We start from the raw sequence: 144179 nt of genomic DNA on the forward strand, positions 1-144179 counted from the left end.
AGAGATGAAGGGACTTTCACAGCATGGACTGGTGTTGACAGTTCCATCAAAACTATTTTACAGACTGAAGACAACAATAATAACTGACTGATTGGAGTTTTCAACCTTCCAGAGCAAACATGTCAGCAACTGGAAAGAAAGATGAAAAAGCGAATGGGACCCAACCCGTCAAGATGCTGCAGACAAATCTTGTGAAAATGGATGGAATGTTGTAAGTAAATTACGCAAAATATATTTCACTCAGTTTTTGATTAGAAATTGCTGCTTAAAATTTTCTTGCCTTTCATACAAAATCCACATTGCATCACAATTATTACTTGTAAATTTTTTCTGAAGCATATTTTTCCAGAAAAGAAAATAGTTAGTCGCCCAATATACATAACATAATTGATGGATTTATTCAAGGAGCATGGACAAAATTTATAAAATCAGTGTACGACTATTTAACTGATATAAAATTATTTTTGTGGTTAATGTACCTGCCTCAATGCCAAAATTTCCCTTATCACAGACATTGTCGACAAATGAATCTTCCAGGCAGTCTCCTCCTCTTACCCACTGAAAAATGTAGCTTTCACTGCTAGAAAATCAAAAACACTTATTCATCATATAGTACCAACCAGGGCTCTATACATTACTTCTTCTCAATTATCACTTTCTCCCTTTAAGCCCTTAAATGAGAGCACCTCTTCCTGCTGTTTCTTGCCACCTGGTAGCCTGTGTCTTGCTCAATGGCTTCCGCCCATATACATTATGTTTATCAGTATGGTACATCATACTTCTTATGTGTGTTTATTGTGAACAGACCATCTTGTCAGTATTTTCCTGATCGCCTTCAACCATCTTTAACAACCAAATGCTATTCTTTCTATCGTAACACTCTAGATTATTGGTGGTTGCAGACAGTTGCTTCTCTAAATCTACAGATCTTTTTAATATTTAGTTAAATACTTCCTTAGTGATTGGATTATGGTACTATTACGACCAATCATCTCTTGGATTTTGTCTATGTTGCTGCCATTCCTGCTTCTGTGACTGCCTTCACTGTGAGGTGTAGCATGTTGTAGCTTTGCCATACAGGGCTTACCTTGGGCTGGATGAATTCCCCAAAGTACAGCCTCACCTGCCATCACCATCCATGCATCAACACTGCCTTCATCACTCCTGCTGTTTCTCTCTCTTGGTTTTCCTATTTTATTACAGTTGGCACTCATGATACCTAATTGGACACAACATAGGCAAAACAGACAACACTTCTGTCATTTATTACACATGGGCAAACAACACTACTCTTCTAGAACATCTTCAATATTGGTAAAATTTTGTGAGTTGCAGAAGTAAACAAAATTCGTTGGGCACCATGACACTTGTCTCCTTGTTATTTCACTGTTTGTTACTATTCTAGTAACAATTGAAAATACCAAATACCTCTAGGTTCAAAAAACTTTCAGTAAACTGCATCACATTTCCTCTACCCCTCCCACTTCCATGAAACTAATATGAGTTGCCTTCCCCTCCCCCTGCACTCCTCCCCTCCCTCCCCCCCACCCCCACTCGTCCCAGTCCCAGCTCAGAACATGGATATGCTCTTGCCCAAAAGAGGCTCAAGCTGTACTGTTTCCCTACACTGGCTCTCCCCCCATCGATGCCCTAACTTACAGACACAGTAAAGATCATCAGGCTGCCGGGATTTTAATAATGATTATCTATACAGTCTCTGACTGTGTAAAGCATCAGAAGTGTCCCTACACATGGAGGTATCTTGATTAGTATGGGGACCAAAGAAAATTGGAGGGAAAGGTTACAACTCAAAAAAGCATGTTTAACCAAAAAAAAAAAAGAATGTATTACGAGACTATAGATTCACAGTATTCCATTGATGGCACCTTCACTAATTTTAAGCATTAACTAAAGGAGAGTACATGAATACAAAACTTAGCTGATGTTCACAGAAACTACACAACTCAAGGCACATTTAGTTGCACTCTACAAATACTAGTACGGTATTAGGTGGAGACTGTGTGAGGAAATTTGACTAAATGAAAGAGAGTACTGAACCTAAAGGCACCAATCCAGGTGACAAAGGGGGAGCTCATGGTGAAATCTTATGGCATGGCTGGTACCTTCAGTCTGCAGTTGCAGTGTGAGATGGTCACTCACTGTACGAACGAAGTGGTGTTCATATGCAAGCAACACTTCCAAGTTCTGTTCAAGCTGCTGAATAGCTAAACTACTATTAAATGCAAGGTGCAAAATGTGTCTGTGGCAAAGATGAAGTTGTTTTTTTTTGTATGGCGGCTGAGGTGTGGCAGTTTGGGTTTTTATGGCACTCAGACTGCATAATTTTTGATTATTAGTTTTTTTTTTTTTTTTTTTAAGGGTTAGGGAACACACACACACACACACACACACACACACACACACACACACACGCTTCCTGTTATTACAATGACAGCTCCTTCCAAAGTGAATTCAGTGTCAACACTGTGTCATCACCTTGTTAATATGTTTTTGAGACAATTGCAACTATTGTAAAGATTACAACATTGTAAGAGTAGGCATGCTATAATTCACATTTTCAAAGATATTGCCATTTTTCATCTGTCACAGCCACAGGTCATTAACAAGTTTTGGAGGAATGCACCCTTTTGGATTCCCATTTTATTTTACACAGGAAACTATAGTATTTTGGGTTAGCATGCAGGAGGTCAGCGGTTCGATTCTGAGTTGAGGTGTATTTATTTTTATTTGCTGATTTCATTCTGCCATATAATACTTAGTATATTCCACATTTACACAGCACAGTGTTTTGTAGTGGTGAACATAACCAAAATGATTAGATAAGTCAGAAATAGATAGTTGACATAAATGATCTGTCACAGGACAGAATAAATATAAAAACAATATCAGTTTCAAGATGTTAAAAATGACTGCACAGTTCAATAACTCAACATCTGCTAGTCATTTATACTACATTCAGTATGTCCACTCAGCATTAGCAACCAGTGACAACAATAATTTCCATAATGACCACTGTGCTGAATCACACAGCTCTGGACTGTTCACAACATGGCTGCATCCACAGATACAAGGGCAGATTGAACACATCAGTTCTTACAAGAGTGTCGGCAAAGTAGAATACTCATGCTCCTTCAGGTGTCCACACAGGAAGAAATCCAGGGGTCTTAGGCCAGGTGAAAGTGGAGGCCACGATACTGGATCTTCCCAGCAAAGTCATTTCCCTGAAAATGTTCTGTCTAAATACCATCACACATTAATTCCAAAGTGTAGAGGTGCACAATCATGTTGGAACCATAACCTCTGCTGAACATGAAATGGAACATCTTCCATTATGCCAAACAAATGGTTTGAGAGGAATGCATGATACCTTTTCAAGTCAACTGGTCAGCCAACACATAGGAACCAAAACTCTTGTTTCCCAATATTCCGGCCAGACATTGATGCCGAAGGGAGCTTGATAGCTGCGGTCATGGGTGACGTGCAGGTAACAACACAACAATGATGGGCATTGTGCATATTGAAGAGACCCTCATGAGTAAATGCTGCTTTATCTGACTGTATTACAGTGTTTATGATGTTGTTGTTGGGTTCCTCTAGTTGTTGGAACCATTCACTGGACGGCATCTGCAGATGGCAGTCTGCAGAATGCAGGTGTTGAGTTACAGAATAATGATAGGGGTGCAGCCCATGCTAGTGCAGTACATCAATGATCATAGATTGTGAGACATGCAGCTGCCTTGCTGTGCTACACGTACTTCACTGGGTTTCTTGGTGTATGACCTCTAGAATAGCTTCCTTAGTAGATGCAGTATGACGAGATCATTGATGACCTCTGTCATGTGATGATGGAAGGAGGGAACTTGTCTCCCAACACCAAAGCTCCAGATAAGAAAACACATTTTTATATAGATGACATTGACCAGGATATCTAGCAACATATTAACGAGCAGCAGTACCAGCCCAGTTATTAGATGCACCAAGGACCAGAAGCATATCCACATATTCATCATTTGTGTGTGCCATATGTCTGCCACACTGTTCTTGAATAACACAAGAAGGAAATACAATATAATATGAATGTATATGGAGTCGGTCATAGGTATGTTACTCCACTGGCAACTAGTCTCTGTCTTGCAAACAGCATATTCAGCATAAACACGTCAGTGGTCACAGTGGACTGTTCCACCTAACATGCATCACCTTTCTTACAGCTTTTGTTCCGTACAATTCATCCCAACATTGCTAACTGTGAAATGTTCATTTTTGAATTACATTGTTTCCCTAATGGTAATGGATGTGATATTTCCGCATTTCCATTGATGATGATAATAATGATAATAATAATAATAATAATAACAATAATATCAATGTATGGAGATAATTACTAAATAGTGTGAGCTTATCAGTCTCAATGTTGAAAGGCATAATTAGTGGTTCCATGGTGATAATTCATATGAATGGTAACTAAGTTTGAAAATTATTTTCAAAGCATGTTGTTAACCCTACTGGTGACTTAAGGCCCTAACAAAATGTAATGGGCCTGAACATGACAAGAATAATAGTTGGTACTAATTGATGGGACCACTGGGGGAGTACAAACAGAAAGCAGGTTTGGAATGTAGTAGATGCAGTGGTGCAGAACAATTTGCATTCATGATGTGCAACAGGCCTCCATAAAACCTGACCAACAAAAATGATTGTATTTCATTTCTGTGTTCATAATATCTAAGTGCAAATGTTTTATAGAAGACCCGATGTAGTCACTGTATGATGATTAGGATGCCAGATCAGCAGACATGTCTGCTTGTGTCTGTGTATGTGCGGATGGATATGTGTGTGTGTGCGCGAGTGTATATCCCTTTTTTCCACCTAAGGTAAGTCTTTCCGCTCCTGGGATTGGAATGACTCCTTACCCTCCCCCTTAAAACCCACATCCTTTCGTCTTTCCCTCTCCTTCCCTCTTTCCTGATGAGGCAACAGTTTGTTGCAAAAGCTTGAATTTCATGTGTATGTTTGTGTTTGTTTGTGTGTCTATCGACCTGCCAGCACTTTCATTCGGTAAGTCACATCATGTGTGTTTTTAGATATAAATTATTTAACAGTTACATTGCAGACCCATACACATTCCCTGATACACTTACACATGGAATAACTTATCTGAAACCTAAAGATCAAGCAGACACGGCAAACCCAGCTAAATATCACCTCATAACATGCCTACCAACAATATACAAAATATTAACTTCAGTCATTACACAGAAATTAATGACACATACAACAAAGAACAAAATTATAAATGAAGAACAAAACGGCTGTTGCAAAGGAGCATGAGGATGTAAAGAGCAACTGATAATAGATGCAGAGGTGACATATCAAGCTAAAACTAAACAAAGGTCGCTACACTACACATACATTGATTACCAAAAAGCTTTAGATAGTGTACCCCACTCATGGTTACTACAAATATTGGAAATATACAAAGTAGATCCTAAATTGATACAGTTCCTAAACATAGAAATGAAAAATTGGAAAACCATACTTAATATCCAAACAAATTCAAATAATATCACATCACAGCCAATACAGATTAAGCGTGGAATATACCAAGGAGACTCATTAAGTCCTTTCTGGTTCTGCCTTGCTCTGAACCCACTATCCAACATGCTAAATAATACAAATTATGGATACAATATTACTGGAACATACCCACACAAAATCACACATTTGCTATACATGGATGATCTAAAACTACTGGCAGCAACAAATCAACAACTTAACCAATTACTAAAGATAACAGAAGTATTCAGCAGTGATATAAATATGGCTTTTGGAACAGACAAATGTAAGAAAAATAGCATTGTCAAGGGAAAACACACTAAACAAGAAGATTACATATTGGATAACCACAGCAACTGCATAGAAGAGATGGAAAAAACAGATGCCTATAAATATCTAGGATACAGACAAAAAATAGGAATAGATAATACAAATATTAAAGACGAACTAAAAGAAAAATATAGACAAAGACTAACAGAAATACTGAAAACAGAACTGACAGCAAGAAACAAGACAAAAGCTATAAATACTTATGCTATACCAATATTGACCTACTCATTTGGAGTAGTGAAATGGAGTAACACAGACCTAGAAGCACTCAATACACTTACACGATCACAATGCCACAAATATAGAATACATCACATACATTCAGCAACAGAAAGATTCACATTAAGCAGAAAGGAAGGAGGAAGGGGATTTATCGATATAAAAAACGTACATTATGGACAGGTAGACAATTTAAGAAAATTCTTTCTAGAACGAGCAGAAACTAGCAAAATACACAAAGCAATCACTCATATAAATACATCGGCTACACCACTGCAATTTCATAACCACTTCTACAATCCTTTAGATCACATAACATCAACAGATACGAAGAAAGTAAATTGGAAAAAGAAAACACTACATGGCAAGCACCCGTATCATCTAACACAGCCACACATCGATTAAGACGCATCCAACACATGGCTAAGAAAAGGCAATATATACAGTGAGACGGAAGGATTCATGACTGCAATACAGGATCAAACAATAAACACCAGATATTACAGCAAGCATATTATTAAAGATCACAATACCACAACAGATAAATGCAGACTTTGCAAACAACAAATAGAAACAGTAGATCACATCACAAGCAGATGTACAATACTAGCAAATACAGAATACCCCAGAAGACATGACAATGTAGCAAAAATAATACATCAACAGCTTGCTTTACAACATAAACTTATAAAACAACACGTTCCCACATACAAGTATGCACCACAAAATGTACTGGAGAATGATGAATACAAATTATACTGGAACAGAACCATTATAACAGATAAAACAACACCACATAACAAACCTCACAACATACTCACCAATAAAAAGAAGAAATTAACACAACTAATCGAAATATCCATATCCAATACAACAAATATACAAAAGAAAACAGGAGAAAAAATTGAAAAATACATCCAACTGGCTGAGGAAGTCAAGGACATGTGGCATCAGGATAAAGTTGACATTATACCAATTATACTATCAACTACAGGAGTCATACCACACAATATCCACCAGTACATCAATGCAATACAGCTACATCCAAACTTATATATACAACTACAGAAATCCGTAATTATTGATACATGTTCAATTACCCGAAAGTTCCTAAATGCAATATAACATGTACCGTACTGTTAAAAGGAAGTCACACTTGATCAAGGTCCGCGTCACTTTCCATTTTTGACCAGACATAATGTCTGACAAAAGAAAGAAATAATAATAATGTTAATAATAATAAGATGAATTATTAGTGAAAAGACTCCCCTCTAAAAATGGTCTCCAAGACCAGGGAATTATCATTTCTACCTTTTCATTGCCTGTAAGTATTATTTCTTGTGTTATTGCTATGATAGACACAAAAGCTGTATTATGAGCTGTGATAACGTTGTTGCAATAGGAAATGGTCTGGTAACCATAAATCTAGGTCATATAAAAATTTTAGTTTTATGGAATATGTTATAAAAAAAAAGTTAGTGCACTTATACAACATCTCTCAAAGAATCTACAGTTAAATCAGTTGAAATCACAGTGTATTAGCATTTTTTTTAATTTACAAGAGACAAAACAAAAAATAACTAACCGTACACATTATAAACTGAAGTTGGAGAGGAGAGAAAGGAAAAGAAAGGGAAGGGGCTGTTGATGTCAGTTGCATTGGCGCAATGAGGGAAAATGTGTGAGAGACTAGGATCCAAAGCCAGGATTTTCCACGTACTAGACAGGTGCATTAACCACTGTGCCATGTGAACACAGTGTTGAACACAACTGTGTGGACTGTCTTGGCATGTCTCTCAGCCAGCCCACATTCCCACCTAGCTCCACCTATCCTCAGTCCGTGTCCATGTCCTTGATGCTCACTACTTTGAGTTTGAGGAGGTTGGGTGTAATTGTGAATCTGCACTGAGGGTGGTGGGTTCATTGCCCATTTTGGCAAATCAATTATATGAGTGCATGGTGTCTGTTCTTTTGGACATATTTGAAAGAACAAACACCACGCAGAATCCATCGATGTGATATATATTATGTAAATTGAAGAAGGAAGGGGGAAGAAAGGAAAGAAAAGGGATGGGACTATTGATGTCAGCTGCATTGGGACTTTATGTGGAATCAGTGGAAATGAGTGAAAACAGCAATCTCCCACTTACTAGGCTTACTAGGCAGCTGCGTTAACAAATCCATCACCCAGTCACAGTGTTTTTCACTCATGACTGCTTATTCTGCATATTCCTTTCCTTTTATATCCCCTACACCTTCAATTTACATAATGTGTATCACAGCTGCAAATTCTGTGTGGTGTCTGTTTGTTTGGACATGTCAGACAGAACAGACACAATGATTTCATATAATTGGTACTCAACCTACTTGAATAATTTAAGGATGTTACAAATTTACTATGACAAATCCCATACATAGACATTCATATGACAAATTAAAAAAGATATTTCTACAAAGAAGAAAGCCAGTGATATCTACATTTATCAGTCCAGTAACAAATGTAAAGCTGCTTGGAAAATAGTTAAAACAGAAGCTGGGCTCACTGCAAAAGATCTACTAGTTCCACTAAGTACAGATGAGCCAAATAATAATTTTATAAATTCTGTGAAATTATCAGTTTCAAATGAAAGAAGTTTAGATGACAAAGATAGACTTACAGTTCACAAGAAGCAGTGCTTAAGGTAGACTTGCCAGAATCTGGGTGGCAGACTATTTATCCCCAGGACAGACTGGATGTTGTCATGTCACTGAGCAACTCCAGAACTGAGTATATACATGGTTTCTCTAATTTTGCCATAAAAAGAATAATAGATGTGTTTGACTGTCTCAACTCATAAATAGGATGTTTAGAGAGGGAACATTTCCGGACTGTCTGAAACTGACAATTGTCTTGCACATATACAAAAGGGAGACTGAAATACACCCCAAAATTACAGACCCACAGCCTTTGTACCAATAATTTCGAAAATTATTGAAACATTAATGAAAGATCCAGATCTCACCTTGGGATCTGACACAGTCCCACATAGCATTTTGTTTAAGAAACTTGAGACATATGAAATAACTAAAACAGAACTAGCATTAATGAAATCATATATTGCAAATAGAAACCAGATTGCTCTTGTAAATTCAAATAATAAATCTGATTTTCTGAAAGTAAAATGCAGAGTCCAACAAGGATCTGTGCTGGTACCTCTCTTATTTATTATCTATGTGAATGACTTCTCTAACCTACTACCTTATAAATTTTTCCTGTATGTTGGTGATATAACTTTTATTGCATACATCATGATGTGAATGCTGCTAAACAAGTGAACAACTCCATGATGGAAAAGGTACCTCAGTTGTTCCAGAAAAAGCAGGCTGACCTTAAATAATAGTAAAACTGAACATATCCTCTTTCCTCTTAGAAATATTAATAATGGACAAAATCACTCAGTAAACTTGTTAGTCACCTATCTTGATAGTACATTATTCTGGAACACCCACATAGAAAAGCCCTATAGTAAATTATCAAGAGTTCTATTCTTCCATACACATCTACATTATAGGATACTACTTTTGGGAAACTCTGCTGGGGCAAGAGAGGTCTTTATCTGGTGGAAGAAATCCATCAGATGTTTATTTGGCTAAAGCATATTAACTTCTTGTAAACAATACTTTGTTGAACATAAGATACTTAAGCCCCCAGCCTCTTCATACTCATGATACTTATGCAAGCTAAACAGAATACCCATGAGTATGAAAATAGGTCAGGTGTGCACTTACATAGTAACAGAGATAGGCACTTATTAGTCATTCCGTGGACTCAATTACGTAAAGTCAAAATAATTTTTCAGGTTCTGGCAAAACATTTTTCAACAATATACCTTACAGCACAATGATATTAGATAAAATAAATTTAAAATGGTGGTAATACATGGCTGAAAGAAAATGTGTTTTGTAAAATAAATGTATTTATATTTACTGAAAAAATGATAAACTTTCATTAATGTGACTGTGAAAACAACCTTATTTGTAGCCTACATAATCTCTGTAACAAAATGTTTGATAATCTAAATCTGTTTATGTTATAACCAATATCTATGTAATGTTATTTATACATGTTAACCTTTGTCCAATCAGGCATGTATTGACAATACCTTATTCAACACCACAGTTGTCCACAGGCAAATAAATAAATTTCAGTTTCATAGATTAGTAAATGCATAATTTATTTTATAATAGTGCATTAATATACATACATCAAAAAAAGTTTTGCATCACCTCAGTTCCCAGAACTCCTGATGATAGACATTGACTGTGGATATTGTATCACAGAACACAGTCCCTTTGACTGTTCAGAGATGTCAGTAATCACCCCTCCCCAAAGATGTAAACAACCATACATGAGCAGCACATATTAGACAGAGGGGATCCAACAGCCGATGCAGTTCCAGTCATTCCACCAGGAAGGAGGTACATGGCTCATGTTTTCTGTAGTTCAGCCATGCCTAGATGGTCAATACTGTGGTTTGATCACATCCGCATTGTTATTTAGTGGCAGGAAGCACTCTTAACAAGGGAAGTGTCCAGGTGTCTCAGAGTGAACCAAAGCGATGTTGTTTGAACATGGTGGAGATTCAGACAGACAGGAGTTGTCGATGACATGCCAACGCTCAGGCCGCCCAAGGGCTACTACTGCAGTGGATGACTGCCACCTACGGCTTATGGCTTGGAGGAACCCTGACAGCAATGCCACCATGTTGAATAATGATTTTCGTGCAGCCGCAGGACGTCGTGTTATGACTAAAAACTGTGTGCAATATCCTGCAGCGTGTGCAACTTCACTCCCAACACCCATGGCGAGGTCCATCTTTGCAACCACATCATGCAGTGCAGTACAGATGGGCCCAATAACATGCCAAATAGACCGCTCAGGACTGACATCACGTTCTCTTCACCAATGAGTATTACATATGCCTTCAACCAGACAATCGTCGGACACATGTTTGGAGGTGACCCGGTCATGCTGAACACCTTAGACACACTGTCCGGTGAGTGCAGCAATGCTGTTTTGGGGTGGCATTATGTGGGGCAGAGGTACACCGCTGGTAGTTATGGAAGGCGCCATTACGGCTGTATGATAGGTGAATGCCATCCTCCAGCTGATAGCACAACCATATCGGCAGCATATTGACGAGGCATTCATCTTCATATACAACAATTCGTGCCCCCTTCATGCACATTTAGTGAATGACTTTCTTCAGGATATTGACATGGCCAGCATGCTCTCCATACATGAACACCATCAAACATGCCTCAGATAGATTGAAAATGGCTGTTTGTGTTGATTTCTACTCCAACTTTCTGTACAGGCTCCGGAGCTCTCGGATCCAAGGTGATGCAAAACATTTTTTGATGTGTCCACATTGTTTCTGTTTATAACACATCAATGTTTCTGTTACAGAAGAGAGGCTCTATGTACTCAAGAGAAAGCAAATAAAACATGGGAGAAGAAGTGGGGATTTATGACTCAATATAGAAAGGTACAAATAATTCTACAAGAACAAATACACTATGTGATAAAGAATATCTGAACATCCCCAAAAACATACATTTTTCATATTAGGTGCATTGTGCTGCCACCTACTGTCAGGTACTCAATATCAGTGACCTCATGAGAGAGCAGGAATGGGTGCTCCATGGAACTCATGGACTCCGAACGTGGTCAGATGATTGTAAGTCACTTGTGTCATATGTCTGTATGTGAGTTTTTCACACTCCTAAACATCCCTAGGTCCACTGTTTCCAATGTGAACTATGAAGGGACATGTACAGCACAAAAGCGTACAGGCCGACCTTGTCTGTTGACTGACAGAGACTGCCGACAGTTGAAGAGGGTCATACTGTGTAATAGCCAGACATCTATCCAGACCATCACAAAACTGCAAAATTCCAAACTGCATCAGGATCCACTGCAAGTACTATAACAGTTAGGCAGAAGGTGAGGTATTTCATGGTCGAGCAGCTGCTCATAAGCCACATATCACACCAGTAAATGCCAAATGACACCTTGCTTGGTGTAAGGAGCATAAATATTGGACGACTGAACAGTGGGAAAACATTGTGTGGAGTGACAAATCATGGTACACAATGTGGCGATCTGATAGCAGGGTGTGGGTGTGGCAAATGCCCAGTGAATGGGTCATCTGCCAGTGTGTGTAGTGCCAACAGTAAAATTCGGAGGTGGTGGTGTTGATCGTGTATTTCATGGAGGGGGCTTGCACCCTTTGTTGTTTTGCATGGCACTATCACAGCACAGGCCTACATTGATGTTTTAAGCACCTTCTTGCTTACCACTGTTGAAGAGCAATTCAGGGATGACGATTGCATCTTTCAACATGATCAAGCACCTGTTCATAATGCATGAGCTTTGACAGAGTGGTTACATGACAATAACATCCCTGTAATGGACTGGACTGCACTGAGTCCTGACCTGAATCCTATAGAACACCTTTGGGATGTACTGGAACGCCGACTTCATGCCAGGCCTTGCCGACCACATCAAAACCTCTCCTCAGTGCAGCACTCAGTGAAGAAAAGGCTGCCATTCCCCAAAAAATCTTTCAGCACCTGACTGAACACATGCCTGCGAGAGAGGAAGCTGTCATTAAGGCTAAGGGTGGGCCAGCACCATATTCAATTGCAGCATTACCGATGGAGGGAGCCACAAACTTGTAAGTCATCTGCCAGGTATCTGGATACTTTTGATCACATAGTGTACATATAACACCTTACAATAATGTTTGTTGACTTTGTGTTGAAGGGTATTGAAACACTTCTTATGCCTTATATTCATAACAATTTTGGAAAAAACCTTCATTGAAATTATGACTCAACTATTAAGATATTTTGTAACTTGTCTTATCTTCATATAGTGCATTGTTCTTTTTGTACTCGTGAGAGTAAATTGGTCTTAAATTACAGCTCATATTCACAGCTGTCATGAGTTGTTTTGTCCCAACTGACCTTGCTTTGTCCCTGCTGTAGTATCTGTAATTCCTTTGATGCATCAGAGAGCTGGAGCTGAGTTTCGTTGAGCCAGAGGGAGATCTCGAAGTTTTCCTTGCGTAGGCGAGCGACGTTTTCAAGCTCGACAAGGCACTTGTGCATTGTTTCTTATAGCGTCGTCGACAGAGACGAGCATGTACGGATGAGATGAGCCCGTACCGATGTGTCACAACAGGGGGGGGTTTGCTCTACAGAGCACGGGGGAAGTGAGTCTTGGACAGGTGATGAAACACGGTGTTTCACACTAGGTCTGGTGAAAGTTTGCGGTGTTGCAAGAAGTCAATGCCTAGTATAGGTTCGTCAATTTCGCACACTACAAAAATCCACTCGAGTTTGCAGTTTGTGGAGAGTGAGACGACGTGGGAAGTTGAACCCAAGCATTGTAGTTTAGTTGAATTCACGGCCTGCAGTGAAGTATGATGAGGGCGGATGTTCGACAATGCTAAGGACGTAGGCAGCAGCGAAACATCGGTGCCTGTGTCCACTAGGAAAAGGTATCCCGACGAAATGTCTTTAATGTAAAGTCGTCTGCAATTATCAGGTCGTTCCCAGACAGAATGGAGCACTGGGGGGTGTCGTTGTGTGCAGGAGGCAGCACCCGGACCTACCTGCGATTGGCATTTGGGAAGTAGCAGGGTGGTCTGCAGTTACATGCCGCCTCACCAAACCGTGTGTGGAAGTAACAGTACGGGTAGTGTGGTTGCATTTCCTGCAGAGCGTTCATTGCCAGTGGTGGTGGCCAAGGTTCGGTGGCCTCAGCAGGCTCGGTTGCAGGAGGGGGCGTGACCGTGGGCAGAGCCGGTGGCATCACAGTAGCTTGTTTACTGCTTCCTGGAGCGAGCGGAACAGTCGGCACAGTGCGGCCCTGGCCGCGTCCAACCGCAGGATGATGAGCCTGAACCTGAGACTTGTCAGGTAGGCAGTGGCTAGCGAAATAGAGCAGTGATGCATCATGTAGCTTGTCAGCAATTTTCACTCTTTTCTCTACAGGTTCGGGAGACCTCTGAGACAGAGCAAAGCAGATGTGAGGAGATAGTTTATCTGACCAGATGGTGAGGAGAGCTGTGTCAGAGAGTAGATTGGCGCTGACCAGGGTACGTAGCCATCTCCAGAGCTGGGAAGGTTTGTCGTTGCCTAGTTGCTCGATGTGGAGCACTTGCCGTATTGCTGCCTCAGTTGAGTGAGCAAGCCGACGTAGAACTGTCTTTTTGGCTAGAGTGTACCAGGTAGATGAGTCCAGGGCGTCGACCAGGTCAGCAATCAAGTCCTCCTGGTCATGCAGCTGGGTGATGAGGCACAGAAACCTGGTTGACTTGTCTGCAATTTTGAACCAGGTTGTAGCTCAGTCGGGATTAAATGGTGGCAGCATCGGTAAGCATTGTAGAATGTTCGGAAGAACAGGCTGAGTTGAGTTCGTCGGGGCACTGGCTGAAACGAGCTTTTGCTGCTGTAGTATTCCATGAGAGTGTGCCTCCAGGGGATGTGGCAACGATGGCTGTTCGAGTGGCAGCGTGAAGGTGACATGTTGTGGTTGGGCACGATCCGTCGCGAAGTGGAAGGCCGACACGGGTGAGACAACGTAACATGTCGATTGCAGTTGCGGAAGCTCAACATGTTGCGGGTGTGTTCGGATTGACATGTCGCGGAAGACCGATGCAGATGAGGCACCAAGATGCGCTGAGAACGGTAGCAGAAGCTCAAATGGAGCCGGTGCGGGGGCGATAGGTGCGAAAATGTTCAAAGTTTGAGAATGCATGTCAGTCTGTGGAAAGCTCAATGTATGATCAGAGTTGGGGCCACCTGTGTTGCAGGGAGGCTGCGGAGGTGTGGGCTGTCCAGAAGCACAGTGTGGGAAATTATTTCGAACATGGGACGGAATGTGTGAATGTTCACTGTTCATAGTCACTCCACTTAAAACGGTGTGTGAATAAGGTGAATGTCATGGCACAAAACACTGAGGCATAGCAGTGGGACGGAGGTGTAGGTCAGGCACATATAACAAGTTATTGTTCCTGTTGCAGGCTGAGGTATCGAAGTAGGAAGGCATGTGCTGATGCTGAACCGAGGCAGGCACGGGCGTGGTCGGATGTTGAGTAGGTTGACCAGTGAACGAATCAGTTCCGGCCACGTGGCAGGTATCCACATGGTACTGCACGGATTGCAGCATGGCAAATCGTTGTCATGGGGGTGGTAGGTTGTCCAACGAAGCATTTGCAGAAATCAGCATTGGTCCCGCACTGCATGGAGGTCCGTAAGAGGTAACTGCACAGTCGATGAAGGAGGGCACATGTGGTGGGAACAAAGGCGTTTGATAGCCGGTGTCATGTGCATCTACTCCATTGAATTCTGCATTATGTCTTGACTGTTCTAAAATCTGGTCCCTTTCAAAGTCTTTTTCAGTTTAGGGAAATGCCAGAAATCACTGAAATGCTAGGTCAGGGGAATAAGGAGGCTTACAAATCACAGCTGTGTTGCGTTTGGTACAAAATCTCTGAATAAATTAATAACAATGAGCAGATGCATTATTGGGGTGAAGGTTTCAACTGCCTGCTGCTCACAGTTCCAGCCGTTTGCATCTCACTTCCATTGCTATGACTGGAACTTTGATTCTGGATCATACCCATAACTCCAGGATTCATCACAAGTGATCACTGGGTTAAGAAAGATGGGATTCTGTTCACAGTACTCACCCAGCATGTACTGTGCAATTTCTGAACATAGTTGCTTCTGCTCAGTTGTTAGCAACATCGGCAAAATTTTGCTTACATTCACCTGAGGTCTAAATGTTTCATTGAAATGGAATGAATGGATCAAATGCTAATTTAACCTCATCTGCAAGTTCTATGACTGTGATTTGTCTGTTCTGGATCACCAGGGTCCTTATGTGATCAATAACAATCTCATTTGTGGGTGTTGATGGCCTATCTGAACGTGCTTCACTCTCCACTGATGAGCATCCATCTTTGAAGCAGTTTTACCACTCTTTTATCTGTGAGGTAGCCATTGCTTCCTCCAACATTTTGTGATGAAGCAAGCTGGGATAATTTTACTTCCCCTATTGTTTTGCCATCTGCGTACTTAAATTCATTTTTGAATTAATTACCATTAACATACATGAGTATAACCTGCATTTTCGAAAAAGAGAAAGGTTGGCTCTTAGTTTTAAGAATATAGCACCAGATCTAATTTTGTGATTAGTTTTATGCATGTAATTGATTTTCCAATTTATTTTGACTATTCCTAGTTAGTGTCTTTTGTTATAGGGTGAAATTAGTGACTGTTTTGTAACTTAAAGTCCATTGTTGATGTAGAAGCAAATATAAATTCCATATTAACTATAAACATTTTGTAGATGAAATATTAGTAATCTTAAAGTATCTATTTGGCTCCCTTCGAAAACATGTTAGCAAAACCAGCCCTTCATCAATTCCAAAGCAATTTTCAGTTTCATCGAAAGCTGATAACTATGTCTGTTGATTTCATCATTTAAACAAGTAATTCAGTTTAGCTCTTGTAGTAGAAGAAACTGTTAAAAAGAACCAATTTTTCGATGTATTCAGTTAATTTAATGAATTAAGTTTTAATTGTAATTTCTGTAAATTTAACTTTGAACAATGTGTAGTTTCAGTACCTACTATTGTGAGGATATATAAGAGCCCGATTTTTGGTCCCGAGACAGTCAGTCCACGGCCAAGTTTCAGACGAGAAACCTTTGTTGGTTAGAACAACAACAACAATGCTTCAACTTAAATGTGAAATAAGTGCTACACAATTAGGCCATGTGTAAAAACAATGACAGTGTCTGCTCCATACGTACCTTTCTTTTCTTCAAGAACTGTGAACTTTGTGGCTAGGTTTTTACTGCTCACAGATATTCAACAGTAAACTATTGTAGCAGTATGTGAATGTTCACCTGAAAACTATTAATGAGGCTCATTGAAAGTTAAACAATAGTGCACTGGCCATATTAAATGTGAATATAGGGGGTTATGAAAAGTGAAAGTAAACAACTGTGGAATGCAAATGTGCACCTGTCAGCTTCATCATTTACAGTAGACAGTACTGCACTTCCACCCCTATTTTTTCAGGCAGTACGTCAACACTGAGGACAACAAATGAAGAAATAAAGAAGGCGAACATCATCACAACTTGTTGAATCTTGCACACTGTTTCAACTCGAGAGTTGCCGAGCTCAAAATAAGATTCAGTAACATTGTTCCACATTTTATGTCTTTTGCCCACAGTACAAAATCCAATGACTACCACTTAGACGTGTTCAGTCATGGAAAAAAATCAGGCATTCACACAATGTATGCCTACAAGCAAAGAGTGCACACCTGATACCATTGTTGGCTTCAACAATAAAAAAATAAGGTTGTATATAAAAATAAAGATGAGGTGACTTACCGAACAAAAGCGCTGGCAGGTCGACAGACACACAAACAAACACAAACATACACACAAAATTCAAGATTTCGCAACAAACTGTTGCCTCATCAGGAAAGAGGGAAGGAGAGGGGAAGACGAAAGGAAGTGGGTTTTAAGGGAGAGGGTAAGGAGTCATTCCAATCCCAGGAGCAGAAAGACTTACCTTAGGGGGAAAAAGGACAGGTATACACTCGTACACACGCACATATCCATCCACACAAGCAGACATATGTGGATGGATATGTGCGTGTGTGCGAGTGTATACCTGTCCTTTTCCCCCTAAGGTAAGTCTTTCCGCTCCCGGGATTGGAATATCTCCTTACCCTCTCCCTTAAAACCCACTTCCTTTCGTCTTCCCCTCTCCTTCCCTCTTTCCTGATGAGGCAACAGTTTGTTGCGAAAGCTTGAATTTTGTGTGTATGTTTGTGTTTGTTTGTGTGTCTATCGACCTGCCAGCGCTTTTGTTCGGTAAGTCACCTCATCTTTGTTTTTATATATAATTTTTCCCACGTGGAATGTTTCCTTCCATTATATTGATATCATTAATTTGAATCCAAAAAATAAGGTTGGATGCTTTTGAACAGCCCTCACGCACCAAAATATTGCAAATCAATAGTCTTTAAAAGAATTCAACTCAATAGCTTCATCTCACATGTTTATTAACAGTGTCCATTGCAGTGACAGCATATGACACACAACAGATGTCACAAGTGTCTCTTATTCCACAACACCTGTATTATGGAACTAAGAATGTCTTGTGAAAGTGTGAATGCAAAGAATGTCTTGTGAAAGTGTGAATACAATACCCATAAATCATGCATTTTTAAGGATTCTTTTGTCTCTTTTACTTTTGAACAATCTGTAATATCCAGAATCAAAAATCTCATCTGTTAATCTTGTCTCTTGCAAGGCTAAAATTTCAGTTGTTTAAAAAAAAAAGACCCCTCAGTGTTTTAGGACTGGGGAGACTGGCTCAGTCAGACAGAAAGTGGAATTTTTATGAGTCCACATGTTTGAGCTGGTAAAAAGGAGTTAAAAATAGCTGTAACAGAATAACTGTGCAGAAGTAGTTACAAGCAAAGTCAAAGTTGTGGCAACTGTTTTCTAGGACTTTAATGAATTGCTCATGTTATTTCGGGGGCCTCCAGTTTTAAGTGTACTCATTTGCAAAGCATCTGCTGATTGATGAGCTGATTCTAGACTCCAGATAACACCAGTCCCTTCATATACAAAGTTTTATCTGCACATTAGAGAATCAGTGCTTTTAATGAATCTACAGAATTTGATGTGCACACATAGCAAACAGAAAGCTCTCACTTTTTTTAAGAAGTATAATCTTTACAATTACAATAAACCATGTGTTTATGAATGTGATGGAAATTTCAGAAAGTGTTTAGGAAACTATCTAGAGGCTGTGATAGTGATGCAAGACTTTTGTTGTTTCAGTTCTTGGAAGAAGAAGCAAAATCCCGAGGGATATCATTAGAGGCAATAAGTAAGGGATCTAAAAAACAAGAGATTACGACAGAGACAGCATTCACTGTTCCACCTTCACCTCCCATTCCTCTGACTAGTTCAGGTTAGAAATTCTGCCAGTTTTTTAAAAGTCTTCATGTAAATAGTGGGTAATTTTCTGTAACACATTCTAGTCTACAAAATGTTAATACTTTTGGATTAAAGGAGGTCACTCACAGAAAAAAGCGCACACACACACACACACACACACACACACACACACACACACACACACACACATGCCTGTACACGGTGCTGGCTGCCAGTGAAAGCAGCCATGTCATATACCAGCACTGCTGCAAACACTGAATAGCAAGCTGTCCACCAGGATGAACAGCCATCGCAAAGCAGTTGCAAAGAACAAAGTTCACCACCTGATGGTACAACATGCAACTGAGCACAACACACTCAATTTCAATGGCTGTTTCACAACCCGAGCCATCTGGATTCTTTCCCTCCCCACTAGCTTCTCTAAAACCAGTAAGGAGAACTGAATGTCTCGGTATTAGTGGAAGTACAGTGAAACAAGTTTCAAGAGAATATAGAGAAACTTCATCTCCTGTATCATAAAAAAAAAAAGAGTTCTGGTGGGTGACAGAAGTATATATTGGATGAGTTTACACAGGGAGTCATAACAAGAAAACCTTCTATGTGGAAAAGCAATTTGCAACAGTGGCAGGTGTGTTGGAAAATTTGAAGACTGAAGTGGAAGATTTTCCTGATATGAGTGAAACATCCCTTTGACATGCTATTTGAAAATTGGGCTTTAGATACAAAAAGTTCAATAAAAAATCTTGTCATCATGAAAAATACCCAAGCAATAGGAAAAAGAGTTCTTGTGGGAAAAAAACACTTGTGCAACAACGGATGGACTATTAATACACTGATGAGAGTTGGTGTGGTGCAAATCATTCCAGGAGGATTTCAAACAATGTCTGGTTCTGGAAAAATGCGTAAAATGTACCATATTCGGAATGAAGATGGGTTAGTGCAAAATGGTTGCTTATATTTTATTGGGCTAAAAAGGGATGTATATCATCATTCTGAAACAGGGCCATTCATTATGAAATGGATAACAGTACAAGTATTTCACATATTACCAATCAGGTACAATCGTACTACCGGTATTAATGTCACATATTACACAAGATTTTAACAACATAAAGCAGAGTCCCACTAATATGAACCTCAGTAATCCGAATGTTCGGTTAATCCAAACATGAAAAATATTAGGCTAAGTATGGAAAACTGTGCAGTAAACTGCTATACATAAACACTATTTTAATTAACACAGTACAGTAAACATTTATTAGAAAAACTAGCAAGAAAACATTAGATTTAAACGATGCATAACAAAGAAAGAAAAGTAGTCAAAATTACTAAAATACAGCAGACAATTTAACCCTACTTTTTAGATGACAAAAATTCATTGGTATTTGGCATAATGAAGACAGTCTTGTTATATATGCGATTTCAGTCTATCTCAGTGCATTCCACTGATTAATTCTTCTTGGGTTATAGCTGAGTGGTGGGTCATCTTGTCACATTGTTTAAATGAGTTTGATACCCATCATCTTCTGGCGAAGATGGGTATGAAACTCATTGAAACATTGTGACAAGACGATGCCACCACTCAGCTGATAACCCAAGAAGAATTCATCAGTCTGTTATATGATGCATTCTTGCGCCATCGTCTCATAAACATCAAATCAGCAGGTGTATCAGTGGGCTGTTGCTCCAAATAACGTAGCACAAGGTCAAGGGTTTCTGCAGTATCACTGGTGGCACCAGCTCTCCTTTGTCACTTTCAGGCTCATTGCCACTTCCATCACAGCAATCCACTTCTTCCTAGTCTTGAGTCACAGTAGCAACTAAATCAGCATCAGTAAGGTTCTCCACACATACCCCATACACTGCCATTCACTCATCAACATCTCCTTTACTAGCTTCTTCACATCCAGGGATTGTATCATTTATAGCAGATTTCACTCTTCATTTTCAACTACGTTGTCCTGAAACCCAAGAGATGTCCAGTTTTCTCCACGATTTTCTCAGAGTATTTTCTTAAGCATTCTACTATGCCTCAGCGGCCCAATAAAAAACATCCCTCACATTGTGGTCTTTCTTATTTTGTCCACTAAAGGAACGCTGTCATATTGGATCAGCATTCTTAAAATTCTTTTCTGTAAATCAGTCTTAATGTTTGCAGTACACCCTGGTCCATCAGCTGTAGAAATGGTGTAACATTTTCAAACTCACCCAAGTATTCCTTCACTGCATCACGGTCAGAAGAAAACTTCTCTCCAGTAATTATTAGCTGACAGATTCCATGACGTTTTTGGAATCTGTCCAACCAACCCGTACTCGCACTGAAAGACTCACCACCATTCATTAACTTGTTCAGGTAAACAGCCTTCTCCTGAACCAATGCTCCACTCAAAGGAGTTCCCCTTTCTCTTCCTGCGTAAACCAAAGGAAGAAAAAGCTTCATCCACTTTATAGTACTTGGACTATTTCGAAGTCTGCCAAATTTTGAGTGTTTTTCCCAAAGACATTGCACAGGACTGTTCAAGCTTCACTCGGTTCTTTTTCCAATCACATTAATTGTTGCTTTAACAACACCCAATTCTGTTGCCAGTTTAGATACATTCTCACAATTGTCTATCTGCTTCAAAGCACTCAGTTTTTCTTTGAGAGTTAACGTTGTATGTTTCCATTTACTCATGATGAAAATACGTATACCACACATCTGAACGAGTACAATACAACTGTTACGTGTGCCAGCAATCGATAACTAACATAACTGGCAGTGCACTGACCTGACAATACAAAGGTCTCAACAATGCATAACAACAAGGGCAGGGAGTGAGAGTGAGCCAGGGTTCCCACACTTGTTCCCATTTGTTACCATGGTGTACCTACTTATCTGCTTGGTATACTTCATTCTAGAAACTCGTCACTGTAATTCCAGCTAATCTGAACAAATTGGTAATCTGAACAAGGTCCAGTCCCAATTAGTTCAGAGTAACAGGACTCTCTGTACTTTAAGGTACTCTCACAAGGGCTTGTGAAGCTTGATTTCCAAGTTTTGCTTCTGTTTGCAAAGTTCCTGGAAAAGCATTTGATGTATAATTACTGTGAACATTATTGGTTCAAATGGCTCTGAGCACTATGGGACTCAACTTCTGAGGTCATTAGTCCGCTAGAACTTAGAACTAGTTAAACCTAACTAACCTAAGGGCATCACACACATCCATGCCCAAGGCAGGATCCGAACCTGCGACCGTAGCTGTTTCGCGGTTCCAGACTGCAGCGCCTAGAACCGCACGGCCACTTCGGCCGGCGAACACTATTGTTATAGCAATTTGCAGTGTTACTGCTTTCTCTTTCCTGAGTTGGTCCCTGCCCAGTTATTTTTGTTTTAAAAACCACAGTTATCCTGTCACTTGCAAATTCTGTACAGAGAAGTTCAGGTTTCATAGGTTTAACGCCGGTAAATTAAAGATAACTCACACAAGATGTACATGTCAGTTGTAATTTGTAACCTAATTACCAAACACACAGAGAAAATTATCATTCACAAATTAAATTAGAGTTGAAAATTTTTTATGATAGTATATTTCACGGAAGATAATTCCTTTAGGAATTATTATGAGATGGTTGTGTTACCTGATCATGTTTGCTCATAAAGAATCAGTTCTGGAAGATTTTCCTTATGATTTCAAATTTCAGTCTTCTCTAACTAGCCCATTGTGTGTTAATCTTGTGTGCGAAACACAGGTGCTGTTTTCTATACTTATCTCTCTATGTACAGTTCCAGCAGCATGAGCTGCAAAGGCTGACTTCCTTAAGATAATGAGAAAGACAACCAAGGTAAAACACCCCCCATGTATTCTTGAACAAGGTGACAGGGCTATATTGTTTATTTGTGTATCCACAATGCTATCAAAATATTACATACTATAATTTTTTCTACAGTGTCTTAAATATACCCGATATTTTTATATTCTTTATTTTTGAGGAAGTACATTAAAGATTATTTTATGTTTATATGAAACACTTTTCTGATATACAGAGTGTTCAGAAACTCCTGTTACAGACTTCTAGGATCTGTAGAGGTGAGTGAGTACATAATATTTTGAATAGGAACCCGTGTCTGGAAATTTACCACTTCCATGTTACAACCACACTACAGATCACACTTTATTAATAATTATAGTACAGTGTTACATCACCAGTTAGAGTTACATTCTCAGCAAGTACACCAAGTCCTTTCATCCATACATGTATTTTTCCATCATTGCTAACTTTACGACAGGAACGGGTATACAATGTGAAAGGCATATTGCTATATACATAACTAGGTCTAGACTGGGAGTTAGCATCTATTCCACAATGCCAGGTCTTGTAAGCGATGACATCTCGGTCGGCGAATGATTAGAGTCCAGGTAGAGATGCATTCTCACATCATACAATAGCTAGAGTAAACCATCCACTTCCAGTACTCCCAGTGCCAACATCCAGACTAAAATTAACTCGACATCCACGGAAAAATATGGGTCCATTCAATATAAAACTTTGCGTGCGGATGTTTTTTTATTTTGGGTTAGGGGCACTCATCATCGAGGTTTATCAGGATCAACATGAAGATCAATTGAAATGAATTTGGTTAAAATGTAGAAAATGGCACGAAAGAATTAAAAGGCAATCTGAATTTATCAGGCATGAGCCAGTACATCACTTATTTTACAGTTACAGTCATTAACAACCAAACAAACAAACAAAAAGGAAACTTAATCAGTTTACACAAACATACTTCGAGTGTGCGGCATCTCCTTGGAGCACCACAGTCATACCTACTGACAGTACTCCTTTCTTGAAGCTGTCGAGTAATTGTGGCAAGAAGGGAGTCAGACATTGTGGATAACGATCTTGATAGATGAGCAGCTCTTCCATTACAGTGAGCTTCACCATATAGAAGGATTGTGTCAACAGTATTCTGCAAATGTGCACTCAACCATGTTGCTCTGACACTTGCAGACTTGTAAATGAGGGTAGAACCAGATCAGAAAGGGAGGATGGACATCAAATGACATCAGATGATCCAACATAAGCACCCCCACCATGTCTATCCTGTTGCATACCTAGCTAGCAAACATATTTTCGAACAGCTGTAGCATGAAACAGTATGATTTTGGACATGGGCTCCAGTTCAAATTATTGTCTACTCACTCCTCTCTACAAGTCCTAGAAGAAGTTTGTAACGAATTTCAGAACACGCTGTAGGGCCTTTTTATGTACTTCTCTATGAAAATTATTTCAACTTTTAGTTTCACAATTGTAAACTTGGTTGTTTAAAATACACTATGTAATTTAACACTACATTCATGAATTTAAAAATGTTTACATGCTGGTAGTCCTTTTCATTATTTCTAGTGTTTTTTAATTCTAAATGATCATTGTCAAAATCCTGCATTTCCCCTCAAACATCACACCATATAACAACAGGTTATGCACATTTGCTTATCAAGCGTATATTGTTTATATTTTCCACAGTCCCTGCGCGTTCTTAAAATCTAATGGTACGTACCCAACTTTTTGTTCAGCAGAGCAATATTTTTTTTCTCTCCTTGTAAATTATCATGTAACCAAACACATAGAAACTTGATGTAAGATATTGTTCAATGCAACTGTTGTTGTTGCCTTCAGTCCAAAAACTGGTTTGATGTAGCTCTCCACAGCCAATTCTGTGCAAGCTTCTGCGCAGCTACTGCAACTTGCATTTACTTGAACATATTTACTGTAGCCAAGTTGTCATCTTTCTCTACCGCGTGCATGTGTTTTGTTTTGGGTTAGGGGCACTCATTATTGAGGTTTATCAGGGCCAACATGAAGATCAATTGAAATGAATTTGGTTAAAATGTAGAAAATGGCACGAAAGAATTAAAAGGCGATCTGGTATAAAATCACATTCCCTCTCTCCCAGTCTTACCCACAATCACCTGCTCAATCACACTAGCTCACAACATGGAAAACAATGCCCCAAATGGGGAGGTGTGCAAAACTGGCAATTGAAACACAATGAAGACTGGAAGAAAACTTTGAGATTCACAGCTATGTGACTGGTTGATCACTCATCAAAAACTTAGATGACCTACCCACCCTAACAATAAATTATAAATGGAACCTTAAAATTTAGAGGAAGAAGTCTGACAATTCACAGAATTTTACAGGTTATATCACATCAGTTTGACTGTCAGCTAAAATAGATGGCAAATAAGCTTCTGCCCTTTGGTCTGAAAATGAAACACATCAGGTAAAATAAGGCACGCTGTGATTTGTACACCATAAGCACCACATACTATAGGGTCCTCTCGCTGGAGCAAGAAGCCTGTGGCTTGTGCAAAGATGTGGAAGGAGCAGCTCATCCTAACTGCATGGTTGGAAGGAGGTAGGCCATGGAAATGTGGTGGACTTAATGATGCGCAGCTTATTATCTGTCACTTTCGGCCATTCTTCTTCCCATCAATGCATAATTCTATGCCTCAACAGCGAGGTGAGAGCATACAGGGGTATGGCACACTGAACTAACAGAGGATTGTGTCATGCCTCCTTGGCTGCTACATCTATCCTTTCTTTCCCTGCAATACATATGTGCCATAGCACCCAGTAAAAACACACCTGCTTGTCCAGTGTCTGCAGTTTGAGGATGGTGTCCTGTATATTCTGGACTATTATATCTAAATGATTAATGGAAAATCTCATATAAAGATGTGAAACAAATACTAACAAAGAGATAGAGGGGCTGGCCAGTACTTACCTCAGCTCAGCACAGCCGATAGATACACATAAAACAGAACTGAAAATTTATGTTCCTAGCTTTCGGAACAAATGTTCCTTCATCGGGGAGGAGAGAGGGGAAAGAAAGGGAAGAAGGGAAAGGAGATTCAGTTACTCACAACCCAGGTTATGAAGCAACTGGGAAAGGAAAATAGGGAGGGTAGCAAGGATGGAGGCATGGTTGTCAGAGGGAAGCCAAAGATATTCTACTGTAAGTACTGTGCCAGCTTCAAACCAAAGAGGATGCATACAGAAGTAAAGAGGTATATAGTATAAAGATAAACACAACTATGTAGGATGAAAAGATGCGTGAATGGCTAAAGAGGAAAGAAGACTATTATATCTGCTGGGTACAACTACTGCACAGAGTGATGGAGACTCAGTGAGTCGGAACAGACAAGGACTCGAAACATTTGACAGCTGCTCCAGTACCTGCAAGACCATGTATAATTCCATGTTGAACACTGGGTAAAATCTTGAAGCTGTCAGATCTTGAGGATACAGTTGGGGAAAACAATAGGCCAACAAGTGAAGTCCCCATATTTAGACCAATCTGCAAATACAGCAACAGAGTTGTGGTGCTTAGTTATAATGTCATAAAACAATGTATTGAAAACAGATGCAGGAGTGCAATATCTGCTGTACTGCACTAAATCTAAAATCAAGGGCCTCTGCAATAACCACTGTGGTAGGAAGTTAAAACACTGGAGATGGGGTTGCATTTGCTGCATAAAATGGCTACAACACATGCTGCACACAAATCCCAAATGGTCTTGTTGCTCATGAACGACTGGAGAAAATGTGTTCCTTATATGGATAAGCAAAAGTGTGATGTGCAGGTGAAGTCAGAGCTGTGGGGAACTTACATGCCTGACGCACCTTAGGAGCTGCTGCCGGATGGTGACTGGAGATTCTCCCACCTCAGCACAGAGGCTGGGTGTGGGGCTGTTCCTATAAGCACCTGTGGCCAGCCTAATCCCCCTCATGGTGAATAGCGTCAATAATTTTCAGATAAGAGGGCCTCCATATACTGTGAACCCATAGTTATCTGTGATCACAAGAAAGCCTTATTAAGCTGGAGCAGATGCGCGCCACCCGATCCGTTTTCCAAGACCTGTGGCTAAAGCACTAAAAGATATTCAGTGCCTTCTGGGTTGTGGCTTTGAATTCTCTCGGGTGTGGTAACCATAATGATTTGGAGTCAAATTGAGACCTAGAAACCTTAATGAGTCTTTAAAACGTAAAATAGTGTCATTCAGATGTGATTCAGGTAAATTAAAAACATGAGAAGATTGATTAAAATGTACGCAAACATATTTATCTACAGAAAATTTGTCTTTACAGTCCACACCTCTAACCTCTGCACTGTTAAGTTGCAGCTGACGAGTCACTGTTGCAATACTGCAGGAGGAACAGAAAACTGCAAAATTTGCCACCAATAAGGGGCATTGTACAGGACTTCTTACCATAGATGTGATACTATTTATGGTTACGGCAAAATACTGCCCTGAGGAACATCACTCTCCTGCTCAAAATGATCCAAAAGTGTGTCATCGGAACCTAAAATACCACTTACACAGGAAAGACCTTATGAAGATGGGGAGGTGGCGATGAAAGTCCTATTGATGGAGCTGCACAAGAATACTGTGTTTCCTAGTAGTGTTGCACGCCTTACTAAAGTCAAAGAATATACCAAGACAGTGATGTACACATAAGTAAGCCTGCTGAATAGCTGTCTCAAGCAGGGTCATGTCATTGACAGTGGTTCAAAATCTCCAGAATCCACACTGAATGGGGCTAAGGAGTTGCATGGTCTCTAATAAGCAAGTCAGACGACAGCTAACCATTCGTTGCAGGGTCTTTCCTACACAGCTCATTAAGGAGGCTCTCCGGTAGCTATTGGAACATGTTCAGACCTTTCCTGGTTTCAGGAGAGGTATATTGCTTCTCTCCATGAGTTGGGAAACTAACCTATCTGCCATGTCAAATTAAAACAGTTGAGAAGGATTTTCTGTAACACTGGTGGCAAATGTCGAAGCCTGCAGTATCAAATTTGGTCATGGCCAGATGTAAAATCACGAGTCTCAGGCAGTGCTGAATCCAGCTCCCTCATGGAGACAGGGCAGTTGTAAGAATCAGAAGTGTTGGCTCTGAAGTCCAACATGCCCATCTCTATGGTACACAGTAGCAGAAGAATTGTGGATCCTGGCTGGTATTGGCAGGAGTCATTGCAAAATGCTTTGCTATCATCTAAATAATGTCTCTGGGTATTGTTTGGAGACATCCCTGTTTCAGCACCACTGCTATTGAGAAACAACTCTGTTTACCAGAAATCCTCCTGATGGCTTTCCATGCTTTCTTAAAACAATTGGAATGGTTGATGGAGTCCAGGAACACTTACCATGACCTTTCTTACTTGCCTTAATGGTGTCTCAAGCTTTGGCTCCCATGACTTGAAAGGCCATGGGATTGTCTGCTGTTGGGCAGTATTTAAACCGTCAAAGAGCCGCATGGCTGTCCACATTGCTGAGCACCACTCACCTGTCCACCAAGGTACAGGTTGCTCTCTTAAGGTGATCTGGGATGAATAAGTCAGCAGCATGAAGGATTACTTGCGTGAAGTAGTTCACCCATTCCTAGATGGTGTCGCAGTGTTCAAACACAACCAGCCGGCTGAACAGTGTCCAGTTAGCTCTGCTGACCATCTATTTCAGTGACTTCTGTTCAGGTAATGCCCCATCCTGTAGGTGGATCCAACATGGAAAGAAGTTACTGAAATGATCATCAGTTGCTTCCGAGTGAGCAGAGCTGCAAAGACTGGAGAAGAGAAAGAGAGGTTGATAGCTGAGGATGATCCAGTAGCAGTGGAGAAATGAGTGGTGCCACCTGTGTTGAGGATGCACAGTCCCTCCAAGGCTCGACCCCTAGGGCAAGTATAGTTTGAGCCCCATTATACATTATGGGCATTGAAATCCGCATTAGGGGAAACAGATGGGGGAGTTGTTCTGCAAGGTCTGCAAGATCTTCAGTGTCTATTGTATCCTTTGGAGGTAGTACAGTGATAAGATAGTAACCTTCCGACATATATTAACTGCAACGGCTACGGTTTGTAAACCAGTACCCAGGGAGACAGCAGAGAAGTGGTGTGTGTCATTGACAAATACAGCAACACCTCCCTTGGTCCTTTCCTGGTCATGTAATCATAGTGATGAAGGGTATAGCTCTGCAATACAGGGGTATCACATGCTTTAAAATAGGTTTTCTGCAAACACAAGCACAGGGTTCATTCCTGTGCTATGAGTTTCAGTGTTTCCACATGTGTCCTGAACCCATTAATATTTTACTGTAGTATGGGAACCATTTATGATGGGATTGCACTTTCACTGACTTCCTGCTGAGGGGAATGCAGTATTGGGCCAAGATGAGTCCCCTACAGGGACATCAAGGTCTATTGGCTCCAAGGACCAATCATGATAGACATCACAGTGAGTGACGCCAACATCCTTGGACTGCTTTCTTCGTGCCTCTATCAGAGGCTGAACTTTGCTTCTGGTTTTTTGACCTGTGGAGGCTTCGGAGCCACAACCATTACAGTGGTAGTGGCAGCAGTTCTGGATGGTATACTAGGCTGAACCTTTGGAGGGGCAGGGAGCACCAAGATGTCGGCAGCCATGGCCCTTTCTGGTGTTCTGAGCGTAGGTATGGGCTTCAAAATAAATGAAGCAGCACAAGTGTGTTGACAAATGCAGGTACTAGTGCTGACACTGGCAACCCCTGTTTGTGTAGTAGCATCAGTCTTTTGAACTGGCTGTTTAAGAACAGAAGCACAGGAGGTAGGCCTAGTGAACGTGGGGTAGGGGTGGCTGCATGATCTTATACATCTTTTTGGCCTTACCATACAGGATGAGCTTTACTGTTTTAATTTCCTGTATCTTCCTTTCTTAAAGGAACACACTGCAATCCCTACTCCAGACAGGCTGATCCTCAGACCAATTTACACACTTTGGAGGAGACGAACAGCCAACTCCATCATGGGTGGCCTGATCACAATTGTCACAAGTGGCTTCTTCCTTACAAACAAGAGTAGTGTGCCCAAAGTACCAGCAATTAAAACAGTGCATTGGATTTGGGACATAAGGCCACATGCTTAGGCAAAGAAAACTTGCCTTGACGTGCTGTGGAAGTTTTGTGCTGTTGAAAGTTAGTAGAAATGAATCTGGAATCTGGTTTGATAAAATTGCCATCAATTGTGTGTGTGTGTGTGTGTGTGTGTGTGTGTGTGTGTGTGTGTGAGAGAGAGAGAGAGAGAGAGAGAGAGAGAGAGAGAGAGAGAGAGAGAGAGAGAGAGAGAGAGAGAGAGGGGGGGGGAGTCATGCATGCGGGTTGCCCCCCCCCCCCTTCCCTGATAGCTAAAATCCAACAGTCTACAAATGAATGTGCCTCTCTGCTGTTCAGTGCCTTCGCTATGTGGTGTGTAATCTATCCCAATATTCATAACACAACAAAAATAATCAATTTTTAACAACTTAAAGTACATAATTGTATAGATAAAAAATCTACTCAACAAGCAGCAACTGGAGAACACACACATAAAATACAGTTTTAGGTATGAAAGCTTTCAGAGCTAGTGGCACCTTCTTCCGGCAGAAGGGTTGAAGGGTAGGGAAGAGGGGTGAAGGAAAATGAGTAAAGTTTTGAAAATTCCCCAGAACCTCAGGTCAGGGGACACTTACTGGATGGGATGAGAAGGAAAGACAATATTCGTATTGTTATTTCATTCTGGATTTTCTATGGTTCAACTATACATGTGCCATTTCGCAACAAAATACTGTGCTACACATAATTTATACGTGACAATGATGGTTAAGCTCCATTACTGTGGACTGAATTACAAGAAGAAATACAAGACACATTTTGGGCTTTCACTGAATTTCAATTTAAGCAACACATCTCTACACTTTCATCAGTATAACTTTTTATCAACTTCATTTTGAATGCCACAGTTGATAAAAACGTTATACTGATAGACAGACACATTAGGACTTCTAATGACCCTACAATAGTTATCGGAAATCTGTGTGTAAACAACACTGTCTGTTAAAGAGATTACATAGTACTATGGTCTCCACTGTCTGTATTCAAATAGAGGGAGAAAACATTGAAGTACAAAAAGTTTCTTTTTATCAACTCAATTAGTATGTACAATATTTTTTATCATTTTTTAAAAATAAAAGTAGATTTACATGTAATACTGAGACTATATTAGCATTTGTACATTGTACTTTTTCATTATCATTCCAGGTTTCATTGGATGGCGATCTTCCCTGCAGTCTTGCTCCCTTGAGAAAGTGGGTCCATTCTACATTAGCCCAGTTCATACAATTGAGCCACCAGACCTGCCAAAACAGAAACCACAGCTTACAATTTTCATAGGCTGAGCCTCAGTTTGTAAGTAACACACACAAAAAAAATCATTTGATAGGGCAAGAAAAAGCTGTCTACCGTGTTCATGACAACATTGTAAACATAATATAGATGAATCTGTAAGCTTCACAATGATCTTATAAGCAGTGTAACTGAGATTGAACTACATTTTTACACTTGGAGTGTTCCAGTAAATAGGAAACTAAAGTATTGTTCTTCTGTAGGAAGTAAAACAGTAAAGTTTCAACAGGAGATTTTTCTTCGATATAATGCACTCCTTTGATGTCACACTAACAGTGTATGGTATATTTATTTGCTACGATACGAGTAACATCAAAATGAAACAGAGAGTCATGTGGGAAGGTAGAATTTCAGCACATAAAACTTTACATCTAAAGTGGAAGGTGGTACTGCACATAGTAGCAATAGTAGATCATCTTCTCTCAGGTACATTACAAATTTGTTCAAGCATGCTAAGAGGTTAGTAATGAAATTTAGATAGCTGAAGCTGTGTAATGGGGCACTGCAATATGATGTACTGCACAACAATTTTGCTTAAGTGCAGGAAAGTCTCCATCTAGCATAGTTTTGAGAGTCTCAATAAACTTGCTTTCAAGCCACCAATTACAGCTCTCTTTAAGGTATGATTTTTCTGTTTACACTAAATCTATACAGTTGTAACTATCATAAATACACAGCATGCTGAACTGGACTGAAACTCTCTGGACCTAGGAGGGGGTGATCATTGTAGTTGCCAACTCAAATTATACTCAAGAACACATGACGATTCCATGAAAGCATGCAAAGGCTCTTCAGATTACATCAAATTTTACCGAGAATTTTAAAATACTGAATGTGAAGGCTGTGTATTCCCTTTAATGAGGTGTGGGTTTCATGACGGCTGCTTGTGCTGAAGAACTGATGTTATGATTGCACTGCAGTATATATTTATTTAAAAATATAAATTAGCCAGACACCACTCACAATATAGTATCATTTTGTTCCTCTCAACAGCTACTTGACACAGTGTCTATCAACCTCAGCATGCACAGAACAGCATAAAAGATTCTGCTGCAGTCCATGAGAAACATTGATGTGTTTCAAATCTCACTGTGGGGCACTGCAATCAGAACAGTTAATTTGGAGTTGGTATCTCTTGACATTAAGACAAAAATTGATAGGGCCACCTAATTCTTTGGACTAATCACAATGCTGGCACACTTACTTAAGCCTGTATTACCTAACTTGCCTTCACACATGTCTTATTCTAAAACAGACAGGAGAACATACCCTGAGTGTTAATTAATAGTCTATCAATTTTACAGAATTGTGCTCTACATTCCTACTTTACAAAACACACATATAACTGATTGGCACAATAATATTGGAAAGGAAAATTGTGTTTACAATGATATTTAAAATTATTTGCTGATTTTGTAGGTTTACAGAGTTAATGAATTATGGAGTAAAAAGAAACAACTTTGTTCAATTAAGATAATCAGAAATGGCTCTTTATGAAAAATAAAGAATATTCCAGTATGGAAACAATATATACATTAATAAAAAATCTCAGTTTCTTATTTAGCATAGCCTGATTTTTTAAATGTACAGTAATGAGATATTCAAAGAAAAGTTATTAACTTACAATAATAAGGTATCTTGAGCTCTGTTATAGCTTTAAAATATGTTTATAACCAGGTGACATGTATTATAATAGTGCTAATATAATAAACATGTTCTGTATAACAACTATATTCATTTAAATGTTAGTACTGGAACAAACCTTTTTACACCCCAAATCTTTTCTTTGCAAGTGTTGGAGGCAACTGTGAAATTAGGGTGGACGGGCTTACTTCAACAACAGCTAGTACGCCATCTGCCAGCCACTCTAAATGAACAAGATGCTGCAACAAAGAAAATTGGCAGCTTGAGTAACCAGTGTTTGAGCTTCAGTATGTATGTGTGTGTGTGTGTGTGTGTGTGTGTGTGTGTGTGTGTGTGTGTGTATCATTGTGGCTGTTACATTAACACAATTGCCACTTCTAAAATCTGTTACCTGATGTTAAAACTATGGCTGCACCATGAATAATGTTTATAAGAAAATTAAAGGTAACATAAGAAAATAGCTTGTAGCTGCTATAAACAAAAGTTAAGCTGTCTATATTTACTTCCTTTTCTCTCCACCAGGTTCACTTCCACCTCAGTTTTTTTTAACATGTATGCTTGGAGCTTAACAGTCATTTTAGAATTTCCACCATGATCTGTATTTTTTGATCAAATTGATTTAAGTATACTGTAAAATACTTTATCTCTGATTTAGACAATGTGAAAAGGAGGAAAAGGCCAACATTCACAGAGCCCAGAAAACACAACAGTACTCACTTTGTATTTTTTAACAATGTGAAATGCGTGCACTATTGATGCAGCAGGTGACTGGCGTGAAATATTACTGTCTTGACTGTCTGAGGCAGGTGAATCTATTCTTGGTATTTTTGCTTCATTTGCAGGCAGTTCCTGGAATACAAAATAATGACTGTAGAACAAGACTAAGAGCAGCAGGAAATTATACTAACCATTTAGCATTTTATAAAAATATAGTGAATACATTTTAAGCATTACTCCAAAGAATCAATAATGGAGAAATCATCAAAAGAGAAATAACAGTCTAAAATCAATAACTGTTGCAAACACGTATTATGTTTCATTATTCCAGAAATATTATCTGCAATTAAACAGGGTCACTTTGAGTAATTCCAAGAGTTTCACTTAGTACATTAAATCGTGAGAGATCTTTAGTCATGCATTCATATTATAAAGATGCATCACTTACCTTCTTTTTGTCTACAATACAGAAGGTGCTGTCATCCTGTAACATTATCATATCTGGGTTTCTACTGTCAAATATGACATTTGTTACCGGGAAGTTCCGCGACAGCCACTGCTTGGGATGTCGACCGTCAAGATCTCGGGAAAACTTTGTGAAAGCTTTCCGTCTTAGATCATATTCAGTAATCTGCAAAAGAGCGAAAGAAGTTTTTCTCTACCGTATAGTAAGTGCACAGACTCACAAAAGATGCTTGAATTTATCAGTTACCAACCTTGTGATCTGAATACACCACAACAAAATTATTGGTTTTACTAATGGCTGCTGCAGTTGCTGGACAGCGATAATGAGGAAGAGTCACATAATGCTGGAAAGAAAAGCAAATTAAATCGAAAATACCAAACAGAGATTACCATATTGTACATCATGGAATTTCCAAAGCATAATAATAAAAGAAGGCAAGGCAAAAAATATGTGTACCATAATTAGCTGTACCTGTCTTCGTAGCCAAGATTGCTAATGTATGCACATGTCATGGTGCTCAGTTCAGAGGTAGCTAGTTCAAATCCTGATGGTGAACAACATTTTTGTCTTCATTATGTGACCAGTATGGGGAGGAAAGATAGTGGCAAAAAAATCCTGATTATGGGGCATTGTACCAATGTGCTGGGTCAAATTCTGAATCTGTCCACAATGTCTCAAAGTGAAGGCAAGATACAAAGTTGATGGTGAGCTATATATGTCAATGGGAACATAGAATTTGGTATTATTCAGGAGTAGTTGGCTATGTCTCTGCACCAGATTCTCTCTTCTTCTTTCATCAACAATGTGAACACAAAAATAATAAGCGACATGCACTCGTCACATCACTTATACTCGAGAGATACCTTTACAACACAACTCTCACACACTGTGAAAGGAGAGGTGCCCCTTGATGCAAAGTAATAAAATCTTTCCAATTGTATCAACGAACCTATCTCTAGGGAATCACCACGCCAAAAAACTCATACAACTTTATATCAAGCTGCATGGAAGGAAAATGATTTTTCCCATCTGGTTTGATACTGTACGGCCTTGCCGTGGTGGATGGGCTTACCTAACTAATAGTGCCACAACTGTCGAAAGCGAAACTAGTGCGGTCATACACATTACACAGTACAATTAGTTTAAGGTGCAACTCATACCATGCGATTCACTTGCCATTTGTAGCCGAATCCATCTATGTTATAATGCTTAAGGTGCCATCTACGGGGAAAATTTTCATTAATGAAAAAATTTTCCCCCTCCCTCTCATACAGTTCCCCTCTTCTTCAATATTGTTCTGTTCAAATTTGACATCATTCTGAGCAATTACTTTTTAACAGGAACTTCAATTATAAGCACCCTCTATATTAGATCTAATGGCAAAAAATACACTTGATCACTGACCATAAAGGAAATGTAGCAACAATGATTATTAAATACAAAGGGCAACAAAAACATGTACAAAGAATTACATATTCTATAGGCTAGATAAAGTGGTAGCAGTGTCATATCTCAAGGAGTAGCTTGAAATATTTTGTTCTGAGCAGGAGCATGCAGAACAAGTGTGGCTCAAGTTTACAAAAGTTGACCAAGCACCGAATAGTTATGTACCTGGCAGAACAGTACGTGATAGGAGGGATGCTCTGTGGTATACAATCACTATAAAGAAACTTCTAAGAAATGGTGACAGTTGCATAATCAGTGTACAACACAGCATAGGATTATAAACAGAAAGATGGTGTATGAAGTGAGTATGCTGTCAAAGGGGCAACGCATGAGGCAGTCAATGAATAACTTAGCAGAATCTTGTCGAAAGATCTCTCATTAAACCTGAAGAAATTTTGGTCACATGTCAAGGTTGTCAGTGGCACCAAATGTAGTGTCTTGACATTTTTGAATGAAACAGGAACCAAAACTGTGGGTAGCGAAGCAAAAGTAGAAATGTTAAACTCCACTTTTAAATGTTCTGTTGAAAAGGAAAATACAGAAGCAGTTCCACAATTTCCTTTTGTGCAACTGCAAAAAGCTGAGTGTTATAGATATTAGTATCAGTTTCACTAAGGAACAATTCAAACCATTAAAATTAATGAATTTGCAAATGAGATAGTCAACAGGTATATTGTAGAACCCTACAACAAAGAACTGTGATCACTGGTTGCACGACTTCTAGCCAAGGATCAAGGCTACATGTGGATGTGGTATTTTTTATTTCCACAAATTATTCGACTCAGTATGATAAAATGTCTATTAAGGAAAGTATTATTACATTGGTTAATAAACAAGATTTGTGAATGGATTGAGGATTCACTTAAAAAGTTTCAACAGGTAGTATCAACTGAAGTATTTAGGAATATTTTTTAGCCACAAACATATTGCACCCACAGGGACCCCAAAAACGAGATTAGATTAATTACAGCAAGCACAGAGATATCTGAGCAGTTGTTCTTCCCATGGTTGATACTCAACTGGAACTGGATGAAAACTTAACACCTGGTACAATGCTAAGTATCCTCATCATGCACTACACAGTTGTTTGCTGAGCATGTGTGCAGATAACCAATAAGCAAAATCCCTGAGTGACTCCAGAAAATACTGCCTATCAGATGAACTTGACAGCATCTTTTTGGCTCTAAGTTTCTGGCTTCCACAAACAGCAGTTTCATTTCTGATCTGAAGGGGTGGACCCACATTAACAAATTTGTACAAAATCACACAGATACTTTTTAACATACACCAAACATAGACAAAAATTTTGTTTTGGTCAATGTGGCAACAACTTGCACCCTTTGGCGTCAGATATTTCATATACCTTTTGTCCCCTATCATCCAATATTTTATTGTTCAGAGAAGTACAGCCTCACTTGAATTTACCCCCTTGTATCTTAACTGTTGACTATGGAAGAGTAGATTTCTTATAAATTTTTACCAACTTTGGACGAAACACTGTGTGGCACAGCGGAAGAAAAGCAGCACAGTACATGCCACTCAATCAATGAGATCAACGTCACTGATGCACAGAGTGAAGAAATTGTTTCTTATGCAAAGGTAAGGAATAAAAATATAACTTTTGTTATGTGGTGTGTTTATTACTGCAGTCTCTAAAACATTTAGATTTATTTGGAATAAAGTGAAGTTAAAATGGTTTTTTAGCTACAGAAATTCAGTTTTATGAAATTGGAACAGTTTTAATCTTTAGCTATTGGACAAACTCTTTCCTCAGATGTAGAAACACACTCACATTTGTATGCACACCACTCACTCATACATGACCATTGTCATCTCTACACACTTTTTCTACTTCCTGGTGCTTCCTTGTCAAATTCCCAACAGCACACACTTTAAACCCACTTACCACACACACCATGACACACTGACTTGCCAGTCACCATGTAGCAACCATCTCTACTGCTCACAACACACAACAACCATAAATATTGCGCTCTGTGTCCCACATTCTCCTCTAATATAAGTACTCCTGTACCTTTCCACAACCTCCATTGACACAGACAAATTTCCCTGGCCCTGTCTGCACCACATATATATTCCTACTCCTTGTACCTAACAGACCTGCTGTACACCTTGTCTTCAATATAGCCCCACAAAAAGGAGTCGCATGTGTTCAGATCTGGAGAACATGGTGGCCATTCGAGGCCCACGTCAGTGGCCTCTGGTTACCCCAGAGCCAGAATGCAGTCCCCAAAGTGCTCCTCCAGGACATCAAACACTCTTCTGCTTTGATGTGGTTGAGCTCAGTCTTGGATAATGGGGATGAAATAATCTTCCAAAGCCTTCACATACCGTTCGGTGGTCACCCTGCCATCAAGGAATATTGCACCGATTATTCTGTGAGTGGACATTACACACAACACAGTGCCCCATTGAGGGTGGAGAGACTTCTCACCCCTGAAAGGCAGATTCTCAGTCCCCCAAATGCACCAGTTTTGCTTATTGATAAAACCCATCCAACTGAAAATAGGCTTTGTCATTAAAACAAACCATATTCACATCAAAGTCTTGTTCATCAATTCCGTGAACAATGGTGTTGGCGAAACAACTGCTGTCCCATGACCCTGGGGCTTAATGGCTGATGGGTTTGAATTTTCTATGGGAAGAGATGCAGGTCTTCAACAATAATTTGTGGCTGGCAGTGTCTCACAGTTGACTGCCACCCGTTGTGCTGCTTGTCTGATCGATGTCCTGGGGCTGGGTTGAAACACCATACTTGTCTTCTCTATGTTTTCATGTGTTTTCACCCTTTCTGGGCGACCAACACTGCCAACACTGTCATCACGACAGACATTGCCAACACTATCATCATCAAGTTCTCTCAAACATGCAAATCAAATTCTTGATTGTTAGCACACTTGGACCAGTTGTCTTTAGCTTGAACTTGGTCACAAACTTCCTTTGAGCCAAAGTTGGGCTGTTATTGCTCACATAGTAGGCCTTCACAAGCACTCTACAGTCAGGCATGCTGGATCATAACATTTTCATGTGCAAATGGCTAACAACAACAAGGCGCATGCACATGTGCATGCTGATTCCCGTCATGCCCTGTGCAGTTTGAACATCCTAAAACAAACTGTTCAGAAATTATGAAGACTTTATTTCATACTGTTCAATAATTGTCATCCCGTGTGTGTGTGTGTTTTCTATGTCTATGGAAAGACTTGTCTAGTAGCGAAGTCACCTTTCAAATATACTTTAAGTGTTCCTCTCTGTTGCCCAACACCTCCTATGTGGTTCCATTATTTAGTTTTAATCCTCAAAATGAAGTGTTCATTTTCAAAAATGATACCATAAATGTTGATAAAACCCGGATCAACGTTAATTAGAAAATGAAGCTTTTCATTTTTGGCAATGAGTTAATTACTGAAACAAATCATATGTAGCAAATATAAAACCAGGTAAGTTTTAGTAGGACTCGCACTCTCAGGGTTCAGTACGAACATTCTGATGAGCGTGTTTGCAAGTATCAAAACACATGACATAAAGGGCAGTATTCTCTCGCTGCAATGGCTTAGAGGCTTATATTTTTTTACACCATCAAGGGTAAGGTATTTGCCATAAATCTGAACTTTGACACCTCTATCTCTTCTGAGGAAAAGGCTCTTAATAGACACAATAAAGTGATCCCATAAGGGTTCCGTTTTTACCAACTGAGGTATGGAATGCTAAAAAAAGGAAGAAAAATAGGGTTTCACGTATCATTGATGACAAGGTCATTAGAGATGGGAGCACAAGCTTAGAATGAGACAGCACTTTTCAGCAGAACTATTCCTATATTTGCCGTAAGTGATTTCGGGATACGCCATAAAATAGGATTTGTGAATTATTAGCTCATTCACCATCAGGTCAGTCAATTATGAAATCCAAAGATATATGAACGCAAGGAAAAGAAAACAGGGCGTACACACTTCTCTAGCAAGGAAGAAAGTGGAGGGGAGAGGGAGTGGGAGTACGAGTGGGAGCTGAAATTAACTGTTAACATGTAACTATACCAGGCGTTTTCTATGCAAAATGGAATGTTAGGATACTGGCAGCATGAGGATCACATACAACAATGGCAAATAGAGAATAGCCGGTTAATAGATATGTTGTTTGGAAACATTACACAACAACAACAACACTGACACTCCTGCAAAGTAATAGACTTAGGATTAGTGCAGTGCAAATGAACTATACTGAAAACAAAAGTATAAATTATCTCCAAACAGAAACTAAAATCAAATGAAGAGAAGAAATCTTCCACGCAAATGCATACACATACACAAATGTTATGTGGGACAAATGCGGTAGACTTTGTAATCAAATGTTCTTATAATCAGCAACTGAGAAGGAAAGGTTATAGGTAACAAAATCATATAGGGATTAAGCTGTATCAAAATTTAACAGCTATATTGTAGAATTTTTTCACAAATAAGAGTTACACATTGAGTCCCATGTCATTCAATGCATTATCTAGTACAAAAGATATTTCACATGATAGAAAATTAATCAACCTATCCTTAATTAAGTGCATTGCACAAAATTTTCATAAAATTTGTGGAATTATACACAATCCAATTACCACAATCAACATGGATTCGTGTGCTATTGGCCAACAAAACTTCAGAGGCAACACATCATAACACTGGAGTATTAATTACTTATTGTTCACTATTTCTTCAGCTCTGGCTTCATATTACAAGTCTCATTTTTCAACAGTAAACCAGTTAACAGCAGTAAATGGTCACAGACTTGAAAAATACTAATGCATTTATGTTGATGTAAAAGAAGATATCATGAAACTCAAAACCTTCATACTGACATTGATTTCAAATGACAAGTATTTTACTTACTATATGCATCCAAACAAACTTACTTAGATGACAGAATAGTAAGATATTACATTAATACTACTTATCAAAACTGCTAGGCAAAGACTCTGGTACATAAAAAAGCATAACTTTTCATGTACAACAAAATGATCATACAGTTTCTTTTCCCTTTTGTTTACAATAGAACATATTTTATATATATGGTTTATTACCTTTCCACTCTGAAGGAACCATACTGCAATGTGACTTTCATGGTCAGCAGCAAATAAATATTGATCATCTGGAGAGAGGCCCAGCAGGAACACAGTGTCAGTATGAACTATAACAAGAAAGCACTTTAACAATATTTTACATTTTTTCTAGCAGGTGAATATAAATTTTATTAGTAGTTTACTTCTGTTCTGTAGCAGAAGCCACTTTATAAGCTAATAGATCACACCTTTACGGCACTTGCAAGCAGCACCATAATTGCAGTAGCCACCAGAAAGATCACGGGATGCGCACATCGGCAAGGCGCGTCACGGACAGTAGTTGCCCTCTGCCGATGGAACAACAACAACAACAACAACAACTCAGGCAGAACAGGCCGTGCCCAGCCAGTTCATATCAGGCATGCCTAGGAGACAGTTCCCAGTCTACACTAGGTGGAGTGCGACAGAAATGTGAGTCATGTTACTACACAATTGGCAACGAGTAGGGTCGTTCTTTCGCGTGTTGCATCGTTGTTCCTGTTTCGCAGCTTCTCCACGGCATGGAGGATTTAGTGCGGGTTTTGGCTGAGCAGCAGACGGAGCTCATGGCAACCATGAAACAAGTGCTTCTGGCGTTGCTCTCCACGCAGTCTGCTCCAGCGCCATTCCCTCCTCCCTTTCCCCTGTATGACGAGACGGCGGAGGATTGGGACGCATATGAACATCGCCTTCGGCAGCATTTCCAGGCGTTTCATATTGCCGATGCGGAGGTATGTCGTGCTCTTTTCTTTTCTTGTCTTGGATATCTCCCTCGCTGTATCAAGATTTGCGGCAGCTAGCGCTGTTGCAGGAACCCTCGTCCTTGTCTTTCGACGCACTGTGTTCATTGCTGTCTTCCTATTAACGCCGCCACAAATATGTTGTGGTGGCTAGGGTCGAGTTCTAACAATGCAAGAAACAGCCCCATCAGTCTTACCGGGCGTGGGCTGCTATGCTGCACGGTCTTAGTCGCAAGTGTCATTTTGTCACGGAGCAGTTGGTTGGTTGGTTGGGTTGTTTGGGAGAAGAGACCAAACAGTGAGGTCATCGGTCTCATCAGATTAGGGAAGGACGGGGAAGGAAGTCGGCCGTGCCCTTTCAAAGGAACCATCCCGGCATTTGACGGAGCAGTTGCGAGAGTCATATGCCCACGTTATGGTGCGTGACGTCATTGTTCGCTCGGCCCCTGATAGGGAGGTCTGGCAACGGGCCCTGCAGTTGGACCCTTCCCTTGAGGAAGTCCTGTCCGTTGCTCAATCGTATGAAGTCTCTCACGCTGCAGGTCAACAGTTGGAAGCGTGGTGCGATGTCGCGGCGGTTCAGGGTGGCGCGGCCGCGTCCGCCGCATCCAGAGTGGACGACGTGTGAGCGGTACAATCCGGCCATTATGGCCGCTCCCTCACAGTGCGTGAACAGAGTTCTGGCCACCGGCCCCTGTTACCGTCCTGTGTGTCGTGCTATATAAATCATGATCGATCAGAGTGCCCCCAGCGTTGGGCCGTTTGTCGCAAATGTAATAAAAAAGGTCACATTGCTAAAGTTTGCCACTCAGCCTCAAAAGAATCGAAGGAAGCAGGTACAGAGGACATGGACGTTGACATTCAGGAAGTTACATCGGGCCAGGCTCCGGACACATCGGCACACAAACTCTTTATCGAGGTATCGGTTCGGTTGCGCCGATTACAACTGCAAGTAGATACGGGCGAGGCAGTTTCCTTGTTGAATGCACAAACTTACTCCGACCTTGGGTCGCCCCCGTTGGCACCAGTTTACTGGCATCTACGTGGTTATGGTAAACAGTTCATTCCCGTACTGGGTCAATTCACTACCGACGTTGCTTACAAATCAGTCACTCGGCCTCTTACTTTTATTGTTGTCAGTGATGCGAGCTCCGCTAACCTTTTTGGATTGGATGCCTTTCAAGCTTTCGGTTTTCCTATCGCAGACACCATACAGTTGGTCTCCAAAGACATTCCCTACCGATCACTGGAATCTTTGATCTCTGACTTTCAGGATATCTTTGAGGAGGGCGTGGGGCGTGTTTCGAACTTTGAAGCTCACTTAACGTTGAAGGCATCGGCTCGCCCACATTTTCTACATGCGAGGCAGATCCCCTTGGCCTTCCGCCCTCAGGTAAAAGCAGAACTAGAAAGGCTGACAGCCCTCGGTGTTGTTCTTCCCATTTCTTCTAGTGAGTGGGCTTCGCCCCTCATTATTGTCAGGAAACCCTCAGGAAAATTACGTCTTTGTGGTGATTTCAAGGCCATCATTAATTCCCAATTGGTGGTGGACACCTATCCCTTGCCTCGTTCTGAGGAATTGTTCTCCGCTGTGGCGGGAAGCCAATATTTCTCGAAAATCGATCTTTCGGAGGCTTATCATCAGATACCGCTTGATGAGGACTCCAAACGCCTGGCAGTCGTCAACACCCCATTTGGCCTATACCAATACCAGCAGTTGGCCTTCGGAATATCCAGTGCCCTGGCGATATTTCAGCGTTATCTTGAGCACGTCACGTCAACAATCCCTCATTGTATTAATTACCAGGACAACATAATTGTCACAGGCCGCAGCACGAAGGAACACTTGCACAACCTTCAAACCCTCTTTCTCAAATTCAGGTCCGTGGGCCTGCGTTGCAACCTGCGTAAGTCGAACTTCTTCCAACCATCCATTGAGTATGTGGACTACACCATCTCTCGACATGGTGTCCAGCCGCTAGGAAGTTTGGTCCAAGGTATCGTCGACCTTCCGCGGCCCGTTTCGCTGAAGGAGTTACAAGCAAGATTGCCTATTACCACCGGTTCATTCCCAGGGCTTCCACCATAGCCCACCCCCTGTACTGCCTTCTGCACACAGGTGTTCCTTTTCATTGGTCGCCTGTACGCGAGCGAGCATTCACCTCGTTGAAGGACCTCCTCATGTCAGCGCCTTGTTTGGCTACTTTTGACCCCAATAAGCCAGTGGTCCTGGCTACAGATGCTTCGCAGTATGGGGTGGGGGCGGTCCTGGCCCATCACAATGAGGATGGCTCGGAGCAGCCACTGGCGTTTGCATCTAAATCTCTTAGTCCCGCACAGGCCCATTACTCCCAGGTGGAAAAAGAGGCTTTGGCCATTGTCTACGCTGTTACCAAGTTTCACCCTTTCTTGTATGGCAGGAAGTTTCAGTTAATCACTGACCACAAGCCATTAATATCATTATTTGGCCCTGCCTCTCAGATTCCGGATAGGGTGGCCCACAGACTGCAGTGCTGGGCCTTGTTCCTCTCTAAGTACCATTATGACAGTCATTTTCGCCCTACTGGACAGCATGCCAACGCCGACACTCTTTCCCGTCCTCCAGTGGGCCCGGATCCTAAGTTCGATCGGGAGGAGATTATGTGTTTTCATTTGGATGTGGTGTCGCGCCAAGCGGTTGATGGCTTCCCAATCACTAGTTCTAGAGTCGCCAGGGAAACGGCAACTGACCCGGTTCTCTGGCAAGTAGTTCGCCTCACCTCGTTCAGCAGGGGTGGTCATCCCGACCTCCAGGTCGGGCCCCGGACCCTCTTCGTAATTATTTTGTTCTACGAGACTGCCTCTCAGTCTGGGAAGGAGTTTTCCTTCTGGCTACAGATGATACAGCTCCTTGCGTGGTTGTTCCTGCAAGTTTGTGAAGGGAGGTCCTCACATTACATGAGGGGCACTGGGGTGTTTCCCATACTAAAACCTTGGGTCGCAGGCGTGTGTACTGGCCTGGTATTGACAGAGAAATTGAGCACTTGGTGCAAGCTAACAGGCGTCTCCCAGGTCAGCGTTCTCTTCATGGCCGCCTGCAACCCAGGCATGAGAATGTGTTCACATAGATTTTGCGGGCCCATTTCTCAATGGTTTTTGGCTCATTGTCATTGATGCTTATTCCCGATGCCCACATGTGGTTCCTTTCCTTCTCTGGTATTGTTACATTCCATCCTGGATTTTCCATTGTTTGATACGTTATAAATCTCATCATCAAGTGCACAGAAATTAACTTTTACACTCTTTATTCCCATGGGTGTTTTAGTGCTCCTCTGCTACTACACGATTCTATGAATGTGCACAAATTTCTTCTCAATTACTTCTGGGGAAATGGGCTAGAATACAGTTTAGGATCACTCCTAAACATCTCACCTAACAGTTAAGATGTTGATGTGTTGACAGGTAAATAAGAAAGTTGTGAAGGTTGTTACTTTCAATCCAAAAACATATACATTCTACCAAAAACTTTCCATTGACACTTTTTTGAGTACAATACAGAATTGTTATAGGTATTTTGTTCTCGAATGAATCTTTACTGGACTGAAACAGCTAGCAATGTTTCCAGCCAGCTTCTGAACAGCTAAAAAGTGAGCTTTAAGTCTTCTTATGGACATGGTCATACAATGTATCATCTCAAAAGTTACTACACATGTTTACCTACGCAAATATGAGGACTTATATTACTATGTTCCTTATGTTGTAGAACACAAATTATTGAAAAAGAAAAACAGCCAGTGATTTTGTATCCAAGATCATTGTGAAAGAAGGTACGGAAAATCATTTACCGTATTTACTCGAATCTAAGCCGCACTTGAATCTAAGCCGCACCTGAAAAATGAGCCTCGAAATAAAGGAAAAAAAATTCCCAAATCTAAGCCGCACCTGAAATTTGAGCCTCGAAATTCAAGGGGAGAGAAAAGTTTTAGGCCGAACCTCCAAATCGAAACAAAGTTGGTCCATTGTAATATGAGACACAATTTAGGTCGAATGAATCACGATACAGCTACAGTAGTTTGGTTCGAGTTGTAAGCTTAGCAGTTAAGCTTTACCAGGTAGCCATTGCTACGCGTCAGGCGCTCCGTCCCTATTTATACGGATACCCTTCCTTTTTCACGTGCTTCGTCTGGTTTGAATCGATTGCTTATTTTGCTTTGATCTGATAAGTGCCGTTTTCTATGTTATAGGTGTTTACGTCAGTCACTCTAAGATGAAAATGCATTACTATACTGTGTCATGCATTGCTTGTCGCATTCTGATAGTGCGTGTTTACGGCCTGTCGCTGCTCGCGGCATGGCTTGCTTTTGTGCGCGCTATCGCCGCCTACAATTAAAAAAAAGAGAGGAATCGTCTCATTAGCGAAACAATGGCAAGAGACTGCTATTTGTTGTTACTTACACTGCTGCTTTCTTTGATAATGATCAACAAGAACCAAATAATAGACTGCGTATGATAGAACATGTTCTGAACGAGAGTTTGGCGAAAATTTTTCTCCGTTTGAAAATCTTTGCGGCCGCTTCTTTAGTACATCAAATTCGGCACAGAAATTAGTCATCTTAGATTTAAAAATCTAGTCAGTTGCCGTGCTTCTTTTCTGACTGTATCACTATTAGGCATAAGAGTAATACGAATATGAACATGACACGGTACGTATATTCTTCCGCGTTTGCTGTTGTGTCACGCTAGTTTCGTAGTTTATTAGGCAGACAGGATTTAAATGAGATAGAAGCAAACACGAAAGAATACATGGCAAAATGTTTATATTTGTATTATTCTTATGGTGAAGAGAATACTGCATGTGATTCACATTTCAAGTTCCTATTAGCAACCATCTCTTCTCACAGGTAGGAAAAAATTCAGAACGTAGAGTTGGCCATATTGACAAAAATCCCAGTCTTGTCAGTCGGATTTTCGTAGTACATTGAAATTCTGCTACATTCGAAGATGAACAATACGGAATTTGTATTTACTTCGTTGGATAATGTATGAAAATGCAGTGGTTGAAACTCGGGCGGAGTAAAAAAGCTCGTCTTCCAATTTTTTTTTTAATTTTTTTTTACTGATGCAGAGGTTTTGGCGCCAGTATTTATCTTTGTGCCTACAAAGGGTGCCTGTGTAGCGCTACATATATTCGACGGCAGAAGTTAGTTATGGCGGCACCTACCAACATTTTTCAGAACTTCCGCTTGCTTCGCACTCGATTCTAAGCTGCAGGCGGTTTTTTGGATTACAAAAACCGGGAAAAAAGTGCGGCTTAGATTCGAGTAAATACGGTAAATATATTTTAAAATGTAAAGACACCTTAAGGAACTTCTACATGATGTGTACTATTTCCGTATAATAGAAAAATTGTTTACATTTTATATGGCAATATATCATGAAACAAAGGAATGAAAATGTGCTATATATTTGTTTAAATTTAAAGTGCTCTGGACTGAGTTTCGTGGGCATTCCATAAGGGTAGTGAATCCATCAAGTCTGACAGACAAAGTTGAATTCTGTGCATCACTGCCGATGTCAATTTTTGAGTTGGTAGAACCAATCTGTTTTCCTGAATTTCCGTGATATGTGGTCAGGTCATTAAAGCATAGCTGTTTGCCATGGGCTGGTTATATAGCTGTTTCCCTACTGCATCGTTTGTCGATTCCACTATCATATTTGCCTCATTTAGCAGTGTGCTGTCATAAACAGCAACTTTTAGAGTTATGGCAACTATGTATTCCTATGGCAATACTAGCCATACAAGAAAGATGTCTTAACACAGAAACATCGAAGTCTCTTCCACAAAATTTTATCTACAGAATGAAAAGTCTTAAAAGGACCAGATGAAAAGAAAGCAGCATAATTCTAGTTCCTCAGTTGTCATAAATTTTCATCTTGGAATCAAACATGGGATTATTTAAAAAGGCTCTTTTATTATTGGGATCAAATGTGGGATTGTTTAAAGAGGGCCAAGAAAGTTAATGAGTATTTACTCTCAACAAGTAAAAAATATGACTTTTTGGGCTTAACAGTAACTACTGTCAAGAATCTGAGCAGTTAGTATGCACCAATGGAAAAAAAAAAAAAAAAAAAGAAAACTGCAACACCATGACAGAGTTACGCAACACAAATGAAACAAAAGTTGGTAGGCAAGTTTCTACATCTGAAAGATTATGTCTATTCAAATTTCACACTAGTCGCACCAGGGTAGCGCTAAAACACCACTGTGAGAACCCAAGAATGTTTTTTTTTTTTTTTTTTTTTTTTTTTTTTTTTTTTTTTTTTTTTTTTAAAAAAAATACATGCTCTAACGGTCGTGTGCCTTAGTTACCTTCGAGACTGGACATGGTGAGTTGATGTTAGTCAAAAATACGAGGGTTGGAACTTAAATAGTGGCAACTATTTATTCACAACCGATACAAAAGAGTTACATGTTTGCACCTGTTACTGTCCTTCAAAGTAGTCACCAGTGTTGTGTAGAACCCACTGCCAGTGGCATGGAAGGTGTAGTATACCATTAGCAGAGCCTGTTCAGATGTTGACGCGAATGGAGCAGTCTAAAGTTATGGTGATTCTCCTGTACGACTGTGATTGTGTTATCCTAACGCATTACGTTCATCAACAGCAGACCATCAGCGTACATTTTTGGAGCATCACCTGCAACCAGCTTTGCAAAAGAAGAGGTGACACTTTCTGCGCAAACCACCCATCAGTTTTCGACAACAATGTGCGGGCGCATACAGCACAAGTTGTGGCTGCTCTGTTCGGTCGATGGGACTGGGAAGTACTGTACTCCCATGACTTAAGTCCTTGTGACTGATTTGATTCCGAAGATGAAGGAACCACTTCATGGCATTCGCTTCAGAACTGTTCCACAGATTCGACAGGCAGTAGACCGCTCCATTCGTGCTAACGGTATACTATGCCTTCCACATCGCTGGCAATGGGTTCTACACAGTACTTATGACTACTTGAAAGGGCAGTAATAGGTGCAAACATGTAAATCTTTTGTATTGGTTGTGAATAAACAGTTGCCACTATTTAAGTTCCATATCTTTAAGGCGACGAAGACACCACAATCAATGCCTCACTGAATTTGAATGAAGTCCTGTGATAGGGCTATGAGTAGCTGGATGTTGCTCCTGTGATACTGCAGAAAGACAGTAGGAATGTAGTCACTGTGAATAATGGCTAGCATGAGAATGTATGGTTGCAAGACGACCAGGCTCCAGATGGTCACATGGCACTACCTAGAGGGAAGTCTATTGTGTTCAGCATACAGCTTTGGTGCATCATACTGCATCTGCAGCAGCAATCTGTGCAGCAGTTTGCACCACAGTTACATGACGAACGGTTACAAATTGGTCATCTCAAGAACAGCTCTGAGCCAGACGCCCGGCAGTGCGCACTCCACTGACCCCAACCCAATGCCACTTATGATTTCAGCAGTGTCAAGTGAGAGCTCACTGAGGGAGGGGGAGGGGGGAAGCAAGGGGGAGACCTGTTGTGATTTCTGACGAAAGCTGATTCTGCCTTGGCACCAGTGATGGCCATGTGTCAGAAGGAGGTCAGCTGAGGGCCTGCAACCAACCAGTCTGCATGCTAACACACTGGACCTAGACCTGGAGTTATGGGCTGAGGTGCGATTTCGTATGACAGCAGGAGCACTCTCATGGTTATCCCACACCACAGTCGACTACAAATTTACGTATGTCAATCTGGTGATTCGATTTGTTGTGCTGCCATTCACGAACAGCATTCCACAGGGTGTTTTCCAACAGGATAACACTCATCCACATACTACTTTTGTAACCCAACATGTTCTACAGAGTGTCAACATGTTGCCTCAGCCTGCTCAGGCACCAGATATATCTCCAACTTAACACATATGGGACATCATCGGACAACAACTCCAACATCATTCACGAACAGCATTAAAAAGGGTCCCTAAATTGACCAACCAAGTGCAACAGTCATGGAACTCCATCCTATAAACTGACACTCAGCATGTGTGCAACACAATGCACATACATTTGCATGCTTGCTGTCTACATTTTGGTGGTTACATCAGTTATTAATGTACCAGAATTTCATATTTGCAATGGCTTCTCTCACACTTACATTAACCTGTGATCTTCCGATGTTAATCACTTAAATATGGTATCTAGATAAATGTAGTCCTGAAATTTCATTATTTTATATCAATTATTTGTATTGTGATTGTTTTTCCATCAGTATATTTCATAAATTTAACACCATGTTCACACGTTACATGCTGAAAGAGAAGTATAACTTTAAGAAGGAAATTACCAGTATACTGAAAGGTGCACTGTAAATTTCAGCAAATGCACAAAACTAATTGGTACATATAATTACTTATGCTTTTGATGAAATATTCTGATTACTTACGTTTTTCATGAATTGGTCTGAGACAGTATACCAAACATGGTTGATCAGACAATTGGAGAACAACTATTGCTCCCTGAAAAGTTGCTATTATAAGTCTTGTACTATCATGACTGAATAGGAGATGATGAGCTGGTTCACACTCATCTGGCAAATGTTTCACTTTTTGTAAGCTTATGTCTTCATCTTTCTGCAAAAACAAAACAAGTTTCAAGTTACACAACTGCTTTACGCACTTTAATATTTCCCAACTGATTGCAAAAATAATTACTTTGTTACAAAATGTATTATTGCAAATACTGAGTAAAATCTTGCTCACAAGTAACTCCCTTGGTAAATATACTGTAGCTACTAGATGTTAACAATGTTTATACGATAACTAACGCACTTCATTTATGAAAACACTGGACAGTCATTTTTGAATAATCATTGGAAGCTAGTGATTAATGTAAACTCAATATGTTTTACTTTAAAATGAATGTTTTACTCTAAAGCAGAGTGTGTAATTATTTTGAAATTTCTTGGCAGGTTACTGCCACTGCATGCCACCAGAGTGAAACCTGAAAGCTTTACTCCTATGGGAAACACAAGGTTCTGGGTACAGCTTCCAGTCTGGCACACACTTTTAATCTACTAGGAAGTTTCAAAGCACACACATTCTGCTGCAGAGAAAACAATTCAGTCTCAAAACGGCCACTGACCAACACTCCGGATGCCTTCCTTCAAGGGTGCTAATCTGACAAGTTTTGAAGGAGAGTCTCTGTGAAGACTTCATATAGAAGAGAGGTCTGGTACAGCTGAAGTTCTGAATGTGGACTGCGAGTCATATATGGTTGGCTCAATCAGTAATGGCATTCTTATGAAAGGGACAACAAGATCATTGGAGACGGTATTGTAATTCAGCTTGTTCAACAACATAGTTTTTGTTAAACACAAATAATGTACAAATAAATCACAGAAAGTAAAAGTTCCTGACTCTTCTGGGCATACAGAACTCTGGAAGTTGCTGAATAACTCACATGATACTGCACAGTACTGTTTATAGCTTTGCCTAAGAAGTACTCCAACACAAACTGCCATCCCACGTATCTATAATCTGCTGGTTCTTTCACTGAAAACACAACTGTAGGATGAGTGGTGTGTGAGCAGAGTACAGCATTAGGCAGACAGGCAAATCTGTGTGCTAGGCAAATGTCACCAGTAGGTAACAAAAAAGTCTAAATTACAGTCCAGGACACAGCCATGTAATGCAAGGTTTTCATCAGTCGATACCCAAGAGAGCTTGCTGTTAACATTGACTACTTGACAAATGAAACTGTAATGGTCCACAGCAGCACTTAAATCTGCCGCAAGTGTTTTGTCATGTGACCTGGCACCAGCAGATGTATCCTTCTGCACCTAGCAAGCTTCCTGAACATAATGCATAACTGTATCAGTTGATCCATTGAAACATCTGGTGGGATTACAAGAGGCTGCATAATATACAAGCAGTATTAAGATACATAACACTACAGTTCAGCTTCTGAACTTGCCTTCAGTGTTAAATCAGTTCATGAGTACACAATATAAAGAACATTACAGAAGGCACCTCCTTGAATACACCAACCACGTGTTATTACTATCACTGAGATTTATACTGCCTAGCACTAACAAAGGACACAATGTTTCTGTCTTTCTTTTCCCAAGCATTTATCCCCCCTACTTTGGAATCCAATCTTTAAGATACGGCAAAATTTATCTTGTTACTTAACTTTTTAATGGGATGCCCTTCTTGTTGCCACAGTCATGAAGGTAACATAAGGCAGGGAAGTTAGTGTGAATTCTGTCTGTGAATCGTGTAAACTTTGTTCTGAGTGTCACTGCATTTTAAATGTTTGTATATTGTATTCACTGATGTGGAATTTTGGGACCAGCCCTGCATTTGCCTAAATCAGCATGCAAAACAGCCTAAAAACTGCACTGAGGCTGACCGCCATACCAGCCCACAGTCACTGATTGGCCAAGCAGATTCCATCTGGGTTCGGCTCCCATCCCTGTCTCACAAGTTAGTGCACTGCATATTATGCTTTATGAATTAGTCACTAACAATGGACAGTATCAGAATATTTCTTCAATACATTCTCCCATCATGAGGGAATGAGACAGGCAAGATGTAATGCTACTTACATCAGCACAATTTTTGGATAGTTTATTCCACTTAGTTATCACAAATCGTCTCTGGTTACCCAAAATTTAGGCTGATATCAGATTTATTCGTAAGAAGGAATTTAGTTTTCAGTCACAATATTGGAGTAATATACTGGGGCAGATCTTCAGTAGTCACTCTGAAAGTACTGAGGTGAGAATGACGGTGACAACACTGATCAGAACCTGTAAATAACACATTCAATTCTGCAACTGGCTACACTGTAATGGTATTAAAGAGTTCAGTACGCTGTGTATTTGCATAGAGGAAGAGAATGTATGGATGTTGTATCAGAATTACACCAGTTTGGAGATACTAGCTAGTACAACTATGGATACCTGCTCTCAATGATGTAGAAAAACTTTGTGAATACTAAATCTTATCTCAGATCACAATTATATGACATTATAGCTTTGTCAGGAAGGGCACTAATGGTATTCTAGGGGAATATGGTACTTCACAGTGACAGCTAGTTAGTTCTGGTATTCTGAGAGGTTGGAGACGAGACAATTCTAAACTTTTGTACAAGCAAGTCATCAATAATTTGTTACTTTTAAAATACTACATAATTCTGAAATCAACATGCCACCTATATATTACACTCACATTCACACTGCTTATACAACTAAACCATCATCACGTCTCATCATTTATTAAGCCCAAAATGCATTGCATGAATCAAAAGAAACAAACTTCAGGGTACGAATAAGAATAATTCTGATTAATTTTTTAATGTTTCTGGTGTGATAACACATAGCAAATTGAACACTAAAACCTTCTTTAAACACGAGCTTTTTGTTACATGTGTGTCCAGTTTAGTGACAAGTGTATAATTATAATCTGCAGAATACTGGAAAATCCTTAGTGGAATAACACCCCCTCCCACATACACACCCACCAACAGCTAAACTCTCTTCAGATCCTGAAGACAAACTGATCAATAGGTTTGATTGGTTCTCTCAGATGGAATACTTTCATGAAGTAACAAGGTGCCAACATATTATTTTTGTGTCTTTTCACCCATCCCATGCTTCCAATATAACAGAGCTGTGGTCTCTTCTTGTATTTTTTAGCATAAATTGCTGATTTTGTGAAACATGACTTGATACCATAGTTGGTAACGTTTCAGATTATAATTCAAAGATTTTTTGCATTTAATGTGAGTATATGTAGTGTGCAAGAGAAATACAACTTAGGATGCATATTAAACAATGTATGCCTCCACACAATTTGTCTGATGGACTGAATCTCTGATTACATAAATCCAAAGTGCTATACCACCTGCAGAACCACGCCTAATAAAACACTGTTGTTTTCAAGTCAAACAAGATGTTGATGACTGCCTCTATTTACCAGTTTTGTGCAGTATATTGAATTTCTATATATTTTATAATAGGAAGTATGACTGCACATATCAATGTCTTTTTTGTCAAACACTTTATGACAGTTTACTTTCCAGCTTATTTGAGAGTATTCAGCAAAAACACAAACTACTAAAGAAAGCAATAACTTGCTCAGATTTTACGAAAACTGTGAATACACCTAGTTATTAGGCTGCCGTTTCCTGCAATGACTAAGGAAAAATATGGAAATTAATACGGTAGATATCAAACAATTTCAAAGTTGCATGCTGCACTGCAAAGCCATGTAACAATATCTGCCCAAATGTTGCACTCCCATGATGAAGTGGTAATACTGAATGTCAAAATAAAGTTATGATTGTTCTAGTAAGAAGTTTTTTAAATTTTTACTTGCTGGGTATCTTTCTTATACGTATCTCTTATCACTACACATTTCATTTATTTGGTTGCCTAACCATCATCAATTGACTATCAGTTTATAGTTTTATTCATTACTGTGTTTGCATTCCCACTGTATATTCTTTTCATTGTCTCTGGGGTTGTGTCATTATTTCAATATTGCTGCACTGTGTGGTGCATGCATTGGGGCATAGTGGTCGGCACTGATTGCTGGCATGCTGCAGGCCACCAGTTCAAACCCTGTCAGTAGCAATTATTTGTCATCTACAATTTATCATTTCTGGAAAGATCTTGAAATATCTTACGTTTATAACATCTATATACACGAATATTTCAGTTTGCATGTATAGGAGCACTCTCCAGCCAAGAGTTCAGTTCAGTTCAGTTCTGCTCTGTTCTGGCTGTACATAGGTGTTCATAATAAATGTGCTTTTGATGCTAAGTGTTGTACTTCATTGATGACGTTGCTTTCAGATTTGGACTTGATTCGGGTTACGGTGTAACACTATCTGGTGAAGATGCTGGTACTCCAAAACATTCACATCACTGTGGCTGCAATTAGGCAAAAAAAAAGCTGTCACCTGTATGGACAGGAACCAGAATACAATCAGCACATTGTTTTCACAGTCTGTATATTCAGGAGACCAATGGATCCCAGAAAAGAGTTTACCAGCTGCACGTCTAGCAAGCATCACTGTTTTCCGGAGACACTGGTCAGGACCCCACGAAATGTCTGAGAAGATTCAACCAAGTTGCCAAATACAACAGGTAGGATGACATGACATGTTTGGCAAATGAGTTCTTTTACAAGGATGGCACAGCCCAGCAGTGGTTCGCAAACAACAGAGAGAGACTCATTAACTGGGATAAATTCCTAGCTGAACTGATGTAGACGAACTAAATATTTGGTCATGATGCCTTTGGTGTGCCACCTTGATGTGCTTACTATGCGTATTGTAGCATACTGGTGGAACACAATAACTTTTTTTTCCCCCCCGAGGACATTTGAAGAACAGCTACGCTATCTGACAACAGTGTTCAGAGTGCAAACCTTTGCCTAAATTAAAAAACCAACTCTTTGCCACTGAAGAAATAAAATTACCTCCATGGCATCTGGTACCAGTCCCACAAACAGCAGCACCTACCCTCCAAACTGGAATCAACATCTTGCAGAAGTTCCTAAAGTCGACAAATGCAAATCAATGGATAATAATCTGCACTGTCTCGTCTACTATGCAGACTTAAGAGCTGTGCTGGCTGAAGAAGCTCAAGAAATTGCAAAGTTCCTTGTAAAAGACAATAATCTGACGCACAGAGTGCCCCATGTGATGATATCTGATCATGGAATAGTTTTCCAGTTGACTCTAGTATCATAGGCAATTTCACATTGCGGCATCAACCACAGTATGACAACTGCCTATCATCCACAGATGAATAATAAGACATCAGTAGATATGCTCTCAATGTACATTGATGTCAAACAGAGAGATGGGGGTGGGGGATTTGTTTGGGGAAGGAGACCAGACATCGAGGTCATCGGTCTCATCGGATTGGGGAAGGAAGTCGGCCGTGCCCTTTCAAAGGATCCATCCCGCTATTTTGCCTGGAGCGATTTAGGGAAATCACGGAAAACCTAAATCAGGATGGCCGTATGCAGGATTGAACCGTCATCTTCCGGAATGCGAGTCCAGTGTCTAACCACTGCGCCACCTCGCTCGGTAGAGAGATTGGGATACAACACTGAGCATTCTGACATTAGTCTACAACACAGTGAAGCAAGACACCACCGACTTCACAATGCTCTTTTTTGTTCCACAGTCAAGAGGCCAAAACAACAGAGGATACATTGTTCCAGTTTAGGGTACATTGTTCCAGTTTCAACCACATGATACTTAGGATGGCTATGTGAAACAACTCACCACCACGACTGTAGAAGAAAGGCAATTTCCTTGCTTACAGACCCTGGGCACTAAGGACAAAGGTTGAAAGTGCTGTAACAGTAAGCATTAGCTAGTGAGATACAGTACGGGAAACTTGGTACAGCTCTTTATGCATGTGTGGATAGAGGGACTATCAGAAAAGTTACAAAAATGCTACTTTGCACCACACTATAGCCTTTATTGCTTGGCATACTTCACATATGAAGTCTAAGATTATAATTCTTCACCAAGAGACAAAAGTGCAGAGATGTTATCCATGTCCTCTGTATGAAGCCCTGCTACAGTCTAGAGGTGTAGATCAGTAATGTGAGGTTCAAGGGAACCAAAAATCCACTCAATGACTGTGAAGCTTTGATGGGAGGGGTTACTGTTGAGGTTCATCATAGTGGAACAACACAACCAGAATGCAAGGCTATGCCAGTGATACCAAATGGAGGGCCAGTGACAAGATCCAGCCCAAGGGTGCTGTAGTCAGCTTCAGTGAGAACTTCTGAAACAATGAGTCATTGTTTCTACAGGAGACGGAACAAAGATGTGAGCTGTGGTGGATGTAATGTGGTGTACTGGTTAGTGTTGCTGGCTGGTGTGCTGTGGGTTGTCAGTTAAAACCCGAGCACCAGTAATTATTTGTTATTTATTGTTCCTGAATTTACTGCCCTCCAGGATAGTTCTTGCACTCAAATTATTCTCGGGACCGAGAGCTGACTGAAACCTGAAGCGGAAGCTCCGAGATATTTAGTGAGTCATGGAACATACATTGGAAAGACAGTTTAGAGGCCACAGAAGGGGGAATGTTCATTGCAGTTGACAAAAATATTCTCTCTATTGAAGTCGAACTTGAGTGTGACAATGAAGTTATCTCTGGTTGCTTATAATAGGCTAGGTGAAACCAAGTTAATTGTTGTATGTTTTTACCAGCCACCTGATTCTTCTGTGACAGTTCTACAGTTATTCAAAGAATGTCTATGGTCAGTAGTGCGTAAATACCAGATCATGCAATATTAGTTGGAGGCAACTTTAAGCTGCAGAGTAAAGACTGCGATGTTTATAGACTCATTACAGGGGGGTACAGACAAAAAAAATCATGCGAAGTACTTTTGTACATGTTTTATGAAAACATGTCTTGAGCAGCTAGTTCAGCAGAACACACACAACAGAAATATCTTAGATCTTATCGACGAAGACAGTACAGACATGGGGATTGGCCATCATGATTTCATTGTAGCAACTATGGTTACTGAAGTTAAAAAATCAGTCAAAAAGGCTAGGAGAGTATTTCTGCTAGAAAGAGCACATAATCAGTTGTTAGCATCTCACTTAGACAGTGATATCACTTAGTTCCAGTAAGATGGCCGTAGAGGAACTATGGGAAAAGTTATTGTGCCCAGAATGAGATTAACACTCTGCAGCGAAGTGTGCGCTGATGTGAAACTTTCTGGCAGATTAAACCTGTGTGCCGGACCAAGACTCAAACTCGGGACCTTTGCCTTTCGTGGGCAAGTGCTCTACCATCTGAGCTACCCAAGCATGACTCACGACCCATCCCCACAGCTTCAATTCTGCCAGTACCTCGTCTCCTACCTTCCAAACTTCACAGAAGTTCTTCCGTGAACCTTGCAGAACTAGCACTCCTGGAAGAAAGGATATTGCAGAGACACGGCTTAGCCACAGCTGAGGGGATGTTTCCAGAATGAGATTTTCACTCTGCAGCGGAGTGTGCGCTGATATGAAACTTCCTGGCAGATTAAAACTGTGTGCTGGACCGAGACTCGAACTCGGGACCTTTGCCTTTCGCACGCCTTTTGCCTGCAAAAGGCAAAGGTCCCGAGTTCGAGTATCAGTCTGGCACAAAGTTTTAATCTGCCAGGAAGTTTCAAAGTTATTGTGGTCTAGAGAATTATGTGCCTAGTAAGTGGATTAGGTACAGAAAAGACCCACCATGATTTAATAATGACAGTCAGAAACCGCTAAGGAAGCAGAGGCTGTTGCACCCTCAGTTCAAAAGAGAACGGACAAATAACAAAAGGTAAAATTTAGTAAAGATTTGTGAATCTGTGAAAAGATCTATTCGCAAAGCATGCAACTACTACTGATGTCATACCTTAACTAAAGTTCTGGCAGAGAACCCGAGAAAATTCTGGTCCTATGTAAAATCGCTAAGAGGGTCTAGGGCTTCCATCCAGCGACTTGTCGATCAGTCTGGTGTGGCAGTTGAAGATCGCAAAACGAGCTGAAGTTTTAAATTTCACGTTCAAGAAATCGTTCACACAAGAGAATCGTACAAACATACTGTCGTTTGACCATCAGACAGACTCCCATATGGGTGACATAGTGATAAGCATCTCTAGTGTAGAGAGACAATAGAAGGAGTTGAAAACAAGTGAAGTATCAGGTCTGGACAGAATCCCCATTGTGTTTTTCAGAGAGCCCTCTATGGCATTGGCAGCTTACTTAGTTCACATTTATCATGAATCTCTTCCCCAGCACAACGTCCCAAATGTCTGGAAAAAAGTGCAGGTGATTTCTTTGTATAAGAAGGGCAAAAGAAAAGATTTGCAAAATTGCAGACCAATAACCCTAATATCGGTTTGATCCAGAAGCCTGTAACATATTCTCAGTTCAAATATAATAAATTTTCTTGAGACTGAGAGTCTTATGTCCACGAATCAGCAAGGTTTAAGAAAGCATCATTCATGCGAAACTCAGCCTGCTCTTTTCTCACATTATATACTGTGAACTATGGTTAAAGGTCGCACAGAGAGATTCCATTCTTCTCAATTTCTGGGAAGTGTTTGACATGGTGCCGCATTGCAGGCTGTTAAGGAAGGTACGACCATATGAAATAAGTTCAGAGACAGGATATAGTTAGGAGTGCTCCAGGGAAGTGTGATACTGTGATAGGACTGTTGTTATGGTAGGTTCGAACAATGCAAAAGTGTTGCGGAGATGCTTTGGGAACTCAAATGGGAATCCCTGGTGGGAATGAGACATTCTTTTTGAAGACTGAGAAAATTTAAGAGGTCCAGCATTTGAAGCTGACTGCGGAACAATTCTATCGCCTCCAACGAACATTGCATGCAAGGACCATAAATATAAGATACAAGAAATAAGGGCTCATACCGAGGCATACAGGCAATAATTTTTCCCTTGTTCTATTTGTTAGTTGAACATGAAAGGAAAGGACTAGTAGTGGTGGAGCATACCCTACACCACATACTGTAATGTGGATTGCGGATTATAGATGTAGATGTATATGTAGATGTATTTATCATTTCTGCGAGGTTCTTGAAATTTCTTATGTTTTTGATGTTCATACATTCTCTAATACTCAATGTTTGTATGAATAGCTGCACACACTGCCCAGGAGTTCAGTTTACTCTGGCTGTATGTTGGTGCTCACAATAAAGGTGCTTTCAGCGCTGAGCGTGTTACACTGATGACCCTGCTTTCAAATGTGGACTTGAGCCTGGTTATGATGTGAAAATATTCTGAATTTTTAATTCCACATGAATAACTTAATTTCTGCTATTTTGTCAACTCATTAAACTGTATCTCTTTTTTCCTTAGAACCAAGCTTTCACTACCATACAGCAAAGCTAGCTATACCATTATGGAATTTTAGCAGCATTTCTTTATGTATAACAAAAACAGTGAGTCTAGATGGTTTCAAACAAACATGGCCATCTTGAGACCACTAACGATGAAATCAACAAAATTGACCAAGTATGATACAGATAAGCAACATGCAAACTAACATCCAGCAACACAGTTCTAGATAAAATACATATACACCCTTGGTGACATGTGAAGCCAGGACCTGGAGCTGCTGTTAGTTCTGCAAGGTACCAGTCAACAATTGATGACTAGCATGTAGATGCTAGAGGTTATAAGAGAAAAGCTCATCCTCAGTTCCAGAAGATTGGTAGGGTACAAATTACCGAATAACATGTGTAGAATAGAAAGAGACCTCACACTGTATATGCAGGCATCATAGAATATTGATTATAATCCACAAAAATATTTAAAATACTTAAAAGGAGATTAAAAACTTCAAAAGTCAACAATAGTGGTTAGAATTTAAAGCAACTGTCCTCTGTGTGCACTAGATACAACTCTCACATTGTGTACAACTTTCCACAGAATGTAACACAGGTGATACAAACAACCAAACAAAGATACATACATTAGGGTGCCAACCAGTTGCCACAGGGATGCTTGCTCATTATTCATGCTGTCCCAGCGGTAACATACCTTGCAGGCCAGCCAGCAGGATGAAGCACGGTCCACCTTATGCTCAGCATTATGTAAAGTTTACGAAATACCTCCACACACTTAAAAGACAGTCAATTGATTACAAATCATGAATGAAATTTAAAAATATTTTTTAAATTAAAAATTAAAACCCTGGTTTTTTTTTTTTACAAGAAGGATAAAAATGCCGCTCTGGCTGTAGAAAGTTTTTTATTAAAACCACGACCAGTTTCACGCCAATTTAGGCACACTCTCAGGGGATACAAATTTTGTCAACAACAACAAATAATGGAAAATCAAGGATGGAATAATGACAATACTATTAAAAGGATCAATTGCTACTTACCATACAATGGAAATGTTGAGTTGCAGACAGGAACAACTAAAGATTGTTAAACAAGTAAGCTTTGGGGCAAACTCAACATTTTCACTTCATGGTGAGTAACAATGTATCTTTTTCATAATTTTGTCTACAACATTATTTTATGCTGTCTGAAGCCTCTCCCGATCCTTCATATCACTGATAAATTAAAGCTAGCCTTATGGCTGTGCCCACATCAAATCTAGCTGATAATATGGGACATTTCTTTCTATTAATTTGCAAGCACTTCTGGCAGCTTTTCATTTATCAAAGACACGAAGGACAGGGAAAGGCCTCAGAACAACATACAACAATGTTGTAAACAAAAATCACCTGAGGACGCACCTAATCTGGCGTGAAACCAGTCATGGTTTTAATAAAAAAACTTTCTACTGCCAGAGCTGTGTTTCTTGTCTTCTTAGAAATTCTTATAAAAACATGGTCATTTGGCTGTGGTTGTCTGCAATCCAAAATAATACTACAAAATCAGAGCTCCTGGTAGTCCCACAGTTTATTAGGCAAGTAGCATTAAAAGTACATCAGAACTAAGCACTAGGAAACTGAGAGGCCACTGCAAGGACTGAAAACATAACATTAATATTTGTTATTAATAAGCAGTTATGTAGTAGTAGCTATATTTGAAAAATAATAATAAAATCATGTAAAAAGTACCTTTTAGTAAAAAGATACTATGATGTGCATATAAATATTTAGGTACAACTATATTGCAGTAAGTCTTCAATTGCAATAACATACAAAACTGTGCATCAGGAATAAAAGAGTTAAAACAGAAGAGCAGTAAGCACACATTGTAATAAATCATCAAAAAAATCACTAATATGTTTTCCTTTGAAGTCAATCTACTCATTCTACAAGCTTTGGAGCCAGATTTTATGGTGACTATAAAGCTATATTTTACTATGAGGTGTTTTATATGAGTTTTTATTTTTATTTTTAAAATATAGATGCTAATGCATATGTTTCTGTTTAAAACCAGGTATTAATGTTATGTTTTTACACCTTAAAGTGACCCTCATCTTCCTCCCTTTACTTTTCATGTGAGTTTTGAATGCTTGCAAATGAATCTAACTAACAGTGTCACTAATGGCAAGTAATGATTTTATTTTAAACTTGGAAAGATATTTTTAATTTTCTTTAACAATTTTTAATTAACTGCCTGACTGTAAGCGCATATAGATGTTTTGAAATTAAACCTCGTACAATGCGGAGCAGGAGGCAGACCATACTTCATTCTACTGACTGGCCTGTGAGATGCATACTTACAGCAACCATTGGCATCATACTGTATCTTTTCAAGACAGTTTGTATAGCTTATGTTACACTCTGTGACATGATGTACACAATGTAACAGTTCTACCTAATGCACTCAGAGATTCTAACCACTACCATTGCCTTTTAGGTTTTTAATTTTAATTCTTTTCTGTAGTACAAATGTTATCTCATTATTTTTTCTCTCACTAGTTTAATCTACCAATCACATTTGAAATGGTGGGTGGAGCTTCCTCCTTTCACCCCTAGCATCTACATGCTAGTCAGCAGCTGACTGGTACCTTGTGGTACATACAGCAGCTTTATGTACCAACTCCACACATCACCAAGGGTATACACATATTTTATCTTGTAACTACGTCACTGTACGTTAGTTTGTATGTTGATTAACTAAATCATACTAGCCCCATTTTGTTAATATCAGAGTTACTGGTCTGAAGGTGGTCATGTTTTCATCTCTTAGAATCGAGTGTACTATTGGTGATTCGCATCTTCCCAACATGATATTTCGATGTCGTAACTAATCATGTTCATCAGGAAACACCTGGTGAAGATGCCAAGTTACAATTGTGAAATATTGTGTTAGGAAGATGCGGCCCACCAGCAGTACAACCTGTTCTATGTGATGACAATGAATTGTCATGACAGTCCAAGAAATTATACTGTCATGTTTGTTTGAACGTGATTAGCAGAACAAATAAATATTAACTATGGTCCAGACTCACTGTTCTTGTCATACTGCTTTACAAGACTGCTGTTATTCCAATATAAATCCAAAAATTTCTTTGTGTACGTATCTTCCCAATATTCTACAGAAATACCAAATTTATCTGACAAAAAGATTATCCTAAATATAAGATGATGTCCCCTTTTTCTAGAAGAGGCTTCTTGAAAAATTTTTATTTTTTAATATATTCTGACTAATCAAATTTATGAACAGTTTTATTGATACAAAATATCTCCCTTAATAAGTTAACATTATATCTATTCTCAACTTATGACATTTACTGGTTGTCTACATTTTGATAATTAAAGGACAAATGAAATAAACAACAAGAAATTGTTTACCTTAATTTTTATTTTCACTTTTATTTTGCTTATTATCTTTGTGGTATAAATATTTTTAATCACCACCACCACCACCACCACCACCACCACCACCACTGGTATCACTATCTTCATTTGTAAGTATAATGGCATTTCTTCCTTTGTGACACTCCTCCCTTAATCAGTCACCGAGCCAGGTGGCGCAGTGGTTAGCACACTGGACTCGCATTCGGGTGGATTACAGTTCAAACCCACGTCCAGCCATCCTGACTTAGGTTTTCCGTCACACACACATGAACGATGGAAATCATGACACATTTGGAAATAAGCGGCCAAATATTTTCAACAACCAAAATTATAAATGCCATTGCTGCCTGAGAGCTGTGCTGTAAGGTTCCTGCCTAATCACAATTTGTGAAGGCATAGCTTTCTTTTTCACAATGCTGTTTATATATTAATCTGAGGCATTAACTTGATTTGTTTGACAACATTGTCCGTAGTGGTTATATACCGTATTTACTCGAATCTAAGCCGCGCTTTTTTTCCGGTTTTTGAAATCCAAAAAACCGCCTGCGGCTTAGAATCGAGTGCAATGTAAGCGGAAGTTCTGTAAAATGTTGGTAGGTGCCGCCACAAGTAACTTTTGCCATCGAATATATGTTGCGCTACACAGGCATGCTTTGCAGGCACAAAGATAAATACTGGCACCAAAACCTCTGCGCCAGTAAATAAATTACAAAAAAAAAAAAGAAGAAGGTGGAAGACAAGCTTTTTTTCTCCGCCCCGAGTTTCGACCACTGCAGTTTCATATACTATCCAATGAAGTAAATACAAATTCCGTATTGTTCATCTTCGAATGTAGCAGCCTTTCAATGTACTACAAAAATCCGACTGGCAAGACTGTTTGGGATGTTTGTCAATATGGCCAACTCTACGTTCTGAAATTTTTCCTACCTGTGACAAGAGATGATTGCTAATAGGAACTTTCATGAATTGTGAATCACATGCAGTATTCTCTTCATCATAAGAATAATACGAATATAAACATTTTGCCATGTATTCTTTCATGTTTGCTACTACTTCATTTAAATCCTGTCTGCCTAATAAACTACGAAACTAGAGTGAGACAACAGCAATCGCGGAAGAATATACATATCATGCTATGTTTATATTAGTATTATTCCTACGCCGATTAGAGATACAGTCAGAAATGAAGCACGACAACTGACTAGATTTTTAAATCTAAGATGACTCTAATTTCTGTGCAAAAGGTAATGTACTAAAGAGGCATCTGCAAAGATATTCAAACGGAGAAAAATTTTCACTAAACTCTCCTTCATAACATCTTCTATCACACGCAGTCTATTATTTGGTTCTTGTTGATCATTATCAAAGAAAGCAGCAGTGTAAGTAACAACACATTGCAGTCTCTTGCCATTGTTTCGCTAATGAGATGATTTGATTGATTTATTTATTTTTATTTATTTATTTATTTATTTTTTTTTTTAAATTGGAAGCGGCGGTAGCGCGTACAAAAGCAAGCCATGCCGCGAGCGGCGACAGGTCGTAAACACTCATTATCAGAATGCGACAAACAATGCATGACACAGTACAATAATGCTATTTCAGCTTAGAGTGACGTAAACATCTATAACAAAGTAATAGCACTTATCATATCAAAGAAAAATAAGCAATCAATTCAACCCAGACGAAGCACGTGAAAAAGGAAGGGTACTCGTATAAATACGGACGGAGCGCCTGACGCATAGCAATGGCTACCTGGTAAAGCTTAACTGCTAAGCTTATGACTCGAACCAAACTACTGTAGCTGTATCGCCATTCATTCGACCTAAATTGTCTCTCATATTACAATGGACCAACTTTGTTTCGATTTGGAGGTGCGGCCTAAAACTTTTCTCTCTTCTTGAACTTCGTATCTCAAATTTCAGGTGCGGCTTAGATTCGGGAAAAATTTTTTTCCTTGATTTCGAGTCTCATTTTTCAGGTGTGGCTTACATTCGAGTAAATACGGTACATACTGAAGGTATTTTAAATCAGTCTTTGCAAACTGTAAGAAATTGCATATTTTGTACACAAATGCATTTTATTGAAATAAAACATAATGAGTGGTCTGTAATGAAAGATATTTACAATATGGCTTGCTTTCTATATCAAAAAGCAGTTCATTACAAAAGATGTTGATTTTATTTACAGTATTTTATGTCCAATTTTCACACACAGCAAAAAACACCATCTGCTTGCACAGTTTTGAGGTATTCCTTTGTGTGGCACAGTTGATTCCAGCCTCTCCCACATTTCTTTGTGGTGCTGCATTTTGTTACGTTTCACCCCAAGTAATGGAAAGTTCTACAAAGCAATGTGCAATTACACTGGAATCAACAGTGCCAAAAGAAGGAATACCTCGAAACATGCAAGTAGATGGCATTTCCTGATGTGAGTGAAAATCAGACACAAAATACCATAAGAAAAACCGATATCTTCAATAATGAGCTGTTTTTCGATCTACAAAGAAAGCCACATTGTAAATATCTTTCATTAGAGACTGCGGTGACATAATATGCATTTTTCTTGTAGTTGCAGACACACATTTGAAATACCTTCAATATGAGATATAAGTTATCCTTATATTATTTGTGCTGCATGCGTAATGTTCTACAATATGACTGGCTGATGAGTCATGCATTCTGTTCTGTGATTGGCTGATAGAAGCAAATCAGTTAGGTGCCATCTGTATTTCATTGCTTACTAAAGCTTCACCTGCGAATGAATGACAACCCCTATATTAAGCTATTACACAACACAAAAACATTGACCTCAACAACCAAAGCTTTGACAACTGTGAGTGTGAAACGACCCTGTATTTTTCAAATGATGAATTCATGAAAATGCCTAATCTTATAGTGGGGTAAATACAGTAATCAAAAAGCCATCAGTTTTTTCTCTATTTCAGCCTTTGATCTGTATTTGATTTCATGGTGTAAGCATTTGAAATATGTAACTTGTTACACAATTAAAATACTATTACATGTCCGCACCTCAGTCAACAATGGAACCCTTATACGATCACTTTGTTGTCCACCTGTCTGTTCCACTGTTAAGACCCCTTTTCTCCGGAACAGGTCAGTAAATAAATTCAAATTTATGTCACTTACTAAGAACTACAATCCTTTGATTGGGTAAAACATTTAAACTTTGACGTCAATGCAATTAAAAGATTTTTCTATATTTGCGACATTTTTTGATATTCACAAGCTTACTCATCAAATCCTAAAGGGCGCTTCCTGTTGACCTTGAGTCATGAAATTTGACAAGAAGCAGTGTTTTACACTACATGTAAATGAAAAAATCTGAAATTGGTTAAACTGTAATTATATCCATAAAAATATCTTTTTGCCATTAGAACTTACATTGCATTCTACATCCATCGAAATCATTATAGAAAAATATGCTTTCCTAAGAAAATAAAAATATTTTAATAAATCTTCTCTCTCTCTTTCTCTCTTGATGTATAAACTGAAGTCTCTTGCTTGCTTCTTTTTGTATATCCAGTCTAATCTCAGGGACTACCGTAGAGATGTTGACATCTTCTTGCAATTCTTGGGACTGATATCTTGCCAGTATCAATATGAATAACAACAAAAAATTATTGAGATTCTCAAGCCCCAGCACAGATGAACTATCTGTATACACTCACAATAAAACACCACAAAATAATAAATGTACAGTAATGAGACATCAGGAATATGTTTGGGAGGTAACATAGTTAAGTGACTAACAGTGCAAGACCTCAGGTTAACATAAGTGCATTGCAAATGTGACATGCTGGTACATTAATAACTGGTGTAGCCGCCAATAATTTTGAACGCAAGCATCCAAATGTGCTTGCATTGTGTTTCACAGCTGCCGGATGTTAGTTTGTGGGATGGAGTTCCATAACTGTTGCATTTGGTTTGTCAATACAGGAACAATTAATGCCGTTTGTAGATGACAGTGATGTGGTCATCCGATAATATCTTATATGTACTCAACTGGAGACAGATCTGGTGATCAAGCATGCCAAGGCAACATGTCGACACTCAGTACAGCATGTTGGTTCGCAACAGTGGTATCTAGGTGCGTGTTATCATCTTGGAAAACCCCCCTTGAATGTTATTCACAAACAGCAGCACAACAGATTGTTGGGTAGCAATTGTAGTGTGTGGATGAGTGTTATCGTGTTGGAAAACACCCCTTGGAATGCTGCTCACAAATGGCAGCACAACAGATCAAATAACCAGACTGATGTGAAAATTTGCAGTCAGTGTGCATTGGATAAACACGAGAGTGCTCCTGCTGTTATACGAAATCACACCCCAGACCCAAACTCCAGATGTGGGTCCAATGTGTGTAGCATGCAGACAGAATGGTTGCAGGCCCTCAACTGGCCTCCTCTTAACCAACACATGGGCCATCACTAGCACCAAGACAGAACCAGCTTTCATCAGAAAATACAACAGACCTCCACTCTGCCCTCCAACAAGCTCTCGCTTGACATTACTGACACCACAAATGGTGTTGGTTTGGGTTCAGTGGAATGAATGCTACAGGACACCTGGCTGAGAGCTTTCCTTGAAGCAACCGATTTGCAATAGTTCACTGTATCACAGTGATGCTATCTGCTGCTCAAATTGATGTTGCAGATGCAGTACAATGTGCCAGAGCCATACACAGAACATGATGGTCTTGCTTCTCAGTAGTGCCACGCAGCCATCTGGCTCCCAGTTTTCTTGCAATGTTACTTTCTTGTCACCGCTTCTGTCAGGTCATGTACAGTGGCTACATTCCTGCCACGTCTTTAGCAATATCGCAGAATGAACATCCAGCTTCTCATAGCACGACCTCATTCAAACTCAGTGAGGTGCTGATGATGGCGTCTTTGCCCCCTCAAGGGGATAGGATGTCAAAAATTTAAAAAAATGCAATTTTTCAAAAATATGCCGATTTTGTAGTGCACATTTTCCTGAACAGTTTTTTGTATAAAACATATATATTTGAGAGATTATAAGGCACCTTATTTGGTCTTAAGTGTATCAAGATGCAGCGCCACACCTCTTTGCACAGCATTCTTCTGTCATATGTAAGTGAAGAATATCATCACAGGAATTCTCCACCAACTGATGTGATGGACCTATATTCAGGGACCTTGCAAATGAAAACTTATTGAAGAAATGTCTTCATGGCAGTACATAAAACCCAAATAAAAGTTTTAACCAATGTGTATGACAAAGACTACCAAAAACCATTTTTGTGGGAAATGCATTTGCTATTGGTGTTTATGATGCAGTTTCATTTTTTAATGATGGTGCGCAAAGCAGGAAATATATTTTAGAGAAAACGGAAATTAAGCCTGGAGTGAACTGCATCAAAGCTTTGTATGCAATAGACAGAGAGCATGTTGTGAAAGCAGATAAATCATTTTTGGGGGCGATAAAATCAAGTAGAGTGTGTCAGAGGAATGTGAAAAGGAAGAAAACTGATTTAGAAAATGGAAAAGAACCTGCTTATGGTGCTGGACAGTTCTAAAAGAATGCCAAATACAAGCAGAAACTTTAACAGCCATTTTCTGCAAAACACAAATTTCTGTACTTAGGTACATGTAACATCCAAAATAAATATCGTATTACTTTCAAACTTGGTAAGCTTATTAAACACAAACTCATTAATGCAAAATTCTAGAATTTTCCAAATCTATTAAAAACTGTGGTAAAAACTGAGATAATTCACTATAAAATTTGGGTTTTTTCAAAACGAGAAGTTCAAAATGTAACAGCCCATTCATTTTTTCATAAATTAAATAAATTCTAGATTTTCATACACCTGTAAGAATGGTTTGTATGCTGTGCAAAATTCATCAAAAATCTCTCTTACTTATGAAGAAAAGTGTGCCTATAGCAACAAATGCAGCCAATAATAAGTGAAAAAATGATGAAATTTCACATGTAGAAAAAATTATTTTGCTACATTTTTGAACTTCCACTGCCATGAGTGTGAATTGTGAATCCCTCCTGGCCATGCTGACAAAGTTGTATGAATTTATTTGTAAAAGTATAGATACTGGAAATTAAAATGTCTTGTGGTGCCTCTCCTGCTCAAAGTCCGCCCGTTTGACATCTTACCCCCCTTAAAGGGTTTCTTGCCTAACATCAACTCACCACGTCCAATCTCAAAGCTAAACTAATGCTTACAACAGTTACAGTGTGTATTTAAAGCAAACCTGATTTGCATCCTCATAGTGGCGCTACTAGCACCACCCATATGCAACTGGCATGAGATCTGAATAGACATCACCTTTCAGACGTACAATAAATTTCGTTTATGTCGTACAACTCTTTATTAGTGTTGTGTTTTACCATCAGTGTAAATAATTAAGTTTGTATGGAACCCTCAGCACGAGAGTCCTGTTCACATTTGGCCTTTTTGTTGTGGTTCAGCTTCTAAATAACCACAATCTATGTCTTTGTCACAGGAATATTCATTTTGTACAGTTTCATTTTACTTGAAAATGGCTTTCTGTAAAGCACTTGACTGTCTATGAAAAGAACTGCAGTCAAGCTTACATCACCACATATGTATTAGTTTTATATGAAATTAAAACTAAATAAAAAGAAAGATTAAATGTGAATACCACATGAAAACTGAAGAGCCGCAAGCAACTACGAGTAGAATAAGCTAACCACTGGCTGTCACCGCTGATGGTTGCTGCTGTGACTGCTTCTGCACCTCGACTGTTAAGGGTCAACAGTCGTGTGGCCGGTTGTGACATGATACCGTCCCTTTCTTCACCTAGGCGCCACACTTCTACAAAGTTGTGATGTCTTAACAAAATACAGCATGCCTCATGTGCAACCACAACACCCCGTCCCTGGTAACATAATACCCAAAATAAAACATTACCATTAACAAAAATTTAAGAGTCATCATTGGAATACTACTAATTTATATGGTCACTACATCTGAAGTTAATGTTTATTTAAAAACTTGTTTTTGAAGAAATCCTGAAGTAATACACCTTAAGAGGATTATTGTGTCATTGTACAAAGAAAATGACAAGAAGAAACTAAATATATACACACAAACTCTATTGGTTTCACAGTTTAGAAAACCGAAAATTTATCAAACAAGCACACTAACTAGACACAATAGTAATAAGACTACTTGGAACTATTTTACAAGGCATTTTATTTAATATGTGACTGTTTCTTGACATCAAACTGTGTCCTTACCCTGTGAAAAGTTTCATCATAATCTATCACTTCAATTACACTGGGCGACAGATTTAAAACAGATTCATCTTTGCTCTCCACCTTAAAATATCTAATGAGCTGATATAAAAGAACCAAGACTGGTCATGCAAATTTGTGTATTTAACAAATGCATTCAGTCAGTTGTGGTGACCTACAAGGTAGGTCCCATTCAAGTCCTTAATGCCCGCATTCTTTCCTTCCACAGTACAAAATATTATTGTATGTAGTTTTCCACAAAGTGGTGGAGGAATTCTGCCATTTACGTTTGGTTGTTTCCTACAGTGGTGATCTAAAAATACAGTAACTCATTACTTGTGCGTGCAGTAACCACTATGAAGCAACTGTTGTGCTGGTGGAGGAAAATGTAGTTAGTTAGTTAGTTAGTTAGTTAGTTCCTCCCCCCCTATACCCCAGTACCACCATTCTACAGCAGCTGCAATTGGGTAGGGCTTCGGTAGGCACAGTTCACTTCCTCTACTCTACATCGCAAGTGAATACTCATTCGGGATGTCTTGAACAAACTGTATTTACGTGTGCAGTGGAGGCATGTGTTGCTATGGATATTACATCCTGAAGCACTAACTGGAATTTCCTATTTCAGAATCAATATACTGAAAAAAAACTTTAAAAGTATTTTAAATGATACTGTTTTAATTCAGTTTGGAATTTCTTGGAATTACTGACATGCCACAACAAATATGTTACAAATGGAATTGCAGGTAGAACTACATCAGCATTGTTATAGTACAGAAGATGAGAAATTTGAGTTATAAAAGGGTTTAAAACTTAACAAATTATTTTATTCAGTCAGTTTTTCACTGTTTTACCATTACATCAATATTTCCTTAAATACTGAAGATAGCAGTAATGCTGGACATACCTGAAGGAGGGGAGGATATTTTACCAGGACCTTTGGAGGATAACTGCTAATTGCCAAATAACCATCTAAACCTGTAGAGTGGAAGAAAAAAGGTCACAGTAAAAAATAAATACAAAATACTGCAGAGGTTTAAAAGCAAACAATAGTAACACCAGGTTTGAATACCAACAATATTAGGAAAAACAGATTGCTACTGACTGAGTTGCAGACACAATGAAAACACAGTTACAAATTACAGCTTTCAGCCAAACCCTTCTTCAGCAAAGAAAACACGCGCGCACACACACCCATGCGCGCGCGCGTGCGAGCGCCCCCCCCCCCCCCCCCAACTCACAAGCAGCTCACCTCATGCACACGACTCCCGCACAGTCTGGCCACCGGGAGGACCTCATTCTGTGACACAAAATGCAGATGAAAATAACATACTTGATTTCAATGGCTGCTTCACAACACAGGCCATCTGGATTCTCCCCTCCACCACCAGCTTTTCTGAACTCTGCAGATGGGAGTATCTTTAGAATACATACATTCTCTGCTCCCAAAATTATCCCTGCCTCAAACTACAGTAATTTACTTTTCCCACACCCTCCACCTAACAGTTTCCACCCTTTCTGTCCTATTACCTCTATCCCTTTCCACATCTACTCACCCTCATTGTGTTTTGTCCCCTGCCAATGCACCTGTGCCCATCCATTTCACTTCCCTGCTCCTTTTGTTTCCCGTTTCCCATTCCCCCCCCCCCTCCACCCCCCCCCCCCCCACACACACACATCCCACAGCTTCTGCCACTACAACTGGCAGTTTTGTTAAGTGACCACCTAGTCCCAGCATGCCCCACAAAACAGCACTCTTCTCTCCCCCCGACCCATACCCTGCTATCCCTCCCCCTTCCCTGCCTCACCCCAGATTCCTATTCACGTGACAGTTGGATTCCGGTCAGAGCTGCTGCTGATAACAGTCATATGTGCATTAGGTGTGTTTGTTTATGTGAATAAGAGTGTGTTTTCTTTGCTGAAGAACACTTTCACCGGAAGCTATAATGTGTAACTGTCTTTTCATTGTGTCTGTCTGCAACCCAACAGGTTGTCTTTACAGTGAGTATCAATCTATCCTTTTTTAAATATTACTGAAATGTAGAAATCCATAAATGGCCATTTTGCATACTGGAGCAAATAAGAAAAGACTCACTGCAATATACAAAACTTAAAGACATACATATACTTGGCTGTCTTGCGAGCTGGAGCAAATAGGAAAGGACATTTAAAGAAATACACATTGTGTCTAAACCATGAATATCTTACCTTCCTTTTTATTTCTGCTAGCTTTCAACTCTCTCCCACTTTAGCTACCTATGGAATGTTTTCAATTTTTGATTTCAAGTGGCTCTGAGCACTATGGGACTCAACATCTGAGGTCATCAGTCCCCTAGAACTTAGAACTACTTAAACCTAACTAACCTAAGGACATCACACACATCCATGCCCTAGGCAGGATTCGAACCTACGAACGTAGCGGTCGTGCGGTTCCAGACTGAAACGCCTAGAACTGCTCGGCCACATTGAGTTTTTAATTCTTGGAAACTTCCCTTACTCAATCTTTATATACTTTGTATCTGTAGACCTTCTTACAAACATTAAGGCAGAAATTGTAACTTTTCCATTTTTATACATAATTCATATTAATTTGGTAGGACACTGCAGAGCAAACATAACTGTTCCATCAATTAAGATGTGAAAGTTATGTTTCTATCACGGCAGAATAAATAATGTATTGTGTTTGCACAGTACGAGAAAAATGTTTATTTGTAATTCTTCAGGCTTTTCCAGTGATCTGTAGACATCTTGAAATGCCAGGTGTTCTGCCGGATATCAGTGTAATCCATGCACAATATTTCAACAATCTGACTCGTTGTCTTCACCAGGTCAAATGGAATGTGTTCAATATTTATACCTAATGCCTTCCCGCCATGGTCAGTTCTAGACACTCCATATGCTGTCTGTTCCCACTAGAATCATCCTGAGATGTTCCGGTTTCAGCCTGGTGCACCTGGCATTGAGTTGAGTTCTGTTTTCAATCTGGTGCAGCTGGAAGTGAGCTGATGTTCCATTTTTGGTCCGGTACACCTGACAATGATCTGGCATTCTGTTCTCAGTATGATGCACCTGATTGCTCCATTTGGGCTCGTTCCCTGTCTCCCCATTCTCAGTTTCTCTTTTTATCAGGTTCTGCTGCTGCAACCACTGTGTTTTTCAGAACTCTAGTGCAGGATGCTGGGCTATGATCAGATGATACTCAGCATCACAATTCATGAGATTTTCTGCCACTTTTATCTGTGTTGACACAAGGGAATTAAAAACGTTAGCTGCCAGTGGGCACTGATTTAGATCAAAGGGGATAGTTGACAATATGTGCCATAATGGGATATGAACCTGGGTCTCTTGCTTACTAGGTAGATGCACTGATCACTATGCCCTCCAGACACAGTGGTTGCCACAACTGCACAGACTACCCTAGCACACCTCCCGTCACACCCAAATTTTCAACTTATCCAAACACTACCAATGTTGTGCCCCTTTCCCATTATCCTCATTACTTGTGGCATTTTGCTGATTCCCATAAGTGATCAAGCTCAACGTGCATCTGCACTGCAGGGATCATTAGCTGTCCTCACCACAGATGCACATCGAGCTTGAACACTTAGGGAAACGGCCAAATGCCACTAGTAAAGAGGATAATGGGCAAGGGACACTATATCAGTAGTGCACGGATACGTTGAGAATTTGGGTCAGACGGTTGGTGGTGTAGGGTAGTCCATATAGTTGCAGTGACCACTGTGTCCGGATGGCGTCTTGATTGGTGCATCTGCCTAGTAAGCTGGAGATGTGGGTTCAAACCCTGGTCTGGTTCAAATTTTTAATTTTTCCCATTGATTTAAATCGATCCCCTCTGGCAGCTAATGTCTTTAATTCTCTTGTGTCCTGATTCATAGTGGCTGCAGGATTACAATAGTGCCTGTTCTTTCGGACATGTCTGAAAGAACAGGCACCACATATATATTTATCTGTATTGACTCTCTTATAAGGTTGAAAGAATATGTGAATATCTTGGCCAGAATCCTCATTTTTTCATAGATCATAGTATGATTCAGATCTGGACAGTACTCTGCAATGGCTGATTTAGTTCCTATCTTAGCAGGTGTGCGTGTGATATTCTTATTGTCTAGAAAATGTATGACATGCCAAATTGGCAGTATATTATAAATTTCTGATTCATGTAAACCAAGGACATATGGGACATGTTCCTATGGGAAGAGTGAAAAAGAAGACAAGCGCTCCCTTGAAGGCAACAGACATACCTGACAATGTCATTAAACAACTAAAATTAAGAGTGCCAATTCCACCTAGACTGTATGGACTATGTAAAGCACACAAAGAGGGTGTGCCACCATAACCAACTGTCAGCAACACTGGTGCAAAGTTCAAGCAAGCAGCCAATTATTTCAAGAAATTACTGTGCTCTAATGTGGAGAAGTTTATTCTTCATAACCACAACTCGGAGAAGTTCTTTCATCAGTTTTGATGTGGCCTCCCTGTTTACTAGCGTATCACTGAAAGACTCAGTAGAACTGATTGCAGAAACATTTGACAATATTCTGATGGGCCTGTTCAGACATATACTAACTTCAATATAGAACGAGATTTTTCACTCTGCAGCAGAGTGTGCACTGATTTGAAACTTCCTGGCAGATTAAAACTGTGTGCCCAACCGAGACTCCAACTCGGGACCTTTGCCTTTCGCTGGCAAGTGTTCTACCATCTGAGTTACCGAAGCGCGACTCATGCCAGGGGTTGTGAAACCAGTCATGTGATCTAGAAGCTGAGCTGCAACCACTGTGCTGCATTCTATGTGGGCATGACAACCACCAACCATTCTGCCCGCATGAATGGCCACTGACAAACTGTGGTTAAGAAACATGTGGACCACCTTGTTACTGTGCACGCTGACCAACCGGATGTCCTTCATTTCAATGACTGCTTCACAGCCTGTGCCATCTGGATCCTCCCCACCAGCACCAGTTTTTCTGAATTGTGCAGGTGGGAACTCTCCCTGCAATATATCCTATGTTCTCGTAACCCTCCTGTTCTCAACTTTCGTTAGCATTTTTCTCACCCATCCAGCCCCTTCCCTGTTCCCATCCCAGCACTAACACAGTCCCCATTCCATCAATGCACAAAGTCTTTTTACGTCTCTTCTTTTCTGCAATCTCCCCCACCTCTCTCCTGTCCTCCGTCTAACCTCCTGACTGTACCTAGCTGCCCTACCCTCTCTCCACTTCGTCCCTGCACATTCCCCAGCAGCACTTCACTGTCCCCCACTCCAACACAGCTATCCCTCCCTATCCCTGCACCAGCCTTCTCCTTACTCCCACCCAGTTGCCACTCCCATCATGCATTGCTGGTTGCAGTGCGGCTTCAGCTGCCAGAGGCTGCAGTCGGTGTGTGTGTGTGTGTTTGTGTGTGTGTGTGTGTGTGTGTGTGTGTGTGTGAGATCTGTGAGATCTACTTTCACTAAATCTAAAATTATTCTGGACCTCTTTAGCCACCAAGTTGACAGTTGGTTCTATCCCCAGTTAGAGCTGGTATTTGTCTCAAACTAAGTGTCACTAGGTCATGCTTTGCACAGATCCAAAATGGTTCCAATCTTCATTAACAATTAGTCAAATTGCTTCCCTTGAAGGGCAAGTTAGGCTTTCATGTACCAGTGATTCTACAACAGTGGAGAAGCTGTACATCTCACACACCATGAGGAACTGCTACTAGATGGTAAAGTCGCAATTCCTCAACTTCAGCACAGAAGCTGCATATTAGAATAGCCCTGAAAGCACCTGTCACCAGAATAACCTCTCCACAGTACCCAACAGCCTTGCAGTACATAGGTATTGGTGATTCACATACCATGTATCCATAGCCTAGCAAGGATCATATGAAAGCATTATAAAAGAGGAGCGGACATACCTTGTTGGCTCCCTAAGACGTGTGCCTAAGACACTTCAATGCCTTGGGGGATCTTGACCTCAGATGTCTTATCTGTATTAGCCACAACAGCTTTGAATCAGATATGACCCACACAATTAAACCAAATCAATACAACATCAAATTGTATCCTTCATCCACAGACTAAGGAACAATGCAGTGAGCTCCTTATTTTGAACCTTATACTACTAATGGCAACTGAAAACAGAATTACATTTAAAATAATGGCTTGAGGGGGACTCAATTCTCTTGCTAAAACATGTCAGATAAACTTCGTCAGCTCGGTATCTGAGAAATCATGGTAAAAGGAAGGAATGTATGAGCAAAGGCACATCCATGGATGCCCCATTGATAAAGCTGTTGAAGAATACTGTGCCTCCATACAGTATCATATGCTTTTTCTGTTGAAAAATGTGCCCATAAAATGCTTCTTTTTTTCTTTCAGGATCACCAGTCTTCTGAGTGGTTGGATATGACTCTTCACAAATTCCTCTCTTGTGCCAACCTCTTCACTTCAGAGCAGTACTTGCACCCTACATCCTCAATTACTTGTTGGATGTATTCAAATCTCTGTCTTCCGATACAGTTTTCACCCTCTACTGTTCCATCTAGCACCATAGAGGTTACTCCCTGATGCCTTAACTTATGACCTATCATCCTGTCCCTTCTTCTTCTCAGCGTTTTCCAGGTGTTCCTTCCTTCGCACATTCTGCGGAGAACCTCCTCAGTTCTTTATCTTATCCGTCCATCTGATTTTTAACATTCCTCTGTAGCATCACATCTCAAATATTTTGATTCTCTTCTGTTCCAGTTTTCCCCTGTCCATGATCCACTACCACACAATGCTGTGCTCCTCCAAATGCTCATTATCAGAAATTTCTTCCTCAAATTAAGGCCAAGGGTTGATACCAGTAGACTTCTCTGGGCCAGGAATACTCTCTTTGCCTATGCTAGTCTGCTTTTTATGTCCTCCCTGCTTTGTTCATCATATGTCATCTTGCTTCCAAGCAGAATTCCTGAACTTCATCTACTTCAATTGCCTCTCTGGTGCCTTTACCTTTTCTAAAGCAAAACTGATCATCATCTAACTGATCCTCAGTTTTCTTTTCCAGCCTTCTGTGTATTATTATTGTCAGCAGCTTGGATGCATGATCTGTTAAGCTAATTGTGCAATAGTTTTAGTACTGATCTGTCCTTCCTATCTTCAGAATTTTGTGGATGATATTTTTCCTGGAATTCTGATGGTGTGCATCACCAGTCTCATAGATTCTACACATCAACTTAAATAGTCGTTTGGTTGCCACTTCCCTCAGTGATTTTAGAAATTCCGATGGAATGTTATCTATACTTTCTGCCTTATTTGATCTGAAGTCTTGCAAAGCTCTTTTAAATTCTGACTCTAATGCTGAATCCCTTATGTCTGACCCCAATTTCTTCTTCTAACATGTCATCAGCACTTCAATGCACTCTGACCACCTGTCTGCTTTCTCTTCTTTGTTTAACAGTGCAATTCCCATTGCATTCTTAATGCCACCACCTCTGCATTTAATTTCACCAAATATTATTTTGACTTCTCTATAAGCTGAATCACCCCTCCTGACAGTCATTTCCTTTTCGATTTCTTCACATTTTTCCTGCAGCCATTTCACCTTGACTGCCCTGCATTTGCTATTTATTTCATTCCTAAAGCATTTATAATGCTGCATTCCTGTCTTTCCCTGAATATTTTTGTACTTTCTTCTTTCATCGCTCAACTGACAATCAGTCTCTTAGCCAAAGTTTATTTGCGGTTACCTTCCTTGTACCTATGTTTGTCTGTCCAACATGTTTGATTACCCTTTCTAGATATGTTCACTCCACTTCAATTGAGTTGCTTACTCTGGTGTTCCTAATTGCAGTGTCCACATCATTAGCGAACTTCAAATGCATTTCGTCATTCTCAGCGTTTCCTATTACCCCTTCCTTCCACATTGATTCTTTCAGAAGATTCTCTTGAACTTCAGTCTGCTCTGCATGATTACCAAATCATGAACTATGTCTATATGTGCACCTGGGTACATCTTACAATCCAATACCTGATTTTGGAATCCCTGTCTGACAATGATATAATCCAACTGGAACCTTATCATTTTCCCCCTCTTTTCCAAGTATACCTCCTCCTCTTGTGATTCTTAAACTGAGAAGATTCTTGAGCATAGTATTCACTATTACTAACTGAAATTTCTTGCAGAACTCAGTCTTTCTCCTCTCTCATTCCTACTGCCAAGCCCATATTCTCCTGTAACCCTTCTTCTATTCCTTTCCTTACAACCTTGTTTCAATCCCCTATGATTATTAGATTTTCATGAATTACCTGTTCAATATTCTCATATATTTTCTGTATCTCTTCATCTGCTACATGCGATGCTGGTATATATACCTGATCTATCCCTGTCAGCAATGGTCTGCTGTTGAATCTGATGAGAACGACCCTATCATCAAACTGTTTATAGTAGCCCACATTCCTATTCATAAAAAATCTACCCCCGTTACACCATTTTCTGCTGCTGTTGATATTACTCTACATTTGTCTGATCAGAAATCCTTATCTTCTTTCCATTTCACTTCACTAACCCCACATCTAGAGAGCCTCTGCATTTCCATTTCCATGTTTTCTAGTTTTCCTACTACATTTAAACTTCTGACATTTCATGCTCTGACTCGCAGAATGTTATCCCGGTGTTGGTTATGTCACTTTTTCAAAACATGGTCACCTCCTCCTTGGCAGGCCCCACCTCGAGATCTGAATGGGAGACTAATCATTAAGCTTTTGCCAATGGAGAGATGATCATAATACTTTTTTGAACTACAACTCACATGTCTTGAGAATACATATTCTGTGTCTTTAATGCAGTGGTTTCCATTGCCTTTCGCATTCTCATGCCATTGATAATTGCTGATTCTTGTAAATGCTATCTCAGTACAAAAGCCTGTTGCATAGCTGTCAGACAGGTAGTCAATGGTGGAGAGTGTGCAGGGTGTTTCCTGAACTCAAACCAAGACTTGTTAAGAAGCTACCTGGTCGCTAACACTCAGGCCACAATGAGTTTGCCATAAGTTCCAAGGTTTTCCATAAAGAACTCATTAAGGCAATGTTTCAGTAATCATTTGTGTGTATGTGGTCCTTCCCTTGTTTTACAAGATGACCAAAACTGCTTCCCTTAACAAGCTGAGAATGTATGCTGTCTTCCACATTTTATTGAAAAATTCTAGAAGGATTTCCTTTTATTTTTATTCAGGTTTACCCAGTACTCTACTTGATTCAGTAGTCTGCAGTGCAGTATCACAAGCTCAAGACCATAACAAATTCAGCTCCAGCGTGCTGTTACAGAAATCAACTTTTCTTGGACATTAAGTCCAATCCATCACTTTCCATGATTACAGGGTGTGACAGGATGCCAGATCCAGTGTGACAACAGCAGTTGTATTGGAAAAATGCTGTGCCATTTTCAGGGTGTTGTTCGGAGATGCTCTTCCTTCAGTATAGCTGCTGCAGGTGGCTTACTTGTGCTTTCCAGAAACCCATTTAATTAGTTCCCATACCTGTTTAGAGCAAGTGGAATGGTTTAGAGAGTTAAGGGATGTAGTCAAAATTTCATCTTACTCTCCTTTACAACAGTGGGATTTGGTTTTTAGCATCCAAAAGGAAGCAAGAGTCTCAGCAATTTATCAGCAGAGCCACTCACTGACCCTGATTGCGGTGCAGTACTTGAGCACTGCTTGGTCTTCAAAATGCATCCTGATGATGAAGCTGTCATTGGAGTGCAAGTCATTGACCACTTCTCACTGAGCAGTGTTAGTGACATTAGGACAGCATACAAAAAGATCAGTGGCAGAGAATGATCCACGGCAGTACTGAAGTGGACACTCAGCCCCTTCTTCAAGAGGTATAATATTTCAAGAGACATGAGGACCTGTTTTGGAAAGACCTCATTGCTACTACTGTGGAGGCTGAGTTACCCACTGTTGTTACGGCAGGTCGAGTCTGTCAGTTCGTGAAAGAGTTCTGGTGCAGTTCACAGCTAAGACAATTTCTGCCTGCCACCATTACACAGCTATGTCCCAGGGTCAGGTAACAGGACAAGAGAACAAAGGTTCTACAACGCACCAACAAATTAGTAACAAAGTCATACAAATGAATTAAAACGTTTACTTATCTTTGTGACTAGCTGAATAATTAAGTCTGCAACACTGATTGTAATATAACACAAAAAAGGCCCTCAATGGCTAAGCGCAAATAATCATAGGTTAACTTCATAGTACATAGCAAATGCAATTTGCAACTACTGTCTGTTTACTTCTAACAGTTCACTAAACAACATTCCCTGTGTATGTCAGCCCTGGACAATTACCTATAACCAAGTGGGCAAGAGCTGCTCTTCTATCTTCCAAGTAGACTTCTGTCCGTTGTCGTCTGGTCATTGGCAGATTGCACTCGGCCACAACTGGCCGAGCCGAAGTCGATATCTTCCTCCTCAGCGTCACCCTTGGCGGTGATGGAACTCGCACAAGTGGTGAACCACTATGGCACTGGCACCAGCTCGTATCTTTGTGCCTGTGGTGTTTTTGCCCTGGCTTTGTCTTGTTCAGATGACAGCACCCTCGACAGCTCATCCTCAGTGACAGTACTTGGTAGATCCCAACAACACATTAGATGCATTGAAGTTTCCCCACAGAAGAGGAACGGATAGTAAACTGTGCAGTAAGGTCCTTTAATAGTCTAGAACTAGGCCTGTATCTTCATTAGTGGGCAAGTATATGGGAGTAAGTGACATGCTGTATGTCAGATGCACTACAGCAGCACCTGCTTGCAAGTTAATGTTGAGGAGGAGATGCAAGGAGTGGCATTTGCCACAAACAAATATTGGCACACCGGCCATTAGACCTTCCCCTGTGAGGGTATCCTTACGGTAGTGGCTGTATCTTCTTACAAGGAAACCTCCCGATCGCACCCCCCTCAGATTTAGTTGTAACTTGGCACAGTGGATAGGCCTTGAAAAACTGAACACAGATCAATCGAGAAAACAGGAAGAAGTTGTGTGGAACTATAAAAAAATAAGCAAAATATACAAACTGATTAGTCCATGCGCAAGATAAGCTCCATCAAGGAGGGGCAGAATTCAGAAGGAACCGTGGTCCCATGGTTAGTGTGAGCAGCTGCGGAATGAGAGGTCCTAGGTTCAAGTCTCCCCTCAAGCGAAGATTTTTTCTTTATATTCGCAAAGTTATGATCTGTCCATTCGTTCATTGACATCTCTGTTCACTGTAATAAGTTTAGTGCCTGTGTTTTGCGACCGCACCGCAAAACCGTGCGATTAGTAGACGAAAGGACGTGCCTCTCCAATGGGAACTGAAAACATTTGATCGCAAGGTCATAGGTCAACCGATTCCTCCACAGGAAAACACGTCTGATATATTCTACACGACACTGGTGACGGCATGTGCGTCACATGACAGGAATATGTTGTCGACCCACCTAACTTGTACACTTGGCGAATGGGTAAAAAGATTCATCTACGTTGCCCGATTCAGGTTTTCTTGTGGATGTGATAATTACTCCCAAAAAGGTCATGAAAACATCAGAGTTTGTCACATAAACTGCAACAAATGAATCCAAAAGTCTCACAGTCGCACATTTTTCCCTGTGCTCTGTCAAAACATATGTTTTTAACTTTTTCAAATTTTTCCGTGTGTAGACCGTCAAATCCTGCATAAGTCCAAGCAAATCTGAACATGTCCTGGAATTTTGGAGAGCGAAGTTGATTTATGTGTGAGTGCCTGAACTGAATTGTCTGAAAATAAAAAATTAAACTTTTCGATCGAAGGAAGACTTGAACCAAGGACCTCTCGTTCCATAGCTGCTCACGCTACCCACGGGACCACGGCGCTCCTAAGTTCTGTCTATCCATGATGGAGCATATCTTACACATGGACTAATCAGTTTGTATATTTTGCTTATTTTTTCATAGTTCCACACAACTTCTTCCTGTATTCTCGATTGATCTGTGTTCAGTTTTTCAAGGTCTATCCACTGTGATAACTTATAACTAAATCTGAGGGGGGTGCGATGGGGAGGTTCCCTTGTTAGTACAGGGTTATCAGTAACTTCAAGATGAGTCACGTCAAGATAAACACAAAGAAAGGCCTTCCCTGTGCTAAGAGTTTGAGCACCTACATGTGTCTTGGTTCAAATGGCTTTGAGCACTATGGGACTTAGCTTCTGAGATCATCAGTCCCCTAGAACTTAGAACTACACTCCTGGAAATTGAAATAAGAACACCGTGAATTCATTGTCCCAGGAAGGGGAAACTTTATTGACACATTCATGGGGTCAGATACATCACATGATCACACTGACAGAACCACAGGCACATAGACACAGGCAACAGAGCATGCACAATGTCGGCACTAGTACAGTGTATATCCACCTTTTGCAGCAATGCAGGCTGCTATTCTCCCATGGAGACGATCGTAGAGATGCTGGATGTAGTCCTGTGGAACGGCTTGCCATGCCATTTCCACCTGGCGCCTCAGTTGGACCAGCGTTCGTGCTGGACGTGCAGACCGCGTGAGACGACGCTTCATCCAGTCCCAAACATGCTCAATGGGGGACAGATCCGGAGATCTTGCTGGCCAGGGTAGTTGACTTACACCTTCTAGAGCACGTTGGGTGGCACGGGATACATGCGGACGTGCATTGTCCTGTTGGAACAGCAAGTTCCCTTGCCGGTCTAGGAATGGTAGAACGATGGGTTCGATGACGGTTTGGATGTACCGTGCACTATTCAGTGTCCCCTCGACGATCACCAGTGGTGTACGGCCAGTGTAGGAGATCGCTCCCACACCATGATGCCGGGTGTTGGCCCTGTGTGCCTCGGTCGTATGCAGTCCTGATTGTGGCGCTCACCTGCACGGCGCCAAACACGCATACGACCATCATTGGCACCAAGGCAGAAGCGACTCTCATCGCTGAAGACGACACGTCTCCATTCGTCCCTCCATTCACGCCTGTCGCGACACCACTGGAGGCGGGCTGCACGATGTTGGGGCGTGAGCGGAAGACGGCCTAACGGTGTGCGGGACCGTAGCCCAGCTTCATGGAGACGGTTGCGAATGGTCCTCGCCGATACCCCAGGAGCAACAGTGTCCCTAATTTGCTGGGAAGTGGCGGTGCGGTCCCCTACGGCACTGCGTAGGATCCTACGGTCTTGGCGTGCATCCGTGCGTCGCTGCGGTCCGGTCCCAGGTCGACGGGCACGTGCACCTTCCGCCGACCACTGGCGACAACATCGATGTACTGTGGAGACCTCACGCCCCACGTGTTGAGCAATTCGGCGGTACGTCCACCCGGCCTCCCGAATGCCCACTATATGCCCTCACTCAAAGTCCGTCAACTGCACATACGGTTCACGTCCACGCTGTCGCGGCATGCTACCAGTGTTAAAGACTGCGATGGAGCTCCGTATGCCACGGCAAACTGGCTGACACTGACGGCGGCGGTGCACAAATGCTGCGCAGCTAGCGCCATTCGACGGCCAACACTGCGGTTCCTGGTGTGTCCGCTGTGCCGTGCGTGTGATCATTGCTTGTACAGCCCTCTCGCAGTGTCCGTAGCAAGTATGGTGGGTCTGACACACCGGTGTCAATGTGTTCTTTTTTCCATTTCCAGGACTGTACTTAAACCTGACTAACCTAAGGACATCACACACATCCATGCCCGAGGCAGGATTCGAACCTGCAACCGTAGCGGTCGCGCGGTTCCACACTGTAGCGCCTAGAACCGCTTGGCCACCCCGGCTGGCTACATGTGTCTCCTGAACCCATTCACACTGCACTACAGTACGAGAGTCACTTTGTAGGTGTGGTTTTCCTATGACGATCTTTAACTTGGTGCCAAAATTGTAGACACATGGCAATTGAGGGTTTAGATGAGGGACTGACTGGTTTCACCTGGCAGACTTCATATTCCAATCCAGAGGAGATACCGAGTGGCACAGAGACACAATGAAAAAGGGACTGCTAGATATTATCAGCTACTGGACTAAGTTATTTAGCAGAGAGAGACAAAATCAAACACACACATTCCCACATTTCCATCATAGACTTTCCATTGTTTGGCTTCATAGTTCATTACTTTCAGAACAGGTCATCTGCAGACTCATCAGTTAAAACAAATGTGAAATGGTCTGAGAGTTCATTCTCTTCCACTTCTGTTTATTTTAATTCCACTGTGATGCTTACTAGGCTTTCTAACATTCTTTTGTTGTTGTGGAGCTCGCTTTCATGTGCACTTAGTACACTATTCATCTTATTTGCTTGTTACTGGCAATGACATAATTGTTTAAATTGTTTACTTGCAACAACATGTGCTTGAGCATGCATTTGTACTTAATGATGCTGATCTGCATCTGAACAGACATGCTGCCTTTGGTAATTGGAATCCAAACTATTGAAACAATTGGTGGCTGCATTGACCTGTGTAATTTTTTTTTTCCCTCAACATGTGACACATACTTGGTGGCTAATCCCCTGTGCCTTCTTTTCCTCCTGAAATGTTTCGCAATTTTGATTCCACAGGACATGATCCCAGGAGAACTTGGTATACAATTAAGGAAATCAGTCAGTGACTTCTGCTCCATAAGCTTCCATGCACATCACATTTGCCACATAATGTCTGTCCATTATATGGAAGTGCTGTGTAGCTAATATCACTGACACTTAAAACACAACAGAGGTTTGGTATATATGGCCTCATTTTCAAGTGGCGGAAGTCTGCCACACATCAATCAACAAGAAATAAAATTAATTTTACTTCCTTCGCAACATAAAATATGATATAAACGTTCTCTGTTAGATTACAGAAAGAAGTCTGCATGCATTAAAACAGGGGAGACAATGTTCTTCATGAAATAACTAATCTATTATAACAATGAAGATAATCCATGCTTGAAAATATAATATAAACAATGTAGGAAAAGACATACTGCTACTTACTGTAAAGATGACACATTAAGTTGCAGACAGGCACAATTAAAAGACATTTACACAGAGCTTTCATCCACAGTCTTCATCAGCAGAGGACAAACGTGCCATTCATACTCACAGCAAGCACACCTTACACACACGACTGCCAACTCCAGCAGCTCAGGCCAGAATGCAACTGTCACGTGGGATGGAAGCTGCAGTCTGGAGGGGGTGAGGAAGGGGACAGGGTAGTGATGTATGGGTGGGTGGGTGGAGAGAGGGATGCTGACTAGCGGAGTGTGCAGGGACTAGAATGCCAACAGGTGTAGCATCAGCAGTTTGTGGGACAGGGAGAGGGAAAAAGAATGTAATGAAAAAGGTGAAATGCAGGGATACATGGGCGGGTAATTTTGCAGAGGGCAGCAAACAAACAGGGTGGGAGATGAGAATAGGGAGGAGATTATAGGACAGAGGGGGTGGGAACTGTTGGGTGTAGGGACAGTATGTTACTGTAGGTTGGTGCTGGGATAACTATGGAGTGGAGAGAATGTTTTAAGAATAACTGCCATCTGTGCAGTTCAGAAAACATGGCAGTGGAGGAGAGGATCCAGATGGCTTGGGTAGTGAAGCAGCCATTGAAATCGAGCATGTTATATTCAACTGCACATTGTGCCACAAGGTGGTCTACTTTATTTTGCCCATAGTCTAGCAGTGGCCATTCATCCTGGTGGACAGCTGGTTGGTAGTACTATCAACGCATAAAAAGCTGTGCAGACTGCAGCAGAGATGGAAATAACATGGCTGCTCAAAACAAATCCTGACCTAATCATCCTATCTACAGACAAATGTTGCACCATCGTTGTTATGAATCACAGTGACTACCTGGCAGAAGGCCTCCAGCAATTGTCTCACTCCTCCACCTGTAAACTCTGGCAGAGTGATCCCTTCCTGGAAGCCTGACAACCTCCAATCCCAGCTTAAAGCCTTAGGCCCTTGTTAGAACCTTTCCCCCAAATCCATTTCCCTCCTGACCCCTATGACACTCAGCACACCCACCAACTACATGCTCCCCAGAATCACAAACCCAAGCCTGGATGCCCCATTGTGGCTTGCTGTTGTACCCCTACAGAAAGAATTTCGGCCCTCATTGACCAACACCTCCAACCAATTGCCCGTAATCCAGCCTCCCACATCAAAGATACCACCCACTTTCTTCACTGACTCTCCACTATCACTGTGGTGTCACTGCCAGACACCACACTTGCTAGGTGGTAGCCTTTAAATCGACCGCGGTCCGTTAGTATACGTCGGACCCGCGTGTTGCCACTATCAGTGATTGCAGACTGAGCACTGCCACACGGCAGGTCTAGAGAGACTTCCTAGCACTCGCCCCAGTTGTACAACCGACTTAGCTAGCAATGGTTCAATGACAAAATACGCTCTCATTTGCCGAGACTATAGTTAGCATAGCCTTCAGCTACGTCATTTGCTACGACCTAGCAAGGCGCCATTACCAGTTACTATTGATACTGTGAATAATGTACCGTCAAGAGCGATGTTCACCATTAATGGATTAAAGTTAAGTATTCCATCAGCTACGTCCATTTTTTCTAAATTCTAATTTCCTTGTCCTGTTCCAGACCTCACGCCAGCCTGCGTGGGCTAAAACGCATGCCTTTCGGCTTCCTCTAGTAACACGATGTTGGCTCTCCTGCCAAACTCAACATTGGCGACGAGGATGGGATTCGAACCCACGTGTGCAAAGCACATTGGATTTGCAGGTCGATAAACTTATTGTGGACTTGGACATTAACGGCAAAGTGATACCATTCCAGCTCGATACCGGGGCTGCAGTTTCACTGATCAATCAAGGCACACCTCCGTTGCATGCCGCAAATGTTAAGTTAACTAGCTATTCAGGTCAAGAGATCCCTGTGTTAGGACAGTGCAGCCTTCTTGCAAAATACACGGGACAAACAAAACTTGTGTCATTTTACGTCCTTCGTTCTTCTTCTGCAGTGAACTTGTTTGGTTTCGATTTATTTCAGTTGTGTAACTTGTCTATAGTAAATCAGGTCCTATCAGTGAACCAGACTGTACCTTCCAACAGTGTTTCTCGTCTATGTGAAGAATTTGCAGACATTTTTGCACCGGGCCTCGGTTGCGCTACGAACTATGTAGCACATTTGGAACTGAAAGTAAACGCACAACCGAAATTTTTCAGAGCGCGCAATGTTCCCCACGCATTGCGTGATATGGTCGCAAAAACATTACACGATTTGGAATCACAAGGTGTAATTGAACGTGTGCAGGCTTCTCTCTGGGCATCACCCTTAGTAATTTTGCCAAAACCTTCGGGAAAATTGAGACTTTGAGTGGACTTCAAGGCAACAGCGAATCCACAACTAGTGATTGCAACTTTTCCTTTACCCTGCCCGGAAGATCTTTTTGACAAACTGTGCCTGGGTAAATATTTTTCGAAATTGGACCTAGCAGATGCGTACTTGCAAATACCGGTGGATGAAGAATCCCAGCGTGTTTTGGTGGTTAACACGCATCTTGTTTTGTATCGATTCAAACGACTGCCATTTGGGCGTGCATCCGCCCCTGCATTGTTTCAGCAATATCTACAAACTGTTTGTGCATCGGTCCCTACTGCAGCAAACTATCTGGACGATATTGTGATCTCCAGAAAGACGGAAGATGAACATTTAGCCAATCTCAGAACATTATTTCAGGTCTTGCGACAAAATGGTCTTCGCTTGCAGAAGGACAAATGTGTGTTTTTTGCTCGTGACTTGCCCTACCTGGGACATGTACTCAATGCCCAAGGCATACATCCCAGTCCCAAGCACCTCTGTGCCATACAAGACTTGCCTTTGCCGCAGAATTTTAAGCAGCTACAGAGTGTGCTGGGAAAAATCAACTATCATCACCAATATGTTCCACATGCCTCTTCCATTTCAGCTCCGCTTCATCGCTTACGCCGTAAGGGTGTTCCGTTCGCCTGGACGACGGAATGCGAACGCGCCTTTCGCCAGTTGAAATCGGTGTTGCTTTCCAATACTTGCCTTACGCCATTCGATCGCCAGAAGCCCCTTTTATTGATGGTGGATGCATCGGATTTCCGGATCGGTGCTGTGCTTGTGCACAAAGATGGATCGCACGATCGCCTTGTTGCCTTTGCGTCCAAATTGCTCTCATCTGCACAAAGAACTTATTCACAGATCGAGAAAGAAGCATTGGCTCTCGTATTTGGTGTTACAAAGTTTCATGATTTCTTGTATGGTCGTCACTTTACCGTCATCACAGACCACAAACCTTTGACATCGCTTTTTCATCCGACCAAGCCTGTACCTCCACGTACAGTGCAGAAATTCATTCGCTGGTCTATTTTCCTCTCGCAGTACCGCTACGATATCTTGTATCGGTCCACTGCTAAGCACGGAAACGCCGATGCGTTGTCCCGTTTGCCTGTTGCTGACGATAAGAGCATTCGATTCCTCCGAACTTGCTTGCATGTATATTGATTCGGAAACCGATGACGTGGTCGAATCGTTTCTGATTGATTTTCGTCGTGTAGCTACAGCCACAGCTGCCGACCCTGTCCTAGCTACTGTTCTGCGTTTTGTTGCTACGCAATGGCCCTTGTCAAAGTCACGGATCGGGGATCCGTTGGTTCGCCGATTTTTTGCTCACCGGGAGAGACCTTTTGTACAATGTGGTGTTTTGCTGTTGCGTTCTGATAATGATCAGTCCAGGGTCGTGGTCCCACGTTCGTTACAGTCCTCTGTCTTACAGCTTCTCCACCAAGGACACTGGGGTATAGTGGGAATGAAACAACTTGCTCGTCAGCACTGTACTTGGTTCGGAATCGATGCCGCGATTACGAATATGTGCTCTTCTTGCATGGTGTGTGCCGAACAACAATCAGCACTACCGCGGAAATTTTTTGCATGGCCAAAAGCAACTTCCCCTTGGCAACGCTTACACATAGATTTTGCTGGTCCATTGTGGAATGCTCGATGGTTGGTTGTGGTAGATTCATTCAGTAATTTTCCTTTTGTTGTCCGGATGTCTTCCACGATGTCATCTGCCACCATCCAAGCGTTATCTGCTATCTTTTGCATTGAAGGTCTTCCACAGACTATTGTTTCCGACAATGGCCCACAATTCATGTCCGCAGAATTCCAGTCATTCTGCAAGGTCAATGGTATTCAACATCTGACGTCCACGCCGTTTTCGCCACAGTCAAACGGTGCCGCTGAACGATTGGTCAGGACTTTCAAGTCACAGATGTTGAAGTTGAAAGAGTCGCATTCTCGGGAGGACGCGTTATTGCCCTTTTTGTCCTCGTATCGCTCTCAGCCCCGAGGTGGTCGCTCGCCGGCTGAGTTGCTTCACGGTCGCCCTCGAACCTTGATGTCTTTGCTACATCCGCCGCATCAGGTTCCTGTGCAGCGGCAGACACCTGCTTTTGCCCCAGGTGACGTTGTCTACTACCGCCACCATCGAGGTTCACGGCATTGGCTCGAAGGGCGCATTCTTCGCTGCCTCGGCCGCGCTATGTATCTGGTTTTGGGGGCCTCTGGTGAGGTGCGTCGGCATCTCAATCAGCTGTGCCTCTGTCGTCGCACAGGATCTGCCGCTCCCCGTCTGCTTTCAGCGACGGTGCCGTCCGGTCAGCACCCTGGGGACCCATCTACTGGCTCACCTCGGCCCCAGGTGTTACCGACGCTGCCTTCCATTTTGCCCCATGGCGACGCGCCGCCGCCGCCTGTTCTCCCGCCGGCGACACCCGCAGTGGACGCGTCGCTGCAACTGCCGGGTGCCTCCCTGGGTCACACGCCGCCGATCGCTTCCCGTGACCAGTTGTCCTCCGACATGGAACTCTTGCCCGCTCCGGACCGTATGTCGTCTTCGCCCGTCGGGTGCCCCGGCCCGATGGAGGTCGACCCTTCGGCCCCTCCTGCCTCTCTACGGGCGCATACACCGCATGTTGGCGTGCACCCTGGAGCCGGTTTTCAGGCGTTTCCTAGCTCCCCGCGGTCTGAATGGCGGGGTGCGGGTGGCACAGCCTCGCCTGTTGTTAGGCTCCCCACCTTGTCGCATACGTCAACATGGGGTCCTCCCCACGGCCGGTGGAAGCCTTATGCCACAAACGTATGCCGATTTGCGGGGGAGGAATGTGGTGTCACCGCCAGACACCACACTTGCTAGGTGGTAGCCTTTAAATCGGCCGCGGTCCGTTAGTATACGTCGGACCCGCGTGTTGCCACTATCAGTGATTGCAGACAGAGCGCCGCCACACGGCAGGTCTAGAGAGACTTCCTAGCACTCGCCCCAGTTGTACAACCGACTTTGCTAGCAATGGTTCACTGACAAAATACGCTCTCATTTGCCGAGACGATAGTTAGCATAGCCTTCAGCTACGTCATTTGCTACGACCTTGCAAGGCGCCATTACCAGTTACTATTGATACTGTGAATAATGTACAGTCAAGAGCGATGTTCACTATTAATGGATTAAAGTATTCCATCAGCTACGTCCGTTTTTTCTAAATTTTAATTTCCTTGTTCTGTTCCAGACCTCACGCCAGCCTGCATGAGCTAAAACGCGTGCCTTTCGGCTTCCTCTAGTAACACGGTGTTGGCTCTCCTGCCAAACACAACAATCACCATCCCTTTACCGCCTGGATCCTTATTCATCACTATTAACACCACCTCCCTAAACACCAATGTCCCTCATGCACACAGTCTTAGCACTATTGAACACTATTTTTCCCAGCATCTTTCACACTCCAAACTCACCACCTCATTCGTCATACACCTTGCTTAACATAGCTTTAACATAGCCTAGAACTACTTCTCCTGTGATGGGAGGGTATACAAACAATCCATGGCACAGCCATTGGCACTCACAGGGCACCTTCCTATGCCATCCTGCTTATGGGCCATCTACAGGTGACCCTCCTAACATCCCAAACGCCAAACCCCTAGTCTGGTTCAGGTTCATTGATGGTATATTCATGATCTAGACTCAGGGCCAAGACACGCTATCTTCATTTCTTCAAAACCTCAACACCTTCGCTCCCATCTGCTTCACCTGGTCCTCCGGAATCCAGTGTGTCACCTCCATAGCTGTAGACCTTCTCCTCTACGGTGGCTCCATCCGCACCTCTGTCCACATTAAACCCATCAAACACCAACAGCACCTACATTTCGACAGCTGTCATCCCTTTCAGACCAAAAAATTCCACCCATACCGCCTGGCCCCCAGGGACGGCATATCTGCGGAGACAAGAACTCCCTTACTCAGTATGCCAAGAGTCTCACCAAGGCCTTCACAGACCTACTCCACAAATAGATCTCCCATGTCATTTCTCCTCACAGCTCCAATCCTCCCACCAACCCCAAGAACCAGCCACAAAGGAGTGCCCCCTTCATCACCCAGTACCACCGTGGACTGGAACCACTGAACCATATCCTTTGCCAGGGCTTTGATTACCTACCATCACACCCCGAAATGAGGGACATCCCACCCCCTTTGTACTCTTCATAAAGTGGTGCTCTGGTACCCATCCAACCTCTGCAACATCCCAATCCATCTGTATGCCACTCCCAATCCCAACCCCTCACCATATGGATCATATCCCTGTTGAAGACCCATGTGCAAGACCTGCCCAATCCACTTGCCCAGCACTTCTCATCTCAGTCCTGTCGTAGGTTTATCAGGGGCCGGGCCACCTGTGAAAGCAGCAATGTTATTTACTGGCTCTGCTGCAATCACTGTACAGCTCTTTATATTGGTATGACTACCAGCTGTCCATGGGGATGAACACCCACTGCCCAACTGTTGCCAAGAGCAATGTCAGCCACCCTGTGGCATGAACAGCCACTGCCAAACTGTGGCTGAGAGCAAAGTAGGACACCTTGTGGCAAAACATGCAGCTGAACGTAACATGCTTGATTTCAGTGGCTGTTTCACAACCCAGACCATCTGGATACTCCCGTCCACTACCAACCTTTCTCCTTAGAACACATTCTCTGCTCTCAAAATGTCCCAGTGTCAACCTGTGGTGAACTACTGTTCCCACATCCTCCACCCCCTGTCCTATCATCTCCTCCCCATTCTTGTCTCCCACCTTATTAATGTCCTGTCAATAACAAGGCGATTACAAATGGGACACAAAGGCAGGGAAAGAAAAAGGCCCTGCTCTTTTGAAAGGGACCATCCCAATGATATTCCTTTCTTCGAGTATGAGAAAGAAGGAGGTGGAGCTAAGGTGTGACAAGGGGGCACAGAGAAAAAAGTAGGGTAACAAAAAAGCAGCTGAGAGAGTCAAGAGCTTAAGTTATTATTCAACATATGTCCATTAAATGCTTAACCTCACTTTCACAAAAAATCTTACCTCCTGAGAATAAGTGACCATTCTCATCCAGAGCTAATGCTCTGACATCGTGGTCATGAATACGACGCTGTACTGATTTTACCCAGCGACTTTTTCGGCCCTGGCCCTTGATTTTTACATTAACGTAATTGGCAATGATTGGATCCATCCCTGTATGAAAATTAGATACGTAATAAACAATAAAAACTGATACACAATTTGACATGCACCATTCTGTACACTAAAGATTCTTATAATTAATACAAAAGTACAAGACAGATCCCATTTACAGAAGTAATGATTTAATTTTTGCACTAACCAGCACAATAAATGTTTGTTTGATCTCTAGAAAGACACAAACAAAAAATGTCTGCCATGTGGCTCTCATGACTTTCCGACAAAACACCCATGTTGCCATCCCAAAAGCACACCTGACCCCTGAAATGAAGAAGCCACAGATGTAATATTCACATAATTTCATAGTGTTATGGATATTATCTCTACCCATTCCCCATGGTTCTACATGATTAAAATTAATGAATCATGCGAACATTACTGGTAAGCATCTCAGAACATTTACCACACAAGAGACCTGCCACCTGTTCAGTCATACCTATATTTGCTTAACCATGCAACAATAAAGATATTTTGTGTAACCCCAAATTTTTTCTTCTTTGAACTTTCTGGAGCTACTCAGCCATACACTGGCACATATAAGCAGACAAAATCTCACATATATATGGTATTATAAATGAGAAAGTGTGTGTGTGTGTGTGTGTGTGTGTGTGTGTGTGTGTGTGTGTGTGTGTGAGAGAGAGAGAGAGAGAGAGAGAGAGAGAGAGAGAGAGAGATTAGATTCAATTTTTGTGCCATAGACCCAAAAATGAGATGATTCTTCTGGGTGTGGAACTTGTCAGAAAGTATAAAATAAAAAAACATAAATCATCTGAATGAAATACTTACCACTCTGATCATTTGTCAGGAGATAGTAAAAATAGGTGATACATTACAGTAAACTGGATCTGCTAATATTTACAGAATTAATACACTGTCAAAATGAAATATAGTTATGCATTTTTAATAAAGTGATCATCCACAAAATACCTTGTCTTGATTGTTGTGGCCAAAAGCTATCAAAACTGAAATATAACAGACATTTTTACTGAAGCTGGTCTAACAGTCTCTGTTTAGATATTCACCTATTGAGTAGAAGAAGTTGCCTATCAAAAAGTCTTTCAAACTCTGTTTCAACAGTGCTTTATCTGAAACTAAGTTTGTAATGGTAAATGGCATTTTATTGAAAATGTGTGTTGTGTTCCTGAATACTAGACCCCTTTTTGGACCAAGGTAAGTGATTTTAGGTCTTTATATTGATTGTTCTGATTCCTAGTATTGATACTATGTATTGAGCTATTGGTTGGAAACAAAAATATATTAATTGTAACAAATTTTATCAAGGAATAAATATACTGAGAAGCAGTGTTTGGAACACAAAGTTCCTTGAACAGGTTTCTACATGATCTTCTTGAATTTACACCAAAAACAATTCTTATTACATGCTTTTGCATGCTAAAAATTTCTTCTCGATTTGATGAGTTATCCCAGAGTATGATCCCGTATGACAAAATGGAATGAAATGAAGCAAGGTATGCAAGTGTTTATATCTCTTACATGTGACAGTTTTCACAGATTTGTTTAGGCGCTTCAGCAATTCTGTGGTATGCCCTTCCAAATTGAATTTATTATTGAGTTGTAATCCCAGAAATTTAACACTGTCAATATCTGTGATCTGCCTGTCTTCATACGTTATACATATGTTGGTAGGAAATCTCTTAAAAGTTCTGAACTGGATATAGTGGGTCACATTTAATAACAGTGAATTAGCTTTAAACCATGGATTAATGTCAGTTAAAATTTGATTAGCAGCCATTTTTAAATATATACTTGACTTGCTACTTATTACAATGTTTGTATCATCTGCAAACAAATCAAACTTAGCATCTGAAAATGTAACAGACGAGAGGTGTCTGTGTAATAGTAAGTTTGTTACTCCTTCAGACTGAAATGGCAGGATGGATTTGATTGAAATTTGGAATGGAGGTACTAAATTAACACACAGGCAATCTTATATACACCTTCCTATCAAAGGAGTGGGGGTGAAAAAGTAACATAGATCTCAATGCCTGATTACCCATATTTTATTCATCCAGTATTAGAGAATGATAGTACTTAGTGTCTTGCAATGAAGTTTACAAATAATATCAAACATCAGCAAAATTTTTCTCGCTGATAACTCCCATGGAATGACGGAAGGAGAAAAAGTTTACTGCTTACTACATTCTTACTGTTGATGCAGTAAGACTGCAGCATGAAGCATGATATTTTACTTTATTACTTCTTTACTACAAAATGTTTCCACAACATTTTGCAGACTGTATCCACATATACCACAGAATGTACCGGCAAAATTATACCATTGGATAGCATGTAGTTCAGCAGGCTTGATGTCATAAACACCGAGCAGTACAAAAAGCTGCCGCATCAAGCATGGCATTTCAATTTATTACTTCTTTGCTACTAACTGCATTCTCAACATGATTCACAGACTGTAGATATGTATACCACAGCAATGCCTGCAAAATTTTATCATTGTACGACACACAAGTCAGGAGATACAACATCATAAATACTGAGTAGATGAAAATAAAACTGCAGGGTAAAATTCACTATAGGTGAGATATGTGTGCAAAAACATGTGAAATATATTTGATAAGGTGCATATGCGGACAAAGCCACGGGTAAGAAGCTCATCCTAAACTCCTGGAATGATTTCAACCAATTTGGTAAACAAAATAGATATGATCTGGAGAGAAATGGTGTGGGGGTAAGAACCACTGGTTTCCTACTGGGCAGAGTAATAATGTGGAGAAAGAAGGGGAGAGAATGAGATGGACAGAGATTGGGAAGGAGGAGAAAGGCTAATAGAGGACTTGAACAGATACATACCCAGGTTTTTTTATTTTTTATAAATAGCTGTTTAACCACAGGTCACACTAAGGATCAGACTCTGAATGTGGCTCTCCAGCAGGGATACGACTTCCTCAAATCCTGCCCTGAAATGAGATACATCATTCATGAAATCCTCCACACTCCACCAAGATTGCCTTTCCGCCGTCCAGCTAACCTTCGTAACCTCTTGGTTCATCCCTATGAAATCCCCAAACCACCTTCCCTACCCTCTGGCTCCTACCCTTGTAACCGCCAACGGTGTAAAACCTGTCCCATGCACCCTCCCACCAACACCTACTCCAGTCCTGTAACCCGGAAGGTGTACACGATCAAAGGCAGAGCCACGTATGAAAGCACCCACGTGGTTTACCAACTGACCTGCCTACACTGTGAAGCTTTCTATGTGGGAATGACCAGTAACAAACTGTCCATTCGCATGAATGGACACAGGCAGACAGTGTTTGTTGGTAATGAGGATCGCCCTGTGGCTAAACATGCCTTGGTGCACGGCCAGCACATCTTGGCACAGTGTTACACCATCCGGGTTATCTGGATACTTCTCACTAACACCAACCTGTCAGAACTCCGGAGATGGGAACTTGCCCATCAGTATATCCTCTCTTCTCGTTACCCACCAGGCCTCAACCTCCGCTAATTTCATGTTGCCGCCGCTCATACCTCCGCGCGCACGTGTATACCTGTCCTTCCCCCCCCCCCCCCCCCCCTAAGGTAAGTCTTCCCGCTCCCGGGATTGGAATGACTCCTTACCCTCTCCCTTAAAACCCACATCCTTTCGTCTTTCCCTCTCCTTCCCTCTTTCCTGACGAAGCAACCGTTGGTTGCGAAAGCTTGAATTTTGGGGACTAGTGTAGCAGGGGATACAATCCGTCGGCTTTGGACAATGACGTCACAAGTGGCCAATCGAGAAGCGATTCTTCTTAGTGTTGTAGCTCCCTTCAGTGGCTGATAAGTGTTTTTTGGCTTTAAAAAAAAATCTCACGAGACAGAATAAACAGATCCACTTTATTAAGCAATCAGTAAAAAAACGAAACTGAAACATAACAGCAAAAGCGAAAATGGTAAACTGCTCTCTGGCGACTTGTGACGTCATGGTCCAAAGCCGACGGGTTGTATCCCCTGCTGCACTACGCCCGAATTTTGTGTGTACATTTGTGTTTGTTTGTATGTCTATCGACATGCCAGCGCTTTCGTTTGGTATAGAATGCTACAGTATCTACAACCAACTCTGAAAATATAACAACTTGCCTTGAGTCACCACTAATTACAGTAAAATCATCAGTCACTGCTAAGCACCACACAATAGTTTCTTTTTTGGTTTGTGAGCGTCCTGTTGTCATCCTATGGATAGCGTGTCCAGTATTCACATTCCAGATGCGTATTGTATCACTTGAGCCACTCACTATGAAATCTCCAGTTGCATCCCAAGAAAGACACAATATACGGCCTGTCAAATCAAATTAACAATAATTATTCATTACAACTGCTCTTTTTTAAAACAGGGAAAACAAATAATGTATTCGCAGTACATCAAAGACAGAAAAACTACTACATAGTATATTTGCAAAGAAATAGGTTTCAAGAGAAAAGATGACAATCCATACCCCCTAATTTAAAAACTATGATGTTGAAGTGACTACATTATAAAAGTTTATCACAAACCTTCCTGTTTGTCCAGAACTTTTTCATACTGCAGTCCATCATCTGTTATGGAAAATATGTTAATGTAACCATCTTCTGTACCAACCTGGAAAATTGATATATTAGCTAAAAGAACATTGGGAGAAAAATAACTTTCATCTGAACTACTTTTTGCAAGTGCTGTAATCTGATTTATACGAGGTGCTATCCAAAATTTTCAGGAGTGGCGCTATCATGTTGAAAACCTTAACTTTGGGCTAATAGGTACCATCACCCTTGAAGTAGTTCCCATGGGGACGTACACACCAGTCCCAGCGCTTCTGCCACTGGTCAAACATTTTCTGGATGTCCTGTTCTTTGACGGTTTTTATCACCACCCAGTGATGCTTCTTGAATCCTCTCTAGAGTGTCGAATTGACAGCCTTTTAACTTGAGTTTCAGTTTTGGGAATAGTGCGAGTACAGTGGGTGGGGTACAACCACCATGTTGTTTTTTGCCAAAAACATCCTGGTGAGCAAGGATGTGTGACAGGACGCATTGTCATGATGCAGCAGCCAGTTCCCTTGATGCCAAAGTTCGGGACATCGTCGCCTCACGTTTTCATGGAGCCATCGCAAAACGTCACAAAAGTACGCGGAATTCACTGTTTGGTTGGGTGGGACAAATTCTTTGTGCACAATTCCCTTAGTATCAAAGAAAATGATGATCATGCTCTTCACTTCGCTCTTAACCTGTCTCACTTTTTTGAGTCTTGAAGAGCCACTCAAACACACGCGTCCAGCTCATGCTCTGTCCCCCAAACACTTGCTGAATCATTGCAAGGGCCTCCGTAGCACCCGAGATTCGCACAGAATTTGATACACATGCACTGTTCTGTCCGCAGACCTATCGTAAAATCACCACAAACAAAACACAGAGTACTATGGATATCACTGTGGACATGCAACATGTCCTCCCAGATGAATGCCACTCCACACACTGTCTCATCAGATATGCAGCTCTCACCACCTAGTGGTACAAAGATCTACTACCCCTGCTTTCCAAATGGTAGCACCAGTCCCAAAAATTTTGGATTCCACCTCGTATGTACAGTGCTCAATGTTAGTATTGATATGCTGTCAATCTGCTAAACAGTAGCTCTTTTCAATGTGCTACCATTGCTTTCAAATGCATTTGTACCATCATTTCAGTTTGTATCTCGCAACAGAAGCAATGCCTTCAGTTTGTTACGGGGAGTTAGAATGGAAAAAAATTCTTTTTCACATTTTTGGATTTTTATCTCATTATACAATTTGCAATTCTCCTAATAAAATGATTTTTATTTTTATATATATATATATATATATATATATATATATATATATATATATATATATATATATATATATATATATATATATATATATATATAAAAAAAACAAAGATGAGGTGACTTACCGAACAAAAGCGCTGGCAGGTCGATAGATACACAAACAAACACAAACATACACACAAAATTCAAGCTTTCGCAACAAACTGTTGCCTCATCAGGAAAGAGGGAAGGAGAGGGGAAGACGGAAGGAAGTGGGTTTTAAGGGAGAGGGTAAGGAGTCATTCCAATCCCAGGAGCGGAAAGACTTACCTTAGGGGGAAAAAAGGACAGGTATACACTAGCACACACGCACATATCCATCCACACATACAGACAGAAGCAGACATATTTAAAGACCAATATAAATAAATATGTCTGCTTGTGTCTGTATGTGTGGATGGATATGTGCGAGTGTATACCTGTCCTCTTTTCCCCCTAAGGTAAGTCTTTCCGCTCCCGGCATTGGAATGACTCCTTACCCTCTCCCTTAAAACCCACTTCCTTCCGTCTTCCCCTCTCCTTCCCTCTTTCCTGATGAGGCAACAGTTTGTTGCGAAAGCTTGAATTTTGTGTGTATGTTTGTGTTTGTTTGTGTATCTATCGACCTGCCAGCGCTTTTGTTCGGTAAGTCACCTCATCTTTGTTTTTATATATAATTTTTCCCACGTGGAATGTTTCCTTCCATTATATATATATATATATATATATATATATATATATATATATATAAAAAACAAAGATGAGGTGACTTACCGAACGAAAGCGCTGGCAGGTCGATAGACACACAAACAAACACAAACATACACACAAAATTCAAGCTTTCGCAACAAACTGTTGCCTCATCAGGAAAGAGGGAAGGAGAGGGGAAGACGAAAGGAAGTGGGTTTTAAGGGAGAGGGTAAGGAGTCATTCCAATCCCGGGAGCGGAAAGACTTACCTTAGGGGGAAAAGAGGACAGGTATACACTCGCACATATCCATCCACACATACAGACAATTTTTCCCACATGGAATGTTTCCCTCTATTATATTGATTATATATATAGTGTATTTTATTAAATATAATCTACACCGTTTGAAAATTTTTACATGCATTACTTCAAGATCTAATAAAATCGCTAATGTTTTAATGTTTTATACAGAAGGCTATGGACTGCTGTGTTGTAAAGGTTAAATTACGTGTTTGTATTGGTGTTGTTGTTGTTGTTGTGGTCTTCAGTCCTGAGACTGGTTTGATGCAGCTCTCCATGCTACTCTATCCTGTGCAAGCTTTTTCATCTCCCAGTACTAACTGCAACCTACATCCTTCTGAATCTGCTTAGTGTATTCATCTCTTGGTCTCCCCCTACGATTTTTACCCTCCACGCTGCCCTCCAATACTAAATTGGTGATCCCTTGATGCCTCAGAACATGTCCTACCAACCGATCCCTTCTTCTGGTCAAGTTGTGCCACAAACTTCTCTTCTCCCCAATCCTATTCAATACTTCCTCATTAGTTATGTGATCTACCCATCTAATCTTCAGCATTCTTCTGTAGCACCACATTTCGAAAGCTTCTATTCTCTTCTTGTCCAAACTATTTATCGTCCATGTTTCACTTCCATACATGGCTACACTCCATACGAATACTTTCAGAAATGACTTCCTGACACTTAAATCAATACTGGATGTTAACAAATTTCTCTTCTTCAGAAACGCTTTCCTCGCCATTGCCAGCCTACATTTTATATCCTCTCTACTTCGACCATCATCAGTTATTTTGCTCCCCAAATAGCAAAACTCCTTTACTACTTTAAGTGCCTCATTTCCTAATCTAATTCCCTCAGCATCACCCGACTTAATTAGACTACATTCCATTATCCTTGTTTTGCTTTTGTTGATGTTCATCTTATATCCTCCTTTCAAGACACTGTCCATTCCATTCAACTGCTCTTCCAAGTCCTTTGCTGTTTCTGACAGAATTACAATGTCATCGGCGAACCTCAAAGTTTTTATTTCTTCTCCATGGATTTTAATACCTACTCCGAATTTTTCTTTTGTTTCCTTTACTGCTTGCTCAATATACAGATTGAACAACATCGGGGACAGGCTACAACCCTGTCTTACTCCCTTCCCAACCACTGCTTCCCTTTCATGTCCCTCGACTCTTATAACTGCCATCTGGTTTCTGTACAAATTGTAAATAGCCTTTCGCTCCCTGTATTTTACCCCTGCCACCTTTAGAATTTGAAAGAGAGTATTCCAGTCAACATTGTCAAAAGCTTTCTCTAAGTCTACAAATGCTAGAAACGTAGGTTTGCCTTTCCTTAATCTTTCTTCTAAGATAAGTCGTAAGGTCAGTACTGCCTCACGTGTTCCAGTGTTTCTAAGGAATCCAAACTGATCTTCCCCGAGGTTGGCTTCTACTAGTTTTTCCATTCGTCTGTAAAGATTCGTGTTAGTATTTTGCAGTTGTGACTTATTAAGCTGATAGTTCGGTAATTTTCACATCTGTCAACACCTGCTTTCTTTGGGATTGGAATTATTATATTCTTCTTGAAGTCTGAGGGTATTTCGCCTGTTTCATACATCTTGCTCACCAGATGGTAGAGTTTTGTCAGGACTGGCTCTCCCACGGCCGTCAGTAGTTCCAATAGAATATTGTCTACTCCGGGGGCCTTGTTTCGACTCAGGTCTTTCAGTGCTCTGTCAAACTCTTCACGCAGTATTGTATCTCCCATTTCATCTTCATCTACATCCTCTTCCATTTCCATAATATTGTCCTCAAGTACATCGCCCTTGTATAGACCCTCTATATACTCCTTCCACCTTTCTGCTTTCCCTTCTTTGCTTAGAACTGGGTTTACATCTGAGCTCTTGATATTCATACAAGTGGTTCTCTTATCTCCAAAGGTCTCTTTAATTTTCCTGTAGGCGGTATCTATCTTACCCCTAGTGAGATAGGCCTCTACATCCTTACATTTGTCCTCTAGCCATCCCTGCTTAGCCATTTTGCACTTCCTGTCGATATCATTTTTGAGACGTTTGTATTCCTTTTTGCCTGTTTCACTTACTGCATTTTTATATTTTCTCCTTTCATCAATTAAATTCAATATTTCTTCTGTTACCCAAGGATTTCTACTAGCCCTCGTCTTTTTACCTACTTGATCCTCTGCTGCCTTCACTACTTCATCCCTCAAAGCCACCCATTCTTCTTCTACTTTATTTATTTCCCCCATTCCTGTCAATTGCTCCCTTATGCTCTCCCTGAATCTCTGTACAACCTCTGGTTCTTTTAGTTTATCCAGGTCCCATCTCCTTAAATTCCCACCTTTTTGCAGTTTCTTCAGTTTTAATCTACAGGTCATAACCAATAGATTGTGGTCAGAGTCCACATCTGCCCCTGGAAATGTCTTACAATTTAAAACCTGGTTCCTAAATCTCTGTCTTACCATTATATAATCTATCTGATACCTTTTAGTATCTCCAGGGTTCTTCCATGTATACATCCTTCTTTCATGATTCTTAAACCAGGTGTTAGTTATGATTATGTTGTGCTCTGTACAAAATTCTACCAGGCGGCTTCCTCTTTCATTTCTGTCCCCCAATCCATATTCACCTACTATGTTTCCTTCTCTCCCTTTTCCTACACTCGAATTCCAGTCACCCATGACTATTAAATTTTCGTCTCCCTTCACAATCTGAATAATTTCTTTTATTTCATCATACATTTCTTCAATTTCTTCGTCATCTGCAGAGCTAGTTGGCATATAAACTTGTACTACTGTAGTAGGTGTGGGCTTCGTATCTATCTTGGCCACAATAATGCGTTCACTATGCTGTTTGTAGTAGCTTACCCGCATTCCTATTTTCCTATTCATTATTAAACCTACTCCTGCATTACCCCTATTTGATTTTGTGTTTATAACCCTGTAGTCACCTGACCAGAAGTCTTGTTCCTCCTGCCACCGAACTTCACTAATTCCCACTATATCTAACTTCAACCTATCCATTTCCCTTTTTAAATTTTCTAACCTACCTGCCCGATTAAGGGATCTGACATTCCACGCTCCGATCCATAGAACGCCAGTTTTCTTTCTCCTGATAACGACATCCTCTTGAGTAGTCCCCGCCCGGAGATCCGAATGGGGGACTATTTTATCTCCGGAATATTTTACCCAAGAGGACGCCATCATCATGTAATCATACAGTAAAGCTGCATGCCCTCGGGAAAAATTACGGCTGTAGTTTCCCCTTGCTTTCAGCCGTTCGCAGTACCAGCACAGCAAGGCCGTTTTGGTTATTGTTACAAGGCCAGATCAGTCAATCATCCAGACTGTTGCCCTTGCAACTACTGAAAAGGCTGCTGCCCCTCTTCAGGAACCACACGTTTGTCTGGCCTCTCAACAGATACCCCTCCGTTGTGGTTGGACCTACGGTACGGCTATCTGTATCGCTGAGGCACGCAAGCCTCCCCACCAACGGCAAGGTCCATGGTTCATGGGGGGGGGGGGGGGGTATTGGTAACACAGTCAAAAACAGTATCGCATCATTTCATAGTATAAACACACAATGTATGTCGAAGTGCTAATGTTTTTCCAAGGAAAAGTAATGAACGGATTGGTAAACGCTTCTAGAGTGATATTTTCACTCTGCAGCGGAGTGTGCGCTGGTATGAAACTTCCTGGCAGATTAAAACTGTGTGCCGGACCGAGACTCAAATTCGGGACCTTTGCCTTTCGCAGGCAAGTGCTCTACCCCAAAACGAAACACATGGGTTCCAAGGTAATAGATTTTCGAATAAAGGGAAACATGGTGTTTGGCATGTGAAGTTACAGGCAATGAAATACAGGCAAACTCGTTAGTATCTAGAGAAACACCCATTAGTGCTAAGAAGATTAAAATAAAACATTGTGATACACAGTTTTCTCATAACGAAAGTAATGTAAATGGTAGGTTAGGTTATATTCTGATAGATTTACACATCCTAACAAGGGTGTTGGGTGAATGTGTGTGTTGTAAAATATGTGGAGGGCCAGTTAAAACATGAAGACAGTGAGGTATCAAATGGACTAGCCAGGAAACTTGTCATTAATTGTGCCAGTTGTAAATATACTCATTCATTTTGGAATTCTGATAAGTGTAAAAATAATTATTTTGGAGTAAATGTGAGGTGGTTTTATGGATTGAGAGTTATTAGCAAAGGATACATTGCAGCAGAAACAATGTGTGTGTGATGAATATGCCACACCCACCTTGTAAAATGGGCAAGTATGCAGGATTTATTGGAGCTGATGTGGAATCTGTTGCATGTGAGTGAATGAAGGGTGCTGCAAACAAAGCTGATGGTATGACTGACATACCAGTAACTTTGATGGCACTTGGCAGAAGCGCAGCAACAGTTCTAAGAATTCTGTCACTATGGTGATCAGTGTGGACACTGGAAAGGTAATAGATTTCCAGATTTTAACCAAACATTGTTATAAGTGTAATTCAGGGAATGAAGAAGGGCATATCTGTTACAGAAATTATGAAGGAACAAGTGGTGGTATGGAGTCATCTGCAGCTATTGAAATCTTTAGTCAATCTGTGAACGAAAAGGGAGTGTGTTACACTAAGTTCTTAGATGATGGAGACTCAAAAGCATGTAACAGTGTACTAACCGCTCAGCCTTATGGTGTGAAGATTATCACAAAACTGGAGTGTGTTGGTCATGTCCAGAAGAGGATGGTCACCAGGTTGAGGAAGTTGAAATAAAGTCTGAGAGACAAGAAGCTTTCTGATAGTAAAACCTCAAGAGGCAGGCTGACAGACAAAATGACTGATGAACTACAGCAGTACTATGGGATGGTCACAAGAAATAATACTGAGGATTTGTTGAAAATGAAGCAGGCGAAATGGGCTACCTTCTGCCACAGACTGTCAACTGATGAAAAAGCAGTACACCACCTTTGCCCTCCTGGACCTGATTCATTGTGCACTTACCACAATACCCCGTACTCAAACAGTTCATGCAGCCATAAACATACTATCATGGATATCATAAAACCTATATACAGAGACCTGGCAAATCCTGAATTACTGAAGAAGTGTCTGCATGGTCAGACTCAAAATCCCAGCGAGTCATTCAATAATCTTATACGGACTCGCTTACCAAAAAATGTTTTTGATGGAATGAAGACACTAAAGTTGGGGGAGGGGATTGTCAGTCATGCTGTTATTGTTTTTAATGATGGCAACTTGGTAGGGTGAAAGTGCTACAGCATATGGGAATTAATCCTCGATCAAACTGTATCAGAGAACTTGAACAGATGGACAAGGTCACATTGATAAAGCAAAGTATGCAGTACAGTTGGCCACTAAGCAGTCCAGAAAGAAGAAAAAACTTGTAAAAAGATCAAGAGGATGATATACAGTATGTGCAAGGTGCTTCTGAGTGCCTAAAAAATTAAGCATATATTAAGTGAGTTACTGTCTTTTGAAACTTTAGAAGCCTTTCCTGAAAATTTACATTTTCTGTCACATTTTCCCTAAATCTTAGAAACCACTTCGAGTAGAGTATTCAGATTTTCAAGGAGTAACAACATACATATTGTGAGTCTATTGAACTAAAAGAAGAACATAATGTTGTGTATAATTAAAATTATTTAGGATAATGTAGAAAAAAAGTAAACAACATTTTAACCGTGTAATTAAAAAATTGTGTTTCTAGAAGCAGTGGCTGAAATGCAATTATTATAGTTCAGTAGACTCAGAACATACAGTATAATGTCCTGTAAAAGTTTCATGTCAATGGCTACAGTGGTTCCTAAAATAGAGGGAAGCCAAGTCACTAATTTTAACATTATCGAGATAGGGCGTTCCATCTCCCCTTAAACAGCTGTGCATCTAATTTCCATGGTTAAATGGTGATGTTATGTATATGCAACTCCAACAGATGATAATCAGGGGGCAAGCATAATGAGCAACACAAATTGTTTCAATATCTTGAAATCAAATTTTCAAAGAAATTCAATTATAAATCATGTCAGTAGGAGAATGTCCTCTAGCACTCTGAATTGCTTTTTGTACTGCAATACTTCCACTTTGACCTCAATAAAATGATTTACATACAGTGATAATGTATGTAGACAAAGCTCTGCTCTGAGATTATCATACTCATATAAAAATATTACTACTTTTTGTTATTTTGTGCCAATGATGTGCCTAAATCATGTTGGCTGTGTATAAACACTAGAGAAACGGAATATTGAATAATCACTGACTAAGGGAGTACATCTGAAATCAATATAGGAATCAAAGCAAAAGTGACTGATACATCACAAATGTACATTTTGAACCTTTCTCTGTCATCAGTCATACAAATGTTAGACATGCTCCACTTCCTTTTATCACGACCATGTGCACACCTAATACACCCAATGGTCCAAATACATCTTAATCTTTGGTATTCACTAAAATTCTCCTCCTTCATAATTCCCCTGGGTACTCAGTTTCTTAACTGAGTGCATTGATATATGTTCCAGCAACACGCCCTCTTTGCAAGAGTTCTAGACGTGTCTTCCATGGTCACAATCTTACTAATAAATTTTATTTTCTTACTGTCTATATATGTGACTGACATACTGTTGTGTTCAAAACAGACGACCAACTGAAGTAGTAGAATGGTTAAGATAATGGCCCTACGCCTAATTCTGGAGGAGTGGGGTTCAAATCTCTGTCTGGCCACCCTATTTACCCCATATTACTACACATAAAATGCCAACGAAGTCCCTGAAAAATGCTCTCCACCTTTTCTATTTGGTGAGTAGTTATTTAACCTCATACAAAACATGGTGTAGTCCGTTCTGGACTTTGGACTTCCCAAATGAGGATGAAAGGTCAGTTCTGATAAATCAGAGCCTTCGACACCATCCACTGAGTTTAACCAATGAAGTCATCCTATGCCCCGAAATGCAAAATGAAGACAATGACATCACTCATCCCCATGGCACAAAAATATGAACATCAATTATAGAATTGTGTAAATTTTTAATAATAAATATTGAATCAAGGAAAATTGGTGCTTCTGGATAGGTACAAACTGAAATAACAACCACAAACCAAAGAAAATACTAAAATAGAAAAAACTGAAAAACGTGACACAACAGTTGGAAAAAAAGAGGCGCACAAAATCAGTGTGAACCAACTTGAACTGATGCCAAAAACTGCACTCAAACCATACAATGCAAATGAAAGGCCCGGTGCCAATACAGTAAGCCAAAATCAATACTGATACAGAAAATCAAGAAGCAATGCCAATATTCTGTTTGAACAGGACTACTGACCAACTGCTGCCTAAAAAGCAAAATAAATGTACCCCAAGGGGGAAAAAAGAACAGGACAACATTACATAGATAAAAAAAGTAAGACAATAAAACTGAGCTCCAATATAAAAGCTGTTGAATAATATTGAAATCATTTTCTGGAAAACTCAATAATTATGACTTCATAGAAGTATCAAATATTACACACAGTACAAAAAAAGATGCATTACGCTTCTTGTTAAACATCTTTCGTACATCACCAACAGATTATGAAAGTACTTATGACACTAACACTTGCATATGATGGCATTTCTACCTGAGAATTAAATCTTGTGCTGAGAGAGAGAGAGAGAGAGAGAGAGAGAGAGAGAGAGGAGGATGGTGGGATCTGTATCTACAAAGATACTCTGCAAGCCACCATATGGTGTGTTGGCAGAGTGTACCCTATGCAACTACAACTTATTTCCTTCCCTGTCCTACTCGAAAACAGAGCAAGGGAGAAGTGACTGCCCATACGCCTATGTATCTGCCCTAATTTCTTGTGTCTTATCTTTGTGGTCCTTATGTGCAAATTTTGTTGGCAGGAGTAAAATCACTTGGTAGTCAGTTTCAAATGCAGGTTATCTAAATTTTCTCAATAGTGTTTCTTGAAAAGAATATCGTTTTCCCTCCTTGGATCCCCATTTGAGCTCCTGAAGCATCTTCAAAAGACTTACATATTGTTCGAACCTACCTGTAATAAATCTACCAGACTGCCTCTGAATTGCTACAATGTCTTCCTTCATCCAACCTTGTACAGATCCTAAACAAACAATCAGTACTCAAGAATAGGTGATACTAGCATCCTATATATGGTCTCCTTTACAGATGAACAACACTTTACTAAAATCCTCCCTATTACAGGTCTCAACTGCTTGTTTCATTTCATATCACTTTGCAACTTTACAGCAAGATATTAAATGACTTCACTATAGCAAGCAGAACACTACTAATACTGTACCTGAACATCACAGGTTTGTTCTTCCTACTCATCTGTGTCAACTTACATTTTCTAAAATTTACAGCTAGCTACTATTCATCACACCCAACTATAAATTTTGTCTACGTTAACTTTTAACATTTACAGTCACTCAACTATGACAACTTAACGAACGCCATGGAATCATCACCAACCAACCGCAGATTGGTTCCCACCATGCATGCCAAGTCATTTATTTATACAGAGAGCAACAGTGGTCCTATCACACTTCCCTGACGATGCCCGTCTCCAATGAACACTCACTGTCAGTGACAACATACTGTGTACTATTACTCATGAAGTTTCTGAGTCGCTCACATATGTGTGAACTTATTCCATATTTTCGTACCTTTGTTAACAGCCTGCAATGGGGTACCATGTGAAACGCTTTCCGGAAACCTAGAAATATGAAATCTGCCTGTTGTCCTCCATCCATAGTTTATGGGATATCATGTGAGAAAAAGGCAAACTGAGTTCTGCATGAGCAACACTTTCTAAAACCATACTGATCTGTGTGCGTAAGTTCTCAAGAGCCTTTATTATATTCAAACTGAGAATATGTTCCAGGATTCTGCATTCTGGCCTGAAATTGGCAGTTTGTTTCTGTTCGTATAGCCACCGTATGCGTTAGACAAAGTGAATCGCTGTATCTAATGTCTTCTTTCAGCAGAAAATTTGATTTGATTACATTTGTTTCCAATACAGAATAGTTTTACTGATCTGATTATCGTGAATTTTAAGGTTTGTTGCTGACTTTCTTATTCATTTTACGAATGGAAAGAATTAGATGTGTTGACAGACTGGCCTTTAGTGATTCCAGAGGCCTAGGTTATGCTGTACTTTGATAATCTGATTGAGCTGGAGAAGCCAACGAACACGAGTGAAAGAAAAGCAGATGTTCTGACAAACTGACATGTAGCACAGCCTGAGGCCGAAATTAGGTTGGAATGTAACAGTTTTGTTGGAGAGTTGGCAAAGCCAACAAATCTCAACACAAAAATATGACTGCCATAACAGACTGATGTGTAGCGATACATGTTTGTCACTGCAATACCCCATTTGTATATCTTATTCCCGATATTACTGAAAATTACAATGAGGTTACATTCTAATCTAACAGAACAAAATACTAACTAACATTATGAATGGGGATTCTGATTTGCTACTGACAACCAATTCATGCTTTGTGTTCAGTTCCCATCATTCATCACACGAGTTGTGAATAACACTGGTGTGAAATACAACAGCAGCTGATGCTGTAAATGCACTTTTAACTATTATTTTACCTTAACAGTACCTATGATTGTATGAATCATAAAATTCTACTTCGTAAGGTAACAATGTTAGGCCTACATTTTTACCTGTACTGGTATCTGCCTAGCACGGATGCAGTCTTCCTTTCACGTCAGAAAACAAGAGGTTCTCAATGACAAACTGCACAACAAAACTAAAACCAAACTCTGAATGGGAGAGTGGTTTTCAAGATCTGGTGCCATACCCCATTCTGTTTTTAACTTACGTAAGTGACCTTACTGTGACTCTGGCTGGCACTGCAAAAAGTGCAATATTTCCTTATGACATACTACAGAATTCACATAACCAAGAAGACAGTCAAAAAAACCTAATCCTTTTCCATAGATAACAGTTTCCACACTGATCCATTACCATAGATTTTTGGCCTGCAGCTACAGAAAATTCATTTTTTGTACTGCTATTTTAGTTGTACACTTTTTGGTTATCTTCCAAATGAGCATACTGAAATTCAGCCCGGTCACTCAGAAGGTGGCTCAACAGTATATGTCGAAAGTATTGTTTGGATGACACAGGGTTTCTATGGCTGCAATCCTGAAATCTAATGAATCAGTGAATTTACCTGAAAAACTTGAAGTCAACATTAGTTTGGGTCTTAATCACGGAAAGGCACACATTAAATATACCGTCAAACAAAATTACCTGTTGATGCCAGAAGTGTATGTTAATAGCTTTCTACTTCAGCTTCAGAGGTACACTTACACCTAACATCAATTACTTGTTGGATATAATCCCACTGTGTTCCCTACAGGTTTTACTCTCCATGCTCTAGAACCAATGAAGTTATTACTTGATTCATAACACATGTTCTATCATGTCCCTTCTTCTTGTCAAAGTTTTCCACACATTCCTCTCCTCACTGATTCTGCAGAGAGGCTCCTCAGTTCTTATCTTACCAGTCCACAAGCTTGCATTTGGTGTGGATGGGGGCAGGAAATTGGCTGTATCCTTTCAACGGAACCATCCCCCATTTGCCTGGAGCAATTTAGGGAAATCACAGAAAATCTAAATCACGATGGGTCTGAACTGTCATTCTACTGAAGTGAGTCCAGTGTGCTAACCACTGCACTTGATTAAAATTCCTTGAAGAAATAACTAGCTAAAACTGAGTCCACATACATATAAGACAATAAAAAATCTCATTTCAGCTAGTTTTGCACTTAAAAGCCTCTTATTATGTTGAGTTGAAGACAGGGGTGTTAACTTATTTGGCTCTTCTGTTTCCCAGTACAAATTTTTCGCTAACAAATCTCATTGGCAGGAGAAACTGCATATATAGACAAGCCTGTGCTCTAAACTATACAAAAACAAATGAGCCTATTTTATGTTTATGGTATGCAAGTAGAAGAAAGAGCACGAAATCATGCACATAGATTAAGCCTAAAATAAAAACAAATTCACTCGCACACCCTTAAACCGGTCAAAATGACAACACAAAGCAGCAATCTGCGAGTTTATGACACGTTTTCGTTCCAAACATGCAAATTTCTTATGTCTCTGAAATATTGTTAAAACACGTACACAAAAGTGGGTCCTTTGGCAAAAACGAACTATAAATTCATTCATATGCGTGGAAATGTTACGTAATTGTAGTCTACAGTGAGTACAGATTTCATATAAGTTAACAGATGTAATACAATATTGTAAGAAGAAGGAGTGGAAGGTAAATAAACTGAACGCCCATATTATTGTAAAGCAGCCGCTGATTACTTACTGCTAGTGAAGAATGAGTTCTATTTACGTCCAAACACCAGGCAGAAAATCCTGCTGTTACCGGCGTGACTGACTGAAAACAAGGAAATTTAATGTTGAACGAAAATATTTTTTTCCATTCCCTTAGTCATCTTGATTTGTATCAAACGAAAAACACGTACCTTGGGGGAAAGTTTGATGAGATTATACTCAATAGTAACACCCTGAAGGCCAGTGCTGAACAGTCGAGTTCCACACCAACTAAGTGCTTCTATAGAACTATCCGATGCACCAGGAATGAAACGTTCCACGTGGGGAGCATTACTTACATCCCAGATTTCTAAGGAGCTGTCAGCTCTGCAAAATAAAGTATTTAATAACATATACATGTTAAGTATGTAATAAGTGAGAACTTTATTAATCTGTCACTTGGGATATACACCTGGATACGGCAAGTTTACGGTGGCTTGATTCATATGCTATGCAGTGTATGGCTCGTGGCTCCAAATTATAGAACCTGATGTTATGCACTTTACACAAATTCTTTTCCATTCCTGACTGTTTCACTTCCACAACAAAACATAAACAAACCGACAACGTGCCCACATGGTTTCTCGTGCAAAGATATTCCGAACCGAAGTAATTCCACGAGGATCAAGGCAAGCAAGCGTGTATCCCGAAGGCGCTCCTCTTTGGAATCGAAGGTATGTCGACACCTTTGACCATAGATACTAATAGACTGGGCAAGCCATGGAGGTAAAAATATTCTACCTCCATGGGGCAAGCAGTGCAGCGGCTATACGTCTGGCGTGGCTGCAACATAGAATCACGTGACTGTTGGCAGAACGTCGGCGGGAGTTCAAGGCACCATTCTGATTCCTGATTTCACTTCCAGTATTTCTCAGTGGATTTCCTCCTAACTTCACCACATTAAATGTAGCTTATGTAAACACAGCTAGAAGTGATAAATTATTGCGTAACCATTGTACAAATTTAGTTTTACAGCCATTACTTCACAATGAACTTTGTAAACTGCTGAAACACTTTCGATGTTCGGCAATATATTCGCCGCGAATATTTCAGTGTTACCAATTATGAGATGCATTCTCTACTCACAATACGCGTTATGCACTGCATAAAATGTAAATATTGCGTGTGTGTCTTTTAGTGCCTTGGTTGTAGAAAGTGTTATAGACTTCATAAATCGGCATAAACAACGAAACCTGTAACGTAAACACACGTGTTCACATCGAATGTAACGAACTCAATTGTGTCGTTCACCCACAAAACGTAAAGCAGTTTCATTTGAAAGCTCTTTTTTGGTTTAAACAGTTTGTTTCGTAGATGTATCAAATAAGATATCTACAAAATCAGTACCTACTTACACGAATACTTGTTCCACAGATCATGAATACGATACTTCACAATGATGTGTCAGTTTAATGAAAGGTAGACCTATCATTACATGACAATTCTTCCAATCACTTATTTATACCTAAAAAATCGTCTACTGAGTAGGAGCTGTCATTCACAGATTCTTTTAGTTTGATTTTAAATGCTGGTTGGCTATCTGTCGGGCTTTTAATGCTTTTTGGTAAATGACCAAAGATTTTTGTAGCAGCATATTATTTATCCCATACATTACAGCTTATTATCTGGAAACTAACATAGGCCATACAACTACCTTTTTGCAAATGGTATTCAGTATTTGTTTCTGATATTTGTATGTTTTGTAACTGGGAAGTACAAAATAAAACTAAACCCTGATGAGAAATGAAACCCCTAACTTCTTTTTGCAAATTGTTCTCTAAAATAATACCAGCATAATTCACCCCATTTTGTAGCAAAGTCAGATTTAATCCAGGATAGTAAAAATCATCCTTTCTTCTTATGTAGTAGCAATGCACATTGCCATTGCTTTTGGCGTGGGAAGGGTTATTGGTAATAAATCTCTCTCTCTCTCTCTCTCTCTCTCACACACACACACACACACACACACACACACACACACACTATATATGTTCTTCAAAGTGCTTCGAACAGATGCGTGTGTGCGCAGTAGGCTTGAAACCTTTTCGTTTCACTGCCTGTATCCACATCTGCCTGCGCCCTTCATCCTTTGGAAACCTATACGAAAGAGAAAAAGCAGCTTTGTAGCTTACCATTTCAAGAAATATATACAATTGCAATGTGCGCCTAGAAACACACACAGCACTTCAAACCGCCAATTTACGTAACTGTGGCGTTCTGGGTAAGGATATGATACATACAATAGTTTATCAGTATTCAAGAAATACCGCTAAATTATACTAATAATACTTACACGTGAAATTTAATGTTACTTCCCTTCACAAAACGCTCGGTACAACCATAAGCACAACAGGATACCACCATTGTTTTGCCAATAGTCACGTGGTATAGCAGTAGAGATGTTGGTGCCACGAGATATATATACGTCATGACCAGTCTACCAATATCTATGGTCGAAGGTCGACACGCAACGAGGTTTCACAATCTGCGCAAAGCACACGTTGCGTATGGACAGCATTTGCGCAGATACGAGATGGGAGTAAAAGTAGAAGTTGGAGGGTCTGAGAAACTTTCTCAAAACTGTAGGCGCCGACTACACCTGTGCAGGCAAATTGTAGCCTGTGAATACAAGATCGCTGCAAATCAGACGTGCGAAACGTGTTTGATTCACTTGTTTGATCAGTATGTTGTAGCGTTTCCCGTTTATGCATGTAGAGTGAACTTTAAAAATGCAGATACACGCTAATGCTCCAGAAAGTTCATCGCTGAACTTACTGAAATGTGTATGAGTCTAACATGTTTGTGGGAAGTTAAAAGCTAGGAACACAGTAATCAAGATAAGAATGTTGGTTGGTTGATTTGGGGAGGGGGGGGGGGGTGGACCAATGAGGTCGTCAGTCCCAACGGGAAGAATAGGTAAGGAAGTCGGTCATGCCCTTCCAAAGGAACCATAGCGGCATTTGCCTGAAATGATTTAGAAAAATTACGGGAAACCTAAATCAGGATGGCGGGACGCTAGTTGGAACCGTATTCCTCCTGAATGCGAGTCCAGTGTGCTAACCACTCCACTACCTCGCTCGGTGAGATGAGAAGGCATCTGCTTACAGTTATATCACAAAAAACTTAAAGGTGGTCGACCCTATGGCAAACATGTAGACAGTACCTATTACTAATAAAAAACCGTAGCCGATTGTTTACCGCAAATAGCTAAACAAATTAACGAAATCTATTCGTCTGGGGCCAGGGTCGACGAAATAGATAAACCAAATTTGTGGTATTAGGACATCTTCTGCTTTATGACCGATGAAACTGAATCATACAAAACACAGTTTAATATTTCTTTTGTAGATAACAGTAACTGTTATGTACTTGTCTTTTGCAAATCTGTTGACTCATCTACAAGACAAAAATCATGCAAATAACGACTGAGGGATATTAAACCAGAGCTGTATGCAAATCCTCTAATAGATGCTACTGATACATAACATTTCATCAAAGTGAGGTGGCACTAGCATGTAGATAACTGAACCTAAATGCTCAGTTGTGATTGCTTTGCAATTAGAAATCGCTCTTATAATGTTGGCCTGCAAAAGGAATTACTAGCATATTTTCACTCAGTCCTGTCATGTGCTATAATCTTATATGACAGAATACACACACACACACACACACACACATTCAGATACCTAAGAATTCTTACATTTGTTTCAATTCTTAAAATAATATGTAGTTCATAACAAGAATGAATTAGGAGTGAACTCTAGAATCCACTATACTAGAAGGAAAGATTTCGAGGAACATAATGAATGAGATAGGCAATGACTTCCTGTCTAGAATTCAGAACAGAATTTAATATTTTGGTGCAAAATTCCATAATAAGACGTTGGTATACATCAGGCAGTGGACTGAAAATCCTGACTCAGAAATAAACTAAACTGTTGCTCACTGGCTGCACCTACAAATTCTAAGAATAGTCTGAAACATGTCTAAAACAGTAAAAATATTATCAGAAACCTATCAGAATTGAGGTACTTTATTTGCCTTTGTGAAATCCCACTTAAGAACACAATAAATAACTTCATACATATTGAGTGTGATTTCACTCAATGCTTGTTTCAAAGTTGCAGTGGAACATTCTAGCTCCTTGTAGTTTTTTCTGTTGCCAGCAATCTTAATGTCAGTGACAGCCACTCATATGGAGTAATTACTCTCCTCATACAAGTATTTTTCCTTATTATACAAGTAAGGCTACATGAGTCAAAAGCTAATTATATGTTTCCAAATCCATAATCAGATAAATACACGAATTGTCAGACTTGCCACATAACTCATGAAGTAAATTTATGTGTGAAAATTACCTTCACTGAAGATGCCACTGTACTGACCATTGTGCTCTGCCTTTCTGTTTCTTGCATTTTTTTATTTTGAAAACAGGTTGTGAACACAAGCCATAATAGAATTTCCTCCATTACTGATTTCTGAATAAATGAAATAAATTTTGATGTTATAACAGCCTAATGGCATGCTGCTGAAATTGATTTTTTAGACACACAGGTGGCGTATGAGCAGTAGGTTGGAACTTGTGTTGTGTGAACACAGCACATTTGCAGCGATTTATTTCATGCAAGGCATATGTGCAGATATCTGTGCAGGCAGATAGTTGGATGCAATTTGCCTGTGCACAAAATATAGGAGGTCGAGTAAGTAGTAGAGAAAAGTGCTAATAATAAATTGTACATGGTTTCGAGTTGTCAGACACACACGGGCTTCGATTTATGTAGTAATGCCAGAAAGCAATAACAATCAGAGCAGCAAGTTCTAAGTTCTTAGGCTTGGATACTGATAACACTTAAACCGCAGAAAATATGCACAAAACCTGATAAAGTGATTAGGTTCAGCTATTTTTGGAATAAGAACGTTTACGATCTTTTGGACATAGACATCAGTAGCATACAACCATTTTCATCTTTGGGCCACAGACATCGGTAGCTTAATATGTTTTTATCTTAGGCTTGGATATTGATAATACTTAAAATGCAAAAAATATGCTCTAAACCTGCTGAAGTGTTTAGGTTAAGCTACTTTTGTGATAACAACAGTTGCCATCTTTGGGGCACAGACATCAGTAACTTAATATGTTTTTATTCATTAATGGCCTATTTGATAGTTATGTGAGGTAACTTATGAGACAGGTAAAAGTATTCATTGCGCAAATGAGAATAATTCCAATCATGTGATATTCACACACACTTATGTTTTATTCATCTGTTTAAGCTATGGAGAATCTTAGACACACCACCTCAGTACATTTATTCTTTGATTATATTTGTTAGCAACAATAAATGTCAGTGAGATGAAATGTTGTATTCACTATTGAAACACTAAAAGGAGAATTATCTGTATCGTCTTCTGGTGAATCTCACTTTAGCGCAGGAAGAATTAAAGATATAGTATATGAGTGCACTGAGAGACTATGACACATTTTTCAGTGCTCTTTGCCACACTGCATTGTTATGTGCCATATTATTATAATTCATTCTGTAGTTTTTTTAAGTGAAATACGTTACTACATGTGTGAATAAAATCCATAAATTTACCACTGTTGTCTTATAATAATATAAATTACATTGTCAACTGTAACCTCTTCTTGATTGATAGTGTAATTTCTATAACTGTGTGACAACAATGACGAATTCATGGATTATATTACCTGACACTAATGGTTTTATACCATCTAATGCGATGTTGTAAATGTTTTAATGAACTTGATGATGGTCTGTGCAATGAAACTGTTGTTATAAACGAAAATTTTAAAGCAGCTCTTGATAGTAACCATAACGTTCTTTAAATATTTATGAGCTGTGGGGTACCACCTTCTGAAAGTATTTAGACTTTAATGGTGAAACCCTGTGGAATGATTGACTGCTGGTAAAATATGAAAGAAAGTACTAACCCATTCCATAGGATAGGTTATCTTAAAAAATAGCAAATTTTTGCTAACACATTTTCTGAGATGAAGTAGTTGAATTATAGACTGAAGCTAAGGACTCATACTATTAACAAAACAAATGCAAAAGGTTTGATGATTAAAAAGATTTATTTGTGGATAAAAGTTACAAATCTGTTGAATTAAATATCATATATCCATTGAAATTTGTGAGATGATAATTATGTTGTCTTTTTTTCTCACCTTTGATACAAACGTCATACCTGGTTTTTGTTATTAATAATGCTGGTAATAGTTTTCTCACTGAAGGAGTACTGCATGACAGGAAGTTTTGATCTTTGTGTTTAAAACGAAAAAAAGGGAAGGGAAATGACCATATAAATCTACAAAGTAAAGATTTTTTTGTTTGGATGTTTTAAAACAGATGTGAAACCTTTGTGTCAAAAGCCAGACAATGTGTGAGAAATTTTCGACTTTTCCCATATTTAACACTGAAAGGAGAAAAAGTAAGTTCACCATTTCCAGTAAAACTGCAAAATGTGTCATCCGCATTTATCAATGTAAGATGAATTTTATCCATAATTTTATTGATATGACTATAAATATATTTGCTATGCACAGTTTTTAATTACATGAATGTATATTTTCACTGTTAATGATGCTAGTACAAATTATGTATATATAGTAGTACCTGTTGTTGTTGTGGTCTTCAGTCCTGAGACTGGTTTGATGCAGCTCTCCATGCTACTCTATCCTGTGCAAGCTTTTTCATCTCCCAGTACCTACTGCAACCTACATCCTTCTGAATCTGCTTAGTGTATTCATCTCTTGGTCTCCCTCTACGATTTTTACCCTCCACGCTGCCCTCCAATACTAATTTGGTGATCCCTTGATGCCTCACAACATGTCCTACCAACCGATCCCTTCTTCTGGTCAAGTTGTGCCACAAACTTCTCTTCTCCCCAATCCTATTCAATACTTCCTCATTAATTATGTGATCTACCCATCTAAACTTCAGCATTCTTCTGTAGCACCACATTTCGAAAGCTTCTATTCTCTTCTTGTCCAAACTATTTATCGTCCATGTTTCACTTCCATACATGGCTACACTCCATACGAACACTTTCAGAAATGACTTCCTGACACTTAAATCAATACTGGATGTTAACAAATTTCTCTTCTTCAGAAACGCTTTCCTTGCCATTGCCAGCCTACATTTTATATCCTCTCTACTTCGACCATCATCAGTTATTTTGCTCCCCAAATAGCAAAACTCATTTACTACTTTAAGTGCCTCATTTCCTAATCTAATTCCCTCAGCATCACCCGACTTAATTAGACTACATTCCATTATCCTTGTTTTGCTTTTGTTGATGTTCATCTTATATCCTCCTTTCAAGACACTGTCCATTCCATTCAACTGCTCTTCCAAGTCCTTTGCAGTCTCTGACAGAATTACAATGTCATCGGCGAACCTCAAAGTTTTTATTTCTTCTCCATGAATTTTAATACCTACTCCGAATTTTTCTTTTGTTTCCTTTACTGCTTGCTCAATATACAGATTGAACAACATCGGGGAGAGGCTACAACCCTGTCTTACTCCCTTCCCAACCACTGCTTCCCTTTCATGTCCCTCGACTCTTATAACTGCCATCTGGTTTCTGTACAAATTGTAAATAGCCTTTCGCTCCCTGTATTTTACCCCTGCCACCTTTAGAATTTGAAAGAGAGTATTCCAGTCAACATTGTCAAAAGCTTTCTCTAAGTCTACAAATGCTAGAAACGTAGGTTTGCCTTTCCTTAATCTTTCTTCTAAGATAAGTCGTAAGGTCAGTATTGCCTCACGTGTTCCAGTGTTTCTACGGAATCCAAACTGATCTTCCCCGAGGTTGGTTTCTACCAGTTTTTCCATTCGTCTGTAAAGAATTTGTGTTAGTATTTTGCAGCTGTGACTTATTAAGCTGATAGTTCGGTAATTTTCACATCTGTCAACACCTGCTTTCTTTGGGATTGGAATTATTATATTCTTCTTGAAGTCTGAGGGTATTTCGCCTGTCTCATACATCTTCCTCACCAGATGGTAGAGTTTTGTCAGGACTGGCTCTCCCACGGCCGTCAGTAGTTCCAATGGAATATTGTCTACTCCGGGGGCTTTGTTTCGACTCAGATGTTTCAGTGCTCTGTCAAACTCTTCACGCAGTATCATATCTCCCATTTCATCTTCATCTACATCCTCTTCCATTTCCATAATATTGTCCTCAAGTACATCGCCCTTTTATAGACCCTCTATATACTCCTTCCACCTTTCTGCTTTCCCTTCTTTGCTTAGAACAGGGTTTCCATCTGAGCTCTTGATATTCACACAAGTCGTTCTCTTATCTCCAAAGGTCTCTTTAATTTTCCTGTAGGCAGTATCTATCTTACCCCTAGTGAGATAGGCCTCTACATCCTTACATTTGTCCTCTAGCCATCCCTGCTTAGCCATTTTGCACTTCCTGTCGATATCATTTTTGAGATGTTTGTATTCCTTTTTGCCTGTTTCACTTACTGCATTTTTATATTTTCTCCTTTCATCAATTAAATTCAATATTTCTTCTGTTGCCCAAGGATTTCTACTAGCCCTCGTCTTTTTACCTACTTGATCCTCTGCTGCCTTCACTACTTCATCCCTCAAAGCTACCCATTCTTCTTCTACTGTATTTCTTTCCCCCATTCCTGTCAATTGCTCCCTTATGCTCTCCCTGAATCTCTGTACAACCTCTGGTTCTTTTAGTTTATCCAGGTCCCATCTCCTTAAATTCCCACCTTTTTGCAGTTTCTTCAGTTTTAATCTACAGGTCATAACCAATAGATTGTGGTCAGAGTCCACATCTGCCCCTGGAAATGTCTTACAATTTAAAACCTGGTTCCTAAATCTCTGTCTTACCATTATATAATCTATCTGATACCTTTTAGTATCTCCAGGGTTCTTCCATGTATACAACCTTCTTTCATGATTCTTAAACCAAGTGTTAGTTATGATTATGTTGTGCTCTGTGCAAAATTCTACCAGGCGGCTTCCTCTTTCATTTCTGTCCCCCAATCCATATTCACCTACTATGTTTCCTTCTCTCCCTTTTCCTACACTCGAATTCCAGTCACCCATGACTATTAAATTTTCGTCTCCCTTCACAATCTGAATAATTTCTTTTATTTCATCATACATTTCTTCAATTTCTTCGTCATCTGCAGAGCTAGTTGGCATATAAACTTGTACTACTGTAGTAGGTGTGGGCTTCGTATCTATCTTGGCCACAATAATGCGTTCACTATGCTGTTTGTAGTAGCTTACCCACATTCCTATTTTCCTATTCATTATTAAACCTACTCCAGCATTACCCCTATTTGATTTTGTGTTTATAACCCTGTAGTCACCTGACCAGAAGTCTTGTTCCTCCTGCCACCGAACTTCACTAATTCCCACTATATCTAACTTCAACCTATCCATTTCCCTTTTTAAATTTTCTAACCTACCTGCCCGATTAAGGGATCTGACATTCCACGCTCCGATCCGTAGAACGCCAGTTTTCTTTCTCCTGATAACGACATCCTCTTGAGTAGTCCCCGCCCGGAGATCCGAATGGGGGACTATTTTACCTCTGGAATATTTTACCCAAGAGGACGCCATCATCATGTAATCATACAGTAAAGCTGCATGCCCTCGGGAAAAATTACGGCTGTAGTTTCCCCTTGCTTTCAGCCGTTCGCAGTACCGGCACAGCAAGGCCGGTTTGGTTATTGTTACAAGGCCAGATCAGTCAATCATCCAGACTGTTGCCCTTGCAACTACTGAAAAGGCTGCTGCCCCTCTTCAGGAACCACACGTTTGAGTAGTACCTATAAGTACAATATTTCAAACTTTGTCTGTTACTATTTTACCTGACCATACATTTAAATTATTGTCATTGGACACTGGGAAATTCGCTTTCTTTCTGTGAACTATGTACTCTGCCACATATGTAATAGTAATACATTACATCAGAAGGTTACTGATTTCAATTATAATTGGGAAAAACTGTGACCACTAGTTCCACTGACTGTGACTTGGCCTTGCTATGACATGTGCTATGACTTCGTGCTATGACTTTCACATTGGTTTCAGAGTTCAGCACATCAGAGAAGGAGCACATGTGGTCTACATGTATCCATGGTTATGAGTGCAATTAGTGATCTGTGAAGTGTAATTCTATCTTAAATGGCCAGCATATAGCCTAATAAATTCCCTCTAAGGTTGAATAAATTTTGTTGAATGGGCAAATTTAACATGATAATAATTGTCATGAATGTGATATATACAATATATGCAGCTTTGATGAATAATGAATTTTGCGGGTGGATTATTAAAATAATAAGGCAATACGTCTTATAAACACAGCCAAAAATAAAAATAAAAAATAAAGACAGCCAATGCAAATAGTTACTACTACAACGTAAACAGTTTTTTATAACAGGCTATTTACTCTCAGCATTGTAGCAAAGAAATTTTATCTCCAGTACTACAGCTGAATTCTACTTAATGCTAGACATTCTGTAGATTTATACCATCATGATCTCCAGCTAGATTAATACTGTGTGGCACACCAGAACTCAAACATATAGAATATGTGCTTACTGAGTGAGTTATCCAGTGCAAACCACAACCCACCTACACACCTTTATTTCGATCAGTATCTGTCTCCTACTTTCTAAGCTTCACAGAAGCTTTCCTGCATACATTAAGGGATTATCACTCATGAACGAAAGGATATTATGGAAAAATGGCTTAGCCATAGAATATCAGATTGTTTCCAGAATGAATCTTTTACTCTGCAGTGAGGTGTGTATAGTGTTGAAACTTTCTGACATATTAAAACTATCTCCCTGTCCAGCATGCAGTTTTGACATTTTGTTACCTATAGATCTGCTGCATCATCCTGAGAGGGCACATCTGCAACTTATGATAATAGGGGGAATTTTTTCGCATTGTAGTCTAAGTCTTGCTGGTTGATTATCATGTAATAGATGGTCTTGCTCCCCCTGAGAGGAACAGTGTATCTTTAAAAATCAATAGAAGACACATATCTTTCTGTTCGAGAAACATGTTTTGTATAACAAGAACTGCATCATTAAAGACAACATCAACATATTTCATAAGTGAAGAATTACACTAATCAGAATATTCATACTCTTCACAGAGAATCAAAGTGATAGAGTAGAGACTCTGATTACTAGAGAATAGTCTCCCTGGTTACTGAATTTCCACTTGATTTAGGACTGACATTTTTTTTACTTTATTATAGTGGTGTCTGCCAAATATGAAAAATACGCATAAATTAACTTGGAGTTAATTCAGCTCTTTTAACAACTAATAATCTTGATGGTAACCCAGTCTACTGTTAGTTTCCATGTTAGACTATTTTGTAGATGGATTGCACAACTTCGTTTTTATGAGGATTTCACTTAAAGTGAAGTTGTATGATATGGTTGACCCGTATCCCACATAAAGCTATTTAAGCTACCTAATTGGGAAAGTTCTTTCTATCATTCACGCACAATGGCACCTTACTTTCACAAAGTGTGAGAGTTGTGTGTTTAAGTGTACCAGTCGAGTGCAGGTTCGAGTGTAGGTGACTAGATGACTACTTTCTGTGTGTGTGTGTGAGAGTGTGTGTGTAGTATGGTGCCATGTTTGTACTAGATGAGTGTGAGAGAAGAAAGAGGGTGCAACTCAGTACCAGCATATAGCTACTGCCCTCAAATGGCACCAAGTGGGTCTCTGCAACTAATGTCCTCATGTGATGGATGGGCTACCATCAACGCTTCATGAGACACTGTGGCAGTTTAGTGGGGATCCATCTTGGTGAAAAAATTTGGTGGAAAAAATTTTACATTTTCACAAATCACAGCCGAATTTCTATAAGAGAAACAGACACTCCATGGAACTATGAGGAAGAGAAGTGGGAAAGTAGGTCAAATGTAATATTAAATTCTGGTTATTATTCAGAATTTAAATACCATTCAAAGAATCTAGATGAATGATGTCACAGGTAGATTTGTAAAGCACACTTTCAATTTAATTTCGCTAACAGAATTAAGATTCTCTATCAGCAATTGATCATATAAAATGAGAGAGGCTTCATCATTGGTAAAAAATAAATATTAACAAGAAGTGCATATTATTAACAAAAACAGTTTTGAATGCAGTTATTATACGTACAAAAACAATGAATAAATAGTCATTGATTTAAATTTAGTTAATAAATTTATATAAATTCATACAAAAATATTAAGACAGCAAACATAGTTTGTAAGACATCATTTACAGGCTGCGACCATCAGAAAGTGCTGACTGCTACTGTGATAACAATGCCAGTTTTCCAGTGTCTGTGGGACTGCAGCTGTTCTACAGCCTGAAGATAATGGGTAGGGTTCCACTAGGCCAGCAAAAGGGTGGTGTCCTGGCCCAACCGGATGGTCTTCAAATGCTAGCGTTTTCTCGCAGAATAACTCTCGTTTCCTAGCCCCCTTTGGTAAACAAACTTCTGAAGTGTCGGCAGGCGGCAGCACTTTACAGAGGTACTCTGGGCGTTAGCCAGAAATGGCCAAATGCAATGTGTGTTGCCTGCTCTGGAGGCTGATTGGTCGAAATGTCGACATGTATGGGCAGGTCGTAAAATCGAGGTGTCGGTCAGTGGCCCTCGTAGGATGCAGATGGCGAATTCGAGCTCTTTGGGGCGGAGGTGATGTGGAGGCGTACTTTGTGAAGTTTGTATTCAGGGTTGCTTTCGTGTATGGAAGGTTCAGAAAATGTAACGAAGTGCGTTTCCTTTCGCAAGCCTGGGGAACGTCTTTGTCCATTACTTGCTTTCGAGGTGGGTGTTGCTGTTTTGTGTACATTGATTTTCAGGAAGACACCGCCTAACGGAATCTGGAGTAGCTGGTTAGCTACAGATGTTACCTGACGGATAAAGTGGAGTTGGCAAGGGATGTTAGAAGACAATAAACTGCATTTTGCTTCAATGGAAATATGAACTGTGGAGTTCTTGTGTATGTTTTCATCCTCTTTAACTCTAGTCTATGATCCTCTGTAGTTTACAGAGGAGACGCTAGAAACAGGTTTATGACAGTGTAGAGACTTACTGCGATGTTTGTTGTCCAACCCAGTGGACGGAATGGGGAGTCTTTTCAGAACAGACAGTTTGCTGGAGGATTTGGATAAATGGTTTAGTGGACGTGACCAATCTAACCTTGTCTGGCAGGTCAAAGCACGGGTGGTACTGATACTCTCAGGTTTTAATGGATAGCTCGACAATAACAGTTTCCATTGTTGAACGATTATGTAGGCTTCATTTTAATTTAGTTTGTAATAGATATGTTTTATTTGTATTTTACCTCCTGATTTCATAGACTTTTCAGTAATATTATGGATAGACAGACACCTAAATTTTATGGTCTAGTTATTTAGTGTCCCTTCATAGTGCTTCTGAGACTACAATTTATCATGGAATGTGTAGGTTTAATCCATAATACTTTAAATTTAACGATGCAGTAGAAATTTCTTTGCTTCTTTAATCTCATGAAATTCGTTTTCTTTATATTTTACATTGATGGACCCTGATTTATTGTTTCTGAGTCTATTTCCTTGTATTGAAATCAGTAATTCCTTACGGCTTAGGAGTATTGTAAGTATTCTGAAGTTTATTTTTTCGCCGAAATGGTGTTTCTTGTGGAGGACTGCGATGTTGTATCACGTCATGTTAGAGGGAGAGATTTGTCTCTTATTTGTTAATTTTTGTTTGTTTATGAGTAAAGGTCGTGTTACTGCAGTTATAGATAGATTGGTAGTTGTCAGTTATATGGTGATGATTTGTTGTTTTTTTTCGCATTACAGATTAATTCTTTTTAAGAAGTACTGTAAATGTTACTTTTTCAAGTATCTTGTCTTTATTTCATTTTTTAATAAGATAAAGTATCAGAAACGTTGCTTTGTAGACATAGAACTGTATTTCAACTAAGGTTCTCGAACGACAGTTGAGAGGTGTATATGTAATTTCTATAATAAACATCCAGCCAGCCAATTGTTCCTTTATGTTAAATGAATTTTTCGGCTGCAAGATCTTCATCTGTCGCAGAAAGATGGAGGGGGGGGGGGGTAGGGGGCTCTGTAACGGATAATTTTTGGCTGCGGCCTTCAACAAGTGCTGATTGCTATTGTGAGTAACAACGACGGTTTACCAGTGTCCGTGACACTGCGACTATTCTCTAGCCTCAAGGTAGCGGTCTGCGTTCCACTAACCCAGCGAAAGGATGGTGGCCTGGCCAGAATAGGTGGTCTTCAAAGACGAGCGTTTCTCCCACAGGGTGGCTGGCGTTTCTTAGTACCCTTCTGAAACTGTTGACAGGCAGCAGCACTTTACAGAGGTATTCTGAGCGCCAGCAGCAATTGGCCAACAGAAGTGACTCCTTTCTGCTTTTGGTGCTGATAGGCCGAAACTTCGGAATCTGGAAATAAGGTCATGGAGCTGCGGGCAGCTCGCGAAATGGAGGAGTTGGTCGGTAGCCCTGGTACAGTCCACGAGGCGAATTCTAGCTCCTTGGGATGGAGGTGGTGTGGAGGCGTACATCGTGAAGATTGTAATGAGAGACCAGTAAGGTTGCTTTCGTGTATGGAAGGTTCAGAAAGTGTACATAAGTGCGTTCCGTTTCACGTATGTGGGAAACGTCTCAGTCTGTTTCCTGTTTTCGAGGTGGCTGCTCCTGTTTAGTGTGCGCCGAATGTTTAGGAAGGGGCCGCCTAACAGAATGTGGAGCAACTGGCTAGCAAGAGACGCGTAACTGATGAAGTAGAGTTGACCGAGGGATGTCGGGAGCGAATAAACTACGTTTTCCTTCAGTGTAAATTTGAACTGTCGAGTTCTTGTGCATGTCCTTACTCTCTTTAACTTCAGACTATGATCCTGTGTAGTTTACAGAGGAGATGACGGGAAGTGGATGGTGACAGTGCAGAGACTGATTATGGCGTTCGTCGTCCGAACCAGTGGTTACACTTGTGAGTCTTTTGAGAGTATTGATGTTGCTAGAAGGCATAGTAGTGGTACAGTGGAAGTGACAAATCTAACTGCGTCTTGCGGGTCAAAGCAAGACTGGCGATCCTTATTTAGCTTGATACTATATGTGTAGCAGGATGTAGGAATTATTTAGGTCAGCCAACAAACGTCTCGGAGGGAGTCTGCGGACCAATACCTCACGTGATTTGTCTCGTTCACTGCACGGCGGTAAGAATCAGGGCCACGAGGGGAATTTGCCAGACGGTTGACGAGGAGGAACGTTTGAAGTTACCATCTCAAAAACGAATTATTTTTTTTTGTCATCAGTCTACTGACTGGTTTGATGCGGCCCGCCACGAATTCCTTTCCTGTGCTAACCTCTTCATCTCAGAGTAGCACTTGCAACCTACGTCCTCAATTATTTGCTTGACGTATTCCAATCTTTGTCTTCCTCTACAGTTTTTGCCCTCTACAGCTCCCTCTAGTACCATGGAAGTCATTCCCTCATGTCTTAGCAGATGTCCTATCATCCTGTTCCTTCTCCTTATCAGTGTTTTCCACTTATTCCTTTCCTCTCCAATTCTGCGTAGAACCTCCTCATTCCTTACCCTATCAGTCCACCTAATTTTCAACATTCGTCTATAGCACCACATCTCAAATGCTTCAATTCTTTTCTGTTCCGGTTTCCCCACAGTCCGTGTTCCACTACCATACAATGCTGTACTCCAAACGTACATCCTCAGAAATTTCTTCCTCAAATTAGGGCCGGTATTTGATATTAGTAGACTTCTCTTGGCCAGAAATGCCTTTTTTGCCATAGGTAGTCTGCTTTTGACTTCCTCCTTGCTCCGTCCGTCATTGGTTATTTTACTGCCTAGGTAGCAGAATTCCTTAACTTCATTGACTTCGTGACCATCGATCCTGATGTTAAGTTTCTCGCTGTTCTCATTTCTACTACTTCTCATTACCTTCGTCTTTCTCCGATTTACTCTCAAACCATACTGTGTACTCATTAGACTGTTCATTCCGTTCAGCAGATCATTTAATTCTTCTTCACTTTCACTCAGGATAGCAATGTCATCAGCGAATCGTGTCATTGATATCCTTTCACCTTGTATTTTAATTCCACTCCTGAACCTTTCTTTTATTTCCATCATTGCTTCCTCGATGTACAGATTGAAGAGTAGGGCTGAAAGGCTACAGCCTTGTCTTACACCCTTCTTAATACGAGCAATTCGTTCTTGTTCGTCCACTCTTATTAATCCCTCTTGATTGTTGTACATATTGTATATGACCCGTCTCTCCCTATAGCTTACCCCTACTTTTTCAGAATCTCGAACAGCTTGCTCCATTTTATGTTGTCGAACGCTTTTTCCAGGTCGACAAATCCTATGAAAGTGTCTTGACTTTTCTTTAGCCTTGCTTCCATTATTAGCCGTAACGTCAGAATTGCCTCTCTCATCCCTTTACATTTCCTAAAGCCAAACTGATCGTCATCTAGCGCTTTCTCAATTTTCTTTTCCATTCTTCTGTATATTATTCTTGTAAGCAGCTTCGATGCATGAGCTGTTAAGCTGATTCATCGATAATTCTCGCACTTGTCAGCAAAAACGAATAACAATTTTAAACAGGAAGCATGTTTAATACTGAAACCACATTTATAATCATACAAAATTATATCAGGATTATTCACTTCATTGAGTATTTTATGCTATAAAATGGGTTGTGTGTCAGCCAGTCTTACTTTAAGCCATGTTAATTTCAAGGACTGAGCTGACTGTTGAAATTTGTTGTAGATTTCGAGAGAGTTCTTGTTGTGTGATTTTTCAGTTTATTATGAGCATGGGCCTCGGAATAAAGTAATCCTCTAGTACAATCAAAATAGGAGCCAGCATTCAGTGACTAGTGTCTGTAGATTTCTTCTTAACTCAGCGATACCTTCGAACATCACATGTTTCGGCAAGCGATGATCGAAGGGATTGCTGTGTTAAAAATAAATCTACAGATACCAGTCACTGAACGCCGGCCGCTTTTTTTCCGGATCAGAGGTGCGATTTTTCCTACACGTCGGTCAGGGGGCCTGAAGATGGTGTAATGTAGCGCTGAAACAGGTCGCTCAAATAAAATAACAATTGGAAATTTAGACGGCTGAAAGTGTTTCCATTCGACATTTTCTTTTCTTCCAAAATTCTACAATAGACCGACTCAGAAATATAGGCCTATAGTTTTGTGCGTTTGTTCGACGACCATTCTTGAAAACGGGAATGACCCGTGCTTTTTTCCAATCATTAGGAACACTTCGCTTCTCTTGAAACCTATGGTTCACTGCTGTGTAGAACCGAAATGGTATCTTGTCAGGCCCAGTTGTCTTTCCTCTATTGAGCGATTTCAGTTGCTTTTCTATCCCTTGGTCACTTACTTCGATACGTGCCATTTTGTCGTTCGTTCAACTATTTAAAGATGAACTACAGTGTGACCTTCCTTCGCGAAACAGTTTTGGAAGAAGACCTTTAGTATTTCCGCCTTTTCTGTGCCATTCTCTGTTTCAGTACCATGAAGGGTACGATCCGTTTATTATGTGAACGTAAGACCAATACTTCTTAAGATTTTCTGTCAGGTTGGTAGACAGAGTGTAAGGTGTCAGGCAAATCCAACACCTTCCATGAAAACCCTGACATGATAAGCAAATCCAGCAGTATGTCACATAGCTCTGAATAAATCGTGACATTAAATTAACCAAAGTAATACGAGTAACGAGTGAGCAAATGGAATACCACAGACTAACACAAGAATGCCTAAATGCATGTCATACCTTCCCACCGTGAGACAGACGCAGTTCCGAGGGGAGAAACGAGAACAGAAGCCAAGAGCAGAACCGTGTCAAGTTAGAAGGCCCTACGATAAAGGACGGACACCCAGGTCGCCAGCCAACCGCCAGGACTACCCCCTGCCCATGTTAAAAGATAGAGCCCTCCAGAAGAACAGTACAGATCTTACGATAATACTAAAAGGGCCACACCAGCTGCAAGTTTTAGCGTGAGACTTTTTCGCTTCTCTGTTACGTTGCAACGTTAAAAACATTGCCCCACCACGAAAAGTATAACATTTCTCATTGGATAGACAGAATTTTTGTAGGCGAAGCTTAAGGTTAACGTTGAGACCTTGATTGGTCAGATGAAAACACAGCCAGTTAGTTTTTTTTAAACCAACTTCGGTAAATTGTAGTAAGGAGAAGTTAGGAGGGAGTTGCTTCCGAGACGGCGAGCTGTATGGAGCTGCGCCGCCCGCCGCCCCCTGACCCTGCCTAACCAACGACAAGGTAATGAACGCTCGCGATGCCGCGTAACAGCGCATAAAGCTTCACTCAGAACTGCAGAAGTCTCATCTGTTACACCCCCTTTTTGCGTAATACTAGTGTCGATCGTCAATTAAAGCTCATGGTACTCACATTTGCTACGTAAGTTAAAATCTGAAACGCGATGATTTTTCTGTTATATAATTATTGAGAAGCCACATCAGCCACTGTAATTTACGACAAGATAATTGAGGGTCACTGTAGACCATTTTGGTAGTTTTCTCTTTTGTGAAACTTAATTTAAACCTAGATTATAGGTGTGATACGGTATAGGTCATCCTTCGATCCATTGTAGAACTTGGAAACCCATTCAGGAAATATTCGTTCACATTTTTGTTGAACGCAGTTGGTTTTTATCATCCTGTATTAAAACATTTCCTTTTATCAATAGTGCAATTTATAAACAATGTTTTGTGAGTAGAATAAAATTTCCAATGACAAACTTAACTGCTTTTTCGACGTTATTTTACCAGCTAACTAAAAATAGGAAAGCCTTGAACCCCTTCCACTAAATTTAGTTAGTATTAAGATTCTTTTACAGGGAGTGCAGTGGAGCTGATGCTGAAATCATTAAGCATTTGATTATATCATCGCTGGTCTCACTGAACTCTTCTGAACTCTACATGTCATGTGTGGTCTGGCGTCTCCTTACCAGCAACAGGTCCCAGGTTCAAACTAGTCAATTCCCTAAAAAACATGCTCAGAGCGTAGTTGTGCGGAAGTGGTAGCGAGACACGACTTAGAACAAACAGACACCACGCAGAATGTTAGAAGAGTTTTTCTTTCACATTCGTTGAACGCTTCAAGCATAGCCCTCCTTACGCTAATTTTGGCTTCGTTGAGTTTTTGTTTATCTGTAACCATTTGGCTACGTTTAAATTTGCAGTGAAGCTCTCTTTGCTTTCGTAGCAGCTTCCTAATACGATTATTAGATCACAGTGGAGCTTTTCCATCACTAAACTACTAATTGGGTCGTTTTACCGACCTCCGACTCAGAAGATATAGTTGCAGAAAAGTTCATAGAAAACTTGAGTCTCATTTCAAATAGGTACCCCACTCGTACAATTATAGTCGGTGGTGACTTTATTCTACCCTTGATATGTTGGAAAAATTATACGTTTAAAGCCGACGGCAGGCATAAAACGTCATCCGAAATTGTACTGAATGCTTTCCCAGAAAACTATTTTGAACAATTAGTTCATGAGCCCACTCGAAGCGTAACTGGCTGCGAAAGCATACTTGACCTCTTAGCAACAAATAATCCAGAACAAATAGTGAGCATCGTGACGAATACAGGGATTAGCGACCACAAGGCAGTAGCTGCTAGGCTGAATGCCGTAACTCCTACAACCATCAAAAAGAAATGCAAAGTATATTTGTTTGAAAAAGCTGATAAAAATGCTCTTAACGTCTTTTTTAAGAGACGGTCTGCACTCCTTCCGATCTGATCATGCAAGCGTAGAAAAGTTGTGGAATGATTTCAAAGAGATAGTATCGACAGCAATTGAGAGATATATACCACATAAAGTAATAAGTGATGGTACAAATCCCCCATGGTACACAAACCGCGTCAGATTGCTGTGGCAGAAGCAGCGAAAAAAGCATGCCAAATTTAAAAGAACGCAAAGTCCTCAAGACTGGCAAAATCAATACGAGATGTTTTCAATAATTCCACAACGAAACTCTGTCTCGAAATCTGCCAGAAAACCCAAAGAGATTCTGGTCATAAATAAAGCACACCACTGGCACGACGCAATCACTGCGGGATAACAATGGTGAAGTCACTGATGACAGTGTCACTAAAGCAGACTTACGAAACACGATTTTGCGAAACTCCTTCACCAAAGAAGACGAAGTAAATATTCCTGAATTCCAATTAAGAACAACTGCCAAGATGAGAAACATAGAAATAGAGGAGCTTTCTCATGGTTATCCCTTACATCCTGATTGAAGAATTGTACGTCACTCTGGTGATTCGACCTGTTGTGCTGCCATTCATGAACAGCATTCCAGGGTGTGTTTTCCAACAGAACAACGCTCGCCCACGTACCCTGTTGTAACACAGCATCCTCTACAGCGTGTCGACATGTTGTATTGGCCTACGCGATCACCAGATCTGTCTCCAGTCGAGATAATATGGGACATCATAGGACGACAACTACAGCGTCATCCACAAACAGCATTAACAGTCCCTGTACTGACACACCAAGTGCAACAGGCATGAAACTCCATCCCACAAACTGACAGCCGGAAGCTGTACGACGCAGTACATGCACACTTACATGTTTGCATTCAACATTTTGGCGGTTACACCAATCATTAATATACCAGAATTTCACATTTGCACTGCCTTGTCCTCCCCGATAGCTGAGTGGTCAGCGTGACGGATTGCCGTCCTACGGGCCCAGGTACGATTCCCGGCGGCGTCGGGGATTTTCTCCGCTCAGGGACTGGTTGTTGTGTTGTCTTCATCATCATTTCGGTCCCCATCCGGCGCGCAGATCGCCCAATGAGGCGTCGACTGTAATAAGACCTACACCAAGGCGATCGGAGCTGTCCCCGTAAGGGGCCTCCCGGCCAATGACGCCAAACGCTCATTTCCATTTCCACTGCCTTGTCTCGCTTTTACATTAATCTGTGTCCTTGAAATGTTTATCACTTAAATCGAGAAATGTAGTCCCGAAATGTCGTTACAGTGCATTAATATTTTTTTTTTTTTTTTTTTTTTTTTTTTTTTTTTTTTTTTTTTTTTTTGTCAGTGTAGTCGCCTAATGAAGCGTCCACAGCGACTATAGAAGCAGCTGTTTTCGTTATCCTAACTGCCCAGCCTATGTCCCCTAGTCTACTCTTGTTTAGCAGGTATTCGACATGTCATTCTTCCGATTCATCCTGCTGGGTACAGACAGCGCCACCGTGCAGATTTACATGTGTGCACCGTGGCGCAGGTTATTTCTACGTGGACGCAAACGACGCGACGTTTGGCACTTCGCCGGTTGCCGGCAGCGAACCTGTGCCCCACTAACGATCTGCTGGCGTCGGGAGGTCCAATATAAAATATTTACTAATTAATGAGGGGATTTATAAATCACAAGCTATACATTCGTACAGGCAGCGGACAAGGGACACCTTTTAGGATAATTTAAGTGACTTAATTCTGTGTCTCTAACTAACCGCGGTGCATCGGCACCCCTGACAAGCGTGCGTTTTTTATTGCCTAACAGGTGACGTGTTTCTCCGAAAGCTGTGGCGCGGGGACTGAGGGGGGAGAAGCTTCCATCTTGGCAGTGGTCCACACTCAGGTACAGTCGTTCTCACCGAGCAGGCCGCAGCACCGGCTGGAGGCTGAGCTCAACATCTTACTAGTTATAAAGGCACGCTGACTAAATCTTCCCGGTTAGCAACACGGAAGCCGAACATCGTCGCTTTGGTCCTCACGTCAGTTGACAGTATGTGTAGTGTTACATTAAAAACAAAATGTATATAGTGCGTGCAGTGTATGGGAGAGAGAAATGAATGAACAGTGTAACACCGAGCTTTTACATTATTAACTCTTGGGTGCATGAGTGGCTGAACTCACAAAAATGCATGAAAGAGATCTATAAAATATAAAATGCTGATATTGAAAGAAATATTATCAAATTTTGAAGGGGTTTGTGGCACAAATTGAAGAAAATAAGTGTGTAATATGACATTTTTACCTTTATTTTAGCATAATATGAAATAAAATATTTCCTGGTATTGAATAACTGACTCTTTAGTTTTACTGATCAACACCGAGGAGACCGAGAGAAGTAGCGCAGTGGTTAGCACACTGGACTCACATTCGGGAGGACGACGGTTCAAACCCGCGTCAGACAATCCTGATACAGGTTCTCCGTGATTTCCCTAAATCGCTCCAGGCAAATGTCGGGATGGTTCCCTTGAAAGGGCACGGTCGACGTCCTTCCCCGTCCTTCCCTAATCCGATGAGACCGATGATCTCGCAGTTTGGTTTCCTCCCCCAAATAACCCAACCCAAGCCAACATCGAAGATTTCCTCATTAAAAACGACACCTTCATAATCAGTTTAACTATGCTGTTTCCAGATTTTTTTTTTCATCTGCGGAATGTCTGAGCACTTTCTCTATCTAATCGTGGTGTACAAGTGGACAAATGAAGCATAGTCTTTTCGGTGATGTTCCAGATTGCGAAATCTTCGTCTGTTGGCAATGCGTGCCGTGGCAAGTAGAACTTTCTTTTGGAGATGTGTAATGTTGATTCTCCTCTCCATATGAGAAGAACTCTCCTTTTTTCAGAATTGTCTTCCATATTGGTGGAATGTTGCAGTGAAAACAGCCACAAGGCGTTTCTTGCCGCTGAATTTTCTTTACTATCCCTTTCAAGCATATTTAAGTGCGATCTTGTCAAGAACATCAACTCGTAATTTACAAAACGTTCTCTCGCTTATTTTTACGTCTTTCATCTACAATGGTGCTGTGGTGCAGAGAACTTAACAGTAGCATACTTTTGTTCTTTTTGGCAACATAACGTACTATTGTCAAATTGCCTTTCGAAACAAAATGATGATAGTAAAACTTCTCTGGACATCAGAGACATTCTAGTGGAATTTCGTTTTTGTGTTGTTACACTACCTCTCACTGGAGCAGGAGGAATTTTCGTGGAACTGTGTACTCGTATTCTGCTCATTGGTGGTAATGATTTACTCTGTTGAGCTCCACTGTGATCGATAAGGAAGTCAGCCATTCTGTAGTCTGTATCATCTAATTCTTCACACTGATTGCTTCACTTGGGACGCTAGAAGATCTGGGTTCATTGTCCTCGGGACCATCAGTATCTGAATTTCTGTTATCTTCCCGATGAAAGTGAGATTCATCTTCAAGCCACTCAATAACAGCTGACTGAAAATTTCTATCACTTGTTCTGGCTTCAGATGATGATATTTTGTCTTTTACAAGCAGTATGGTATTCACGCTCTAAGGAAGAATAAAAATGTGTTACATAGTTAGTCTTATGCTCATCTGAAATACTTTGGTATTGAGAAATACATTTGCCATCTTAGTAGTACTCGGCTGTAGTTTTACATATTTCGTAATTCTCAACAAAGGGTATAACCGTGTTGAACTGATGGTTGTTATCATTAACTTGCTACTTTAACACGCCATTCAGATCAATGGTGAATAAAATATTGGAAAGATGAATTCTTTGTTAAGGTGTGTAACAGACCCCTGGCGCCCGTTACACCTGTACGATTACAAAATTTATAAAATAAAATAGTTTCTTTGACTTATAACCAACTGTATTTCCAAGCATTACATATGACATGAAAAAAATTTGTTTTTGGACAGTTAACTGAGGTTTCCAGGTATAAAACACTCCTCTTTGCATCCAAGGCTTAGGTAATTTCTTTGCAAAACAGAATGTCTAAGTAGGGATAAACCGAATGAGGTTGCACTTTTTTAAACCGACTGGTCTTTTATTCGGGTCGGTGGATGCTCCAGTCTCAAGTATGGTTCCTACTTTAAAGCCACGGCCACATACTATCTCATCGTTGTCAAACTAGGCCTGTAACTATGTAAATGCTTGTATATATAGTTTTTTTTATTCTTAAATTTTAGTACCAAGGCATGTCCAATATCCTTGTAAAAGTGATCTATGGATGAATGAAATTACTACTATACATTTACAAATGGATGCCTTAGTACTGTGGAGATCAACGCATGGGGGAGGGGGGGGGGGGGAGATGGGGCAAGAGGGGGTTCGGATTCTCTTATTCAGTCAGAATTTTCATACATTTCTAGAAATGATTGTCCGCCAGGGCCGCATTTTTAGAATACACAGGCCTATAGACTGAAACTTGGTGTGCACAGTATCAGAAATAACTGCACCGCTAATACTGCATTTTAGAGGAATTTTCGGAATAAAATCCTGTGACGCAGCATTTGAGGTTTATTATCTAATTTTATAAAAATTTGCTTACTGAATGTGTAAGACTAACAAAGGGAAAAGAACCAAAATACACTCCTGGAAATTGAAATAAGAACACCGTGAATTCATTGTCCCAGGAAGGGGAAACTTTATTGACACATTCCTGGGGTCAGATACATCACATGATCACACTGACAGAACCACAGGCACATAGACACAGGCAACAGAGCATGCACAATGTCGGCACTAGTACAGTGTATATCCACCTTTCGCAGCAATGCAGGCTGCTATTCTCCCATGGAGACGATCGTAGAGATGCTGGATGTAGTCCTGTGGAACGGCTTGCCATGCCATTTCCACCTGGCGCCTCAGTTGGACCAGCGTTCGTGCTGGACGTGCAGACCGCGTGAGACGACGCTTCATCCAGTCCCAAACATGCTCAATGGGGGACAGATCCGGAGATCTTGCTGGCCAGGGTAGTTGACTTACACCTTCTAGAGCACGTTGGGTGGCACGGGATACATGCGGACGTGCATTGTCCTGTTGGAACAGCAAGTTCCCTTGCCGGTCTAGGAATGGTAGAACGATGGGTTCGATGACGGTTTGGATGTACCGTGCACTATTCAGTGTCCCCTCGACGATCACCAGTGGTGTACGGCCAGTGTAGGAGATCGCTCCCCACACCATGATGCCGGGTGTTGGCCCTGTGTGCCTCGGTCGTATGCAGTCCTGATTGTGGCGCTCACCTGCACGGCGCCAAACACGCATACGACCATCATTGGCACCAAGGCAGAAGCGACTCTCATCGCTGAAGACGACACGTCTCCATTCGTCCCTCCATTCACGCCTGTCGCGACACCACTGGAGGCGGGCTGCACGATGTTGGGGCGTGAGCGGAAGACGGCCTAACGGTGTGCGGGACCGTAGCCCAGCTTCATGGAGACGGTTGCGAATGGTCCTCGCCGATACCCCAGGAGCATCAGTGTCCCTAATTTGCTGGGAAATGGCGGTGCGGTCCCCTACGGCACTGCGTAGGATCCTACGGTCTTGGCGTGCATCCATGCGTCGCTGCGGTCCGGTCCCAGGTCGACGGGCACGTGCACCTTCCGCCGACCACTGGCGACAACATCGATGTACTGTGGAGACCTCACGCCCCACGTGTTGAGCAATTCGGCGGTACGTCCACCCGGCCTCCCGCATGCCCACTATACGCCCTCGCTCAAAGTCCGTCAACTGCACATACGGTTCACGTCCACGCTGTCGCGGCATGCTACCAGTGTTAAAGACTGCGATGGAGCTGCGTATGCCACGGCAAACTGGCTGACACTGACGGCGGCGGTGCACAAATGCTGCGCAGCTAGCGCCATTCGACGGCCAACACCGCGGTTCCTGGTGTGTCCGCTGTGCCGTGCGTGTGATCATTGCTTGTACAGCCCTCTCGCAGTGTCCGGAGCAAGTATGGTGGGTCTGACACACCGGTGTCAATGTGTTCTTTTTTCCATTTCCAGGAGTGTAATTAAGATTTTCAGCATGATATGTTAACATCGCTATGAACAACTCATTCTATTGCTGTACAAAAAGCACAGAGGTAGACTTGAATGAAAATGTACTAAAGGCTGCATACATTAGGAGAGGAGAGAGACAAGATTGAACACTATGCCCCTACTTGTTCAACATGTTGACTGAATGGCCACATACAAATTTAAGCAAAAGACCAAAGGCATCAAAATCGTACGTTTGCAAGTGACATTGCATTAATTGCAGATTAGGAAACGGAACTGACAAGGCAAACACCCCATCGCAACCCCTCCCCCCTCAGATTTAATGGCGAGGTGCCCCACTGGAAAGCCCGTCAAAACTGGACATAGATCAAGCATGAAAACAGGAAGAAGGTGTACTGAACTGAGGTAAAAAGAAGCAAAATGCAGATAGTGTACTGTCCGAGATTAACATGTGCGAAATCGAGCGACTTTGAATGACCGTGGTGTCGTGATTATGTGATCATGGTGTTGGACTGTGAAGAGGGAGATCCAGGTTCAAATATCCTTCATGCCTCACTTTTTTTCACACGATTGTGAAATGTCCACCGGCCGGTGTGGTCGAGCGGTTCTAGGCGCTTCAGTCTGGAACCGCGCGGCCGCTACGGTCGCAGGTTCGAATCCTGCCTCGGGCATGGATGTGTGTGATGTCCTTAGTTAGGTTTAAGCAGTTCAAAGTTCTAGGGGACTGATGACCTCAGATGTTAAGTCCCATAGTGCTCAGCGCCATTTTTTTGAAATGTCCGTCCGGTCATTGACGTATCTGTTCGCTGCATTCAAATTTGTGTCTTCGTAGGTGTAACGCTTGCAACAGCGACGTGTAACGAAGGGATTTCCAGACGTACGTATCACGTATTTGTTCTACACAATTACTACATGTTATGCATCTTGCGCTCCGTTTTGGAAGTTTCGACTCTTGAATTTCTTTGTTGTGGCGTAGTTCACACCAGTTTGTTTGTTGTTTTCATTTCTGTGAGAAGTCTATGCGGCATTTCGCCTGCTCTCACTATTAATCACATTTACTTGCGACGGTAATATATTCTGACCACATATTCTGTAACCAATATATAGGAAGACAATCGCCAAGACTACAGAAGGAGAACAGACATGTTAAAGACCGGACGGACGGTTAATAAATTTGTGAAAAAAAATTGGGACGCGAAGGAAGTTTGAATACGGACCTCCCACCTCGCATTCTAACTACACAAACACGACCCCTTCGTTCTCCAGAGTTGCTTGATGCTGCATATCTTGAGCTTTGACTGTCCACTGTTTCTACTTTGCTTCTTTTTCCACAGTTCAGTACACCTTCTTTTTTCATGCGTGACCTGTGTTTAGTTTTTGACGGGCAATAAAGTAGGTCATTTTACCACCAAATCTGAAGGGGTGCGCTGAGGAGTTTTCCTTGTGAGTAAAATGCTGTGAGTTTTATCATAAACACTAAAGAAAGCAAAACTGAAACCGAACTGTTCGAAAACCAAGAAACGATTGTGAAAACCTCGAATGAAGGGATACCAGCAAACATCAAGGTAGATGATAACAGCATACAACATTGCAGTCAGTTCTGTTACCTAGGAAGCATTGTCATCCAAGATAATTGGTGCACCCCGGAAATTAGAAGGAGAATTTCCCTCGCTAATGAGGCCTTCTGTAGCAAGTAACAGCTTCTGACAAGCAGGCATATAAGTATTAAAATTAGGGAAGAACTCAGCAGAACATTTGTCTGGAGTGTATTGTTATATGGCTGTAAAACGTAATCATAATGTAACAGGATAAGTAATGTCTGGAAGCAATGAAAATGTGGATGTGGAGAAGGATGCTGAAAATAAGCTGCAGAGAGAAAAAGTCGAATGAGTAGTTCCTCAAGGAAGTGGATGGAATAAGAGAACTAACCACTTCCGCAGAAAAGACTAAAACTAAATTCGTTGACCACACGATAACAAGAATTCTCGACCATCATACTGGAAGGATAGGTTTCAGGGAAGAAAAGAAGGTGAAGAATGCGGTAGAATTATATCTGGATCCTGTGATGGATGGGTTTCAATTCAAACAGTACGCTGACTTAAAAAGCTCGATTGGGGAGAGAGAAAAAAGGGTTGCATAGACAAGGACTAGCCATTAACAGATGATGATGATGATCACGATGATCATGAAGTGCTATATTTTTTTTTAAAAGAGAAGAAAAAGTCGAGTTTCATGTCAGTGCAAAAATCACTACTTCTAAATGGCATGCTCTATGCGATCAGTAGTATACAGACACCTTCATGTTAACTGTTTCTTCTGCAGCTTGTTGGTGCAACAACAGAATTGTAAATGAAAAACACTATATTGTGTATCTACTACAGGATCAGTGGGCGTTAACGTGGGATATTTCCACCATTCGCCTTTATGACGGCTTGTACTCTGCTGGGTACACTTTCAGAGAAGTATCTGGATGTCAATAGAGGAATGGCAGCCCAGCCTTCCTCAAGAGCCGAAATCAGAGAATGTAGTGATCTTGGGCACTGGAGTCTGTAGCGAAACCGAAGGCTGGAACACTGCACAGGCTAGTCCGTTTCAGCAGTTCTATTTTCCATGAACCATTGCCTCGCGTTTGCCGTTTTAGAACAGGGAGCATTGTCATGCTGATACAAACAACTGTTCCTCTGTATGCAGTACACAAAGCTGTAACGTGTGTTCATATCCCTCTGCATTTAGCTATTTCTTAAGCGCAGGAAGAAGACTGAACCCTAACCACGAAGAACACCCCGTTCTTCAATGTTGGCAGGTAACATGCTCCAGCCATTCGCCAAACCCAGACTCTTCCTTCGGATTGCCATAGAGAATAGAGTCATTCATGAGTCCAAATCACTCATTGCAGTCATCCACTGTCCAATGGTTTCGCTCTTTACACCACCTCAAGCGTTGCTCGGCACTAACCACAAAAATACGAGTATGTCGCTTACGAGAAGCTGCTTGATCATTGTAGCCCAATCTTTTTAACTCCCTACAGACAGCCACTGTGTCAGTTGGACTGCTGGTAGCACTTTGGAACTATATATAGTAACTGTTTTCGAATGAACAGATACCATTGATGACCGTACAGCTTCTCTAGAATAAATGATAATTGAAACCCTCAGCTGCTGACAGGTGTCGTTGATATACCTTGATGGGAACAGCTGAAAATGTGTCCCCATCAAGGTATATCAATAACACCTGTCGGCAGCTGAGGGTTTCAATTAATTATCATTTATTATAGAGAAGCTGCACGGTCATCAATGGTATCTGTTCTTTCGAGAACAGTTACTATGTTCACATATATATACAGGGTGAAAAGTATTTAAACAGACAAACTCTGGGAGGTTGTAGGGGACATCAAAACAAATATTTTTCCCTCATGTCATTTTTTCCTATGAGGAATTATTTAAACCGGTAGAGGAAGGTTTCTCTGGCGGCAAATTAATTAAACCAACAAACACTTTTCCATTTTTTAAGACTAAGAGACAACACATTAAAACAACCCAATTTCAGTTGCAGTAGATTGTCAAAAATGCCTCCATTGACATATAAACGTTATACCGTCGGATCATGTTCTGTCTGACACGGGCAAAAACCCCAGGAGTATCCTGAATTGTTCCTGCTGCTGCTACTATCCAGGCAACCAGATCCTCTTCTGATGCAATAGGAGTTGCGTAAACAAGGTTGCGCATCTCTCACCACACAAAAAAGTCCAGAGGGGTCATATTTGGGGATCAAGCAGCACGTGATACAGGACCACCTCTGCCAATCCACGTTTCTGGGAACTGTCGGTCCAGGAATCGACGCACACGACGACTGAAATGTGCCGGTGCCCCGTCGTGCTGGAACCAGATGCGGTGTCTTTTAGGGAGCGGAACGTCTTCCAGCAATTCTGGCAATGCTCTGGCGAGAAAATTGTAATAGTGTCTGCCATTTAATAGCCTAGGTAGCAGATACGGCCCAATTAAACAGTCCCCAACAACACCGACCCACACATTAACGAAGAACCGCACTTGATGAGCGCTAGTAACTATAGCATGTGGGTTATCCCCACTCCAAAACATGCGAATTGTGCATGTTGAAGACTCAATCACGCCCGAACGTCGCTTCATCGGTAAATAACACAGCGGATGGAAATGTAGGATGCATTTCACACTGTTCCAGGAACCACTGCGAAAATTGTGCTCTGGGTGGATGATCAAATGGTTCCAGGTTGTGGACACGCTGTAAGTGAAATGGACGTAACAATTGCTTTCGAAGGACTGCTCTTACATTCGTCTGATTCGTCCCCATGTTACGTGCAATTGCACGAGTGCTGATTGAAGGATCCCGCTCCACATGCTGCAAGTCAGCTTCCTCAAATTGCAGCGTTCTTACCGTGCGACGGCGCCCCTGTCCAGGTAATCTGCTAAATGACCCGGTCTCACGCAGACGTGGTGCACAGCACCAAAAGTCGTATGATGCGGGATACGGCGCTTAGGATATTGTTGTTGATAAACCCGCTGCGCAGCTCGTCCGTTGTGGTGTGCTACGTAGTAGGCACCAATCATATCAGTGTACTCACTCCAGGTGTATCGCTCCATTAGTAATCAGAGACAATGCACTACTACACTGGTGGACAGCAGTTGCCTACACGTGAAGAGCGTAATACGCCCTCTAACAACTGAAGAGCGTAATACGGCCTCCACCGGTTTAAATAATCCTCATAGGAAAAAATGACATTAGGTAAAAATATCCGTTTTCATGTCCCCTACAACCTCCCAGAGTTTGTCGGTTTAAATACTTTTCACCCTGTATAGTTAAAGGCTACCCAGCCATTGACCTTCGTCTGTGCGAATGCGCACAGGTTGCCCAAACTCTTACGGGAATCGCCAAAGTGTGGGCGAATAATGAGTGGATGGGCAAATATTAGGTACATCACGTATGTAGACTGTGGACAGTTGTGAATGTGGGTCTCACGGGAAGCGTGCAAGGGATAAGTCCCTGCAGTCGCGCTATTCGTGTGTCCTCGGTGGCTCAGACGGCTAGAGCGTCCGCCATGTAAGCAGTTGATCCCGGGTTCGAGTCCCGGTCGGGGCAGACATTTTCAGCTGTCACCCATGAAGATATGTCAACAACACATGTCGGTATCTGAGGGTTTCAATTAATTATCACTTTGGAACTCACGAGCGATTCCTTCTCCTGATTTCAAGCAGTTTTTACAACTACCCTCCGCAATGCTTGCCAGTCCCTGTCCGTCAGTTCATGAGGTCTGCCTGCTCTTGGTTTACCTGTGGTTGTTCCTTCGTGCTTTCAGTTCCACAATCACATAATTAAGAGTCAACTTGGGCTAGTTTGTAAAGCTGTAAATGGCTCTGATGAATTTGTTACTCAGGTGACATGCAATGGCTAGTTCATGTTCGATATCACTGTGTTCTCCTGACGTCACTATTTGTCTATTGACTTCACGCCTCCTCTGAAACTGACATGCACACCTTTCGCTACACGTCTTTCGAGACACCTGGCGGTCAGTTCCGTATTTAAAAAGGGTGTCCAGATAGTGCATGATAACTACAAGCAAACTGACGGTAGCTTATTACGACCAAAATATTTTTATAGAAATACCATTGTATTTTGAAAGAAGTATTTGTTTATTTGATTTCTGAATTTCCTGCTAAAACAATTGTGGTGATTGCGTGACCTTGGTATGACGTCACGAATCAATAAGTTACCTATCAGACGCTATATGTCTTAAGACATCTTGTAGGTTTCCCACAAAATCATACTGACGAATAAAGTCATTTGTTAAATGGTGTCCTCCAGCTTGAAGAAATCAAGAATCCACTCCTGGCGACAGGAAGTAAAAGAAAGAAAGACTATCATGGCCTGGATGAAATGAGGTTCGGAAGGCATTATGTTTTTGCGAAATATAGCTCGCTTCATCTACATCTACATCTAGATCCATACTCCGCAAGCCGTCTGACGTTTTGTGGCGGAGGGTACCTTGAGTACCTCTATCGGTTCTCCCTTCTATTCCAGTTTCGCATTGTTCGTGGAAAGAAAGATTGTCGGCATGCCTCTGTGTGGGCTCTAATCTCTCTGATTTTATCCTCAAGGTCTCTTCGCGAGATATTCGTAGGAGGGAGCAATATACTGCTTGACTCCTCGGTGAAAGTATGTTCTCGAAACCTCAACAAAAGGCCGTACCGAGCTACTGAGCGTCTCTCTTGCAGCGTCTTGCACTGGAGTTTATCTATCATCTCTGTAACGCTTTCGCGAATACTAAATGATACTGTAACGCAGCGCACTGTTCTCCATTGGATCTTCCTTATCTCTTCTATCAACCCTATCTGGTACGGATCCCACACCAGTGAGCAGTATTCAAGCAGTGGGCGAACAAGTGTACTGTATCCTACTTCCTTTGTTTTCGAACTGCATGTCCTTAGGATTTTTCCAATGAATCTCAGTCTGGCATCTACTTTACCGACGATTAATTTTACATGGTCATTCCATTTTAAATCACTCCTAATGCCTACTCCCAGATAATTTATGGAATTAACTGCTTCCAGTTGCTGACCTGCTATATTGTAGCTAAATGATAAAGGATCTTTCTTTCTATGTATTCGCAGCACATTACACTTGTCTACATTGAGATTCAATTGCCATTCCCTGCTTCTGTAATCTTTTGGAAATATTGGCGGTGTTGCCAACTGAAGTGCCAGGCATTTGGTTGATCGCCACAGGGAACTTGACGTGGAGGACCGCGGTTTTTCAGAAGTGATTCACATCCGCTGTCCACCGAAAAATCCAGCCGAAAAAGCCCGTACTAAGGTGTAGTCACTTGCGATTGTATGACTGGCTTTGAAACACGCACATTTTGCTTTAAGTGTTAAATATCTGTGCGTATACTACTTTGTGATGCGGGGCCTCTATGCTGCAGTGTAAATGCTAGCTTGTTATCTGTGACTCTATTAAACCTCAGATTTAACACTGTCGAGTGCAACGGGAAATGTCATCTCTTTTCCAGTCACGATATACGCTCACGGAAAGAAAATCTCAACACCAAGGAGGAGTTTTGCGACATAAATGAAAGTTGGTAGGCGTGTTTTTACATCTGAAAGATAATGTCTATTCCAGTTTTGCAGCAGTTGCGTAAGAGTGGTTCTAGTAGTGTCACTATGAGGATGTAAATCAGATTTGCTTTAAATGCGCGCTGTAAGGATCGTGGCCGTTAGTTACCTTTGAGATTGGATGTGATGAATTGATATTAGTAAGAAATCCATTTTAGGCGACAAAGACGCCGTTATCAACACCCCACAGAGTTCGAACGAGGATGTGTAACAGGACTACGAGAAGCTGGATTTTCCTCCAGCGATACTGCAGAAATACTCCACAGGAATGCAACCACTGTACTTGACTGCTGGCAGTGGTGGTCACGAGAATGTACGGTCGCAAGGAGACCGCGCTCCGAATGGCCAAGTGGCACTGCCGAAAGGGAAGACTGTTGCGTTTAGTGTATAGCTCTGGTGCATCGCACTGCATCTGCAGCAGCAGTTTGGGCAGCAGATGGCATCACGGTGAACAACGAAATGTTAAAAATCTATTATTTCAAGGGCAGCTCCGAGGC

The 144179-nt window shown here is 40.8% G+C and overlaps 1 protein-coding gene across 1 annotated transcript; it reads right to left on the reverse strand.

Annotated features, from left to right (window-relative positions):
- Positions 1-31126: 31126 nt before the first annotated feature.
- Positions 31127-111353, reverse strand: LOC124789868 (U3 small nucleolar RNA-associated protein 4 homolog). Its single transcript, XM_047257380.1, has 16 exons — positions 111159-111353; positions 110899-111073; positions 110739-110810; positions 97082-97166; positions 96668-96866; positions 92712-92830; positions 92414-92563; positions 70967-71037; positions 69468-69704; positions 49952-50138; positions 40767-40873; positions 34485-34577; positions 34217-34399; positions 33769-33900; positions 33170-33290; positions 31127-31358 (listed from the first exon to the last, which is right to left on the reverse strand). Exons 1-15 carry the CDS (start codon positions 111266-111268, stop codon positions 33174-33176), a joined length of 2037 nt encoding a protein of 678 aa, XP_047113336.1. The 5' UTR covers positions 111269-111353; the 3' UTR covers positions 31127-31358; positions 33170-33173.
- Positions 111354-144179: the final 32826 nt, after the last annotated feature.

This window comes from Schistocerca piceifrons, chromosome 3 (genome assembly GCF_021461385.2).
Source record: "Schistocerca piceifrons isolate TAMUIC-IGC-003096 chromosome 3, iqSchPice1.1, whole genome shotgun sequence".
NCBI lineage: Eukaryota > Metazoa > Arthropoda > Insecta > Orthoptera > Acrididae > Schistocerca > Schistocerca piceifrons.

Excerpts from the sequence above, each read along its gene's own strand:
- LOC124789868 (XM_047257380.1), bottom strand. The coding sequence starts at position 111,268 with ATGGAAAAGAATTTGTGTAAAGTGCATAACATCAGGTTCTATAATTTG. Across the intron at positions 69,705-70,966 it reads AATATCCTCCCCTCCTTCAG|GGACGGGGTGTTGTGGTTGC; the intron begins GTATGTCCAGCA and ends TTATGTTACCAG. Across the intron at positions 34,578-40,766 it reads GGTTCCTTCAGAGTGGAAAG|CATTATGTGACTCTTCCTCA; the intron begins GTAATAAACCAT and ends TTTTCTTTCCAG.